The sequence below is a fragment of the Puma concolor genome, chromosome F2 (genome assembly GCF_028749965.1).
Source record: "Puma concolor isolate L17-30 chromosome F2, mPumCon1.1.hap2, whole genome shotgun sequence".
NCBI classification, from domain to species: domain Eukaryota; kingdom Metazoa; phylum Chordata; class Mammalia; order Carnivora; family Felidae; genus Puma; species Puma concolor.
The window spans coordinates 16,732,115-16,870,496 of record NC_141684.1 but is presented as its reverse complement, the minus strand read 5'-3'; the positions used below and the strand labels follow the sequence as shown (position 1 = coordinate 16,870,496).

Genomic DNA, 138,382 nt, shown 5'->3' with positions numbered 1-138,382 from the left:
GGGGCTGGCAGCATCCAACCAGGGATTTTCCTGGTGTGAGGGTGGTGCCTCAGTCTTTCCCAGGCTACAGCCATCAAATATTTAAACTACATATATATTTATTTTTTTCTTCAAAAAACTGCCTTTGTTCTGACTTCTTACTCTCCCAGCAACCTCCTGTTGTAATATGGTCGTCCGTGTCATTTTCCTGCAGGGATAGCAGTGACGACGTCTGGTTTTCTTGGCAGTTACATTTCTCACTGTAAATCAGTGGTTTCAACCAGGGACATTTCTGGCAACATTTGGCAATAACTGGAGACATTTTTGGTTGTCACGATGGGGGGAGGGACGTGATACTGGCATCTGGTGAGTAGAGGCCAGGGAGGCTGCGAAACATCTCACGATACCCCCATCACAGGCCGGCCCAAATGTCAATAGGTTGGTAGTGCAGAGGTTGAGAAACCCTGCTGTAAATGATAAATGGTTATCTCTCCCTCCATCTCTTGCAAGCTTAGCTTGAATTGAATTCAAGTTAGCTTGAATTCGCTGCTGAGACACTAAACAACTCTCGGTGTGATATAAGCATGTCTCTTAGCCTGTCAGGCTGGAGACCAACACATGGACTCTGCCACGACTCACCAGTTAGAGCTCTGGGCCTCTCCCTTGTCTCCCTCGACCCAAAAGTTCTTTCAACTGCCTGTTTTAAAGTACTTTTATTTTTCTGTCACTTCCAAAAAATTTAGTGAGTGAAGTATGAACACACGTTGCAAACTTCCAGACAACAGATAGGCAGCCACTGTCTCTTATACATTTGCATTCCCACAATGCAGAAAAAATTTTAAAACATTCGTAAGATCACACTCTGTTCTATTATGAAACTTGCATCCTTCATTTATCCTTGTGTCTATGACTAGATGAAGAGATTCGCCGCCTTCTTTCTAGCTTTGCACATGGTGGTATTCTGTAGTATGGATACATTCGGCTGATCTCACCATTTCTTGATGGATGGGCATTTTGGTTGTTTACAGTTTTCTGCTACTGTACACATCTGTGTGAGCATTTTGTCCACACGTTTTTGTGCAAGGACGCATTTATGCATATATCCTTGTGGAGTCGCACACTGAGGCTTTGAATTCCTTCCAGCTGCCCCCTACAGGAGTTTAAGCTGGGTCATACTCCAACCAGTGGTGAAGGAGCGCATCTCTGTCCTCACATCCTCAGCCTCACTGGATTTTCTCTGCCTTCAGGAATTTTGCCAATCTGACGAGTGAAAAATGGAAGCATGAGGTTGCTATTTCAATGGTAACCAGGGAGCTTTCCTACGCATAGGACCATTTGCATGCCTCTTGTATTCAGAAGCCCTCAGTTCATGAGAAAGAATAGGACTCACTTGTCCGGTTAGACTGCCAGGGATCTAGGTGTTAGGAAGACTAAAAATGTCCGTTAGTTGTCTGACTCCTAAAATAGCCTGGCTCTAGGGAAGCAGGAGCAGGGAAAGGATTTCTGTCTGTGTCTGGACCTTGGGCTCTGCCTCAGCCTTGATCTGGCTGGAGTAGGATGACACATGGGAAGAATTGAGGGGAGACTTTAGGGTCCCAAACCTCTGGACAAGTGGAAGTAGCTTCAAATTCCCTGCCTTCCAGAACATCCCTCCCCATCGAGGAAGAGCTCACACCTGTGATTGGTTCTACTTTCTGCGGTCTTGGGTGATTGCCCTTTACCTGCTTCTCCACTCACTGCATTTGTGTTGTGTTGTAGCCAGCCATTGACATTTTTGTCCCTGATCTTGATCAGAAGCCCTTGGAGTTATTCATCTCTCTGTCTCAAGGCCTCGCACCGTGTCTTGTGGTACTTGTAGCTGCTCCATAGCTATTAGTGGGATGGGTGTTTTTCTCTCTCCACCTACAACTTCTTTGACTAGAGGTTCTCAGAGTCACTGGTTTTGTTTGGTTTTTTGAAAGCATACAGATCTTGATTAAAAAGACAGCATTAGCTGTCTGAAAATAGACACCTATAGGGGTTTTACAAACACCCTCAGAGAAAAAAATATATCGGAAAGGATGGTTGTGTGTGTGCGTGTGTGTGTGTGCATATTCATGTGTATGCATGTATCCATGTACACATGTGTATGGACATTTGCACACATGGATAGATAGATTTATGTATAAATACATTAATTTTTGGCCTTTTAACATTTCTATTATAGTAATAGTACATATTCTCTGATTTAAGAATTCAAGTAGTATAGTAGGGTGTATGGAAAATTAAAAAGCTTTCTGTTCTCCTCCCAACCCACCACTCCATTTCCTAGAGGGGCATATTACCCCACCTCCTGATACGAATTTTTATAAATTAACGTTATGGCTACAACCATAAACCTATATGTTATTATACTCTTATTTTTTTTAAGTTTTCTTTCTTTATTTTGAGAGAGACAGAGACAATGTGAGTGCGGAAGGAGCAGAGAGGGAGAGAGAGAGAATCCAAAGCAGACTCCTCTCTGCCTGTGTAGAGCCTGATGTGGGGCTCCACCTCACAAAGTGTGAGATCATGACCTGAGCCAAAACCAAGAGTCAGACACTTAACCAACTGAGCCACCCAGGCACCCCTATACCTTTATTCTTTGATCTGTCAATATTATTTTATCAACTGGACAATATCTTGTGGCATCTTAACAATTGTAGCTGAAATTTAGCACAGTTATATGACCTACTTCTTTCTCTCTCTCTCTCTCTCTCTCTTTCTTTCTTTCTTCTTCCTTCCTTCCTTCCTTCCTTCCTTCCTTCCTTCCTTCCTTCCTTCCTTCTTTTCTTTCTTTCGAGACAAAGAGAGCATGAGCAGGGGAGGGGCAGATAGAGAGGGAGACACAGAATCCCAAATAGGCTACATGCCTTCAGTGTGCAGAGCCTCATGTGGGGCTCGAACTCACGAATCGTGAGATCATTACCTGAGCCAAAATCAGGAGTCGGATGCTTAACTGACTGAGCCACCCAGACGCCCCATACTTCCTACTACTTCTATTTTTTTCTCCTTTCCCTGCCACAATTTTTTTTTTTTTTTTTCAGAGACACTTCTTGATGGTTGCCATCCACACCACAGCCAGACTCAGGAAGACAACTCTCTGAAAGCAGGCAAATTCCTGGCAGGCCAGATCATTAGGTAGAAATTTTACTGGGTTCCCATTTCCCTCTTCCCAAGAAGAGTATTTTTTCTTGATATATTGTACTTCTGGTGGAAGATGATCTAACCCAAAATGTCTTCTTCATCGGACTGTTGACAACAAATCAAATTCCACCCTTAGGCATGCAAGCTCTCAGCTTGATTGAAATAATTTTCCTTTATTTATATACTATCATTCATTTGCCCATGTAACCAGCTCCTACTAATGATATACTCTGCTCCCCCTCCATAGGTTTTCTAAAATATAAAAATATTTTAAGAGAGGGAGGTTTGGCACTTTAAAAAGTTTCTAAAAAAAAAAAAAAGCAACCTAAAAGTACTGATCAAGAATCACATTAGAGGACAGCTGGGTGCCTCAGTCAGTTAAGGGTCCGACTTCGGCACAGGACATGATCTCATGGTTCATGAGTTCGAGCCCCACGTCGGGCTCTGCGCTGACAACTCAGAGCCTGGAGCCTGCTTCGGGTTCTGTGTCTCCCTCTCTCTCTGACCCTCCCCCACTCTCTCTCTCTCTCTCTCTCAAAGATGAAATAAACATTAAAATTTTTTTAAAAAGTAGATTCTACAGATACTCAAGTTGAATAGATAAAAGAACCACGGTCAGAGACATGAAGGCATAAAGTTTTAGAGCGGTTAATTTTGGATCACAAGACAGAATTTAAAGATGCTGACAGATGTTCCAAAGTGGTTATTTGTTAGGGGTTATTAAGAATCATTTCTCCTTTGACGACACAGCCGGAGCTATGAGACAGAGCCATAGGTATAGCAAAGGGCGTATGCAGGGTGCTCTGAGCAAGCTCTACCATTATTAGCTGAGTGATTTGGGGCAGGTTATTCAGCCTTTCTGTGCCTTGGTTCCGTGTGCGTCCTTGTAAATATAAAGGAAATAATGAGTTTAACAACAGTGCTTGGCACAAAATAAGCTGCTATGTTTATTAATATTGTTATTGTTCTTATTACCTTTGAGGCAATTAACACCAACAGTCTATTTTATGTAAGATTCAGAACAGGCTGGACTAGACCCGAGAATTAGTTGAACTTGGCTGTATAGTAGTATAGTGATAGGGTATTTAAGTTACTTCTCTGAGCTTTGTTCTAACATTTATTATATTGTTGCAAGAAGAAGCTGAGATTAATAAAAAGGATGCATTATTCCATGAATGGACAGCAACTCTATATTTGGTTAGAAAGTGTATTAATTCAGAGATAGGATGCACATCCCTATTTCTCAGTGTTAGAGGTGTCAAGATGCTGGATGTATTAACAAATGCACCTATAGTGACTACTCAGAACTCAGAGAGTCTAAGTGGAATTAATGAGTCTTGGAAAGTCATGGGTTGTCATCCCAAACTTTTCAAGTGGTGGATGACCCAAACACATCCCATATATCCTATTCATTGAACATGAATTACTTTGTCACATTCTTTCAGATACATACCCACCCGAGAGAGTAGCTCTGTAGAAGCATCACCCATGGGTCAGGTGTGATGGATCCAGCCTAGGACTCTGTGGAGAGGTTGGCAGAGGTGGGTGGGGGGAGTTGGAGTAAGAGAAAGGAACTAGAATTGGGGAGGGGTGGGAGAGAAGAAGGAGATAGCATTCCTGGGACCTTTATTTTTAATCTCATCTGAGGAGGAAGGAGGCGGGTGGAATGTAAAATGATTGGAGCAGAAAGTAAGGTTTCTTTAGACTCAGAAGTAACCAGAAAACCTGTGAACTCAAAACTAAGATATGACAGTTCCTATACAAGTTGGCATCAGATAATTTAAATTTTTGCTCTTACATTTTACTGTTGTTTTTCCTTTTTGTTGATCATCAAATTAAAGTTGACTCATTATTATAGAAAACTATGGAAAAGTTACTAAAAGGAAAAAATTTATAACCTTACCATGTAGACAAGCCTTGCAAACTCTCTGATAGTTTGTTTCCAGCTTCTGTTCTAATATAAATATTTTTTATCTGTTTGTGATCACTTTTTTTGCATAACATTATGTCACTACATTTTCCTATAGCTTTATGATCTCTTTGTGAACATTATTTTTAATGGCTGCCTAATATTCCATCGTATCAATGAGACATGTTTTACTCAGTTATTTCCTTAGTGTTGAACCTCAAGTTGCTTCCATTTTTTTTCCTGGTTATAAATAACATTAACATGGGTATTTTTATACATAAATTGTTGTCCCTATTTCCCATTGCTTGCTTAAAAGATGCTTAGAGTGGAATTACTGGGTCAAAGGGAATCCAGAGTAATTTTCAGAAAACTTATACCAATTTGTGCTCTCAGCTGGTTTTTATAAAGCATGGGAATTTTACAGGCTCTATTTATGTGTCTCCTCAGATTCTCAGCTTCCAACTGCATCTCTCCTTCCAAAATCACTCAAACCCTGCTCCTTTGTTCCCTTGCTTTCCCTGCCCTGCCTGGGAGACATTTCGGAGTCATTGTCCTCCTACAACATAAAGCTTGGCTCCTACTGATTTCTTAAAGCTTGGGATTATGGTATATTTTCTCACATTCCCTAAGGACCTCCAGATGCAGCCAGTGAAGAAGGAGGGAGGGTTCTCATGCTAAAACAACAGTAACAACAAATTCACAAAGCCCTGAAGCTTGTATACATATAGTTGTCCTAATTTTGCAAACTTTCTCTCCTTACTTTCAAGTTCATCTGAGAAGTAGTCAAAGGTCACAAAAGAATGAGAATGCTGTCTTTCCTCCCTTCCATACTTCTTTCCCTCCCTCCTTCCTTCTTTTCCTTCCTTTTTTCATTTATTCATTCACACACTGATTATCTATTAGATGCTGCGTACCCTGCTGGATGCTGAGGTTAAGAGACAGATGAGAACAGATGTCACTCAGAGTTCCTAGTTATAGCCCAGAATCTGACTTGAGCTAAACTTATTTATAAAAGGGATGTGTCAGAAGGATACTGGTCACTTCTCAGAGTTGATGGGGAGCTGGAGAGCAGGGTTGGGCACCAGGCAGGGACCAAGGAAGCCAGGCTGCTAAGAACACAGCCAAGGGCTCACCAGGGACAGTCTGCTGGTTAAGACTCACTGCCAGCACCACTCTGCTGGGCAGCTGACACCAATGTCTGGAGCGTGAATAAACTCTGAGTGAGCCTGCGCCTTTGTTTTCCTCCCTCTGATTGGGTAAGGCCGGGTCATGTGGTTATAACTTCAAGGGAGGGTCTGTCTGGCTCTCTTGGCTTTTGCAGGGGGAGTCAAAGGCCCTGCCTTTCACCAATTCTCACTCAATGGAGGATCTTCCCAAAATAACAAGGGAGTATTCAGATTCTGGAAATTACCTCCTTCTTCTCCCTCCACACACACACACAGATAGGTGTCAATATCTCAGGTCTTTGCCATCATATGACTTGTTGTTTAGTTGGAGAAGTAGAAAAGTAAATCGATGACTGTAATACAACAGGAATGACACATTCCTCAATCCAGGTGGGGAAAGAGAAAACTGAACAGGTAAGAGATAATAAGGAGATAGGACTTGGAGATTCATTGAAAGTGGGAAGCAATGGAGAGCAAAGGAAAATAGATATGACACCCAGATTTTGGGACTAAGTAAGGCAATGGACGGTGGAGTGAATCAGCAAACTGGAGAACACAGGTTTTGAGGGGAAGATTGAGTGTTTGGTTTTATACTTTCTGAGTCCAAGAAAGCCCAAGTGAAAATGTCTAAAGGCCGCTGGAGGCAGGTTTATTTATTGATTCAAGAGATATTTATTAATCACCGTTATGTTCCAGTCACTATTTCAGGTACTGGAAATGCAGCAGAGAACAAGAGGTAACCATTCTTGCTCCACAGAGCTTATGTTTTGGGGGAGCTCAGGTCAGCAGCACAGGAGAACAGAAGAGCTGGATGTCTAGATTTAGGGTTCATCCACACAGGGGTGGTAATGGACACGTTGGGCATGAATGGGACAACCATCCATGTATAATGTAGAATGTAGGATGTAGAACGGAAGAGAAGAGGGCCTTGGACAGAACATGGGACACGTAGGACTTAGGGAGGACGAAGAAACAACAAAGGAGTATGAGAAGGAGCCACCATCTTCCATCTGTGGCCTCTCTAGTTCTGAAAGCTGTGGCTGGGATCTGCTTGAAATATCTTAAAGGAGAGACGTGCAAGGGTCCTGGTGCTTCTGGACAATAGACGGTGTGGGGCAGACTCTTGTGAGTTGCTGTGGTCCTTGAATGGATTTCAATATCAGCCTGTTCCCGCTCTCCCTCCCTCCTCCTTTTCCCCAAACTGTGTTTTGCAGAGACAGTCTCCTCATCTCTTCAGCAGCAGATGATCTGATCTTTAGCAACACCTCATCAATCATGAGCAAAAACCACTTCCTGCCTCAGGGATCACAGTTTTATAATGTGGCAAGTAGCTGGGGAGGTCCCAACAGAAGATGGCAAACCTCGTGGAATGTGAAGCTGTCTTTATAACCTCCCATTTTGGATTTCCTCTTGGCTGCATTCATATCAACTTATCTCTCTCCATACCCCCAGAGTACTTGGTGTACCAGTTCTGGAACTACTGGTATTTATTGCTGTGCTGAGGAGTCCCATTGCATAAGTTCTCCTGAAAGAGGACATTGTCCTGATCACTTTGACATCCCTGCCCTGGGGAGCTGCAGACTGAAAATGGACCTAACCTTCCCCTCTGCTACCATTCAGACTTCTGGCATCTTAAAATTGGAAAGGTGTTTGGGGGTTATATTAGTCAAGGCTCTCCAGAGAAATAGAACCAATAGGATGTGCACACACACACACTTTTTTTTTTTTAAAGCAATTGTCTCCTGCAATTGTGGAGGCCTGGTAAGTCCAAAATGAATCTGCAGGGTAGGTTCGGCTGCAGGCAGGAGACCCAGAGATGAGGTGCAGTTCAAGTCCAAAGGTTGTCTGTTGGCAGAATTCCCTCTTGCCCAGGGTAAGTCAATCTTTGTCTATTCAGGCCTTCAGTGGATTGGATGAAGCCCATCTACATGGTGGAGGGCAATCTGTTTTATTTAAAGCCCACAGATTAAATGTCCAAAATCCCCTTACAGAAACATCCAGAAGAATGTTTCACCACATACCTGGGCAGTGTGACCAGCCAAGTTGACACATGAAATTAACCATCATAGGAGTTATTGAGTCCAGCCCCCTCGCCTAATGGATGGGGAAACAGGGATCAGGGAGGTCCAGTGATGTGCTTGGAGTCATGCAGCGATTCAGTGGAGGGGGCAGCACGGAAATGCAGGCCCCCTGGCTGCAGTCTTGCACGCCCGTACAGCACCATTCACTGGGACATCTCCCCACTGGGGCTGAGGGGAAATAACAAGGAGATTGCTTGTTGCTTCGGCACCAAATAAAGGAAGTCTCACCACAGCGTTATTCAAACGTGTTAGACTGGCTTGTTTATAGAGTTGCAGCGTGTGTTTTACAGGAGAGCTCTTTGGAAAGCTCAGTGTGTGTCTTTCGGGATCCGTCACCTTGGTACCTCAGTCCAAATTCCAGGAAATTAAGTAACTGAAACCTGAGAGTATTTTTCTGAAATGAATGCTTTTAATCAAGCCATAAATCGCCTCTGCAGTGTATATCCCATTGTCTCCCTTATTTTCAAGGGGAATTTTACAGTACAGTTTTGAGCCATATACCTTGATACATACCTGTTGGGTGATGAATAATGTAAAATCAGTCTTGACTTTCAGCCCAAGTTGGGAAGACAGGGTGTGATTCTCTACCACAGTCCTGACTCATCTTCTGAATGGTGAATCGAAGTTCTGCCTCTTTCTCCATGTAACCTACCAGACACCTGCTTCTTTACTAGAACCTGCCATTCCCCTCCCACTCTGGGAGCATACCAAGCCAGAAGGAGTGTAGTCCCTAAGTCATTGAAGGTGAGTGGACTGAGAAGTACAGGGTCTGTCTATGCCCTTGTGGAAGAGCTGAACTTAGAAGCAACAACAACTGTGTCATATAATGATAATAATAGCTACCTTTCATTGAGGAACTAATAGGTATCAGCCAATGTGCTAAGTATTTTCTATTTATATGTTCACAGGTTCCAATCTCTCCTTTGCCTTTATGGGCAATTGTGAAAATGGGTTCTCAGAATCAGGAGAAGTTTTTTCACTGAAGCAGAGCAGAATGCCCAGGACACAACCCAAAGTGGTGTTAATACAACATATTAGAGATATGAATCATGGGTTGGCCAAGGGGGGCTGTAAATATGGTGTTGAACTGGAGGAATCTATGAGAAGCATTTTCTGAGCCATGCTGGGCTAAAGGCCCTTTATTTGTGAATTGTGTTGGCATCCTTTGTAGAAGAGACTTTCTGGAAAATAGTAGAGGGACTCAACTTTACTGTGTATGTCCTAATCCAAAGTAATACACTCATAAAGTACCCAGAGATGTGGCTCCCTGCTCCAAGTCATGGAAAGAACAATCACAGGAGCTTGGAGTAAATGTAACAATAATTAATATTGTTGACTCAATTAGGGATGCTTTGGGTTGTGAGTGGTATTTGAGCAACAGTGGATGAAATACTCAAGCATTTATTATCTCACTTAAGAACTCTGGAGGAAGGCATTCTGAAGTTGGTTTATCGGCTCTAGGGTCTCATCAAGAATCTAGGGTCATTTAACATTTTGCTTCTCTATCTTTAGCTTTTGAACATTGCCTTCATGCTTGCCACTTCATGGTCACAATATGGCTACCACAGCTCCAGGCATGACATCTGAATTCAAGGAAGAAGGATGAGAGATAGAGTATGTGTTTACATGTGTGGGGTGGGAGCACTTATGTGTATTATCTTATTGCTGTCCCCTTATAGGAAAGCAAAAAATTTTCCGGAAGCTCCCAGATGACTTCTTTTAATTTCTCATTGGCTAGAATTTGGCCATTGGTCAGATGAATATTCCCAGGCGCAAGAGGGTCTGGGAAGGTGAATCTGGAAGAGAGGATTAGGATCATCATGACCATATCAGATCAATTTTAATTCATAGCCTGGGGCAAGCACAGTGCTTTCTTGAACAAAACTGGGGTTTTGTTCCCCACAAGGAAGGGGAATGTCTGTGTGGAGATATCTTCCATAATAATAGTTAGAATCATCTCATTAAATCCTCACAATAATCTTTGTATTGGTGATTATTGCTATCCCCATTTCACCACAAGGAAGCTGAGAGTTAGAAGGTGATGATTTGTCTGAGGTCATACAGGATATCAGGATGTCCTTATGGGGTGTCTTCATGTCCTTCAGGGCCAGCCTCTATACTTCCTCTGCACTCCTCTTAGTGACTATGTAGCTCGGCAAGCACTCACTCAAAGCTTGCTGGTTGAATAATGGAATGATGGCACATCCACTTAAATTAGAGGGTCATGTATTAGGATCATATACTGGGAATATGGGATCATCAGACTTTTGTTTCACTGGAGAGAGAAGTTGCTTCCCTTGAGGAAGATCCCCTGGACTTCAGAGAAATAACTAGATAAGGACCTTCCTTGGGAAGGGGTTTCTGACCATACACAGAGGCTCTGAGAGAGGCTCCTAGATCCTGAGGCCATTCTGTATTTGCTGCTGCTGACTTCCCCAATGGTCCCCATGGTGTGAGGGGTACAATTTCTTGGTGTGATCCACAACTCTGGAGAGTCTCTGTTTCATTTGAGGGAAACTGTCCTGCAGTAGAGGAGTTGACTTCCTCTGGGTCCTTCCTGAGAAGAGAATTAGAATAAATCAGAATGAGAACCAACTTTTCAAGAAGAAGAGTATTTTATTGGGCAAAAAGCATAGATGTTGGCAGCAGAAAGATCTGGATCAAATTAAGGTTGTCCAAGTATAGAATAGAATGTCAATGAGATTGAGATCTCCTTATTACCCAAGCACTTAAACATTTAACCCATTATTCAGCAACCACCAACACCAACCAAATCAGCCAACAGTTATTGAGTACTTATTCTAAGCAACTCTGTCTTTTACTGAATATTTATTTTGTGCTGGGCACCGTGCTATGCATGAACTTTCTCACTTGATTCTTTACAGGATTCCAAGAAGTAGATACTATTGTTATAGATATTTTATAGATGAGAAGACGGAGGTTAAAAGAGGCCAAGAAAACTAGCCAAAGTCAGTTGGTGATGGAGATGGGGTTTGACGCTAGATTTCTTGTCATGGCTGTATTGTTAATCAGCAGCACACGTGGTTCTCTGAAATGGACCCTTACATGGATAAGGATCGCATAAGATAGTAGTTCCCAGGCGTTCCTATGTCTTATCAGTTATTCTGTCAAACACCAGGAGCCTATCATGACAGATCCAAAAAGTCCAGTTTCCCCAAGGACTTTCATATCTTTATAGACATTAGAAAATATATTCAAAAGAAGATAAAATGCTATGTCTTACTGAGGCAAACCCTATTGCTATGCTTTAAAACACAAATGAAAAGAATAATTGCTTAACCGACCGAGCCACCCAGGCACCCCAAGAATAATTGCATTGGTAGTTGAAAATGGTGATAACAGTGAATGTGAAGGTTGCTACTCTCTGTGCTCCCCTCCTTGCACAGCTCAGAGCCCATGGTCTGCTGTGGCGGCCACCCCCTTGCACCTTCACCCCCTGCTAAATTCAGCTGATTAAGCTCCAGCTCTCCTCTGGTTCTTTACCTGCATCAAATAGCTGAACAAGCCTGGAGGAAAGCACTCAGTATGTTGACCAACCTCAACTTAAATTGGGGACCCTAATTTTTAAGGGGGCCCTCAGGCATCCATAGCCATTCTACTGTATTTCTCTGGTCACTTTCCATCCCATTCACCCAGAGGGCTATTTTGCCACTTCCCCCTCCAATCTCAAACACCCCCTTTCTCACTCTCTGAGAAAATAGAAACAATTGCAAGAGAACTTCCTCTTCCTTCCATTACCAAACCTATGACCTCCTGGCCATTGTCCCCATGTGCTCTGCCTTTGCTCCCTATGGTCCTTGCTTCTTGGCCCAGGTGCAGCCTTGCAGTCATGCATTGACACCTGCTCCTGTCACCTTCTCCAGAATGTAGCCTTTCCAATCATTTTCTCTTCCTGCTAGATCACCACATTTCCCTCTCCCTTCCAGATGATTTCCTTCACCATATATATATATACACCATAACATATACCATCTTAAAAAAGAAAAAAACTATCTCCCTTGACTCGTCATCTGTCTCCTGCTACGTTTCTATTCTTCCCTGAACAAGAATCATGGGAATAGGTGTTTACCTCCACTGGCTCCATTTCTGCTCTTCCCATTCTCCTTTTTCCTCCATGGGGAAGACAGGCTATTGCCAAGTAAAAGGTGAATGATCATGATGCTTTAATATAGTGAGAAAAACTACAGAGGAATAGAAGTGATGAACTTGGGCTAGTTTAGCCTGAGTGGTTCCAGAGGTCTCATGAGGCAGTGACTTCTGACTGTGTCCCAGCCAGTGATGGCATAGGATGTGTGGCCAGTCATAACCATGCTTAAGAAAGGTTTTTAATTGCTCTTCCTCATTTCTTTTTTAAGTGGTAAGAATAGCATGCATGAGTCCTTAAAATCTATATACGACATACACACACACGCACACACAATTCAAATAATAATAATATAAAGCCACCCTTTATGTAACCAAAGGCCAGGTAAAAAAATAAGACATTGCCAGCATCTCTGAGTCACCCCATACACTTGCAATATACTCCTTCCCTTCTAGGGCTGATAGCTATCTGGGTTTTGTTGTTTTTTTTTTTTATAGAATAACTTCCTTGGTTTTCTTTCTGAGTTATATCACTTAGTCATGAACACTTTAAACAATACAGTTTGGTTTTTCCTGTTTTAAAACTTTCTATGAGTTGAGTTGCATTCTTTTTATCTCATTTATTTTTATTTTATTTTATTTTTTTAATGTTTATTTTTTTTGAAGGAGAGAGAGAGACAGAGCATGAGCAGGTGATGGGCAGAGAGAGAGGGAGACACAGAATCCCAAGCAGGCTCCAGGCTCTGAGCTATCAGCACAGAGCCCAATGTGGGGCTCAAACTCACAAGCCATGAGATCATGACCCGAGCCGAAGTCAGACACTTAACCAACTGAGTCACTCAGGCACCCCTGTATCTTATTTATTTTAAATGTTTAGCATTATGATCATGGTGTTTTTCCATGTTGTCTCTGATAGTCTATTCATTTTCATTGCTGCCCATTATACCATTGTATCAATATACTCCAGTCTGTTATCTATTCTACTATTGATGAACACTGGGTTGTTTTCAGTTTGGGGCCATTATGAACATTCTTATATATGTTTTGTGGTACATGTGTACTACATTTCCTCTGTGGTAGATCTTAGAAATGAAATTGCTGGATTATGTGTTATGAGAATCCACAGCTTAGCTAGTAGTGCCAACTTTCCCCCATTCTTTCTGTCTTGAAACTACTCTTTTAAGAGTATTTTCTATCTTTTTAAAAATGTTTATTTATTTAGTTTGAGAGAGAGAGCGAGCATGAGTGGGGGAGGGTGAGAGAGAGAGAGAGAGAGAGAGAGAGAGAGAGAGAAAGAGAGAGAGAGAGAGAGAAGCCCAAGCATGGAGTACCATGCCGGGCTCCATCTCACAACCACGAGATCGTGACCTGAGCTGAAATCAAGAATTGGCAGCTTAACCAACTGAGCCACCCAAGTGCCCCTAGAGTATTTTCAATCTTAAAACACTCTCTTCAGGGTCACCAGCTGCCTCCACATTGCCAAATCTATTCTGAGTCTTCATCTTGACCTATTAGCAGCTTTTGACACAAACACATCCTTTACCTGGACTCCGGATGATTCTTTTGCCTATTTGCTGGACTAATGTCCTGCTCCCAACCTGTAAAGTCTCACATGGGAATGCCAGGCTAGTATTGTCCAGTCTTCCAATTATTCCAGGAAGCTAGAAGCCTTATATTTGAGTGAAATTTCTCAATTTTTAATGTTGGAAATGAATTTACAAAATTTTAAAAACACTACCCAGGTCAAACAAAATGTATCTGTTGGCCAAGGACCTCTTTGAAATGATTGGAAGAAGGAGACAGAGAAGAAGTGGTCAGACAGGTAGGAGGAGAACCAGGAGATTTTAGTGTCATTAAAATCAAGGGAATGGAGAGTTTCTAGGAGGAGGCTATGAGCACAAGTCAAATATGAGAGGGAAGTTGAGTCAGCTAAGGTCTAAAGATTTACCAGTGGATCTCTTTTTTAGGGGGACACTGGGGATTGAAGAAAGAATGGATTCAGTTGGCATTTGGGGCATGCACAATCCAAACTGCTGTGTGTTTAGGGGTGAATGGGTATCAAGGTAAGGAAGACATCAAAATGTCTGTATCAGGATGTTTTCAGCTATAAACAATAGAGAACCTTACTTAAAGTGCCTTTAAAAATTAGGGATAGTTATTAACTCCTATAACAAAAGTCCTAAAAAAGGGGCCATTTCTGGATTGGTTAATTCTATGGCTCCATATTATTATTGTCGACCCAGATTTTGCCTGCCTTTTGGCTTTGCTACCCTTAGTGCATATCACTCAATCCAACTGACATCCACGTTACAAGATGGACACCACTTTCAGAAAACACATCCATATACACCAATAGTCAGAATCCGAAATCCAGTGTCTCTTCCTCTTCTCTTCCTTCCAGTGTGTCTTTCTAGGAGCTAAGATTTTTTTTCCATAAGTTACTTCTCCCTATATCTCATTGGTCAGAAGTATGGCATGTGCCCATGGCTAAACCAAGACTGGCAAGGGCAGTAAGATCCCCCTGACATGCTTGGACCAATCCTGACTCCTAGCTTGGGCCTGCCCCCCCGCCCCTGGCCATCTGGGGGCAGATACCTGGAAATCAGCTACTGTGTTCAGGGTGTAGATGAGTCCTCTTAAGGTCCTCATAGGACCTTCAGGAGGCAGTGCCATATTCCAAGGGAATGATTTTCATAGCACTTGCTGAACTTGGGGAATAGCTATTTTGAAGTCGGAATACGTTTTGTCTCCTTCAGCTCATACCATTTGTTATGGTAGGATGGCCTCCCCCACCTTTTCATCAGGCTAATTCTGGGAGAACTTAGCATAAGCAATAGCCCATTTTATTTTATTTAAAAATTGGCTTTTAAAGTCCATACTCACATGTGTTTTATCCCCTTGAATTGTCTGTGGATGGTGGTGGTCTGATCGAAATGTTCTTCCTAGTGATTCAGTCTTGATTGGTGGTGGGGGGGCGGTTTGGGGAGAATGATATGTCTACCATGGGGAAGGTCAAATCCAGCCAAGTCAGATGTATTTGTTCCTTTCCAAACTCACAAAGGGAAATGAAAAGCTAGGGACAATTATTTCAGGAGAACCAGTCTCTGAATCCTAGTTCACAAGGAAGAGAAATCCCTTATTTATTTATTTTTAAAGACTGAATTGGTCCCAGGTGTTTTCCACATTTTTGAAACTCACTAAATAATTTCTCTGCTGCTGACAGAGCCACCCTGTCATTTTAGTTTAGAGGCTTCCTTACCTTCCTTAGATTTGGAACTGATCTCCAGTAGCAATGACTTTTTCTTTGCTCTCTGATTGGGGGTGTTTGTTTTAAAATTCACACCTATGAATCCCAGATCACCTGCACCCTGAACCCCAGGTTGCCTGTACTCTTAATCCCAGGTCAGCTGCACCCTGAACCGAACCCCAGATTATCTGTATTTTGCATCTCAGGTCACCTGTATTCTGGGACCACTTCCTGCCTCAACAGGAGGTTTAAAAGATTCTCTAGGCTCAAGCCTTAATGTAGCCCTTGGCCTTTGTCCATGTTGTTCCTCTGCCTAGAGTGTCTTTCCCCTTATTTGGAGGTGCTCCCCTATTCATCCTTTAAGGCCAAATGCATTTGCTTTTTGCACACTCTGCCAAGGCACCTGGCCCAGAGGGTGAGTGGCGCCTGAAATCTGGCCCATGTTCCTCTCACCAAGAGTTGACTCTGTGTCAACCCATAAGTAGGAGCCTCTTTTCTAATTTGTCTCCCTTTCCCAAATTTGTTCAGACCAGCTGAGGCCCTATAGATTGACCTCCGACATTGTCCCCCTTCACTGAGCCTTCCCTGACTGTCAGGCAGAGGATACTTCTCTTCTTGCTCATTCCTGGATTGGAGTCTTTAGGAAGTTGAATGATTTGGCCTGTACTCCTGTGTCTGTCTTATTCATCGTGACATTCCCAGCTCCTAAAATGTGGCCTGGACAGTAAGAGTTTGTTCCATATTTGAAACCTTTGTGTGCGTATCTCTGATTGCTGATGCTGGGACTCAGATGCCTGACTCCCTAAAATCCTGTCTGGTCATATCTTGGCCTGACTGTGACCCCCCATCTCCTCCTCTACTCTGGTATATATGCTTCACTTCTGTGGAGACTGTTCTTGAGCTGCCATTAACCTGAGGACTTGAGTTCATACAGACAAGCCCCCTTTGGCTGCAGACACTCAGGATATAGGATGAACATGACCTGGGACATCATAATGCAGATATATGATACAGGAAGCCTTCCCTGACTTCCTTCTTTGTTTTTCCATGAAGCCAGTCTGGAGCAGGTATTTTTTTTTCTGGGCTCCATAGCACCTGGTGCTTATCTATTATAGTGTTTTATAACCATATATGTAATAGGCACAGACTTTTTTTTAAATCAGATAGTAACTGATATATAACATTGTATTAGTTTAGGTGTACAGCATAATGATTCGATATTTGTATACATTGTGAAATGATCACCACAATAAATGTAGTTAACATCTATCACCTTACATAATAGTTACACAGTTTTTTTTTTTCCCTTGTGATGAGAACTTCTAAGCTCCACTCTGTTAGCAACTTTCAAATATGCGACACAGTATTGTTAACGATAGTCGCCATGCTTTATGTTACATCTCCATGACGGATTCATTTTTTAAATTTGGAATGACTGCCCCCTTTTTTGTTTCATGAAGAATCATGAAAGTTGTCCTCTTATTTATGTGAATGTAAAGCTAGTGGACACCCTGGGTCCAAAGAGCAGAGTGTAGGAGGACGCTTTAGCAAAAGCCGTCTTTTTCCTAAGACACAAAGTTCTGGGGGAAGAGGTGAGACACCTACTTGAGTAATGAGTGGGACCTGCAGGGAGGGAAGGGGCTGATATCTCAACTTCTGAAGTCTTGAGACTGGAAGAATAGACTGGGATTGCTCTGATCAAAGCTTGCAACAGAAAATGGAAGGGGCAATGTGGCTCTTGAAATAAAATTACCTCAAGCAAGGGGACATCTAGGCTGGGCCTCCAGCTGCATGCAGGATCTGAGGGTTGGTGTGGGAGAGATGGACCAGCACTGTCTTCCAGCTGATGCTGGCAGGTTCTCTAGACCAAGCAACGTGGGCTAGCCCTGGGCCTAGGCTTTGGAGAATAGTGGCTTAGCAGAGGTATGGAAACCCTAGAGAGGCACCTGCTCGGAGGGCAGCCCTGTGGGGTGGGCAGGATCCATGAGTGCAGTACTGTGACAGCAGACAAGCACCATCTGTTCATCTGTGTGGGCTCCGTGGTCCACAGCAACACCGGAAGGAGTGGGAAGTGGAGGGATGGCTTCAGTTCTTCTCTGCTTGATATGGAAAAGGATGGATTCTGCCGGCAAGATTCTGCCTCTTCCCCCCAACCTCTTTAGACTAAGTCATGTCCTGAAGGAGATACCACATTTTCTGCCAATATTGGCATGTGGGGGCTGAGTTACTAACTGGGAAAACAAAAGTACATGCGAGCATTTCACAACCCTAAGTTGATGAAGCAAGTTGTACTGAATAGAGATGTACATATTTATAATTACCTGCATCGGTGTCTTCTTCCTCCACTAGGCTAAGACTTTGGGAAGGCAGGAATCATGTCATTTACATCTCTGAATCCCAGCACCCAGTATGGTTCTTGCCCCTCAGTAGGCACTAAATAAATGTTTGTAGGACTGAGAGTAATTAATAAATGTTAGCTTGATTTTTGCAGATTTAAAGCCAATGCATTTTAAGGCTGGGGAGAATAACAGGAGTGTGCCAGGTGCTTGTAGTGCCAGGCACTGCGTGCCGGGTGCTTGTAGGTCCTACGGAGAATAGAGAGGTGAACCAGCTTTAGTTCTTCTTGACACAGACTCTCCCTACTAAAGTATGATAAGATCTATAGTAATAAATCAAATTAAATATTATGGAATACAACAGGGGCAATTTATTTCCACCTGGGACTTATGGAAGCCTCCAGGGTTATTTTGAATAGGGCATTATAGGATGAACCTAATTTCAACATGTGGTGAGGAAAGGCATTTCAGGCAAGAAAATGGCCAAGCAAAGACGTGAAGATATTATTATTCAGAGGTATTTAAAGTGTATCTAGGAAGAATGAAAGGCAGGTGGCAGGATGCTATAACCAGATAACTAATAGACCAGTTGGGAGAAAGACTGGAATATCTGTCAGGAAAAGAGGGTGTATCAGTCAAGATAGGCTAAGTTATGCTGTAGTAACAAACAACCCCAAATCTTAGTGGCTTATAATAACAAAGGTTTATTTCTCACCCTTATTATATGTATATCTACTGTGGATCACTTGGAGGCTTGGCATCCTGTCAACTCAGGATGCCAGAGAAGTCACCGATTTGGGTGTAGGTAATCAATGAGGCAGAAGGAAAGTGAACTTTGGAGAGTGTCATCTGGTAATGTCTCCTGGAATATGTCACTTCAGGTTGCAACTGCTTGTCTGGAACTGGTCAAATGACTCTACTGCCCACAAGGGGGCCAGGAAGTACATTCCTCATGAACCCAGAAGGTGGAGAGCCAAAAATATCCAGTAAGCAGCACTAATGTTTACCCTGGATTACAAGAGGGTAGGATCATGGGCCTGAAATTCCTTCTCTGTTGGTGGGGTGGTAATGGTGGAAGGTTTGTGTGTGTCGAGAAGATACAGTGCGCAAGTGTATGTGAGGGGAAAGGGAGGCTTGTCTCCTTTTTTAATTTTTACTTTTTAAAGATTTTACAGTTTCTTACTATGTTATATTTTTGTACCAATGCTAAGCAATACACCTGACTTCAATTTCCTCATCATGGCCGTTCCTCATCTGAACTTACACAATATTTTCAGCTTTCTCTCCCTCCCTCCTTTCTTAGTTTCTTCTCTCCCTTCTTTTCTTCCTTCCTTCAATTATTTATTTCAAACAGACCTTTTATTTTGGCATAATTTTAGATTTATAAGAAAGTTGCAAAGATAGTACAGAGAATCCCCATGTACCTCTTACCCAGTTTCAGTTTCCCCTAATGTTGTCATCTTACAATTCTGTGGTACTTCTTTAGGTTTTAGGTTTTAAGCCACCAAGGACTATATCTTGCATGATCTATTATTTCCCTGTGTCTCTCAGAAAACTGTGGCTGTTGGTGGTCCTAACTTGAAGGTTAAGCATGTCTTCTGTTGACTGCAGACATGTCTAGGCTTGTCCAGAGGCCAGTAAGGCCCATCTTCCATGGGTCTGTGAATAGGAGAGATTGAGGGGCCCTTTGGGAATGAGAGAGAGGGAGGTGGAGGTGGCCAAACAGTTGACTCAAAGGCCACGGGTTGGTGTTGGAAGGAAGGAGGCTTCTGAGCTCAGCAGGAAGTATGTGGTTCAAGAGCTTTCTCTCTCTCCTGGCTCTTTGACCAGGGGGAGGGAGATTGTTATATGACAGAGTCAGAATCTGAGCCCATGAAAAGCAGTGAGCACAAAGACTGTGAAGCAGAACTCAGTGGGGCACGGAAGTGGTGTGGGTGAGAGGACGCTATGCATCTGAGAATCAGCAGGAGGAGAGTGGCCTGAACAGAGGGCCAGACCAGCCTGCATCTGGATGGAGAAGGAGTTTCAGGGCCATTACTTTGTCAGGAGACAGACCCCATAGGAGAGCCCAGAAGACAATGTTCTCTAGCTCACAGGAGCACGTTCTTGAGGGCAGTCTGGGAAAGAGCTGGGTGGAGGTGGCAGTTTCAAGGAGTCACAAATTACCCCCCCAAATTTTGTGTTACTGTTGTCGTCATTGGAACCCTGTTGCACTCTCAAGGCAGATTGGCTGGGCAAATATGAGTGACATGCATGTTGGAGTCTGGATGTTTGGTAATATTGTTGACTCACTGCCCATTACCCTTTCACGTAAGGGAAAGTCCCCAGAGGCCAGGGCCCAAAGAGGTGAGTGTTTCCTTAGCCTGTGCTCCTCAAAGATATAAGTCACTCACTTGAGACAGTTGGGCACCAACTGGAGGCCAGTAATACACACCAGTGGTCTGACCCCAATGCTCTCTGACTGAGAAGAGGGGCTTTCATGTGGGAAGGGAACACCAGGCCCACCCAAAGGAGGAGCTCAGGAGATGGGGAGGTTTGGTGAACACCACCCTCAGGAATGAAAACAGAGATCCAGAGTTTCCAGGGACTTTCAGGGACTATCCCAGGGAGGAGTCAAAATTGGGTGAAATTTTGTATATTTTAGAAGATTATCTGTATTGTTGTCTGCTGCTTAGTGAAGCTGTGGGTTTGTCTTTGGGAGCAGCAAGGGGTTGGGACACAAACCCATTCTCAGGAGAAGGTAAATGTGTAGGGTTAGCTGTGGCACAGCAGTGTGAAAGAAAGAAGTTACTATCTGAATAAAAAAAAGCTTGTGCCTATTACATATATGGTTATAAAAAACTATAATAGATAAACACTAGGTGCTATGGAGCCCAGAAGAATGTGGCTATTGAAATTAGCTATGACCATTTATTGTTTACTGTCTGTCGGCCACTATGCAGTTGGAAAGTGCTTCACATGTGTTACCTAACAATGCTAGGAGCTGGATATTGATATTTTCTCATTTGGTTGATATAGGAACTGAGGTTTGGAGAAAACATTGAGTCACTTGTTTAAGGTCACACAGCTCATAGATATTGGAGTGAGAATTTAAATCCAACCCATGGTACATAATGTTTAGTAGCTGTTTGACTCTCCTGCAGGATACCAAGTCTTGGGCTCAGCGAGGTCAACTCCCTCCTGATAGTTCTGGCTAATGGATCAACTGAACTTTCAGCCATTTGACACTTACATTTAATTGATCCTGAGGCTCTGCTACGTGCTGTGGGGCCCCCACAGGGTACGAAGAATTACTTTCTCTCAGATACAGGGTAATTAAGGAAATAACTCATTTGCAAGAAACTGTAATAACTCACATGGGATTGCTGGGAGTTTTGTTCTGTGGGCCCATGTGTGTGAGGCTATGTGTGAGTGTGTACATGTGTGTGTAATGGGAGAAAGGGTGCAGGAAGAGAAGGCAACACTATGGGGGAGGGGAAGTGATGTGGCTCTAGCACCTGGTTCAGAGGGCACAGGGAACTCAGTGTCCTGCCTGGATGGTGAGATAAGAGGATTCTATGAGCGATGGTGATGTTCAAAGTCAAGTGGCAGCACCCTAGAATATCTTGGGAACTTTTAAAAATACCAATGCCTGGGCCCTGCCTGAAGAGACTGATTTAATTGGGCCAAGTGGGGGATTGGAGACAGACAAGTAGTTTCTAGACGTCTCCTTTGAGATTCTAATGAATATCTGGACTGAGAAGTGGGCAAATGCATGCTTCTTAGCATCTCCTGGGCTCTCCCTGCTTTGAATCCAAGCCACAGATCTTTCAACAGACTTCTTGGTGCTGGGCCTCCTTGTTCTCCCTTTCGTGTGACTGCGAGGTCAGATGACCACGTGTGTGCCTGCAAGGAGAGGCCACCACCTGTTGCTGTAAATCTGGTGCAATTTCATCATCTCTTTGCCCCATGTATTTTCAGTATCTCATAACTACATCTGGATGGATAATCTGTTGTTTTCTGCCTTGCAGCAGCTTGTGCAGTCACAAGGGGATGTGTGCTGGGGCTTTTGCCCTGTAAATATAGACTGGGTGAGTTTATTTATAGGAAATTACGAAGATTACCTTTGATTGTTATTGGCCAGAGAAGGTTTTCATGTATCTCATCTGCCCTTAATTTGTTGTTGGGACAAGACTTTCAAATAAATCACTTTTGTAAAGGCCAAGTAAATTCTAACTACTTTAGAGAAAATTCCCTATGTGGCAGCTTCAGTGAGGTCTGAGGGAATGGTCAGAAATCCTCCCAGAGCAATGAGAAAGATGGAAAAGCTGGGAGAGAAGAGCTTTGTCAATGTCTTTGACAATGCATGAAGGCAGTTGTCCTCAATCTTGGCCGTATGTCAGAATCTTCCAGGGGGTTTAAAAGCAAAAACAAAGACAACAAAAAGCCCAAACCCCGGACTGTACCCTGGAATAATTGAATAAGGGTTTCTGGGACATAGGAGCTGACATCAATATTTTTTAAAGCCTCAGATGATTTCAGTGTACAGCCAGGGTTAAGAAGCACTGTGTGAAGGGATAAGAGAGGTTTAACGAATAAGAGGGTGCCCCTGTGAGTTGCAAGGAAGAAAGAAGAGTAAGAAGTCAAGGTTAGAGAATAGTCACATACTGCAGCTTTGGAATGTAATAGTTAAGTGCAGCCAGCTCCAAGAACTCAGCTTAGTCTTAAGAAACTGATGGCCCATCTCCAACCATCCTTGCAACCCCCAGGTCACGAGTCATTTGCATCACGAGGCCTGGGGTACATGTGACGGCTGATGATGAGAGCAACACCTCACTTCTTCTGTGCCCCTTGGCCCCGGGGAGAGGGGCGAGGAGACTTCAAGATCATTCTGATTCTTTATGCAGCCAGTCACCCAAATGGATAACTGTCAGAGGGTTGGGAAAGTGCTGTGGGGTGGGGAGGGTATGGCTGAGAGAGCACTGGCAGACGGATCAAGGGACACAGACAAGGCACAAGTCCATCATCCAAGGCCCTAGTGAACAGGTATAGTCCATTTGGTCAGGATGTAAGCAATCACCCAGGGACACTTTTAAAAGATGTTTTATTTTGACATAATTTCAAAGGTACAAAAGAGTTGCAAGATTCTCCTCTAAAGAACCACCCCCCACCCCCGACCTTCAGCTCAGATTCACTGCTTGTTAACTTATAACCACATTTACTTTATCACTCCCCCTCTCTGTCTAGATGCACACATATTTTTCTGAACCTTTGCCCCTAAACACTTCAGCACATGTTTCCTACGAACAAGGACATTTTCTCATTATAACCACAGAACTGTGGAAAGAAAGGAAGACCCACCAAATGAGAAAAGCAAAGGCTCTTTATTCTGGCTATAGCAAGGGAGTTGGCCACCATCACTTGAATTCTGGCAGAGACTCAAAGGTAGGCAGAGGAATGGGAAAGCTTTATCGGAGAGACAGCAGAAGGCTTCAGGTGTGCCCTGACTGGAGGCTGTGGGCACGAGGAAGGTGGAGATGGGCTAATGAGACGTGGAGGATCCGTGTGGTTGGTCAGCGGTGCATGTTTGACTTTCCCTGCTTGGTCCTCCGTTGGAAGCAGGGACAAAAATCAGGGAAGCTGTCAGGTATGAATCAAGTCCTCACCCTTTGGGGGCCAATGGTTACAGAAGTTATTGTTGGGCTTTCTGGATTGTCACTGGAGATGGCAATCTGGCTTCCTGCAAGTCTGGCTTCTAGGGCTGTTTGCTGAAGATAAGGGGCTGGTTTCCCAGGCAGGTGGCTGCAGGTTGTCAATCGGAGTTCTATTTTTATTTTTATTTTTTTATTTTTTAACATTTATTTATTTTTGAGACAGAGAGAGACAGAGCATGAATGGGGGAGGGTCAGAGAGAGAGAGGGAGACACAGAATCTGAAACAGGCTCCAGGCTCTGAGCTGTCAGCACAGAGCCCAACGCGGGGCTTGAACTCACGAACTGTGAGATCATGACCTGAGCTGAAGTCGGACGCTTAACCAACTGAGCCACCCAGGCGCCCCTCGGAGTTCTATTTTTACATACAGTCTAGACACTGTCCATTTGTATATTCAGTCTCACAATATAATGATTAGCTTCAGATTTAACTTTGGGTAAAACACTGTTATCTAGAATACACTCCAATATGCCAATAAGTTCCACAAAGAAAGAGTGGTCCTAATTATGGCCATTTAGTTGTAAATCTGTGTTTAATCCATTAACAAATAATTGATACCTAGCATATTTTAAAATAAAGCAAAATCTACAAGATACTGTAGAATTTCTTCATTCTGATAACTGTAGTGTAATTATATAATAGAAAGTAATTCCATAAGGGAATGTCCTGTTTTTTGGACATTTTGGATGTACACAATGAAGTGTTTACAGGTAGAGGGGCCTGACATCTCAATTAAGTCATGAATGGTTCAGATAGCACAGCATGAGAGAAAGCTGATAATACATCAAAATGTAATCAAAAGTGAATCTGGATAAAGAGTGCACGGGAGTTCTTCCTACTTTTCTTACAACTTTTTGTAAGTTTAAAATTATATCAAAGTAAGAATTACACAGGCACATGTACACGTACAGGCATAACCAGGCAAATTGAATCTAAAATTCAATGTGAACATTGAATGCTAAAATTCAGGGTGATTGTTATCTTGGATGGCAAGAGTGGAATTGGAAGTAAATGGTGACAAGAAGGGAGAATTATGGAGTTTTCATGGGAAATCTCGATGTTCTATTTCTTTTTAAAAAAAAATTTTTTTTTCAACGTTTATTTATTTATTTGGGACAGAGAGAGACAGAGCATGAACGGGGGAGGGGCAGAGAGAGGGAGACACAGAATCGGAAACAGGCTCCAGGCTCTGAGCCATCAGCCCAGAGCCTGACGCGGGGCTCGAACTCACGGACCGCGAGATCGTGACCTGGCTGAAGTCGGACGCTTAACCGACTGCGCCACCCAGGCGCCCCTCGATGTTCTATTTCTTAATCAGCATGCTAATTAACAAAAGTATCATTCACTTGATGAAATTTCATTAAGTTGTACATTGATGATCAGTATGTATGCGTTGCCATGTTTTCTGTATATATGTTATCCTTTAACATAAAGTTCAAGAAAAATACTCCCAAGAGATGAAAAGTAGAATACACTCCGTATTCAAATTTTCTCAGTTGCCCTAGTCATATCCTTACTGGCGATTTCCCCTCCTAGTCCAAAATGCAACAGAAGATGATGCGTTGCATTTAGTGGTCATGCCTCTTTAATCCTCTCTAATCTGGAAGAGCTCCTCAGCTCTTTTTTTATCTTTCACAACACTGACTTTTTAGAAGTATACAGGCAGTTGTTTGTGGTGGGGAGACCCTTGAAGACACACGTGTCCCTGCTGACGGTGAAAATGTGTCCACGGCCAGAGGCCCTCCAGGTCTTGCTCCTTAGTCCTGTCCTGGAGACTCCAGGAATTGCTTGGGTTTCTGCAGCTGAGGTAACCAGCTAATGAGCCCTTTATCGAGGACATGGAAAGTCACGTCTCCAGGCAGGGCAGAGGAGAAGCTTGTAAACAGAGATTGGTACCCACGGTCATGTCCTTTAGCAGCTAATCCTTTGCAAGGCCAACAGCGTTTGTGAAATATGTTTTGGTTCCGTTTGCGGAAATATGTTCTTTCACTAGCTCAGCCTCCCTCTGCACTTTGCATACATAGACACTGGGTTTTCCCCCTCTTCTAACCTCTCCCCTCCGTCTCCTCCTCGCTCCAGTTTCCCATCTCTGCAAAGATGCCAGAAACATTTTCCAGGCCCTGAGGGGAGAAGGTCAGGGTGCTGTTCCTGCAGGATGGGGTACAGTGGCAGCCATTTGTCCCAGGACAGTTGAAATTGGTGCGCATGTGCGTGCGTGCGTGTGTGTGTGTGTGTGTGTGTGTGTGTGTGTGTGTGTGTGTGTTTGAAGAACATCAGGGACACAGAGAAGGTCTTGTTTAGGGCCTGAATAGCTTTGAGGGCAGGCCTGACACTCTGAAAACATTCACCCCTCAGTCACTCCCAGCTGCTGTCAAAGAGTGATTTCTGGATCTGTCAACAGCCTGGATGGTAGTTAAAATTCCCTCTATCTTCATCCCTGCTAATACATTGAGCAATAACAAGCTTTTATTTATAGGGAATTGGACTAAAATAAGTGTGCTCTGTGTAGCCGTAAGATTATGGTCTTTGGTGTTTGATTGTCTGGCTTAACTCTTTTCTTTGACATCTCACCATGTGTCCCTGAACCAATTGCTTAACTTCAGGTTCCTTAGAAGTGAAATTGGGTGATATTAGTTCTTTCACAGTGTCACAGTAAGGATTAAATGTCATGATAAACGATGGCATTTAGCACAGTGGTTGGCAAATAATAGGCCCTCGTCAAACGTTAATTGTTATCATTACTTTGCTTATCACTTAAGTGGAAAGTTAAAACCCATTTGCTAAAACTTATTTTCCATGGCCATTGTGGAAAGAATGTTTTGCTGTCACTGAGGTATGGATTTAAATCCTGGCTGTGCCCATCACTGGCTAGATGACCTTGGGCAAGTGACACTTCTCCGAGTCTCAGTGTCTCCCATATGGAATAGGAATAATGTCTTCCTTGCAAATAGGTCGTATCTAACAAGAGAAGCCAGCGCAGTGCTTAGTGCAGAGTGGATGCTTAATAAAGGTCACTGCTCGTTATTTTCTTCCTTCCTCTCCCCACTGCCCCCACATCAGCTGAGTCTCATTTCTCAAACAGGAAAGAGAACAGCTATTTTGACTTGTGTCAGGGTAGTGATCGGGCTAGAATTCCTTAGGTTCACCATTATTGGAGTCATTTACCACTTAATAAGCGTCTACGGGGGTCTAAAAGGCTCTCACCAGGACCAACGTCTTGCAGTTTTTCTTTAGGCCCAGCCAAGGAAAATAACGGGGAATGGGGAAAATTAGTTTTTTGTGCCTTGTTCCTGACTTTCTTTCCTTGTGGTGCCTCCAGCCTGGGGGTCCGGAGTCTTATGCTTTCCTTTGGTCCAGCAGGGGCCTCCCACCAGATTCCTCTCCTTCCTTAAGAAACCCCCATCTCCTAGATCATTCCCTTCTTTTCACCCTACTTAAATTACTGGTCTTTTGCAGTATCCTCTAGGACCTATGAGAAAATGGGTAAGCTAAGCCACGAGGCTCATTTGAGCTAAACGGTAGTGGGTAATTGTTGATTAATATGTTGATTTTGTTTTCAGGGTATTTACTTGTATTTTAAACAGAGGCCTTTAATCTTGGGTTCCTAGTTATTTTAGGATTAGAGACTTTTCCAGGTTTGTACTCCTCATTTTCCTGTGAAGGTCAAGACCCCACGTTAATAGCAGAATGTGGGTCCGAAGTCAGGTTTTCTGATTTGTAGTCCAGATTTCTTCCTGCGAGAACAGAGTCACTATGGGAATCTTTGGTTCCAAGGTAGGTGAGCTGGGAAAAGAACTTTGGTCAGCTGGGCTGATGTAGTACCTCCTTCTTGATGAGCGAGGGCCAAGGGCTGTGATGTGCCTTGAACTTGAACCACCCACCAAAACTTTGCCAAGAATCAGCCAGTAACAGCTTGGAGGGATGAGTGTCAGACTTCCATTTTTTAATTTAATTTTTGAGGTGGTTTTATTTTCTGGATTAAAAAAGAAAACTTTTATTCATTTGCACAGGGAAAAATAAATGGATTCCAAGTTACCGGAAAGGTCATTTTTATTCCAAAATCTAGACATATTCAATTACACCCTCATTAAAAATGAAATCTCCCCTCCCCAGTAACTAAGTTTTTCTCAGGGGCTCCACTGTGGTACCTGTGACTCCTCTGAGCCTCTATGTGTGCCTGGCACCGAGAGGGGGCCATGCATTGCTTTAAACCCTCTCAACTCACTGCCAGTGAGCCTAACGCTTCAATCACTTGGTGCCCAGAGGGATTGCATCTTTGCTGAAGGCTAATAATAAAATCATCACCTATTAGTGTAGTGGTGAGGCAGTGGGAAGGGTCCCTAGGGCATGGGAGATGGAAAGGGTAGGTTTTGATGGAAGGGACGGGTTGGTTAAAAAAAGAAAGAAGGGAAAGGAGAAAACACTTCTAGAACTTAAGTTATTTCCTGAATAAGCCACTTGTGGGTGGGGAACCTTAGTTTGGGGAACAAGCGAGGAATGGAAGGGCAGTATGAAGAACAAAGGCCAAGGAAGAGAGAGGTCTTACTGAGAACAAAGTTGAGAGAAGAGAGCCAAAGTGAATTTCACCCACTTCCTGAGTTTGCTGGCATTGCCTACATGGTTGAAAGCTCCAGGCTCCTCCCTCTGAGACCCGTCAAGTGCCCCCTTCCATAGTATTTGTTTTGGGGGCTGGCGGTGCGAAGAGATGAATAGTACACCAACTTAACTTGCAGAGATTTTTTTCCCTCTTTTCCTTGTTCCCAAATAAACCTTCAAGCAAGAAAGAACACACAGACCTTGACCCGATTCATGTCTCACCAAAGCAGGACTGTGGGAGTCCAGTGCCTATAAATCAGCTTCCCTCTCTGAACTCCTCAAAGAAAATCTTCCCCAAGGCAGTCGCCTCATGCCAGACTTCACACACACTGACCAGCCCTTTGAAATTCTGTCTGCAGATAATGGCAGTTACAGCCGGCCTGTCTTATTGAGAGAATCGTGTTGGCTGCGATATAATCCAGAAAAATCCCCAAGGTGGCTGATGAGATTTGCCTTTTGGAGGAAAAAATATAACAAGGACTATATTGCATTTAACATTGTAGTTTAAAGACGTCTTTAGTCTTGCAGCCCTAGATATTTCAGGTTTCTAAAATTAGGCAGGTGATTGTCTTCAAGCTCAATTTAGAAGTGAACTGGGGGTTAGTGAGGATTCAAGTACCATCTCCTCTACTGGGTTTTTTATTGATGTGGGCTTTTCTTAACCTTGGGGTCCAACCAGACTTCAGGCTACAAATAGCTAACACTGGATTGTCAGGGGCTCAAGTCAAGGCCAGTTTGGGGACACAGGGTGAGGGAAAGTCTAAGTATATATGTCTGTTAGCTCTCTAAGTTGTGTATTCAAATCATCGTTTTAGTCCATGATATCAGAATCACCTGGATGCTTGCTTAAAATGTTTGCTTAAGGGGCGCCTGGGTGGCGCAGTCGGTTAAGCATCCGACTTCAGCCAGGTCACGATCTCGCGGTCCGTTGAGTTCGAGCCCCGCGTCAGGCTCTGGGCTGATGGCTCAGAGCCTGGAGCCTGTTTCCGATTCTGTGTCTCCCTCTCTCTCTGCCCCTCCCCCGTTCATGCTCTGTCTCTCTCTGTCCCAAAAAAAAAAAAAAAAAAAAAAATGTTTGCTTAAAATATTACCAGGCTGTACCCAATCTGACTGGTTCAGAAATTTGGGGGAAAGGTGACAGCCTGGAACTTTACATTTTATATAATTTCTCCATGTGAATCTAACGCACATCAAGGGTTGCTTTTATAAGATTCAACTCCTAAAAATTTTAATACCTGTTTACAACCTAAATTTCAAATTCTTGGGAGAGAAAAACCATGATTGGTTTCATGTTCCAATGATCTTTTGCTGAACAACAAATTACCCCCAAATTGTTTAAAAAAGAATTCTATCTCATGATGTATGGGTACGGAATTTAGGCAGGGCTCAGCTGGTGGGGCTGATAGCAGGCTGAAGGATCCACTTCCAGACAGTGCATTCCCATGACCGGCAGGTTGTTCCTGGTTGTTAGCTGGGAGTTCAGCCAGATCACCAATGGAGAGACCTCAGTCTCTTTCATATGGGTCTCTCCATGGGGCTGTTTGGCTTCCCCACAATACAGTCGCTGGGTTCTAAGAGCAAATGCTTTGAGGGACTAAGATGGAAGCTGCCAGCTTCTTCTGACATAGTGTTAGATGTCAGACAGCGTCACTCTACCATATACTGTAAGTCAAGAAATTACTCCCAGCCCAGATTCAAGCATAGAATGAAACACACCTCCCCCACGATGATGTGAAGAATAGCATGTGCATAGAGAGAGGAAAGAAATCAAGGGTGCGCATCTTTGAAGACTTTTCTACTATACCTTGCTCGGCTCAGTTGTTGGCTCCTGCACCAATCATGGACACATGGATGGGGACATGATACAGATTTAGTCACTGGGGGCTCAACCTGGCATACTGAGGAGGGCACCCATTAAAACAGGCACTCTAAGGGATGTCTGATGATTATAGAATCTTATAGATTATCTAGCTTGAGCATTTACTCAAATTAGGAACTGCCCTTAGGCATTGGCTATCCTTTCCATAAGGCACCCTGTTCCATTTTCAGACAGTTATAGCTATTTAAACCTGATTCTGGTTCTCTGTAATACCCATCTATTATCCATTAGAATAACACTCAACTATGGATTGTTTTTTTAGACTGCAAGTTTCTCCATCAGGCTTAAACTCTTTAAGGCCTGGGCCTGTGTATTTTATGTATCCAGCCTCAGTCCCTGGCATACAGTAAGTGCTAAGTAAATGCATGTTGAATGTTCTTGAATGAATAAAAACATTTACTTTCCCCATCTACATAGATAGAGTTGAGTTTGAGTTTGATGTGGATATTGAGTTCCTATCTAATAGTTTGTTATTGCTCCCATATTTTTTTTTAAGCAAAAATCATCTGAAGTAATTTATGGTTAAAATGTAAGTGATAAATCAAGTGAACACTGTTCTAAATATTGGCAACTGAAGCTAAATTCTTTAAAATCATAGGGAAAAATTTATCATTTTGGAGCCAGGGTTGAAACAGCCATAAACAAAAGCATTATGTGCTTTGTTGTTGTTTAATTTAAAGGAAAGTCAGCAAACTATACCCCCCACCCACCCTGGGCCAAATCCTGCTTGACACTTGCTTTTGTAAGTAAAGTTTTATTGAAATACAGCCATGCCCATTTGTTTCCTTATTGTCTATGACTACTTTTGTGCTTCAACAGAAGAGTTGAGTAGTTGTGGCAAACTATGTATTCTCTCAAAGCCTAAAATATTTACTATCTGGCCTTTCACAGAAAAAGTTTGCTAACCTCTGATAAAGGACTTGTCTTACTCCATTTGGTGTCATGAGAAAAATGCCATAAACTGGGTGACTAATAAGCAACAAACATTTATTTTTCACTTTCTGGAGGCTGGAAGTCTGAGATTAGGGTGACAGTGTAGTTGGTTTAGGGCTGTCTTCCAGGTCGTAGATTCTTACTGTATCCACATAAGATGAAAACTGGGCTAGGCAGTGATATGGGGTCTCTTTTATAAGACAATCCCATTCATAAGGGCTCCACACTTAGGACCTAATTACCTCCCAAATGCCTCACCTTCTAATATTATCACATTGGGCATTAGGATTTCAACATGTAAATTTTGCAGGTGGGGGTGGGGACAAACATTCAGACCATTCTAGGGCTCTTCATGACCCTTTGATTTTGGCTATTTTACTTGGCAACTTTGAAGGAGTCTTATCTCCACATTTCACATTTCGAGACTTTTTTTTCCCAGCCAAAAAGAACTCTTCTGCAGCTTGTCCATGGTGGGGTCTCTAGTAATGCTGAACTTTTAGGTAAAAACAAAGTAATGGGATTTTAAAAAATTGCTTTACTTGGACAATTAATAAGGGTAGATCATGAACCAGCATAAGGAGCAGAAGACTTTTAACTTAAGAGAATGGGTTTGGGATCCATCCAGTTAAACCCTGTAATAGACATTTATTGTTCTTTGGTTGTCTAGGTTGCATTTCTCCTTTCTTTGGGTAATAGCAACTTATTTTTTTTATTTTTATTTTTTTTAGAGTTTATTTATTTTTGAGAGAGAAAAAGAGAGAGAGGGAGGGGCAGAGAGAGAGAGGGAGACACAGAATTCGAAGCAGGCTTCAGGCTCTGAGCTGTCAGCGCAGAGCCTGACGCAGGGTTTGACCTCAGGAATGGCGAGATCATGACCTAGGCTGAAGTTGGACGCTTAACCAACTGAGCCACCCAGGCACCCCAGTAGCAACTTATTGACTTCTGGGTAATTATCTCTTTCCACTAAGTGCTGTCTTGGTTGAATCAAAGTACCTCACCTTACCGTACCCAAAGTTAGATATATGACTCAAGCTAGGGCTCTTTGACCCAAAGATGAACAGAATGTTGAAACTGATGCATCCTAGTAATGGTGGCTTACAAGACATCCTTCTCTTTCTGTTGCCTAGGGTCCTGGGGATGCTCTGGTCCCTGCCAGATTTACCAAGCTTTCCTTTAATTCTGTGAACCACCTGTATTCTTTCAACACTTCCCTGTCTAATTAAAATTAGTCAAATTCTGTTTCTTACAACCAAAGACCCTAAATGATACAAACAGACAAATAATAAAAATCATATGAGAAAAAGAAATGTTCCAATAAATGCAAATCGAAATAAGTCTTTATAGCCTATAAAATTAACAGAGATTCAAACAATTGTATCAAGGATGTAGTGAGATACATGTTCATGCAAACTTTCTCTGAGATTGTTAATTGGTGTTTCCTTTCTGGCAATTATTTTTTTATAATATGTGTCAAGAGAATTGAAAAAGTTCATGTCTTTTGAGCTGGCAATTCTGCCTCTAGGCACTTGTGCCAATAAAAGAACAAGATATGGAGGTACAGATTTATGTAGAAAGTGTTCAGTGTTGTTTATAGTAATAAGAAATAGGAATTTACTTAAATTCAATATATTAGGAGGATGGTTAAGTAAATGAAGGAGGTGATATTATGTAATAATTTAAAAAGTATGGACTCTGGAGTTGGTCAACCTGGATTTAAGTCCTATTCTGCATCTGACCAGCTGTGCAACCTTGGACCAATTGCTTAGATTTTCATCTGTAAAATGTAAACAAATGATTTTATCTAATTGTGGTTGCCAGCCTTCCAAGATGGTCCCCGTTGATAACTGCTTCCTGGTATTCATGTCCTTCCGTAGTTCCTTCTCACATTGGAGAGGCTGACCTGTGTAACCAGTAAGGTATTGTGAAAATGACAGAATATGGTTTCTGAGTCCAGGCCATAAAAGACATGTGGCTTCCATCTTGCTCTGTTTTGGATTACTTGCTCTGGGGAAATTGAGTTGCCATGTTGGGAGGGCACTTAAGCAGACCTCTGGAAAGGTCCATGTGACAAGGAACTGAGGCCTCCTGCCAAAAGCCATGTGAGTGAGCCATCTTGGAAGTGGATCCTTCAGTCTTGATGAAACCTTCAGATAAAACATGCAGGATAACTGGTTGACATCTTGATGGCAATTTCACAAGAGACCTCTAGCCAGAACCACTCAACTGAGCTACTCTCAAATCCCTGGCTGTGAAGTAACAAACGTTTATTGTTGTTCCAAGCTACTAAGTTTTGGAGCAATTTGTTATACAGCAATAAATAACAGGTCATTTAACTTCCCTGAGCCTCAGTTAATTCATTTGATAAATGGGGACAATACTGCCTTCCCTAGCTTTTTGTGCAGAACAAATATGATTAGTGAAGAATTACAGGTCTACCATTATTATCTGAAATCTTAGGAACAAGATATGTTTGGGTATTAAGAATTTTTCAGCTTTTATTAAAGTGATAAGATGCATTATTTTAAAAATTTTTTTAATGTTTATTTATTTCTGAGACAGAGAGAGAGAGCACACCCACACATGTGTGGGGGAGGGGCAGAGAGAGAGGGAGACACAGAATCTGAAGCAGGCTCCAGGCTCTGAGCTGTCAGCACAGAGCCCCACACGGGGCTCAAACCCACAAACTGCAAGGTCATGACCTGAGCCAAAGTCAGTCACTCAACCAACTGAGCTACCCAGGCACCCCAAGATGCATTATATACTATATTCTGAAACAACCCATTGGGGTCTGATTCAGCACCTCATAATCCAACAGTGATATTCTGGCATGAAAATGTATGAGTATGCACCTGAAATGGAGAAATAAAGACTAAAAATAGTCTCATGTCAGTTTTTCCTGTCAGGATTTGCTGCCAAATGAATTCACTGCCAATATACAAAAAGGAACAAAGAAGCAGAATTGGTTTTCAGAGCTTTTTGGATTTCAGAAATGTGGTAGGAGACTGTGGATTTCTATGTTTTTTATCATCTAGGTTGATTTCTTTCCAAACACTAGCTCCCTATCTTACATAGTTGGTCTCTGGTTATCTTTCACCCATTTATTTAGATTAATGAGGAAGAGACCAAGGTGGCTTCCATCACTCTTTGGAAATCCAAGGGGTGGTAGGTTGAAGGACTGGAAAAACCAGAGTTCCAACAAGAGCATCTCTCCCCTTATGAATTTAGTTCTCATTTCTGGGTGAACACCTGATAGTCATGACCCCAGAGGAGATCAGTGAATCATCCAGTCATGGGGTTTAGAGATGATTCAGCAAGATTGAAGTGGTATCAAGAGTGCTTTTGGCTGAAGATCTGGAAGGTACTGATTACACATCCAATTATGTAACTAGTCCTGAGGCTCACATTGTGGTACAACCTGATTCTCACCCAAACTAAGCATGAGACAGGGCCCTCACCTGGTGGGGCATGATTTCCTGGTAGATCCCAGGCCCTGGGAGTCCAGGGAGATTGTTCCTGCCAAGATAGTTCTCTTTTCTCTCTGTAGAGAATGGAAGATGGACTGAGAGTCAGCCCTGTCCATTTTAACCCTCTCAACATCGTCCTCTTTCTCTGAGGCAAGGCCAGGGGTGATTTTGGGGAACCAGAAACAATTCCCTTGTCATATCTTCTTGAAGTGTTGTCTTCAAAACACGTCTATGAGTGGTATTGGAGGAGGACTTCACTGTGCTGAATCAATTCCTAATGTCCAACATTCAATAATTAGAGACTCATTCAATTAAGACTTATTCCCTAGTTCTCATAGGTAGAATAATGTACTAGAACTAGAAGTCATGAGCTTGGGTTCAAACCCCATTTCTGCTGCTGACCATGAACTTGGCCAAGTCATTTTATCTTCCTGAGCTTCATTTTTTTTTTAATTTTTTTTAACGTTTATTTATTTTTGAGACAGAGAGAGACAGAGCATGAACGGGGGAGGGACAGAGAGAGAGGGAGACACAGAATCGGAAGCAGGCTCCAGGCTCTGAGCCATCAGCCCAGAGCCCGACGCGGGGCTCGAACTCACGGACCGCGAGATCGTGACCTGAGCCGAAATCGGATGCTTAACCGACTGAGCCACCCAGGCGCCCCCCTGAGCTTCATTTTTATCAATCAAGTAGGGGGGAAAAGGAAGGGGCTCTATTAACTTTAATATTCTACAATTATCTTTGGGAATCTATGTGTGAATCCCTTATGTGAACTCTCCATTCATCCCACAAATATTTGTTAAATACTTATGCTATGTTTTATTCTAGGCATTGAAGATATACTGTCTCGGCTGCTAATTTATATCCTAATATGATAAGGCAGAAAACACATAAATCTTAAAAGAAAAAGTAGAGGTTGTGATAAGTGCTACAAGTAAAATAAAGCAAGAGACTAGAGAGTGAATGTGGTATGGTGTGAGGGAGTACCCATGACTACACTAGGCAGTGGTCAGGGAAGGATTCTTAGAGGGAGCTGAGATTTGAGAAGGAACCTGATTATCACTCGATAGTATTTGTTGAATGTATGAATGAACAAGAAGGAGATAGTCATGGGAATATTTGGAGGAAGAACGTTCCAGGCAGAGGAAACAGTCAATGGTAAAGATCCTGAGTTGAGAATGACCTTGGCATATTTGAAGACTAGAAAGAAAGAGGTGGGGCTGAAACATAGTGAGTAGAGTGTCACTATGAAGTCAGCAAGAAAGCCAAGGTAACCAGGGTCTTGAAGGTTTTATTCTGAATGCTAAGGGAACCATTGGCAGAGTGACATAATCTGATTTACACTTTAAAAATATCATTCTGCAATGTGATACCAGTTCCCACCCACCAGAATGGCTAACATGAAAAAGAAAGACAATATCAAGTATTGTTAAAGATGTGTAGCAGCTGGAATTCTCATACACTGCTGGTGGAAGCAGAGACTGGTATGACAAGTTTGGAAACTGGCCATATCTATAAAGCTGAACATATGTACACCCCATGACCCAGCAATTTCATTCCTAGTTACATACTCAACAGATAGGTAAACATATGTTCACCAAAAGGTATGTACGAGAAAGTTTATAATAGCTTCAAATAGGACACTACATAAATGCCCATCAAGAGTAAAACAGAAACGTGAATTGTAATATCGTTGTATGGTCGAGTATTATAAGCAACAAGAATGAACAAACTATAACTACACATAACCACATGGATGAATTTCACAAAGTTAATGTTGAGCAAAAGAAGTTGTACTGAAGAGTTCAAACTATCTATTCCCATTTATATAAACTTCTTAAACAGGCACAATTAATCTGTGTTAGAAGTCCAAATAGTAGTTCTTTTTGGAGAGTCTAATGACTGGTAGAGTTGTGAAGGGGCCTTTTGGGGTGCTGTAATGTCCTGTTTCCTGACCTGGAAGCTGGTTATATGAGTGTGTTTGGTGGCTTTCTCTAGTCATCCCTTTATTCTTGCTTCCCCAGACTAAAAGGATGTTGAGCCTAGAGGGGTGGAGTGAAGAATGTGGGAGGGTATTTTTTGCTGGCCATCATAGAGCAGTGTCTTCTTTTCCCTTTACAGTTGCGATTTTCTTCTTCTTATTTTTTTTTAAATGTTTATTTTTGAGAGACAGAGACAGAGTGCGAGCAGGGGAGGGGCAGAGAGAGAGGGAGACACAGAATCTGAAGCAGGCTCCAGGCTCTGAGCTGTCAGCATAGAGCCCAATGCGGGGCTCGAACTCATCAGCTGTGAGATCATGACCTGAGCTGAAGTTGGACACTCAACCGACTGAGCCACCCAGGTGCCCTGCGATTTTTTTTTTTATTAATTTTTTTAATGTTTATTTATTTTTGAGAGAGAGTGTGCACACAAGAGGGGGGTGGGGAGGGGCAGAGAGAGAGACACACATAGAATCCAAAGCAGGCTCCATACTCTGAGCTGTCAGCACAGAGCCTGACATGGGGCTTGAACCCACAAACTGTGAGATCATGACCTCAGTGGAAGTCGGACACCCAGGTGCCCCGATGTGATTTTCTTCTTTTTAAAAAATGTTTATTTATTTATTTTGAGAGAGAGAGAGTGCTAGTGTGTGATCAATCAAGTAGGGGGAGAGGAAGAGAGAATCCCAAGCACCTTCTGGGCTGTCAGTGTAGAATCCAACACAAGGCTCAATCTTACAGTTAGATCATGACTGAGCTGAAATCAAGAGTCAGATGCTTAATTGACGGAGCCACCCTGATGCCCCAACAGTTGTGATTTTCTCAAGAGTGTTTGGCAGATGAGATTCATTCATTTTACAGGCAAGGACATTGTAGCTTAGTGACCTGCCTGAGGAATCCATCTCTCTACAGGGAGAGCCAAACCTCAAATCCAGGTCCTCAGATGTTTTTTCATGAAGCCCACTGCTGTTTCTGTTTCTCCATGTTGTCTCTCTGGATTGGACCAACTGGTCACCCAGGCCTCCTTCCAACTCTCTGACTCAGAAATGTTACATTTGCATTTGAGAATTTGAATCTTGAAACTAATCTAAGAAAGTACAGTGCTTCGACCATTATGTTTATTTATGGAGTCTTATATCTAATTATTTTTCAAAGCAATGTTTTTAATTAAGGAGATAAAAATATTATAAGTTAAAAAAAAAGAGGTGGAGAGATCTGTTAAACTTTGGGGGAAGAAATGATGGTTTTCATCATTAGATTTTCTCAGCCCCACTGCACGGACATATGGAATTGTGTGTGACACATTTTTGCTTTAACCACAAAATTTCATGAATTTTCAGTCACTGAATAATGAAATGAATCATCATTCTAGATGAAAAGGAGGCAATTTTGAGGGCAAAAAAATATTTCCCTGAAGACATTTTGAGAAACTAAGGCCTTGACCACATTCATCAGGACTGAGCCCTTCTGGGATAAGTGTACTGTGCCTTTGGCATGGAAGAGCAGGTCACGGTGTCCCCATCAGATGAGGAGCTGGTGGCCAGGTATCTGAGATCTATTTAGTCTCTTTTTCTATGTATCTACAGCTATAGCTAATAGGTAAACATTCTTTGTTAATAGGCAAGTAAGAGTTTTCTTTTTGGCCAGTTGAACTGGGACTGTGGGGCAGCAAGGAGAATAGCACTTACTGAGTGCCTATTGGGTGGGTCCTCCACTACCATTTTATTTGTTACCTATTCTGGTGGAGGCTATTTATTCTTCCACATACAAGGACCTCATAGGTATGGAAGTGAAGCTTGAATTTTTTGAGGTGGGAAACCATTGAAGGGGTTTAAGCAAAGAAGAGATCTGGCCAGGTTTATCTTTCAGAAAGATAAATGGATCTATTGATTTTCCCCAAGCCCGCTAGGATTGCCCCTAGCAGGGGACGGGGAGCTAGAAGAGGAGACTTTGGAGCCAGGAAGAGTGGTTAGGGGGCCTGTTGTATAGTCTGGTGAGAGATCATTGCATCCCTATGCAATATACCCATGAAGCTTTGCCACCTCCTCGCCCTCCATCCTTTCTGCTACCATTGTTATTTACAATGTCATTGTAAATTTAAATTTTAAGTGTCACTGACATTCAAAATGTCACTGTACACTTTACTTCTACATCTGTTATTACCCCCAGCGTTCATAGTGGCTACTGTTGCTTTAGACATTTATAAGGTCATCTCAGGTGCTTCCCCCTCATCAAGCCCTGAGAATGAGGAAAATATCATAATGCCTAAAATATAATTTGGCAACTATGTCCTAGTGGGGTAAGTGGTTTGCCTGGGGTCTTCTTTCACATGGGAGGATTTAGAGGGTGACCGCTTAGGATTTTGTGTCTCATCATTATGTCCAGGGAGGAGATGGGTTACGGGCAAATGCCCACTGTCCTCTGTGACGGGCACAGACATGTGAAGACTTGTAAACTGTTACATTAGTGGCCATACCTCATCATCCTTCCTGGGGATGGGAATAGCCTGCCATCTAAACTTTCTGGACTTCTCCATGCTTCCACTGGTTGCCAGCAGAGTGATCTTCTTACAACACTCACCTGGATAAAGACCACTGTGCCCTCCCATGCCAGTGAACCACTTCCCCATATTTCTCCCCTTCTCCTGTGTCATTCCCCAAACTTACCTTCTCTCTCTTTTACGCTCATCCTAAATGCCTGGATTGCCATTCATTCAATTCATTCATTCATTCATTCATTCATTCATTCATTCAACAAATCTTTGTTGATTGCCTTCTCTGTGTCAGGTACCAGGGAAACAGACGTGAACAGGGCAGCCATTCTCCATTCTCAGGGATCTTCCATTTGGGTGGGGATGTCAACTAAATAAACTCAGGAAAGCAAGTAAGACAATACATAATTATGATTAAAAGGTGTGAAGGGAAGAAATAAGGAGTGCAAAGGGACAATGCAGTGGGTGGGATGGGGGCTAGGTTAGGGTGGTCAGGAAGGGTGCTGAGGAGGTGCGAGAAGCTTCTTGAGTTAACTGAGCTGGGTAATGCAGGTTCAGTGCTTAGTAAATGGGCAAATCCATTAACAGCTTTAGTTTACTCTTCAGATAAGTAAGCCAAATCAATCTATACTCCAAGTGGGGATTAATTCTGTTTTTTCTTTTTTTCTCAAATACTCGACAAAAGATAAATGTCTCAGAGACTCTGCTAATGAATTCTGCTATTTTTCTCCTTGGTCTTATCTTGAGCATAGATGTCTCTGCATTGCTTCCCTCCCAACCCCTTTTGGAAGGTTCTGATTTTGCAGTTGTCCTGAGGTGGCCCTCTTGTCTCTGAATGTGTGCAGTGCTGATGGGACTGTTGGGGAAACTACAAAGACAGCCTCTGATTCTGAATAGGACAGAATTTCCTGTCTGTATCTTTCTAACTTAGAAACACCTCACATTATTGAATCCCTGTCTGTGTCCTCAAAGCACCATTTTCCTGGACAGCTGGCTTGTTATGGGAGCATTACTGGGGAATTCTGGATTGCATGCCCTGGAATTCTAATTAAATCAAATAAGTGAAATCAGGAGGAAGAGAGACTCATGGATGTCTTTAGGGAAAGCAAAAAACCAAATTCCCCACATGAAGAGAATAACGTGGCATTTGAACAGGAGCCTAGAATTCCTATAAGATTGCGTGAAAGCTGACATTTCAGAAAACAGACTTCCTTCTCCCCAGCATCCTTAGCATCGGATTCACTCTCATGACATCACCCCAAAGGCTTATGTTGGCAAGATCAAAAATAGGACATTATGGGTGACACTGTGCTAACAGATTAGTTCTCTCAGATAACTTCTTATGCCCGACCCTAATTCCTTCTTTTTTCTTTTACTGTTTATTTATTTATTTTGAGAGGGAGAGCAGAAGAGGAGCAGAAAGGGGTAGAAAGGCTGGAGAATCCCAAACAGGCTCTGTGCTGTCAGTGTGGAACTTGATGTGGGGCTTGATCTCATGAATCGTGAGATCAGGACCTGTGCCGAAATCAAGAATTGGATGCTTAGCTGACTGAGCTCCCCTGCAACCCCCTCCCCCCCCAATCAACCAATTCCTTCTTGATTGGCATTTGGCAGGTATTGTTCACCCTGTACTCTTGGGAAGCTGCTCAGAAGCTGTGTCTTGTGCACATTAGTCTCAGAGTCCATACAATGTTTGCTAGTCCCTGTGAAATGGTTGGATTTAGCTTATGCATGTTCACTGAGTGTCTTTGCAGTGCCAGGCCCTGTGGGGCTGGAGTGGGGGGTACAGAGATGAAAGACACAGTCCCTTCCCAGGAGGTGCTTCTGATGAGATGGGGAGAGGAGGAGTCCGTGCCACATGGCTCCACCTGGGGTGAGGGGGTGGTGGTGGTGAGGGCTCATCAAGGATGCCTTCTTGTGGGAGATGGTATCTGAAACAGGCTGAATTGTGTCTCCCCACAAATGCATGACCACCTGGAACCCAGAATGTGACCTTATTTGGAAATAGGGTCTTTCAAGATGTAATGAAGGAAGGGATCAAGATGAGATCAAACTAGTTTAGAGTGCGCCCTACGCCTGGGTGGCTCAGTCGGTTAAGCGTCCGACTTCAGCCAGGTCATGATCTCGCGGTCCGTGGGTTCGAGCCCCGCGTCGGGCTCTGGGCTGATGGCTCAGAGCCTGGAGCCTGTTTCCGATTCTGTGTCTCCCTCTCTCTCTCTGCCTCTCTCCCGTTCATGCTCTGTCTCTCTCTCTGTCCCAAAAATAAATAAACGTTGAAAAAAAAAATTAAAAAAAAAAAAAAATAGAGTGCGCCCTAAATCCAATAAGAGACAGAGGAGGACTTACACAGAAGGAAGCCACGTGATGCTGGAAGCAGAGACTGGGGTGAAATGCAGCTAAAAACTAGGGAATGGCAGTTTGCCTGATAATTAACTCCTTCTTTCCACCCAGAGCAGCCCATATACTCCAGTGATGTTTAGGGCCCTTTCACTTGTGCACCTGCTCATTCATTCTGCAGGCATGTCATCACTGTTTGTGTGCCAAGTACTGCCTGAACCTAGAGGTTCATAGGGACCAAGACTCTGTCTGCTCCTATGAAGAGCTTTCCTTCCAGTTCCTTTAACAAGTCTCTACGGTGCTATGATGTAGAAGGAGCTGGAATAAAGGGAGGGGGAGTGCAGAGGTGGGTAGAAAGGCTGGAGAAGGCTCCACAGAGGAGGTGAAGGCTGAGTAAGAGTTCACGAGGCAGGGCAGGGGAAGGCGTCATGGCAGAGGGAATGACGTGTGCAGAGGCACAGAAACATGGACAAGCATGGCATGTTGGAGGGGGGCAGCATTGTGTCAGACATCCTGAGAAGGATAAAGGGAGTAAAACCAGTCATAGTCCTTGTCCTCTGGGACATCGCAGATTTTTGTTATAGGTGGCGAAGGTAAATTCAGCCACTTTCTTCCTGCCAACACTGTTTTCTCTGCTGGCTCCTCTCCAGCTCACTGATTTATGTTGGGACAGGGTGTTTGATATTTTTGTTAGCGTTTTCTTGCATAGCCCTTGTTCTGTCCACTTCATTTCCATCCCCCTTCCTTGTTGCCTGTTGCAGTGATTGGTCAGGCTATCTGACATTTTTTACTTACAATGTTTTAGTTTAACTGCTGCTGGCTAAATATATTTTGACTTCAGCTCTGGATTGTGACTCTCTCCTTAGCCAGTGAGATGTACAAGCCTCATGCTAAAACCTCTTTCTTTTTGGACTGTGATTTCCTTAGCAGATTGCAAAGGGTCCCTTATGGCAGAAGGGCATTTCCTAACTCAGCTCAGATATGGGGTTTGGCCAGGCGGACCCCCAGGTATGTAAATGCACCTGCCACAGAGACCTCTTACTGGACGCACAAAGCGGCCTGCCGTGTGTGTCCCAATGTGTTTGGCCCTGGTGCCATCTTTCTTTATACATTCCAGGGGACAACTTACTTAGTGCTTCTGTGCCCCAGTGAGACTCATAAAAGCTCCAAGTAGCCACAGATGCCAGCAGCTTATTAAATTTTGGATTAAGATGAAGGGAGAGAAAGCTGAGGCATTAGCAAGTCTCTGACAGAAGGAATTTTGGAGGCTGCAGGAGTTTACAGATGGCAAGACTCTCACTTCCAACTCCAGACAAACAGGACCCTCTAGGAGAAGCTCTCATCCTCTAGGCCTGACATAGGTAGGCCATGCTACATCTTCCCCAGGGTGGGAGAGAGAAAGAGGATAAAGGAAGCACACAGTGATCCCTTAGCAGAGGATCTGAGATGCTTGAACTAGGGCCTATCCACAATGACCTCTGAGTTTGAGATGGATTTTAGAGACCGTGTAGATTCAGCAGCCTCATTCTTTTATCCATTCATGCTATATTTATTGAGGACCTACAATACATGTAGGCAATGCCAAGCCCAGTCCTGGAAATGCGGAAGAGATTGGACAGATATGAGCCTGGAGGGGAAGATAGTGATCAAGTAATTACAAGTAGGATGAGGGTCTCAAAGAGGCTGTATAGGGACAATGGAGACATTTAATAGGAGAGAGAGCTGACCCAGGCAAGGGTGGGGTACACGGAAGTCCTCTGATGCAGTGAATTTTAATCTGGCTGGTAAGGTATGACTTGAAATTATGTCAGGTGAAGAGGTGAGAGAGGTGTGTATTAGACCAGAGCAAAGACCCAGAGGCAAGAGAGAGGAGGGGGAATAATAAAGGCAGAGGCAGTGGTGGGCACCGTGGGGAGCAGCAAAAGGCAAGGTCAGAGACATGGATGGGTGCTGGGCAGCAGAAAGCCCTAGAGGCTAGATAAAGGATGGGGGGCTCTGTTCAAAGGTCTCTGGGAAGCGGTAAAGTCATTTAAGCAGGAGAGGAACATGAACAGTTTGTGTTTTTAAAAGATTAACCTGGCTGTTGTTTGGAGGGGACCCTGTGGGTGTGGTATCTGGGCCAAGTGTGTTTGGGTGGAGAGCACAGCAAGTGTGAACACAGACAGTGGAAACGATGTGTGAGCCTGGAGGCCAGTGTGGCTGATGCTGAGTTGGGGGACATGGTGCAGAGTGAGAGTAGGGGGGCAGCAGTGTGGGGTCACAGAGCAATCTTGCAGGTGTCTGAAAGTTGTCTGAGAAAGTTGGGACGGCTTTGGAGAGGTTGTTTTTTTTTTTTTTAATTAAAGACATTTTTTAACTTAAGTTTTCTACTTAAAATTTTTTTTTAACTTTTATTTATTGTTGAGAGACAGAGTGCTAGTGGGGGAGGAGCAGAGAGAGAGGGAGACCCAGAACCCAAAGCAGGCTCCAAGCTCTGAGCTGTCAGCACAGAGCCTGATGCGGGACCTGATGCCACCCAATAGCATAGGGGATTGAACTCACGAGCCATGAGATCATGACCTGAGCCAAAGTCGGATGCTTAACCAACTGAGCCACCCAGGTGCCCCAACTTTTCTACTTTAATTCCAGTATAAGCTTTGCAGAATTTTAAACAAGGGAAGGATCTATTCTCACTTATAAATTTGTGAAAGATGCTCCAAGCTGATGGGTTGAGGGAGATTTGGGGGCAAAGGTGGAAGCAGAGACACCAGTGATGAGTTCAGATGAGAGAAGATGGCAGCTTGGACCATAGTAAGAGCTGTGGCTGGTGAGGCGACTGGGCTCTGTCACACCTGAAACAGATGGAGTTGGGTGTGAGAGATGCCATACTCTTGGATGCCAAGAGTAGCATCCAAGGCTTTGGGCCTGAGAAACTGGGACACAGGTGTTTCCCTCTCCCAGGATGGGGAAGCCTATCATGGGAGGAAAAAGTGTTCTTGAACATGTTTACATTGAGGTATTTAACATCCAAGTGGAAACATGGAGCAAGCTGTAGAGTCTGGAACTGGAGAACACTGGGAAGTCAGCAGCACATAGCTGGAATGATAAGCCCTACACTGGGGCGGGGGGGTGTCTCTTACCTTGGGAGTGAGGGTAGATGCACAAAAGGTGTAAGGGCTGAGCACTGGAGTGCACCTCCATTTATTAGTTGGGAAAGAAAGAGAGAAGAATGAACTGCACGCAGTAGGAAGAGACAGTGAATGGTGTCCCAGAGGTGGAGTGAGGAAGACATTTCTAGATGGAGAGAGAGTCATCTGTGTTGAATGGTCAAGTCAGATGAGAAATCAAAATGGACCTCCATTTAGGCACTGGAGGCATCACTGGAAGAGATGGGATTGAGAGCCTGAATAGAGAGGTTCAAAGAGAATAGGTTATAGTAAGAGGCCAGCCAACTGCTAAGGTGACAGTGATCATGATCAAGAGTAGGGGCTGATAATCTGGGCCAGGTGTCTGGACCACAGCCAAGTGGTCTGGGGAGCAGAGCAGAGCTTCAGACCCCAGCAGGAGAAACTGAAGGGCAAAAAATACAAATTATGAAGAAAGGGTAAGTCCAGAACATGAGCCTGAAGAGCAGGGTAGGAGGAAGGCTCCAGCTTGGGGTCACTCTGGTGCCAGGTTCAGGGCAGTGAGACCCATTCCAGATGCTTCCATTGCTAGAGAGAAGACTCTACCTATGCTATTGGGTGGCGACAGGGCTGGCCAGAACATGCTGGGAAGTGGGTCAGCACACGAATGTTTCAGTATCTGCAGCCGAGCAGGAGAGTGGTTCTTGTTTTTTTATTTGTTTAATTTTTAAAAAGCTTGCTTGCTTGCTTATTTATTTATTTATTTATTTATTTATTTATTTATTTATTTATTTATTTATTTATAAGAGAGAGAAAGCGAGAGAGAGCAGGAGAGGGGCAGAGAGAGAGAATCCCAAGCAGGCTCCACACTGTCAGCACAGAGACTGACAAGGGGCTCGATCCCACAAACTGTGAGATCATGACCTGAGCCAAAACCAAGAGTTGGTCACTTCATGGACTAAGCCACCCAAGTGCCCAGGATGGTGGTTCTTAATCCTGACCGCACATTTCAATGATCTAGGCTCCACCTGAGAATCCCTGTCTGTCCCTCCGGAATGCGGCTCAGCCCCATTTTCGAACAGCTTCCCAGGTGATTATAATGTGTCACCATCTTCAGTTTATTCTTGAGCTTGGGATTGAGCCAGCTTGGGAAGAACTTTGAGATAAAAAGGGCTAGGGGATATTCAGCCCTGGCATGGAGAGGGCAATAATTGCTGGAATCTGTGAAGGAATTTGTTGGCTTGCCTCGGAAGAGCAATTCTCATAACATTTACCAAAATGAAAATCCTGATTAATTCTGCAGGTTTATAGCTCCCCAGAGGCTGGAGGAAAACATCCTTTGGCACTAGAAACAAACTTTATTCTGGCAGCATAGATAATTTTGCAAACCCTAGAAACTGAATTGACATATTTCCCTGGAATCCCAATGTACTACATCCATAGAATGCAAAGAAACAGGGTCACGGTCAATGTCTCACACTGCCACCTGGACCACCTGCTTCTAGGGACTCTTCCGGGTCTCTCAGCCCTTTAGTTCTGGATTTCCATGATGATCTGGGCAGATGTGGTTTTGGTCAGCCCAGCAGTTCTTCCTTTGGGGAAACTGCCTCTATCTCATCATGTGCAGTGGATAGACTGTCAGTGATAACAGTTAACACGACCTCAGCCTGTAGGGACATGATCTGGGATTACACAGTAGCACAAGCCCTGGAAACAGTGATTGACTCAAGAGGAAGCCATGGAATTAAAAAACGTCCAATTAGGATTATTTTCAGGATTAATATATGGATGATGGTCAAGTTCTGTCTTGAAGATGCAAAGTTAGAAAATGTGAGTCTGAGTTTATCAGTTGCCATTGTCTTCATAATTTGTGGATCAAGAAACTTGTTTGTAGAATGAAATCTAGTAGAGATGAGGTAGAGAAGGAGGGAAAGTGAGGAGAAAGAGAAAGGGGGAGAGAGAGAGAGAGTTGTGGTGTGGACAGAGAGTTCTGGCAACAATATGTCTGGTTTCAGGCCTCCGGGCTCTGGAACTTTCAGTCCTGCGGGCACTTCCTGCATCCTTTTAGGGTTAAGCTCCTTGGAATTGGGTTTCTGTCCCTTGCAACAGAAAGCATCTTGACTAAGACCAATAGTTTCTCGCCGACTTCATGAGAAGGTGGGAGTGTGAGGTATGCACTGGAGAGTGAGGCAGGCGTGATCAAAGAGTTTGTGAGGAAGCTGTCCCTGGGATGTCCAGGTATCCGTCTCAGGGTCGTAGCAGTCAAAGGAGGCCAAGTCCTCGATGTTGCAATCTGTGGTCAGCCGCCGCCCACCCGTTACATAGATCTTGTTCCCCATCACCGTGGCCCCATGGTGCATCCTGCGGTCTTTCATGTCCGCACACTTGACAAATTTGTTGGATTGAGGGTCATAAGCAAGAATCCTCCTCGTGTAACCTGAAAACCAAATGGCATATCGGCAAGCTCAGTGTTGCTCAGTTGGGAATGGAAGGCTGCAGTCGGGAAACATGGCTGATCTCTGCCATTGCCCAGTATCAAGGCTGCACTCTGAACTAAGGTGTAGTATGCTTTGGTAACCTGCCCAAGGTGTGGGCACAGCTGGGGTTTGGACTCCAATCTGTCTGATTCTGGCCCCTGAATTCTTAGCCTCAAGTTAAGGCAGCATTATATTAGGAGCAGCCTCCTGATTCCAGTGGCTTTCTCAGCCTCAATGTCATTTTCGTTTCTTTTACACACTCCCCACCTTCCCCAAGAGCCTTAACAATCCAGAGAAGGAGCCTTTGGGAATTCAGGAATGATTTCCACGACAGCCCTACCTGGTCCCTACCAGTCCCCACTTTTAAGATCCCCATTTTACAGATGTGCAAATGGAGGTACAGAAAAAAAAAAGATTAATAAATTACCAGAGAGTATACAGCCAGTGGCAGAGTCAGGATTTGAACCCAGGTCTGACCCTAAAACCAGTCCTCTTAACCAAGACACTATACTGCAATTGCAGAGAAATTATCTCTTAATGGCTGATATTATGAACAGTAGCAAACATTATTTTAGTATTTGCCATGTACCCGGGAGAGTGCTAAGTGCTTTAGATATATGAACACATTTTATTATCACAACAATTCTGTGAAATAGGTATTATTTCATTCCCTGTTTATAGATAAAGACAGGGAAAAACTTCTGGATGAGAAAAAAACTTTGCCAAGTCGTCCACACTCCCCTAGTTGGATGGATATGCTTTTAACAGCACTGTTTTGTAGAACAACATCTGTCTACTAGTGACCCGTTTTCCATGGGAGATGCCAAGTTTGTGTCCAGCCTCACGATCCTCTGTTCAAACTCACCTCCCACGATGACAATACGCTCCCCCAGCACCACTGCAGGGGCGCACACATTCTTGATCATTCTTGTCTCCATTTTGAACCATGTGTTTCTGGAAATGTGGTAAACCTGAGGGAGAAATATAATCATGGTGCTGCATTGTAAAGGGACATATATTTTTAAAAAGATAGAAGTAGTAGTTAAGAGAGTGAAATAGGAGTGATTTTTTTCACTTTTTCCTAGTTTTTGAAATGTAGGTAGGTATAATACCTATTATACCAAGCAATATTGATATATTGGTATATACTAAGCAATACTGATATATTGCTATCAATAAGATATAATTAAATAACAGAAAGAATATATTACTAGAAATTGGTCTTTATGTGAGCCCATGAGATCCTTGGCTATGTGTCTATAGAATGGACCAAGAGTTAGGCATTGTAGTATGTGTTTTCTTACCTTGCTTGGAACATTTTTTTTCTTTTAATGGGAAATGAAGCAACTTGGGTATTCATAAAACCAATGATTTTTCAATCATTTCTATTTCCGGCTCATGTTTAGGTTTCTAAATGTTCCAGTGTATCAGAGAGGGCCTTAGAGCCAAGAATACATTTGGGGCTAGGAGAGGAAGGCTTTCGAACAGTTTGTGCCTGAAAGTCATTAGAATCAGAGAGGAAGTATGAGAAAAGAAAAAAAGAGCATAGAGGTGGGGCAGGACTCCTTGGCCATGCTCTGAAATAGAGTCACAAATCATGATTTCCAGAACATGTTCCCCTCAGTTTAAATAAAGTTCAAATATCAAATATAAATTAATTCAATGTTAGCAAAATTTAACACAAGGATTTAGGATGGACTCATATAAGAAAAGAAGCAAAACATTTACCTACAGAAGAAAATGACAATTCTTTCTATATGAAGTATAATTCTTTGCTGGCAATTCTTTCTATATAAAATATAATTGCCACCATATGAAAGACTATGTTTTGTTAGTTTACCAAATTTGGTCTTCACAATCATCCTGTGAAGTAGGTACCATTACTTGCCTCCATTTTTTTCAGATTAGATTGAGGCTTAGAGGGGTTAAGTGACATGTCCAAAGTCACACAGCTAGAGTGAGTGGAACAGCTGGTCTGGTTGACCCCACCCGGAGTCCATGTTCTTAACCACCACACTCATGGCTCTGCCTGGGGCCATGTAAGTGTTGCCTTTCTTGATGGAGCCTTTGAGACTGGAGACCTCTTAAGGTCTCTGTCGGTTCTTGAAGTTGGTGAAGCATAGAGGAGGCCATGTGCTAAAGACAGAGGCAGTCTTGATGGCTGTTAAGCCTCATGGTTTCATCTGAAAATACGTAGGTGACACTTTGGAAAGTAGGATCCTTGGAGCAAAAGCAAACACTGAATGAGTAATTGCCTCCTGACTTTCTGTTCTCTGTCAGCTTGGGGTATGGTTTCAAAGATAGATTAAACAGTTGCTCATAATCCTCATAATACCCCTAGAGAGGCTGGGGCAAGGATAACAAAAGATGGTCTTTGACCTGTGGAGGAAGTGATGTTATGGTGAAGGATTTGCTTAATGCCCTCCAGAAACAGAGGTAGAAAGAAGGTCGGGGAGAAAGGTACACATACACACACAAAGTGCACAGTAACCCCACTGCGGTATAGTTCCTCAAAGAATGCATGCCCGCAGAAGAACCATCCATTAAAGAAAACTCTGAACCTGTGCCAGAAAATCCAACCTATTCCATCAAGCAACCCCCAGCATTGATTTTACACTCTATTTGAATGAATAAAAATTTCGTATCAAAGTTAATGCTAGGTAGACAATAAAGGTTTCCATGAATGCTTTTCCCCTTTCCCCCTTCTCACTACTGCAGTATAAAAGGATCACTCATTTGTTAGTGGATTTTTTTCTGCCTTTGCAAGAGTCTTGCTTGATGGTACTATGCATTTTTTGACGTGCCAGCTTAAAAGCTTTTCTGAGCCTTGTATTTATTCTTAGGAAATCAATAACAATTTTGCAATGTGAAATACTTAGCATAGTTGTTGACTTTATTTTGAAAAATATTTTTTAAAAGAGGGAGGGGCTCTAGCTTTACATAGAAGCACTTTGTTACATCTGAATTGTGTGGCCAGAGCTTGGTGGAGAGCAAAACATGTCTCTCCTGGCTCAAATAAATCATTGGGATTTGGAACAGACTCAGAATCTGCCTAGATGGTCAGGGAGGAGCTGAAAATATGGGCTGGAGAAGTGAAGGCAAGAAAAAACAGAAATTAAATTGGAGCTTTTCACTTTTCTCCATCTCCGCTGGCACCAGCTTAGCCCAAGCCACCAGTCACCCTGGCCTGGACCTCTAGAACAGTCCCCAGCTCTCCTGCTGTTGTCCACTTAGACCAGTCCTGTCTCCCCAAGCCATCTAAAGGGAACTTCTAAAAATGTAAATTTGATTACTTCAGCCACACTGTTACTCTCAGGCTACAACCCCAATTCCTTGACAAGGTCCAGAAAGCTGGCCAGGTCAGCCTCATCTGCACAAACACCCATCCCCTAAGAATGTTCCAGAATTTCTATAGTAGGGGCTCAGGGGCAGCAGTCTGGGTGGAGAGCACATGGGGACTAACCCCCCAGCCCTGCCTGCCATACCACCTTTCTCCTCCTGCTCTGTGTTGCAGCTACATTCTCAGGCTTTCAGTGTCTCCAGGCCATGGGCTGTGCCCCTTTCTGCTTCAGGGCCTTTGAGCAGCTGCTCCCTTGCCCAGCTTCACCACCTTGCCCTCAAAAGAGGACTCTGCCTCTGCTTAGAGAAGCTTCCCATCTCCCTCCATGTCAGATCCTTCTATCCACCCAGTGGTTCTCCCTCTTCATTTACTCCCCTTCTCTCTTGCCTCTCTGTTCAAGTCAGCAGACCAACCTCGAAAGTCACACCATCCCCGATTCCTTCTAGACTGGTTTAAGGCACTCCCCATGCTCTTAAAGCACCCCTCCATTTTGCACCTGAATTGCAATTGTCCAGCAAGCTCCTGGAGTGTAAGTGCACTTTCTTCCTCATGCCCACATCCCCAGGGCTCTTACCATGGCTGGGGCTCAATATAGCTCTTGAATAAAATAAATACTAGGAATTTCCGTATCTTTAAAGATAGGCTCATTATTCAAGTTTTTCATATCATTAGGTAAACTGCAGAGATTAGAACTTGCATGAAACACTTCATATTCTGACATTTTGGCCTCTGTTAATAATACTTCTAAGAGAGCTTGCTAGTGATATTAGCATCTACTTATCATTTAAGGCAAGGTTCCCCAACGTGGCTGCAACTGAGAATCTCCTGGAGATGTCTCTGATGTGTACATGTCAGGACCCCACACAAAGGGATTTTGATTCCGCTGATTTGAGGTTGGGTTCCCAGGGATTGGGTAATGGACTGTGGACCAATGCTTGGGAATCTTACAGGGCCTTGCTGAATTGTTAGAAGCATCTGCAAAATTCCTATAGAATTTCACTATCAGACATTCAGTGTGTTCTAGCTTGGACTTTTCCTCCAATGAAGGTAAACTCTTTGTGTACAGGGATTGTATTTGATGTTCCTTTGTATGTGTTAATCTTATACAACAAGAATTCATAAATGGATGAAATCTTGCTGAATTTAAACTTTCTTCTTTCCTTCCTCCCTTCCATCCTTCCTTTCCTCCCTCCTTTACGCTTCCCCTGCAAATGATAGTGTGTATATATGTACTATATGTATGCATGCATGTACTCATGCATGCATGTATACACACGTGTATATGCATGCATGTATATACATGTGTGTATGTATGCGTATATATGCATATGTGTATAAGTATGTGTGTGCATGCACTTGTGTGTATGTGTGGGTATACACTCATGCACTTACATGATGGGAAGGACCAGTCATTTACCTGGATAAGGCGCACAGGATTCTGCATGATGTCCTCTCCCCCAAAAAGGTAGAGTCTTTGGTCTTTCACAGCGACTGCAGGGTGGAGAACCCCCACTGGCATGCTGGCCATACTCTCCCAGATGTTCAAGATGCTGTTGTATCTCTCCATGGAGCCCATGACCTCCTGCCCTTCTCCAATCCCCCCAATGGAAAAGATGAAGTTCTTATGGGTAGTGCTTTTATGCGAGTAGCGGGCGACCAGCATGGGCTGCCCCAGCCTCCACTGATTGAGCTTCAGGGAGTAGATGTAGACGTTGTGGCTGGGCATGTTCTTCCCTGTGCCGACAGCCATGCCTCCCAGCACATAGATGCTGCGGTGCAAAGTGACAGCTGAGGCCTTGTACAGCCGGGTTGGGAGTTTGGCAAGGTTCTGCCACTGGCCGGTCTGTCTGTTGTACAGCAGAACGTCCCTGGTGGTCTGCTGGCTGTCCTTCCTTCCACCCAAGAGGACGAGGAAATCTTGGTAAGAGGTTCTTGGGGGGACATGCCATGGAGGTTGGAGGTCTGGGGCACTGGTGGCACTGTGCAAAGCAAACATCTGCCTCTTGGCTGTCTCCAGGATGGTCTGGCATGAGGGCGAGGACTGAAGGAGGGCATTGTTGGCGATGAAATGGTGGAAGAAGGCCGGGTGGATGTACTGAAGCCTGACTTGCTTGAACAGCTCCTGCACGTGTCGTTTCCGGGCCTGGAGGTCGTGCTTGACCCAAACCATGAGGGCCTCAAACACCTTTTCCTCCTCCGCACAGAGCCCGTCGTCCCCCAGATAGTCTCTCAATTCCAAGACGCAGAGCTCCTTCAGGTCTGCCGATGCAGCCACCTCTGGAAAACACGTCAGGGCCACCTCCCTGGCTTTCTTCTTGAGGCTCTCACAACTTAAGATTTCAGAGAGTCTGATCATGCCCAGGCAGTTGCCGGGGGTCAGCTGGCTCTGGAGGTAGGAGGAGCAGGCCTCCAGAAGCTTGGGATACTGTAGCATGGAGGCTGCCTCCATCAAGGGCAGGACGTTCTCAGCCGTGATGTGCACCTCCCCAGTGTACACATACAAGATGATCTGGTCCAGAGTTGGGGGGTCGATGCCCCTCAGCTGGACTTTGGGCTCACTTCTCTCCCGGAAGTTGCTGCAGAACATGGCCCTGAAGTAGGGGCTGCTGGAGGCCAGCACACTTCGGTGGCAGGGGACCTCCCAGGTCCCGGTACAGATGCTCACATCAGTCAGCATCCTGTTTTGCCTTAAGCCATTGAGCTGCCTCAGTAAGTCAGAGGAGAAGTCATGGTCTTTGAAGAGCAACTCATCTGGCAACTCCTCATCCATTCTACAAGGTGGGGAAGAGGTCCCAAGGGGAAGCATGTGCTGAAGTGTTTAACTGTGTTGGCTCCAAGACTTACAGCATCTATGTCTATTCACCAAGATGCTTGTGGATAACGCCAAGAATGTTGCTTAGTGAAGATTGGAAAGAGAGGCCACCTACACCCAAGACCTCACAGCCAACACCTCTCTTTTTGGTTGTGATTACTCTCAAAGGTAATAGGCAAATAGCATCTTCAGATAATCTGAGCAAAATGAAAAAGAACCACCAATGTTGTTGGAAGTTACTTGATTGTCAGGGGCTTAATTAAATGTGAGCCTGAAGCAAAGTGACAGTCCATGCATTTGACCAGCTGAATTCTGTGAGCTTCTCAGCATATGTGTTATTTAGTAAACCCATCTAAGCATCTTTCTGGGTGTTAGTCATTCCCCAAGGATGTCATTCTGGGGGCGTGGCCCTCAGGTAACTAGACAGTATTAAAGGATGAAAATGGGCCTTTGCAACTTATTTTTTAAAACATGATTTCACACAGTCTTTGGGGTTTTGTTTTAAACATGTGATAAACAGAAAGCAGAGACCAAACAGTACCCTGGGCAGGGTTTACTGGATGACATCTGGCAGTCTACCCACAGAAGAATTAAACATTAGAGATATTTACCTTCATTTGCTGCAGTGACATCCACTGATGATGCCTGGTCCGGCTGGTCCCTCCGGAGAGCTTCCACCTCTGGATCCAAGTGAGACCATAAACCCAAGCCTTTCCTTCAGTTGGCAGATGATTTGTCCTGGGAGAGTTCTGGATTTGTTTATGCTAACGGTACTTTCACAGTTTTCTAGAACTTCGGGAAAGAAGCACTGGGCAGGGAGACAGTGTATACATTCCAGGGCTAAGAATAGTTGCATATGTACTTTCCACTGTTATGACATGTGACTTTTCAGTTGCCTTTTGCAGCAACCCGAGGGACTGTGGGGCCGGCGCATGCCCACATGCCTTGTTTCCTTGGCAAGTGTTTACGTCGTCATAAATAGATCTGGAGGAACAGCTTCTCTTAGAGAAGACTTTGCTGCCCACTTGGACACATCCTGAGTCCCTTGTCCTAAAAGTGCCTGGGAATTCTAGATGTTTGTAAACAGGTTTCTGTGACCTGGGGAGAGTCACTGGAGATAGTCTGGGGCAAGCTGAAGGTGGTGGATGGCCTTAAGGAAGCTGGAACATGGGCCCAAGAGTACTGGTTGGTGGGTTTCTTATTTCCCATTGTCTGTTAGCAGGATTGTTGGAGAGGGCTATGATTTCCTCCTGCAGGCTCCGAGGTGATGGAATCTGTGACAAAAGTTGTTTTTAATATTTGTGGGACACCCCGGAGTCTCCAGACTCTGGAAAACAAAAAACTTTGTTGGTTTTCTGTTTTCTCCCATCGGGGAGTCTTGAGCTGGACGCAGGAGGCAAGGCACATCTCTCCAGGGTGTGCCAGAGAGGGAGGGAAAGGGATGAGGGAGGAAAAGGAATAAGCAAGAAGAGAAGGAAGGAGGCAGAGAAGGGGGAGAAAGGGAGGGAGGGAGAAGAAAAAAGAAAGAGAGGAGGAGGCAGCCCCCAAATGTAAGAATCAGAGCCACAATGGACAGCTAAGGAACCACAAGGTTGATGCCAGCTCTGTCCTGCCTCTGCCCCCAGGGAGATGCTGATTTGACTGCACCAGCAGTGAGTGGCAGGGGAGCCTGGTTTTCTCAGTCTTGCTCACACTGTGGCAACAGCCTCTCCATATTGACTTTTTCCTTTGCTCCCAGTCTCTCTTGAATCACCTTGAATAACCAGCAGAGTAACCCCGAGGAAGGCAAACTGGAATCTGCCAGTCCCCTGCATCATGCCTTTCAGTGGCTCCCCGTGTTGGCAGGATGAAGCCCAGACTTTAGCAGGAATCAGATTGGTCTGCTGCCTCCCTGGAGAACCATCTCCTGCTGCGTCTCTCTCCCACGTACATTTTTTATTCTAGCTCTAGTAGACGAAGTGCAGATCTTTATATGTGCCCGGTCTCTGTTGGGGAGGCTGGGCGGGCCTGGCCTTTAGGGTACCACAGAGCATCGTGGAAGGAGGGGTATCTCTCCTTGTTAGTTGCAGATCACAGAGTGGATCCTACCCCAAAGAGTCTAGAAGATCAAGGTCAGGCAAGTAAAACCATAACATGTCATTAGGGCCAGACGCCCAGAGGCCAGAACTAGGAGCAGAACACCTGAGCCAAGGGGGTCAGAGACCCATCGGGGTACATGCAGGGAGCTGGAGAGAAGAGCGGTTTAATAGCTATCAGAGCTGGTGATTATTTCTGCACTTCTGAGCCAAGCTGGCAATATGACAGGCGAGTAGCCAAATTCCTTAAAAGGTCCGAGTCCCCTCTGTTTTGTGCTTCTGTGCCTTTGCTTGCTCTTCCCTTTGCCATCTCTTCCACTTTCACCTCTGAACTCCTAGTCATCCTTCAAAATTTGATTTGTAGATCAGCCTCTCTGAAAGTCTTCCTTGACCCTCTCACATCATTAATTCCCCAGCCTTCTGTGTTATTTCCATTCCTGTTGCATACTTCTAACATTACATGCCTCATTCCCTCAGTGCAGTCACGTTTACCTGACTGTGCCCCCCGTCTTAGAGTGGCAGTGTCTGGACAGCAAGAACCTTGTCTCAGTCGTCTCTCTATCCCTAGTGCCTAGCACGGTGGCTGACACATAGTGGGTAACTTATGTATAGTTCTTGAATTGAGTATAGCAGAATGGAGACTAGGGAAAGAGGGGGAGCACTGTTAGGTGGGCTTCATACCCCTCCCCCCTCACCATACAGGTGTAGCAGGGCCTTCCACGTGCAGCTTGGCACATGTCCATTAGACTGCAATGTAAACAGCGCTCTGGAGCCATCTGGATGTCCCTCATTTCAATAAAATCCAATAACTTGATAAAGAGAAAAATAAAATAACTGCTTTATACCACAGAGCAAGAATTATGAAGCTCAAGGTTGGGAGCTGATCTTCCCAACCCCGTGCTAGTGCTTTAGTCCTTGGCCTCAGAGTCAGCACAAGGGAAAAATAACTTTTTATTGCTCTGAAATACCTGCATTATTTCTCTTCCAGCTAGTGATCAAGCCAAGGGTTTGTTGTGAGGGCAATAGGTAGGGATTTCTGGGAGTGAACAAATACGGCGCCATCCATGGCAAGCATCTTGGAGCTTCCTCTATGTTCCCTAATTAATTAGAATTTCTGGAATCCAGCCCTGTCAAGAGTTCAAATGAGCCCTGGTGTGCCATATCAAGGTCTGACCAACTTTAATAAATCCTTTGGATCCTAAGGTTTAGAAAAAAATAGGCCCATTCCATTGGCCTGGCCTACTAAGAGAGTTCTGACTCTGCATTAAACGTCTGGAAAAGTCAGATTGAGTCTTGGTATTAACCTCATAGCAAACACACACAAATAACCCAAGTCCAATCCAAAAAGCATATCTACCACCCGCATGTAACCCCAACCAACCCACTTTCAATTCATGAATCTATTTGTCTCTGAGAGTTCTATACTTTTTGTCTTAACTTTGTGTCTTGACTTTCTCTGGAACACATCTTAGTTTAGGGTCTGAACATATGGAAACCTAAAATAAATGAGGACATTCAGCTCCTTGCCCCTCCTTTTGATGGAAGTCAGTACCATAACGAGTCAAGATGCAGGCTTTGGGGGCAGAAAGACTCAGGAGAATCAACATTTCTTCTCAGCATCCGTATGGTCTTGGGCAAGTGATTTATAGTCTTCCAGCCTTAGTTTATCATCTGTTAAATGGGGATAACCAACCTTGTCACAAAGAAACAATGTATGGGAAGCATCCAGTAAAGTGGCTGGCATAGTGTGTAGGTTCACAGTAAATTATGCTTAGTATTATATTGTTACTCGGAAAATAATCTCATTAGATTCCTATAGGTCTTGGTGCCTAGTTTTCAACATCTAATTTGATCTCCTTTCACTCTACCTCTTTCCTTTGCCTTGAACAGTTTGCTATGCTCCTCATTATCTACTCAGCCTTCAGGAATCCTGGATTTGTTCCAGTCCAGGTTCTGGCATGAACTGACTGTGTGTCTTTGGACAAGTCACTTAACCTCTCTGTACTTACTTTCTCACCTGGCTGTGACGGTATGGGCCAGGTGACATCTGAACCCTGCCTTTTCCAGTTCACCCTGTGGTTTGTGTCCTGATGTGGCCAGAGAAGAAACTGTTAGAGGCTGTGCCTCAGCAAAGGGACCTCCTCTGAGCTTCCGTACATCTCTGGCCTGAAGCCAGAAGCTCTGGCCTCAACGCCAGTCGGGCTGCCAGCTGGTATTCTTTATTATTTTGCCTTTTTAAGTAAATTCATAAAGCCTTCAGTTTCCTCATAGAGTTTTGCATTGACAATACAGGGCGCTTCGCCTCAGGAGGCCTCTCTCCTGTCTGGGTGCCCTGGGCCCGGATTCCTGTGGAGAGGCAGGCTGATTCGAGTCAGCCACAGATCTGACAACTACAGTCTAGGAGGCCACAAAATGTGCTCCATCATGCCCAGGCCTCCTAACACCCTCTGGGGTCAGGCATCACTTTTACCAGCAAGCCCTCGCTGTGGCAGTGCCCGGGAGCTGGGCTGCAAGAATGCACAAACGTGCATTTAAAGGCTTTGTGACAGCTTCTTGGTGACTGGAAGGCTGTCTCTGCTGGCACCAGAATATTTCCTGTTGCCACAGTCTGCAGATGAAGAGCAAAATGAGGTTTCGGTGAACTGGATCATTAAAAGCTGTAGGAAGGAACTTGACTCTTGCTATATGATTAAAAACTTTTCTGTGAATGTGAGTGCCTGTCTATCAGTGTCTGTATCTATCTGGCTGGATGTGTTTTTTTAAACCAGCTTGTGGAAAGCTGAACAGGGACTTTGTACTCCAGACAATGGCCAGAAGAGGATCTGGTCCCTGATCCCAAGGTTGCCATGACGACTGCCCTTTGAGAGCTACAAGTGCAACACTACTTTTACTAGGCCAGCAGTGCAAATGACTGCATCCACAACTCTTCCTCCACCCTGCCCTACCACCAGAAAATATCTTTTTTCCCCCTGGGAGGGCAGAGACGAAGTCAGGGCTGTTGGTGGCTTATTGGTATATAACCCAGCTGTCTACCCTGCCTTTTCCCCACAAACTAAAGTCTGACCTCACACAACATTTATGCCACAGATCAGCTTTCTGGGCTCTAAGTCAAATTGGGAAGAAAGAAATGTGATCAAGGATGCATTCTTACTCTCCCATTTTAGCACTGTGAGTCACAAAGAATAATACACTGCCTTGGCCTCTCTGCTCCCCAGGGCAGGTGCCCCCTGATGGTGAGAGAGGCATTTAGGCAGGAATATTACTCCCTCCAGGCTCCTCAGCCACGGTTTTGATTTGCTGCTGTGGTATAGAAGAAGGTGGGTGACCTGCAGAGGGAGGGTGAACTTTATTCCCTTAGAGGTAGGATTAATTAGGATCCCTAAGGGAAATGTAAATTGAGCAAGGTAAGGGTCTAATTAACTGAAGGTCCATTCATCTATCTGTCTGTCCATTTATCCATCCATCTGTCTGTCCATTTATCCGTCCATCCATCCATCTATCCATCCATCCATCCAACATCCATCCATCCATCCAACATCCATCCATCCAACAATCTATCTAGTAAGACACTAGGGAGACAAACAAGCCCCTGCCTTTGTGGAGCTTGAGTCAGTATAGAAGACAGATGAATAAGTAATTTAAATGTTCTAAGTGTTCTGAAGGAAAGCCTTACCCAGCCTTCCTCCTTCCCACCTCACGCACCACCCACCATGAATTCTAAGACCCCATAAATGGAGAAATTAAACATATATCTTTGAAAAGCTCTCATATCAGGCAAAATGGGTTTCCATCTCTCTCCTGTACCTCCTCGGGGGCAAGGATAAGTCTTAACTCCCTGCCTGCTTTTTAGGAAAGGTAGAGAAGTATAATGGAATTGGTTGACAGAGACTGATGCTGGAGACTTTTTGCTTACTTTTGACTTTTTCAGACTATTTATATTTTTACTAGTGGCTTTCTTTTAATTTTTTCCAAAAACATTTTTTAACGTATGTTTTTCTGGTGATCATAAGTAAAAACAAAATAATGCTTGTTGACTCCCTGCTAGGTAGGAAAAAGAATCTGAAACCCATTTACTTCTTTCTTCCTGGTTTTTGTAAAGATGACCCGGAATTTAAGGCCCTGACTATTATCACCAAATTACTTTATATTCTATATCTTATTTTTTATGAATGGCTTTACTATTTGCTTTTGCATCCTATTTATAACAATTATTTAGACTTAGCTCTGTGTTTGGCTGGTTTACATTTTCACTGCCAGTTTCCCCATTTTTAAATGTTTAATTCTGACTCATATTTTGATCAACTTGAGTTCATTAACTTGCAATAGTTTTTTAGAGAGAATATGAGAGAGGTGCATTTTTCCAAATCCTTCCTTATCAAAGATTCTCTTTTCATTTCCTATCATCTACAAGCAACAACTTGGCTAGGTATATCATAGTTTAGGATCAAATATTTTTTTCTTCAAAAATTTCTGAAAACCACCCATTTTATTCTGGGAAGGCTACAGAGCTAGGGAGTAGAAACTTGATAATTGACTAATTTATATCTTTTTTTGTTTTTTAAACTCTTTTCTTCATCCTTTTAGTTAAAAAATGTTGCCGGGATGTGCCCAGGTATATGTCCTTTTTAAAGCATATAAAATATAGCTGTTGATTTGCCTATAAATCATAGGCATTGATTTGTATACTTTGGCCTTCACTCAGCATAGGAAAATTTTCTTTAATTATATCATTGATTATTACTTCAATTGCATTTTGGTTTCTTCATGTACCTATATATTTTTAAACGTGGCTTCCTCATGTAAATTTGTATCTCTTTAAATATTTACTTGCTTGTTCTTTTCCCTTACATTCTAGAACACATCCCAGATTTACCCTTTGTACTGTTGGTGTGCTTTTCACAGGGTTACTTTTTCTCTTTACTCGTCCTAATGCAGATTTGAAATATGTTATTGCATTTTTATTGCTCCAAAATAATCTCATGGCTCTTCTAGCTTTCTTTGTGGTTAACTTTGATCTTTATGGATTTCTGCCTATTTTACAGAAGAATGTCATTTTTCTTTCTATTGATGCTGAAGTTTTTGAAAACATTTCTTCTGGATATATACTTGGGTCTTCAGAATGGTGTTGTTTTCCTTTGTTCTGCAGTGTTTTTCCGTAGTTTGCCTCTTTTCTTTATTTATTCATTTTTTTTAGTTAAAAAGACATAATTCTTTTATTTTATATTGCAATAAAAGAAATTAACATTACATAAATGGAAGACTAGAAAGGGGAATTGAAGAATGCCGCTTGAAGAACAATTGAAGAAAAATTTCCTGGGCTGAGTAATGGCCAAAGTATACAAACCAATGGCCATATTTTATAGGCAAATCAACATCTTGTCTAGTCAGCCATTTTATCAAGGCACATGATCAATGTGGTAATACAATGGAAATGATGGCTATTGTGCCTTGTTTTACTTAATCATACATTAAACAGACCTGGAAATTAATGGAACTATTACTCTTTTTTTTTTTTAATTTTTTTTTCAACGTTTATTTATTTTTGGGACAGAGAGAGACAGAGCATGAACGGGGGAGGGGCAGAGAGAGAGGGAGACACAGAATCGGAAACAGGCTCCAGGCTCTGAGCCATCAGCCCAGAGCCTGACGCGGGGCTCGAACTCACGGACCGCGAGATCGTGACCTGGCTGAAGTCGGACGCTTTACCGACTGCGCCACCCAGGCGCCCCATATTACTCTTAAATCCTATTTACATTGTATATTCCCAAAGATTAAGTTTTACTTCAAAAAGTAAGTGTTAATATTATTTTCATGTACTATGGGAAAATACAAATAGGTTTCAATTACTGGGTGTTTAGAAGTAAGGAGTTTTACCTACTAATTCATCTTTGAACGAGAAGATTTATCCAGACTCAGGGATGGCCAACCAACAGGCTATATGTAGCTTGTTCCTGGAACCACTACCCATCCCTTTGGGTGCTACCAGAATATCCTTCTTATACTACCAGTTGGAGGGATGGCTGATTGTTCTTCCCACTCCCTCACTCCATTCTGAAGAATCTAGTGGCATCCATGTAGTTTGGCACTGCTGGGTTGGGGTGTGGTTTTGTATCTCTACTGTATGAGAAACTGTAACCCTCAACTGTCTAACAAATATCTGCAGTAGGCTCTTCCAGTCATCCCCACAGCTTTTAAAACTTTATTTATACTGACTCCATTCCACCTTCAGGATCCAAAGGGACTCCTGGCAAGGACACTCCCCACCATTTTCCGCCTCTTACCCTGTTGCTTGTTTGAGAGTTGCCATCTGTGTACAGATATGGAAAGATTTTGTGGTGTGTGTGTGTGTGTGTGTGTACAAACAAATGCACATGTGTGTATAAAACTGTACTCTGGCTGTTGTAAAAAACATATCACCCCAACAGTAGAGGATAACCAGCTAGTTTTAAAACTAGAAGAGAGTTTTAGATCAATGTGTGTCTCAGTGTCTATGAGTCAAGGAGCAGGAATGTGGAAGAAATCTCTTCTTGCTGACTTTCAGAGAATTAGGTTTCTTCTCTTCCACAGGATAAAGCATGAATAGATCAATCACTATTTCTCTCAAGTCAACTGCATCTGCTTCTGATATCAGGTTGGTTCTAATACTGGGTTGTAAGCAATCCTAGTCTTCCAAGATGTGGTAAATGTTCACCATTCCTTGTAAATCATTTTTGATGGGAAATAGAGGCTATAGGAGAGATACCGTTTTCTATTAACTTTATACATTGTTCTTGAGGTTTCAGTCCTCAGAGCCTACCAGAGGTTCGGGAGCCCCTGAGGTAGAGGCTTCCCTGTCACCTCTTTACTTTCTTCTACACCTGAATAATCAAATGGTAGGAAAAAAGTGTAGGCAAAGACAAACATGGTTGATTTGGCAACCCCCATTCCTAGGAAAGCTTGCCCATGTCCCCAAGGCTTTGAGTAAGGAAGTAGAGAGTATCTTGTGTTTTCCATTCCAATGGGCAGGCCAGCACAGGCCATGGAGTCTCAGACATGAGTTGGAGGTTGGGGAGTCGGCTATTTAAACTCCTTATAACACCTAGTGCATTGTCAGTTGTCCAAAAACATTGCACAATATTGGTAGTAATAATAGCAATCAGAAACCTGCCATTCCACTTGGGAGACGTGCACATTATTCCTATTGTCCTCTCCAGAATTCTCTTCAACACAAATGCCGGAAGGGGAACTTTCTCTCCTTGTGGCTCCCAAAGTAGATCATACAATGGATGTGGGGGACGGTAACTGGTGACGTGACTGAGATTCCCAATTGTTGTGGATGTTCCTCCAGAAATGCTTGTGTAAGAACAGCACTAAGGATGACCTTTTCTGATATCAGGAGAGCTACCAGGGCATGCTAATTGATTCTTTCATTCCAACACAAAACTATTGAACACCTACTACACACCTACTGTATTCCCTGCTCATGGAATGCATTTGGAGAGACACACAAAGATCTCATTTTTACCAGACCATACACTAGCCCTCTCTTCTGCTTGAAAAACATTCCCTCTCATGAGACAACAATTAGAAGGAAAATGAAGGGGAGAAGAAAAAAAGGTTGTTCTGGAAGGTGTTATCGAGATTTGAATTATCCCTAGAAAGAATGTTCCAGTCCTGTGATTAGTTTGTCAGATAAGCGGGTTGGGGTCTGAGAAGGGGCACCTTGGACAGGTAAATAGAACAGTGACAGACATGGGATATGGTGATGTATTAAGGTGGTGCTTTCCTTGGAATGATGTTTCTGAGATGTTGGGGGATTTCTTGACAGAGGGCTACTCAGACTTGGGATTAACCACTGAAAGGACAGAGGGAACTTGTTTGCTTCCCGGCTGTGCCTGAGGTTATTGGAGAAACTTTGAAAAGGTCCTCCTGCCCGTGCATCATGCAAGGTGCTCAGATGTTCTGATTTAGGAGGAACAGACCTTTCCCACTTGGCGTTTTCCCACAAGCTTTCTTCATGTGGTTTCCAAAGGCCCTATTTCCCTCAACTTTCCCCCTCACTATCTCAACATCTCATTTTCTCCTATTGTTCAGCGGAGTCATTTTTGTTTGCAAAACCATTATCTTGTTATCTCTTCTGTTGTCATAGCTCATGAGAAACGTATCTGGACTTCACTGGTTTAGCCACCAGATTCCAGCCTGTCTCCTTTCTTTCTTTGGGGACAAGGAGAGAGCAGAGAGCCCCATATGCTGCGCGGGGGGTATGGTTTTTCTGGGCCCATTTTCTTATGGAACTGAGTCAGTAATCCACCATGGCCATTTTTCTAACCTGTGTAAGGGGGCAGAATTATTTCTTTTTGGCTGTTAGATAAAGGGAGAAAAGCAGTCTTTGAACAGACCTAGCACTACCCCTTTAACCAAGTGCTGCCGACTCGCGAGTTAGGGACCTATGAGCACTTCTCATTTGGTGTGTTATTAACCCTCAGGATAATCCTGTGAGGCGGGTTTCATCAAGCCAAGTTTTCAGCACAGGTATGGCCCAAATATTCACAAGACATACTTGTGCTAAAATATTTTCTTGTTCTATGAAATTCAAATTTAAGTATGTATCCTATATTTCTATTTATCTTTTTGTTGCTTCTTATTTTTGTTTCTGTTTTTAATGCATCCTGTATTTTTTGTTACAATTTTTAAATGTTTATTTATTTTTGAGAGAGGGAGGGAGAGAGAATAAGTTGGGGAAGGGCAGAGAGAGAGGGAGACACAGAATCTGAAGCAGGCTCCAGGTTCTGAGCTGTCAGCACAGAGCCCAATGCAGGGCTCGAACCCTTGAACCGTGAGATTGTGACCTGAGTTGAAGTCGGACTCTTAACCGACTGAGCCACCCAGGCACCCCTGGATCCTGTATTTTTTATTTGCTAAAGCTGGCAACCCTCCATTACACACTACAGGTAAGGTTATGTGACCTGCTCAGGGTGCTTTGATAAGTGTTAACTTCTTTTTTTTTTTTTTTTCAACGTTTATTTATTTTTGGGACAGAGAGAGACAGAGCATGAACGGGGGAGGGGCAGAGAGAGAGGGAGACACAAAATCGGAAACAGGCTCCAGGCTCTGAGCCATCAGCCCAGAGCCCGACGCGGGGCTTGAACTCCCGGACCGCGAGATCGTGACCTGGCTGAAGTTGGACGCTTAACCGACTGCGCCACCCAGGCGCCCCAATAAGTGTTAACTTCTTGCTCCTGTCCTTTCCTATCTCCACTATTCAAGCAGTTGAAAGAGGAAGAGGAAAGAAAGAAAATATTATTTAAAGTGAATGAATATACTCTGGCTTTCTGCCCATTTGCCATTCCATTAGACATTTTCAGCTCTTGTCAGAAGCTCCCCGGCAGCACTAAATTCAGTAGAGGGCACAGTGATGATCTGATACTTTGGCTGAATCCTGACCAGAAATTTGACCTTTGTGAAAGGGGCAGGGCAGAACAGAGAGCCCAGACGCCTTGGCATCCAAGGCTGTGAATACCTGCCCTGGCTTTGGCACAGACTCAGCTTATGAACCAGACCACCTCTGTCAATTCTTTTGTGAGTTTTAGTTTCCTTATTGAAAATTGAGATTGGGACTGCCGACCGTCATTCTTCAGGACATGTCATACAGCATCTAATACCAGATAGGCCTGGGTTTAAATCCCAGCTCTGCCACTTACTAGCTGTGTGACCTGGGGTAAGCAGCTAGATCTCTGTGTGCCTTGGTTTCCTCATCTATAAATTGGAGATAATGCTAGTGCAAAACAGAATTAAGGCAGTGTGGTTTTGAGGCAAGGCTTACTGATTAATTCTTTCATTCACACAAACACTTAATTGACCACCTAGTCAACTCCTCGTATCAACAATTCTGATTAAGGGCTATGAATGAATGCCTAGCTCTGTTCTAGGAGCAATGAAGGATAGTTGCAGAAGAGCCAGTGATCCCATAGGAGGAGACCAGTTGTACCCAGGTGAAACAACAAGACAATAAAATCAAGGGTGTGATGATTCAGTGCAGATTCAGGCTGGATGCTAAGGAGGCATGAATAGCACCAGTAATATCTTGTGCTTTTATACTGACTTCAGTTTACCAAGGGCATTTACAGACATTTGAGGTGAGCTGAAGACTGGCCACAATGAGGAGGGGATGGGTGCAGGAACCTTCTAGGAGGAGGAGCTTCTTGAAGAAGTAATAGGTTTGGGTGGAAAGATGGCATCTCTGATGGCACAAATCCAAAAGGCAGAGGCAGGGGAGATGCTGACACCCAGCAGGACAGCAGTGGAGCTGAATTGGAGCTACCAGGAGACTGGGGCTGGGGCCTTTGTACTTGCTGTTCCCTCTGCTGGAATATTTTTCCCTCAAGTATTGTGCTGGCTGCTCAACGTCCAGGATCCGGCTTGGATATTATTCCAGACCCTTCTCTGACCACCTGAAGTAGCCTGCATTTCCTTACCTGTCTCTCTAGGTCACATCACCCTGTTTTATTTGTTTTATTACACTTTTTGCTTTATGGAGTTATTCTATTTGTAATGTTTCATTGTTTATTCTCTGTCTCCCTTAACAGAATGAAAGCGTCATGACAACAAAAACATTGGGCCTGTAGAAGGTGCCCAATAAGTATTTGTTGGAGGAATATATGAGCAGGTAGATGGAGACCTCAGAGTGCTAACCTTAGGAATTAGAATTTCATAGAAAATGATGAGGTTCAATAAAACCTATAGCAGTATTCTGTATGTCCCGGAAGGACCCTTTTGTGACAAGAATCAGTGAATGGTCCTTCTCTTTCCTCTTTGCTTAAAAGGAGTCCAGAGGGTGATGGGCATGTCTGGGAGTGTCCGTGGATGAAAATGGAGGCTGGGTTTCAGAGCTTCCTCAACCTGTGTTAGGCAGTGGTGCTCACTTGGCTTCACATTAGAGTCCCTGGGAAAATTTTTAAGTGCCCAATTCCCAGGCTGCACCCCAGCCTAAGTCCAATAAAATCCAAATCTTCAGGGGTGGAGTCCAGGCATCGGGATTCTGTAAGCTTGCCAGATTCCACTGCACAGCCAAGGGTGAGAACCACTATGCCAGACAATGCTCACATCTCTTATGGACTTCAGACATGATTAACTGGCGTATCTTATTCATAGTGAAAATAAAGTAGGAATCAATAACTTTTCTTCCTCAGAGGCACCCTGCCTCATGGTAAAGTGCAGCCAGCTGAGTTCTTGGGTGCATTTCTATATTTGATGACCTGTTTGGAATTAGCCAGACATTTCCCTGCACTGGGGTGGACCAGTTCTGGGCAGATCTCCATGCCATCCTGATGAAACCTTATTTCGGGGTTGGTTGTTGGCAGGCCTGAGCTGGCCTCTGTTCTGCTGGCCCCATCAGCAGGCTCATTCCCAGCATCCACTTTCGCTGCCCTTATGGTTGTCACATCACCCATGTCCTCAGCAATCCTGTGGACCTACAGTGACTTAACGTGGTTGGTATTATTTACATGTCACACGGAGATGCCAAGCTGACGTCACCAGCAAGTCTCATGCTCCTGCTCCCCAGCTGGCCCAGGTCAAGGGCCTGTAGAAGGTCTTCCTCTTGGAAAGGGACTTGTGAAACTCGTTTACTCTTGGAACTTGCATTTGAGACCTGTTTTGCTGGGTGTCATCTCTTCCCCCATCTCTGTATGCCAGTATCTACGATAATCTTCTTGGGCTCCATATGCAATGCAACCTCTGATGAAATTAAACATCTGGGCAATTATCTCTGGACGTGTTTCTAATTGGACTAATTGGAATAGAATTACTAGAGCTGCAGAGAGACCTGCTGCTCCTGTCTGGACCTCTAAATGCCAAACAAAAGAAGCAACCAAGTAGTAATTCAGATGGTGGATGCCTCGGGCCGTTCAAGACCCATTTTCCTCATTAGCCAAATCTCTGTTGCCCTCTTTCCCCTCTCCTCTTCAACATTTGCCTCCTAGTGTGATATAATTTTCATGAATCACATCCATGTGTCTTGTTTTGGAAACTATGAGTAACTGCTGTAAACATAGCATTGCATCTCCCTACATTTGAGTACCCTGAGATTTATAGTGCTTGTGGTGGCTAATACATTAATTAGGCCTTCATTTAATAAACATGTCAAATGAGTCATTTGTAAACAAATCTTTATTAAGCACCTACTATGTGTCAACCACTGTTCTAGTCACTAAGGCTATAGGTAGAAGGCAGACAATAGATAATGCAGAACAAATAAATCAATAGAGATGAGATGATTTGAGATAATGATAAGTGCTATAAAGGTGGCAACATGACTGAGAAGGGAAAGACTATTTCACATTTAGTGGTCAGGGCAGGCAAGGTGGTTAGAGGTATAGAGAATTACTATGTGTGTTGGGCTGGAAAACTAGGTAAGATGGGGCCCTTGGTCTCAGCTGGAGATATGGGTAAAGAGAACGATAAAGAATAATGCAGTATGTGCTCTGATGGAACTGTGTGAAAGGGAGAGCTTGGAGAGAGTAGCTAACTGCATGGGGAGAGGGGCAAGCAGGGCAAGGGGTGATGCTTGAGCCACAGCTGAAAGAGAAAATAGACTGGAGAAAGGGAGGAAGGAAATTGTGTTGGTAGTTCACCAATTCAACCACTTTTATTGAGCATGTACTATGTGTCAGGCATTGTTCTAGGTGCTGGGATTACATGGTAAACAACAGATAGACAGTTCCTGACGCCCTAGAATTTATCTTCTGATGGTGGGGGCAGTGGGGGTAGACAATGAATAAGTAAAGAGATAAGATACTTTCAGATGGTGACAATTGCTATGAAGATAATACAGGATAAAGTTAAAGGGAGATTTGGGGCATGTTCTGAGGGGTGTGGTGGAGATGGGGCTTGATAGGTTGACCAGTGTAAGCCTCTTGAGGGAGTGACATGTGTGATGATGTTGGATCATGGAGTGGTCTGGGAGAAGGGGAGTTCTAGGCAGAGGGAACTATGGTGCAGAAGTCTTGAGTCTGGAATAAGGGTGACAAGTTTGAGGAACAGAAAAAGCCCAGCACAGTCAGTGACTGGTAAGTGGGGAGGGAGGTGTATGCCTGAAGGACTCAGAGGTGAAGCAACTGGGGAAGTAGGAGACCAGTTATGAAGCTATATTGTAGGGGTCTAGGCTGGAGAGGATGGAGGCTTGACCTGGATTGACATCTATAGAGGTGGTGAGTCATGGAAACTTTAAGACGTTTGGAGACAGAGAGCTAGCAGAACTTCTGATAAATGGTCCTTGAGGATTGAGGAATAGAAGGAATCAAAGATGACTGTGGTTTGACCAGCTGACTGGCTGGGGGTGGTTACTGAGGGAAATGCAAGAAAGGAACTGGTTTTGTGGGGGAAATGAAGATTTTTCTTTGGATGCATTTAGTCTTAGATGCTAATTGGACATCCCAGTAGAGGAGAAGCAGCCCTGATAAAGGCTTGTGGTCTGAGTGGCCAAACCTTCACTGGGGACAGTGTGGGAGAGAGCTATCGTTAGGGAAAGCAGTGCCAGCTGTGGGGTGGGAAATAGCCGGAGGAGGATGTGATGGGAGGTAGTGGGGGGTGTCTGTCATGTTAGTCCAGGTGGGAAAGGGTGGGAGGCATGAATCTATTTGGCATCCACACCTTGGATTTGCCTCATCGTGCAAGAGACTGCTTCGTGATTCCATTTCAGGGTTGGCTACCCCAGCACAGATGGGGTGACTTGGTTAGACAACCAAACAGCAGGAGTGTAGGGAGCTCTTGGCATGGGTCCATGTCTGTGCTAAGGGCTTCTGATACTTTATTTCATTTAATGTGCACCAAGATCCTATAAGGTAGGTATGGCTCCTCCACTTATTTGTAAATGTAGTTATCATGCTGTTGTTTTTCATAAGCTCAAAATGACTGAATAAGTGACCTCTAAAAACATCTCTTTTTAGCAGGGAGAGCTTCTCTGTTTGTCCTGGAGGTGGTATTGTTCTCATGTATGAAGGCTTTTTTGCTTTTGGTCCTTAAGTGTGGGAGGTTCTGAACTATCACCATGCCCATTTAAAGATGAAGAAGCTGGGTCTCAGGAGAGCAAAGTGGTTTTCCAAAGTGACATGGCCTATGAGTGGAGCTGCCTGAAGCCTCTCCCTGGTCTTTCCTTCTCCTATTAATCACTGTGTGGAGGGTTAGGTATTGGGATATGTGGGAGGTGATGACAGTGACTTAGAGGTCTTTGACCTAAAAAAAAGCCTGTGTGATCATCATAGACAAATCAGTGTTTCAGAAGGAGGAAAAGATGTGTGCACCTTTTGCAAGATGGACCTTCAGAGTTGTCATTGATTCTTTTTATTTTAATCGCAACACACCATTATTTAGTCTTTCCAAAGCTTTCAATTTAATGTTTATAGAAACAAGAAGTCCTTTTTTTTTTTTTACTATCTAATTAAATTATGTAATTACCATAGTGAGAACAATAGATATGAACAAATTTGGGAACAAATACAGGGCACTCTTGCCAAATGCATGATCTACCATAAGACAAAGGACTTCCTACTCAATCCTGTGCCAGCCACCAGCCTTCAGAGTCTCCAGGACATCCACAAAATAAATTCCATAGAGAGCATGGGGCACGTTGGTTAATCTGGCAAATAGGTTAAATGAGATGCAGTTAAAAGAGCTGCAACTGGTAGAAATATATATACAGTGCATATTTTTTTGTGCAGACATGTGAATGAAATACTTTTATGGAAGTGATTATGCTTTTCTTTTATCTTCTGGCTCAACCTTTTGCAAAGACTGGTTCCAGTTTCAACTGGTCCGGTAGGATTTCAAAAACAATAGCTTTGATTTTGTTTTCAGTTCAATAATAAAAAAAAAAAAATCAATACTTGGGTTGGGTTCAGAGTTCAGTCAATTCGTGTGTCCATTTTGGTTTGTGAGTCATATTATCCTGGCCCACATTACAGTGAGGAATGATTCAGAATCAGTGCTTTTTGTCTTCTAGCTAAGAGTCTAAAAATGCCTCAGGCCTTTTTTGTCGTAAGACATCCTTGTTCTAAGCAATCCTGAAGTGACACTTATTGGGGACCAAAAATCATTAACAGGAAGAGAATGGCATAAGAACCCGCTATTTCTTGATTTTGACACTGAAGGTGGTTGTCTTGCTCTCCATTTCCCCTTCATGGTATCAGTATTGGTTGAACACATTTTGGATTCATTGAAAGTTTGTTACCTTAGGAACAGAACACATCGGTATTTCTGACTTAGTCACAAAAGAGTCACGGAGCATTCTCTTCAAAACCTAAGGACAATTCCATGGGTGCCTGGTAGTGGAGGAGGTCAGAGGACCACTCAGCCATGGTCTACCCTTTCTTCCCAGACCTGGGCCAAACTTGGCCATTCAGAATGGAAATACAACCAGCGGCACATGCAGGGGCACTGTATGGTTTGCTTTGATTCTCCCCATGGATCCTTTCTCTAGGAGCTTCCCTCACACTATCTTGCCTCCTTGTGCTGTTCTTAAGGTGTCAAAATCCCCTTTTTTAGTGTGAACTATATGGTCATGGATGAAAATTGACATAGTATGAACTTGTATGTAATTTAGTATAGATACAGCTGGATCTATGTCTGTGTCTAAATCTATATCTATGTCATATGTCTATATATATGGTACAAATATAGATATGTGTGTATACACATTTATATTTCCTAGCTCTGTCCACTGAGCGGGCTTAGAAGTAATGACACCCCAGTAGCAATGAGCACACCTAGTGCTCAGATCTTGGTTTCTAAAACCATTCTCCCATAAACAGAACCAGAGCTCCTTGGAGAAATAGCAGATTCTAGGGCTGGGAAAGGGAATATGCAAGATGAATGTGGAGCACCTAGCAGTGCCAAAAGTTCAAGAAGTACTAAAAAAGCAAAGTGAGGGGGTATGTCAAAGGGACACAGGAACCAACTGAAAGAACTCCCAATAGAAAAAGCTGGAACATTTTGAGTAACAAAATAAATAATATAGTATTGGATTTGTACCCAAAGTACAAAATAAATATTCCTAAGCCTATACTGATATAAATAAATTATTGAATAAATAAATAAAGGGAGAGAACAGACAAACCTCCTGAACAGAAGAATCCCAAATAATTTATGTAGATACTTCTCACTCAAAGAGGTGGAGCATAATTTCCTACCCCTTAAGTGTGGGCCATCACAGTGACTTTCTTTTAATGAGCACAGTGGAGATACCTGACAAACTGCCTGAGCCAGATGGTCAACGTCAATGTCAACAGTGATAAGTCACGTTGATAGCATGTACCTTTGATATGATGTGGTAGGAATGGCACTTTCCCTCTGTGATCTTCCTCCCCAAATTCCCAGTCTATTCATGAGAAAAAAAACCCAGACAAACCGAAACTGAGGAACATTCTGCCTGCCCAGTACTCCCCCTAAACTGTCAAGCTCAACAAAAACAAGGGAAGTCTGGGGAACTGTCGCAGTCTAGAGGAGCTTAAGGGGCATGAAGACTAAATGCAATGTGATAGTCTCATGGCAATCTAGTACAGAAAAATGACATTAGGTAAAAACTACAGAAATGTGAATAAAGCTTCATTCAATTATAATGTATCCATGTTAGTTCATCAGTCATGACAAATGTTCCATATTAATGTTAGCACTATGAGACACTGGGAGTGGGGTATATGGGAACTCTGTAATATACTCACACCTTTTTCTGTAAGTCTAAAATGTACAGAAATAAAAATAAAATAAAAAGTTTATTTTGAGAAATCGCCCCAACCCCTGTTGCCACTTCTTTTCTTTCTCCTGACCCTATGTTTCCCAACATATTAGTCTGCATCCTGTGCCTTGGTCATGCAATAAATTGCAGTGACACTAACAGGCAGCCTTCACATATCTCTGAATTCAATGTGGTAGCTCTTGCTTGTTGGCATGAAGAGTTCTGGTTTTCCAGCACCCTTGTTTCTTGGCTTATCTAGTTTCTCGGGGCTTATCTGAGGCATTTTTATTGGCTATAATATGTCTGAGAAATAGTTTGTTTGCAGCTTAGTGGAGACTTGTGCATTGTCTCTTGCTGCTGGAGGAGACAGACTGCATTCCTAGGTCAGGGACACATTGCCCTCCACGTGAGGATGGCAGAATCTTCCGGGGCTGTCACATCTAATTCTGATGACGCTGACATCTTCCTGAAGGCAGCCTGGGTAGCCCTCTTCTGCTTCCTTGTGCTTCTTCACCATCTATCTCCTTGAATGTGATAAAACCTCTGTTTCATCTTCTGGAGCATTATTCCCATCTCCTTTTTCCTCTTAATCTTTGCTTTCAAGTATTCTCCTAAGAATAGATTTGCGACGGGGCGCCTGGGTGACTCGGTTGGGTGTCCGACTCAGGTCGTGATCTCACAGTTTGTGGGTTCGAGCCCCGCGTCGGGCTCTGTGCTGACAGCTCAGAGCCTGGAGCCTGCTTCGATTCTGTGTCTCCCTCTCTCTCTGCCCCTCGCCTGCTCACACTCTGTCTCCCTCTCTCTCAAAAATAAACATTAAAAAAATGTTTAAAAATATTTTAAAAAAAGAATAGATTTGCGAGGAATTGATTATATGGCTGTATAAGGTACCAAGAGGGCCAGAACTTAAAGTGTTTAGAATTAGAAGCTGATAACAAGGCATTCTGTCTAGGGAAGACCTCTTGAATGTCCCCTCTTAGGTAAAAGGGGTTACTTACCGTTCCAGGACCACTCCATATGGTAGCTCTGTGCAAATTAGCAGGAAGTACCCTCTCTAGGCAGAAGCTAGCTACCTCTCTAGTTTCAGCCCTGCAGGCAAAATCTGACGGGGAAATTAGGACTGGATTTCAGGTCCCAAACGTCTCCTCAGCCAGTCAGCCTTGTGCAGTAGACAACATAAACAACTATTCATTATGACCCTGAACGTATGGTAGGTAATAATCCATTGCAGGGAAGAGTGTTCAGGATAACCACTTCTTATGTGAGTACCTGGAATCAGGGTTCAAATTGTCTTGGGAGTCCTCTGGAAGAAAGGGGTTAAGACCCATGCCAAGTGGAGTGCTGGACTTGGCTCTTATTGGTTCATGAGGTTTAATTATTAACTTTTCAGGAGTTTTATGAGTTAGTTATTAAGCCTAGTGATTATTAAAAATTAAAGTATACAAACTTACAATTAAATTATATTGATACAAATGTAGTGAAAACCCAAAATTTATTACTTCCTAATTATTTGCTATATTTTACTATCATCTATGCTCTTGAAGTTATTTACATCTATCGTATCTGTATGGCGGAGATAGTACATACTGGTGTGCTACCGCTCATCTCCTGACTCTGTTCAGTGACATCATGTCAATAGCTTGAAATTGACCGTGGTGGCCACAGAAATAAGCAAATGCTATAAATCAGCTCCCACTCCCCCAGAAAAGGGAAAAGCAGAGAGATGGGCTGGGACCCACAAATGTTAGGGGTGGGCCTACAGGACGAGAACCACTTGGGACTCCCAGAGATCCTGAGAGGAACTGGGAGGCTGGATCTCCCATGTTGGTTGGTCGGGGACTTCCTTTGCTCCTCAAAGGAACATTAGCTTCTGCAGTGGTTCACTCAAGCAAGCGCCCCCAAGGTCTATGTTACCATGTCCGGGTGACTCAGGCTGGGTGAGCAGTGTTATGGAGCCCAATGGGGACTATAACAGAATTTCATGGGGAAAAGTATGGCAGGTTACCACATGAACCCATGGGACCTGCTCCCTTCTGATGCAGCTCCACAGGTGGTGTTCAGACTCCTCCCCATCTATCCAAATATCTGGGGAGGAGCTGTGGCTCAGGAGAAGGGTGAGGCGTGGGGGACAGTGTCACTCAGTGGGAGGGTGACAAGGTAATGTTGCTCTCACCCTCTCTCTCTTCTAACTTTGTCCTTTCTTTCTCCCCTGAACCCCCTCCACAGGCAAGCCCTGCCTTTTGACAGCTCTGGGAACAGGGGTCTTGGGTAACGGTGAGGTGGGACTTGCGCAGGGCAAGGGTGTGTGGAGAGGAGAAGCAGGAAATTCCTGGTCTGCCGTGGGGTGGGGCATTCCTGGGACAGACCAGCTCAGACTTCTCCTGAGGCAGCCCCCAGCCAAGCACATAGAAATGGTCTTCTGCTGTGAACAGTGAGCAGCTTTCAGCAGCTACAGAAAGAGGTACCCAGTGCCTTGCTCAGCAAAATTTTGGAGAGAGCACTTGTGGATCTGAGCTAGTGTGGCAAAAGGCTCAGGCATTAGAGTCAGAAGAACGCAGGTTTGAATTCCGGCATTTCCTGTGCGAGAACTTAAGCAAGTAAATGACATTTCCCCTCAGCCTTGCTCAGCCTGTTTCTTCGCCTGTGAAATACCTTCCTCTCCTCTGTGTGTGAGTGATGGCCTTCAACAATCTCCAACAGTGGCTGTTTTTAATAGATCTCCTTTCACTCTGTTGGTTTGTTTTTCTATCCTTACTGTGAGTTCAGTACCCAAGAACTGGTTGTCTTGTTTCTGTTTTTAAAAGCAGCTTTGGCAACAAATAAGTAAACATGAGTATGTTCTATCACTGAGCTTGGCTCTAGAAAACCTTTTTATGTGTTAAAGCTCATAATGACAACAATGACTGCTAGACTGATAAAGCAGCATGTGGAGGACACAGATGTTATCATAACTTCTTAATGTGTCAGTCCCCATTTTATAGCCACTAGAAAGGCACACCATGATATATACTTTTATACTGAGAGTTTGGGCTATTTGCTATATGTTGATTGCACCAGTCAATGGCTAAGGCCCCAAACTGATCATGTTTCTCACTCCTTAAACATCTCCAGTGACCCCCCATTGCCCAAAGGACCGGGCCCACGCTTGGCAGGCAAAACCATTGCTAATGTGATCCAAACAAACTTTTCAGCAGCTTCGTGGCCTGCCTCCCCAACCTTCTCCCTCCTTTCACCGCATCTATGCCCAGGAGAATGGATTTCACCACTTCCTGAACATATCCTGCTCCCTCATGCTTCTGAGCCTCTGCTTTTACCCTTCTTATTTTGTTTCTCTGGAGAACATTCTTCCACATTCTTCAACATCCAGCATTAATACATCTCTGTGAATTATTCCCCAATTCCTTCAGGCAGACCTGTGTGTACCGTCTTTTTGCTAATGGGAAGAGAGCTTTACCTGCCTATATTAACTTACTTACAGCATTCTGTTGAATACAGAGGCATCGGTCTACATTACTGGCCTGGGAATGAACTCTCCAGTTTCTTCAACTGATACATGGGAGTAATAGTAACCTTATAGGGCTGTTGAGAGGATTAGACATGAAAGTGTGCTACTGAGCAGTGCCAGACACAAATAATTGCCCAATGAATGATAACTGTAATTATTGGATCAAAGTGTCCATGTTCTCTTGACAGACCCCTCTACGTCTAGTAACTCATGGCTGTGAGACAAACATCTTGAACAGAGATTCTATTGGTGTGGAACCAATCCATTTGAGAGTCAGACCATTGACCTTGATCCTGTTGGCACCATGCCCAGCCTAATTGTATTTGAAGATCAGAGGTAAGGCTCAAGTGGGTCAAATGTCTAGAGAAATAAGAAGAACCATTTATACAAGGTAGCCATGAATCTTACCCCTAGTTACATTCCACACGGGCACCTCAATTGTTTCCTTACTGCTAGCCTTGATTGTTATCTTTGGTGGTTATTAATTAAAGTTGTTATATGCCTTTCCCACATATGTTTGAATTTCACAAGTCATATACTTCCAGGACAAGAGCCAAAACGAATCAACCCAGTCTTTGGAAAAGCAGCTGATGGGGGCATAATCCACTTTAATTAACATTGAGCATTTGAGATTGAACGCACAGAAGGAACACTGATGAATTGGTTAATTTTGTCTTCCCTGTACCTTAACCATTCAGTCTTTACCCGCCTCTATTTGATACATACTCTTCTGAATGTTTTATTACAAGTATAGTGTTTTCATCAACTGCGAATTTCATTTGTGCTCAGAAAGCATTCAGGTTGCCACGCTAAAGGAAAGCTGAAAGGCAGCTCAGATACTTGCTAAGCCAGCATTCAGGGTGACCTGCACAAGTGTCTTGAGGCTGCTGCCCTTCACCTAAACAGCTTGGCCTGGCTACAGTATTCAAGCTGGCAAGACAATAAGCCAGAACTCTTCAGTACTTTTTGTGCTGGAGTCACATTTGCAAATCTGGTTTGAAATGGGCTCTTGACAAAGGTGGCTCCTCCCTGTCCTTCCACTGCTCTGGCTTGCTTCAGTGCAAGAGGGCCACCAGCAGTTTCTGGAAGTCCCCAGACGTGTCTGAGCAAACCATGTCAGACAGAGACTTCTGATACTTCTCTTGGAACTTTGCCTTTATCCCCTGAAGGTCCACCTGTAGGAGAAATGACGACAGCAGTGAGGACAAGGACATCTATAGGGTGTTCACTATGAATGCAGGTGGGCACTGTTCTGAATACATTACACTCATTTGCTCATGTATGCCTCAACACAACCCTTGGAGGTAGGGGCTATCACTATTATTACTATTATTTTATGGATGGGAAAAGGAAAGCCGAGTCCAGCTCCGGTTACAGAGGTGAATATATATATATATATATATATATATATATATATATATATATCCCAGTATAAATTTATTTATGGACACAAAAACTTGAGTTTCAGATGATTTTTATGTATTACAAAATATTTTTCCCTTGAGTTTTTTACAGTCATTTAAAAACGAATCATTCTTAGGTAGCAAGCCTATATAAAAACAGGCCCACCTGCAGGTCACAATTTGCTGACTCTTGGTATAGGGTTAAGAAAATTATCAACACAGAGATTTGAAATGAAGCTTTTTTTTTCCTTCTTGTACCCTGATCAGCAGGACCATTAATGCCAATCAATACAATTCAAATCGATACCAATTTGTAGGACTTATTTTCGACCTAATTCATTGAAAGCTTGAAAAACCTGGGTGCTGGAAATGGGCAGAGGACTCAGAAGAAAAACAAATAAGAAGATTGTTCCGCTCCAGATATTCTTAGAACCTAGTGAGGGAGACAATACTGGCAACAGAAAAGATGTAAGTACAGAGAGAACACAGTGTGTCTCGTAAAAGAAGCAGAGAGCTCTCTTTAACCAGGAGTTGTGTTCTTTTTATAATTTTTAAAACTTTAGACTCTATCGTGCATTCCAGACAGATCCACAACCCGTCATTCAGCCTTCTGGTTCTTTTTCCTCCTGCCCCAGTTGGAGGGATGAACTAAGAAAGAAGATGAGAGCAGAAGGCAGGGGAATGAAGGATTGTGCCAAGCGGATGCTGAGCAGGAGGGAGACTCCGGCAGGATGTTGCCTGTGCCCCCTCCCCGTCCCCCGACTTGTCCGCTACTTGGCTGGGGGAGGGGGCAGGACGTGTCAGTCAGTGTGGGGGTGGGATGGGGCACACCGGGGTTCTGTTCTAGTATTATGGGGCTTTGGAGAGATTAGGGTATGGCCAATATATCTGGCTGGACCTGAAGCATTCCAAGGAGATGCTTAGTCTCCTAAACTATCCCAGGACATGTGGCCAATACTAAGATGGGACAGAGCTCTGGTGGGCCCTCCAGAATGTTCCAACCCTCTGGGGTCTTTCAGAACCCCCACCCTGCTCCATGTTGCACATGCTTCTATGAGCCTCAGAATCTCTTGAGACTTTGGCAGGAGCATGGGGGGATGGAGATGGTTTGCTAAGAGACAGAGAGACAGAGACCGTGGAGATCTGGAGAGACAGTGGAGGAGAGAACTCAGGAGAGTGGCAGAGAGATGGGGAAGGGAAGGAAGGGAGAGCAAGAGAAACAGACAGTAAGCCAGAAGAAAACTATGAACAGTGGAGGGGGAGGAGAAATTCCTGGAATAGAAATAAAAACGAAAGAACGGTCTTGTTGCTAAGTTATATTTAAAAATGGTGTCAGATGTTAAGTATTATTTGTCAAAGCCATGGGCCAGGATTTGGGTTGGGATCTGTCCCCCTTCATTTAACAATTTTTTTTTTTTTTTTTGAGGGAAGATGTCTGTGGTTTTTCAAGTGCTCAGTTACACTTCATTCTCCAAGGCTTCTCCCACTGCGGTCGAGATGCCATTTCCCCTTCACTTGTCCCTCCTTCCCTCTGTGACCCGTGTGCCAGAGCATCCGTGCTGAATCTCGACAGCTGCTCACAGGCCGTGGGTGCTCATCTCCCTCTTTCTTACAGTCATGCATTCCCAAAGGTGGGCGATATCGCTCCCAACAGGGCAAAAATGCATTCTTAGAGGGTGAAAAGAACCTTAATCTTTTTATGTCAAAACGCGCGCGTGCACACACACACACAGGCGCGCACACGCGCGCACATGCATACAGAACACAATCTATAGATGTGTTTACTGAACACAATATATACATACAGAATATGACAGAATATGTGTAAACGGAACATAAACAGATACAAAGTCCCTCTGTGGTGTTCATGTTTTGGGGGAGTGGCAATTAGGAAAAAACTGGGCCCCAAAAGGCTCCTTAGTGGGACGATTACTACTAATAATTTTAAAAAAGGTTGAGGGACGCCTGGGTGGCTCAGTCGGTTAAGCGTCAGACTTCCGCTCAGGTCGTGATGTTGCGATTCATGAGTTTGAGCCCCGCATCGGGCTCTGTGCTGACAGCTCGGAACCTGAGGCCTGTTTCAGGATCTGTCTCTCTCTCTCTCTCTCTCTCTCTCTCTCTCTCTCTCTCTCTGCCCCTCCCCTGCTCGTGCTTTGTCTCTCTCTCTCAAAAGTAAATAAACATTAAAAAATTTTTTTAAAAAGGTTGAGAAATACTGTCTTGTACTGATGTGTCTTTTTTAACGTTTATTTATTTTTTGGGACAGAGAGAGACAGAGCATGAACGGGGGAGGGGCAGAGAGAGAGGGAGACACAGAATCAGAAACAGGCTCCAGGCTCTGAGCCATCAGCCCAGAGCCCGACGCGGGGCTCGAACTCCCGGACCGCGAGATCGTGACCTGGCTGAAGTCGGAAGCTTAACCGACTGCGCCACCCAGGCGCCCCCTGATGTGTCTTTTGTGCAAAGCTGTGCTTCTGTGGTGTGTTTAATTAAAGGCCTGGCTGGGGAGCGAGGCAGTCATTTGCTCATTGTCTCTGCTGCTGGGTGACCTCGTCCGTCCCCATCCTTGCAGTGTCTCTGGTCCGTCTTCCTTACAGTGGAGCCGAGCGTGGGCTGCACTCCCCCAGGTCCCCGTGCACAGGCCCCGAGCTCTCTGGAGCCACACATGGCAAAAATAGAAGCAACTATCATTATTGTATTTTTATAAAAAGAAACAGATTGAAGCATGGCACAAGGTCTTCCACAAAGTCTGGGAAGGCGAGGGCTGTCTGTGTTTCACTTTTTCTGTAAATAAACCCTTAAGAAAAACTTTGTTGATGACATCAGCGGTGGCCAAAAGAGAAGTGGTGGCCCACGTGCTGGGAGTGGAGTGTGTCTTACCTCAGCCCTGGTCACGATGATGTGAATTAGTGTCTCCTCATCGGTGCCTGCACCCTTCATGGACTTGTACAGACGGTCAGCAAAATAGCCCTCCTGGTCCCGGGCACACCTCACTGGGCAGGATGAGGGACAAGAGAAGGTGAGGCTTTTACATGTTGTTGAAGAACATGGAGACCCTCCGAAGGAACAGAGCTGCCCCCCCGTATCACCTGGCTGTCCTTGGAGCTGACTCAGTTGTGAGACAGGTGTTTGAAAGGAGCAGACTTCACACTCTAGTGGGATCTGGAAGATTCCCCCGGGTCAGGGCACCTGGGCTCTTCAACCAAGAACTGAGTCAAAACCCCTCTGCTGGTCCCTGAAGACCCTTCAGGGGAGGAGGAACGCTGCGCCACCCTCAGGCTTTCCCTGCCAAATTCATGGTTCTTACCAGCAGGAGTAACTTTTCTTATCTGAATGAAATCTCTGATGCTGGCGTTGGGTTCAGAGGGGAAATACAGATTGGCTGGGGACTCTGCTGTAATAAAACTTCAGAATCTCGAAGACTCACTCAGCTGGACTGCCGCCAGGATGTGCTAAACATCTTTCCCACCCTTTGTTTTTCCTCACTGGGTTTGCTCGGTGAGTTTCATCTTGGAATCTTTTCCAAGTGCCCCACAGTCTGAGCTCTCCATCTGGGATGCGGCCTCATGAAATGTTTGATGCTGTCTACAGGCCACCTTCCTGTGTTCTTGCTAGCTGCTCTTTTCTGGTCCTCCCCTTGCCTGCCAGCTTTGATCTCATCCACAGATTAGTGAAGCACAGTGCCTCTCTACTCCTGGGGAGAAATCATTGTTCCTCTCCCCTCCTCCCATGCTTAGGGGGGCCCATCAGGACAAACACTTTGGGGAAACGAACCATTTACTCTTTAGGTGTTGGCATTTACCTAGAACACTCAACATTTTTGATGTTAGTGATTGATAGCAAGTAATACATTGAGTGTAAGTGTGGGATGTGCATCCTTGATATGTCCTGGGATGGGAACTCTTGCTTTTATGTAATTGCCTATATGATTGATGCTTCCGAGAATTGGAAGGGAACAGGATTAGGGAAGTAGCATCTAGGTGGGGGGTCTGTCTCTTTTATAGGCCATGTGGAAGCCACCAGAGTTTCAGGAGAACAGAAAAGCCCAGCCCCAGGTGTCTGACCTCTGTATCCTGAGAACAATCCAAAAAGCTGCTGGATTAGTGGTGGTTGGTGGGGGGAGCCTGTCAGTTTGGGGAGTGGCATACTTGAGACTCACTTAAGACCCCCCCCCAGGCAGGACACGTTGATGCTGAAATGCCTAATGTCCGTGTGTTCCAACCCTTCATAGGTGTCTTCTCCCCTGGCATTCCTTCTTCCTGATGTTCTGGGAAGAGATTTCTCAGCTTTTCTATTGTATGCAATCTATGCCTGGTGAATAAGGTCTGTTGTTAGCTGCCGAAGGAATCCCTCAAGAGTCTGGATGGGGCTAGCCAGGGAAAATGTGGGCATATACCCTGTGGTATCTGGAAGGCAGGATAGCCAGCCATGATGAGGAGAAGACAATCCCTTGGGGAGCTTGTAAAAGTGCGGCTTCTGGGCTCCATTCTTGGAGATTCTAATAGGGAGCCTGAGATAGGGCCCAGGAATCTGTATTTTCACATACCTCTCTATAGGTGATTCTGGTGCAGGTGGGCCCTGGAGCCCACTGGAAAAGTGCTGCCCCAGAGCATGCAAGTGGTAGGAGTCATTTGGTCTCAAATTTAACCGTAAACCGGCATCTTTATGAGTCAGGTATGAGTGGGGGTGGGAAGTGTCTCGAAAATACAACCGTAAAGTCATGCTCTACAGCTTGTGTGGTTTATACTTAAGGTCGTTTCTAATCACTTTGAAGTTTCCTACCACCGGAGCATACCTAAGTCCTGCATTTTATGTTCCCCGTCTCCAGGGATGTGGCTGTTCCTTCCTCTGTACCCTCCTCACTCTGGTTGTTTTTGTTTTTATCTTTACTGTAACCTAATCTGCTGATTTGTTTGTTTCCACCATGGACTTGAAACTTCCTAAGAGCAAGAACTGGACCTATTTACCTCTGATCCCCTCACCAAGCGCAACCCCCAGCCCGGGTAGGTGCTAACTAAATGTTAAACAATTGAATGGTTTTGCTACTGTTAATAATATTGATAGTGGTTTATCATCATTGGTATAATCTTCTGACTGAACTCTGGTATTTTCCTGATTCTTTGCACTGCCAGCACAGAAAGGAAGAATTTGGAGCCTTTGAGTCAGGCTGTTAGTGGATCTCTCCATTTACTTAAGAGACTCATCTTTTAAGCCCCAAGGACAGTTGTCCATGTATGTCCAGTTGGGGTCAGGAGTGACACTAGGGATGTTTAGGCCTCTCTACATCATGGTAGAGGTCAAATTAGTAGAGGCCCTGCTAATTTGAATGCAAAATGAGGACGGACTAAAAAAAATCAATTGCTGACATTGTTTAAAAAAATTTTTTAAAGCCCCCACAAAAAGCAAAACAAAAAGTTTGGCAGATAGAGCACATTTTTTAACTTCCAGGACTACTTTTTCAATTCTTCCTCTTCCGGGGACCCGTCTTTCCGTTTCTTGTGCTATTTGAGGTGGTGCCCTCGACTCCTCGCCACAGGAGAGTATGGACAATGGACAATGGCTTCATTCCGGGGCTTGCAGAAAGGAAGAAAGGAGCCTGCCAGACACAGCCCCATGCCCGTCTCTCCGCTCTTTCCTGCCTATGGGCAACACCTGGAGAGAAGGTGCTGGTGTGCTCGCTTGGCACAATAAAGATCTGGTCTCCCTCCCCACTCTTTCTCAAGAGACCTCATTCATTCTAAATGTTGAAGGGAATCAAGTGGAAAAGAACACCCTCGAGCCATCAGGCATATGCAAAAACTTGTTCATAGGTTGGAAACCTGGCTGAACCACATATGGCTCCCTGAGACTAGACAATGCTGCAGCCTGTTGACAGATGCTCTTCTCGTCGACCCACGATCTTAATGAGACTGTAGTGGATGCCATGATGCATCGCCCAGAGGCCCTCTTTGGGACCGATGCACTCATTCCATCTGCGGCCTACTGGCTGCTCACAGCTGAGTCCCTCCCCAGAAGTGGCCCTCCAAGGCCCTGCCTTACCCACCATTGCAAATGCTCCGGGGTTGCGGCCAGCATCCACCGGTTGCTTGGTGTGTGGTTTAAACACCTTGCCCCCTTGCCTCCTGGCTCCAGGGCTCCATGGGGGACCAGCAAAGCCCCCGCCCCCCGTTAACAGCTGCGTCATGCTTACTCTCTCCCTTACCCAATGCTGCTGAGGTGTGTTGTTCCCGAACTATTCCCTAAAGTCTTCCCACATGCAAACCTCCGACTCTGAGCCTGATTCCAGGGAGCCCACCCTAAGTCAGGGACTCTGCTAGGTTTACTTTACCAAGAGTTAAGTAGGCCTTCTGCACGTCTCCCGACGTTTCTGCTTCAATGGCCTCTTCGATGTCTTTGTTGATGAGCTGGAAGGACAATCAAAGGCCAGCCATTATCACAGGTCTTGCTCTTGGCTTTGGCACTCCTGGGGTCACTTGTCTACAAAAAGCACTAAACTCTTCCAGATTTGGTCACGTGACTTTAAGGAACCTATCCTGCTCCGTGCCTTACATTTGAGTGGGGGCTCTTATGGCTGATGGCTTTTGACCCCTAATGGATTTGGTCCCTTCCTTGGATCAGGACAATTCCCTTGGCCTCAGTTTCCTCACCTGTACAATTGGGAGTGGAAGAACAATGAATATATATTGTAAAATAATTCTTTACATCTCTATAATAGTTTAGTTTCCAATATGTTCTTAAAATTCTTTTCATTTCCAATTCTCTAGGAGGTTGTGGTTATTAATCATCTTACCCACACTTTTCTCATCTCCCATGTCCTGGGACTGGGGACTCAGCCAGCCACAGTTTGGGTGACATAAGTAGTACAGGCTGTGAAGTTCACAGTAAGGACTTGGTCCAACGTTTTTGATAGAATGGGGCTGCGTGGGCTGGAAGCCAGGGGGCTGACCATGTCAAAACGTCACTTTCCTTCACCCTGGGGGTGATTCTAAATGATCCTATATTCACCACCGGCTCACATACCACTCTGCACAGCATTACACGCTGGGTTTCTTTCCAAATATTTACAGAAGCTGAAGTTCAGAGTGTATTGTGACAATGCTTAATGCAAGTACCACCTGGGCCAAACTCAGGGCAGGCAAATAAAAGAAAGGAGAACTCTTTGTTGGGTTTGGGGAAGTGCAGTTAAGCATTAAGAATACAGAAACTTCTTTCTTAGAAGTTATTTTTTGAGGCTATGACACAACGGTGGTTCCATAAATAGTTGGGGCCTTTGAGGACACACCAGCCAGAGTGTATGTAGTTTATTCTGAAAACACTAGTAAACAAAATAGCCTTTGTGATGCACGCACAATTGATTTGGGGGGGGGGGGGGGGAGAGGTCGAGATGTAATGAGGTTTCTCGGTCTCCTTGTCGTGGTTTGACACCTAGAGGTCTGGTGTGGGTAAGGGACGTAGACGGTGGGGATTGCCTGGGGGCTTTCTGTTCTGTCCCTTCCTTAGTTGCTCCTGGCCTCTCTTGGGTTTGATGTGGGAGCTGGCGTTTCGAAAGGGACTGGTACCACTTTCCCATGAACAGCGTTCTTGTTCTGTAGGCCGAGATTGCATTTCAAGAGGACATCTTGTTCACACGGGTCTGCATTTACTAAAAAAATAATCCTCACTTTAAACCGCTTTCTGTTTCTATTGTTAGTGCTGGGACAGCATTGCCAGGTTTCTGCTTTCTCAGTCTTTTTGCCACACAACTCCAGGGGGCACTGTTCACATTGCCCCCTCTTCTCTATCAACCTCCTGCCCACATTCCCCTCCTGGTAGCTACCAAGGCACCTCCCGGGGCTCCAGAGAACACAAATGGAAAACAATCGACTGGCCCAAGTGAATCTCCTTTGCAAATGGCAGGCTTTTCACTTCAGTTCCCGGAACACTTAATTCTTAGGGGGCTCTTTAGACAGACCAGGTTTTCTGATCTTAGTACAAAAAAACATCACTGGGGTAGATTCCACACAAGCCTCAAAGGCCTCTCGTTACCAGGTAGCGTTGACCGTAGGGAGATTACTAGAAGAATAGGGGAGACATTTCTTTCTTTCAAAACCTATTCACCCATAGTGACAGCATTCTCATAGCAGAATCCTATGCCCTCTGGGTTTGGCCACAGAAGGTACAGGACTAGAGGCTCTGGAACGAGCTCAGGAACACATAGAGGACAGGAGAGAAGTGGTGACTGACGTGGTGGGGACGCAGTGTGCCTGCGCTGTGGGTATGTGTACCTACAATTCATACTAAGCCCTGCGTAGGGAACTTCCTTCAGCTTTATAGCTGCACAAGCCTTTCATGTTTGGTCACCTTCGGGACGGTGATATTCCTGCCTGGTGTAGCAGGGCCGCAAACACAGTTTCTTGGTGAGGATTTCTGGGAGCGTTAGTAGTTAAGACTCAAGCTTAGAGGGCAAAACCCTAACGTTTTCATGCCAAAAATAAAAATTCATCTCTATGCCAGGGCAAGCTACGCAACGTAATAGACTCCCATGATCTCATGCTAGCGGTTTATTGCTTTTAGCCAGAGACCCTTGTGAAAACTTATGAACTAGGGTCATGAGATCAGGGTGAACTCACAAAAATCAGTGATAAGAATCAAAACAGATGGTGTTCTGGGGAAGTTTTGGGAATAGAGGAACAGGTAGTATTTAGAGCTAGTTTCATGTAAAGAATCACTAAATCAGTAAATTATTTTATTGTCCATTTGGGCTTTGTTGGTTCACATAAGGAGACAACTAACAGTTGCTGGTGTTTACTGAACGCCTATGGCATGCCAGCACTTTATTTTTAGCACTTTATTTCTATTAATTCATTAATCTTTACTAACCCTATGAAGTCAGTACCATCGTTATCCCTGTTTGACAGTTGGGGAAACCGAGGTCCGGAATCCTTAATGACTTGCTCTGGCTCATAGAGCTAGCGGTCTAGAGCAGACCTTTGTGATTTTAACAGGCACCAGAATCACCGGAAAGACTTGTTGAAACATACACTCTAGGACTCTCTCTGATTCAGTAGGTCCAGGGTGGGGGGCTGAGCATTCCCTCTCTCTTTTTTTTTAAGTTTATTTATTTTGAGGGAGAGACAGCAGGGGAGGGGCAGAGTGAGAGGCTGAAAGAGAGAATCCCAAACAGACTCTGCACTGTTAGCATGGAGCCTAATGCGGGGGTCGAACCTACCAACCGTGACATCATGACCTGAGCCGAAATCAAGAGTTGGACTCTTAACCAACTGAACCACCCAGGTGCCTCTCTCTCTCTCTCTCTCTCTCTCTCTCTCTCTCTCTTTAAATAAGAGAATTCTCATTTTTAACATGTTCACAAGTGATACTGATGCTGCTATTTGGGGATTAATTTTGAGAACAATTGGCCTGGAGAATATCCTTGTAGGTCGTTAGCAGTTCATGTATACACACACACACACGCACACACGCACACATGCATGCTAACATGTATGTGTGTTTCCACAGTGATCACCAATGGCAGCCATCCCCAGAAACTCCATCCATGGCCCCAGCCACATGGGAAGAGGGTGTAGGTCATGAAGAAGTCTTCCAGCTCAGAGTCTACCCCGTTCCAGGAGCAGAGGCCAGAGGAACGCAGGGTCAGCTGGCTTTGATCATGACTCTGGGCATGATTTGAAAGCAAAAGGCCCTCCAGGCTTATATACAGTAATGATAAAATTCCCAAGCTTTATTGTCTTTTCATCTGCTGGCAACACATAGGAAATGCTATTTCGAGTGAGGAGTGGCCAGCTCCCGCCGAGGTAGAAGCTCGGGCTGGGGAATCTTGCTGTTCTCATCCACTTTCTGCTACCGGCTTGCTGTGTGGTCCTGATAAGTTACAGATGGCGCCTTACTCATAACAGACTTTCCTTGTCCAGCAGTTGTAGGTAACAATGGCTGCTTAGTCGACATTACCGTTACAGGATTGTTGTGAAATTGGAATGAGATACAGGGCACAGAAGGGCTTTGAATAGTTAAAAGCACTCTACAATTATAAAATAGGAGACCAAAAAAATCTGATACTCCACAAAAGGCTTCTTGCAATGAAAGACTGATTTTCAAGGAAGGACTCACCACTAAATGCTTTGAAGTAACTAATTCATCTTGTTGGCTTAAGATTATCATCAGATAAAAAATAATTGTAAACAGCAATTTATACACATCTTTTCAGGAGTATCTCTGAGGTATATCTCATCTGTCTTGGGAGTGGTAGGCACTCTGTTAACCCAACTATAAACTGGAATAATAGTAAGAGAGAACATTTGTGTGCTTACCACACGCCAGGTACTATTCTGAGCCTTTTACATTTATTATTTAACTTTTTTTTAATGTTTATTTTTGAGAGAAAGACAGAGAGAGACAGAGCATGAGTAGGGGAGGGGTGGAGAGAGAGGGAGACACAGAATCCTAAGCAGGCTCCAGTCTCCGAGCTGTCAGCACAGAGCCCGACGCGGGGCCCCGAACTCATCATGAACAGTGAAATCATGACCTGAGCGCAAGTCAGACGCTTAACCGACTGAGCCATTGGGGCTCCTCTATATTATTTAACTCTTGAAAGAAGCCCAAGAGGGTGTGACGATGAAGATTATTGTCCCATTTTACAAATGAGGACAGAGAGTCTGCCAGTGATAGGACATGGATTTGAACCTGGATGTTGACTCTAGGGCTTTGCTCTTCACCTTGACACTCCTCTGCTTTCCTAGCCTCTGCTGTTAAGCAGGGGTTCCCAACCTTGGCACTACATTTGGAGCTGGACAAGCCTTTGTTGTGGGGCTGTCCTGTGCATTGTAGGATGTATAATAGCCTTGACCTACTAGGTGCTCTTAGCGTTGCCTCCCCAACACCCAAGGTGACAACCCAAATGTTTCCAGACATTACCAATTATTCCTTGAGGTGGGGAAGAAGCAAAATCATCTCTGATTAAGAGCTGCTGTTGTAAAACACCCCCACAGTTCCTTATCCCTGATCTGGACTTCTTTTGGAAATAGTCGTTTTGGTGTGAACTCCATTGCCCTGGTGCTTGTTTACTTACAATCTGGTAGGCTTGAAAGGTGGCCCGTAATTGCTTGTGGCTCCTCTTGGCCAAGACTTCATTGAAGGCAAGCTCATCAGTGCCCCAGCGGTCCTCCCCTGCCTGCAGGACAAATGCAAACATTTTGGAAAAGCCTTTTGCGTAAAAGACTGAATATACTGTTCTATGACCAGGCCTTGCTTACGGGCAGTTCGAAAATATGCACTGAATAGAAGTCAAATTGATCAACTAAGCACTATACCTGAGAGTTTACTTCACACATCTATTTATAATATTTATACCTTCCTTGTTCCAAAATGGACCTGAAGCAGTAAACTCTGAAATGCAAGAATAGGAACAATTCTTTTTTTTTTTCTTTAATTTTTATTTATTTTTGAGAGAGAGAGAGGGAGAGAGAGAGACAGACTGTGAGCCAGAGAGGGGCAGAGAGAGAGAGGGAGACAGAACCCGGAGCAGGCTCCAGGCTCTGAGCTGTCAGCACAGAGCCCGACGCGGGGCTCGAACCCACAAACCGTGAGATCATGACCTGAGCCGAAGTCGGACACTTAACCGACTGAGCCACCCAGGCGCCCCAAGAATAGGAACAATTCTTACAGGTTCACAAAGACTGTATATATTGAAAATATTTTAAAGATCATACTTATTTCTCAAGAAACTCCCATTTGCATGAAACAGAGAAATATTTGTTGAAAATAGTGCTAAGAAACTTTAAAAAGGACAAAGAATTGGCGGGGACTGGTGCATCTGCACACTTACATCATACAGATCCTTGGCATCCCGACCAGCTAGATCTCTGTCCACCTCATCTCCTTCATCACGATTAGCCTAGAAAAATTGACACGTTGTTATTAACTTGAGTTCCCACTTGACCACAGAAAACAAAAAGAGAAAGTCCTGGAAAGCTGGGGGTGATTGCAGAAGGGTGGTCTGGAGGAGATGGAACCTGGCAAAGTGGCAGTGTTGCTCTTTGCTGCCATCTTTAGGCACAACTGATAAGCAGGGTAGCTTCTGAAACAACACTTGAGTTTTTCTCTAGAAATCAGGGTGGCTCACAAACCCCACTGACCTCTAAGCAGGCTGAAAGCAACCTCGTGATGTTCCCTGGAGTGACTCCATTGGAAAGCTAATAGTGATCCTTTCAAAATATCTTACTTCACCTCTCGGGGGTTCCCAGTGCTGAAGAACCCTGAAACTTGGTCATGGAAGGTTCTGAATTCTAACCTGAGCCCTGTGTGGCCAGCGGGATCCTGAGTGGTCCAACCCTTATATGACCCCTTCCCTTGAGTGCGGCTAAGACCTGTGAATATAAGCTGTCACTCCCACGATGTTATGTTAATATAAAAAGGAGATTTTACAGGTGCAATTAAGGTCTGTAATTAGTTGCGTTGATCAAAGGAGATATTCCCCTTGCTGGGCCTGATCTTACCTGTAGCAGGGACACCAGCATTTTCTTTAGGGTTCCACTTGTATCAGCTTTGACATCTGATTCAAGGCTCCTGTCAAACACTTTCGAAGAAGAAAAAGGGAGGAGAGAAAGCAGATGATTTCATTTCCCAGAAGTATTTTGAAAGGAACATTCTTTATCCAAAGTCAGAACAAAAGGTCACTTACACCTTTGGTAGGCTTCTTTAATGGCCATGATCTCCTAGGAAGGGTAATAAAACAAAAATCAATACTCCGAGGTGGGGTTGATCAGTAGGAGACACACAGATACACAAGGAAATGGCCAGAACCTGTCTCCAGGCACGGGATGCCTCCGTGACTTCCTCCAAAGAGAGCCATCCTATGGCTCAGGGCCTAGGCCTGGGGCAGGTCCCTGGAGGTGTGAAGAAGCCCCTGGGTGCAAACATCTCAAACCACACACCAAACACATGCATACATTCTCCTTAGTTAAAAGCAAAACTACCCCAGCTCAGCTAATGTCTTTGCTGCCTCCTCACTCCGTCTCACGCTCCCATCTCTACTCAGGTGGCTAGTGTCACACAGTGGGTATCTTCCCAAGCATTTGTCCTTGCATTTGTATACAGATAGGTGTGCTACTGAAAACATACAGAATTGTTTTGTGTATGTGTTTCCAAAGTGGAATACTGTATGTGTTGTTCTTGGACTTATTTTTTCACTCAGTAATGTGTCTTGGGGATCCAGCTACGCTTATCCGTAGTCACCTAGTGTTTTTTAGGTGGATACAAAACGTCCCAGCCTACAGCAAGCCACGGTTTATTTAGTGAGCCTCGGATGGATGTACATTCAGGTTGCTTCCAATTTTTTCCCTACTGGACACAAGGCTTCATGCAGTAATCCATGTGCTGCGTGCAGGGCTGCAAGTTTCTCTCTGGGGTGTGTACTGGGAAGATGTGCTTTGTGTTTCAATGACTCAGGCTAAGTGGCCCCGTCAGGAGCTGCCTCAGTTTACATTTAGGCCAGCAGTGTCCAGGAGCAGGTGTTCCCCAGATGTTCACTGGCAAACTGTTTAAGAGTTAGCAGCAGGCCAGGGAAAAGGCAGTGGGGACAGTGGGACGGGGGGAGCCTGGGGGGCCGGAGGATGTAGGAGTTGGTGGGAGCTGATCATTTGTGTCCATGAAGCTCTTTCTTTTCTTCTCCTTCTAACCCACTTCCAGGATGTGCCTGAACCCAAGACCTGCTCTCTCCCTACTTTTCTTTTTATTGTCAGATCGATTTGATTGTGGGGGAGAAAAAGAGCTTGTTTGTTGTTTGAGAGCAGGGCTTGAAAGAAACTAGGCTGAGGGGGAACCACATGTGGTCAAGTGAGATTAGAAAAATAATGATCAGAACCTTCTTGCCAAGGCAGCCTGCCGATTACCCTAATATTGGACGCCTCCTGGCTGGGACTGTGGAGCTTCTGGAAGGTGGGGGACCTCGACCGGGAACACCGTATAACTGCAGGACCGGACTGATACCATCCTCCTTCGCTGACCCTTCCTGAACAAAAACTCCTTGAAATGGAGGGTTTTTATTATCTTGTGGAAAGAAAAGAAGTCCGGGGATGCTGAGGAAAGGGGTTCAGGGGTTTGGAGAAATGTGCTGGACCCCACAGACTGAGCAGAAGGAACCAACCCAAGGTCATCTACATGCAAGGCTTTTAAAGTATTGTTTTAGCATCAGAGATCTGTTGAAGTTTTTCCTTGCTGTTGGCTCCAAACACTGCTTCTGTTTCCTACCTGGAGGCCTCAAGGATGTTGGGGACTTTCTGGCTTTTTCCTTGCTGGACTTCCCCCATTCTACATGATGAGTGGTTGCAGCAGAGAGTTGGGTCTCCAAATAATGATTTGTGGACCCTCTCTACCCGTGATGAATTCCTTGGCCCTCATGGCTTCTGGAACCAAAGATGAATGAGCTTCGACTAAAGCCTTAACAAAGGCTCTTTTCAGCTCCTGAAATGGCAGCATGTGCCCAGGGACAGGGGGAGAGGTCTGCTGATAGAAGTAGATGGAAACCTCCAGGAAGGTGCTGGCAGCCACGAGAGGTGTTCACGGGGATCCCCTCTGCACCAACTGCTTCCCTGCCTCTTTATGGTCCTTTTTGTACTCTATGCTAGATGACAGCCATGGACAAGGCAGCTGCACAAACACGCTTAGCCCATTTATTGCATTATTTGTGCCGAAGACCTGCAAAGTCAGGCTGGGTGGAGGAAAGCAGAATCTTGCCTCCTGCATATAAAACTATGCATTCCTTTCAGAAATACAAAATCTGCGTTGACACAGCTGTTCTGGAAGGATCTATTCTGTCAAGCCAGAGGCGGAAACACGAAGACTGACAGCTGGAAGATTGGAAGAGGGATCTCTCCTGCACGTGCCAAACAGACATGTTTCTGTCCAGACGCTTGGACAATGGAATGTGAGGTGTAGTTTTCCTTCTGGCTGCTGCAACCCTCTCTGATGGGCATCTGGATGCTCCTTCAGGGGCTGGGGCTGAGGGCTTGGCTGGCACTCACCTTATTGGTTCTTGTGCACAGGACCTCGATGATCACTGCCTCATCTGTGCCCAGACCCTTCATGGCCTTTTGCAGCTGGCGGGCATCATACTCGCTGGGGCGGTCCAGGAGGGCCAAGGCTGTCTTCTCAAAGCTTCCACTCAGTTCGCTCTTGAACACCTCCTCCAGGTCCTGGAGGAACATAGCGGGAGCCCTGACTAGGGAATGGCCCAAAGCAGAGGACAAGCTTCCCGCTGCATGGCCTCAGGGTCAACAGGAAGATTGCCAAGGACACATGGGGAAGGGGAGTGAGCTGGGCAGAGCTCTAGTGACATGAGTGACCTGCTGTGGAGGACAGTCGTCACTGTGACTTCCTCTGGGACTGGCAGAGAGGCAGAGAAGATCCCTTGCTCAGGGTTGGAAACCCCAAAGATGAATCACAATAACAAACAGCATTTGCTGGATAGTTTAGGGTTCAGAGAGCCTTCTCGCTGAACTCCAGAATAGCCCTGGCAGGAGAGGGGAGAGGTATTGGCATCATTTCTATTTACTGACCTCAAAAAAATGAAGGACTCCCCCCCAAACACTTGCGCGACTAGAAAGGCCTGAAACATGAGTTTGTTGTCTCTGGAGGATCAGATCATTTGTCATCCAAATTTAAATGGTTCTTGTTTTGTTTTAGAGAGAGAGTGAGTGGAGGAGAGGGGCAGAAGGAGAATCTCAAGCAGGCTCCATGCTCAGCATGGAGCCCAACGTAGGGCTTGATCCCACACCCTGGGATCATGACCTGAGCCAAAATCAAGAGTGAGACGCTCAACTGACTGAGCCACCCAGGCCCCCCTGAGGTGGTTTTGAGAGTGAATGGGGAAAATAATAAACTAGCAGTAATTACAGCGGCATAACACGAATAAACGAGGGCCACCCTGGGCAAACCAGATGTGTAGTCACTTTGGTTAACTTGTTAAATCTGGACAGGGACACACGTGGGAAAGCACTCAGGTAGGGAGAAGAAATGAAATACATTAAGGAAGAAATGAAGTATATGAAATGCCCACTGGCGTCTGTTTTTAGCAAGTGTCCATCTTCAAGGATGTTTTTTGGGAGGTGCGGTCTTATAGGTGAACTGCCTGCTCCTACCTGTGTATCTCTGACATGATGGGTTAGTGACAAAAGGGACAAAAATTGGTGTTCAGTCTAACTAGTGTCGCCAATGTCCCAACTTCAGTGAAGGACCTTGAAGAGGGAACCTCGTGTCCAGATGTGGGTCAGACTGGGGACTCATGGAGCAGTTAGCAGCTTAGGAACTCAAATTACATCACGGAGTAGGTGTGGCCACTCAGCAATGTGGCATGATGGCTAATGACATGATCACAGCAGCTGTGTGACCTTGGAAATGTACTTTAACCAATTGTCAGTTTCCTTCTCTGAACAATGGGGGTCTGATGAGACTCACCTCTTTTTTTTTTTAATGTTTATTTTTTGAGAGAGAGAGAGGGAAAGACAGAGCACGAGCAGGGGAGGGGCAGAGAGGGACAGAGACACAGAATCCAAAGCAGGCTCCAGGCTCTGAGCTGTCAGCACAGAGCCCAACTCTGGGCTTCAACTGACAAACCGTGAGATCATGACCTGAGGGGAAGTCCAACGCTCAACCGACTGAGCCACCCAGGCACCCCAATAGACTCAACTCAGGGTTGTTGGGAGAATTAACTGAGACAATCCATGTAAAGCCCAAGCCTGGAACACTTTAAATGTTCAGTAAGTGGGTATTACTATTATTCCACCCTGAAAGGAACTTTCTAAGAGAAGGCTAATCAACTGTTTCTTTTATGAACCTCTGAGCTCTGAGCCTGGGAAAAAAACCCGGAAGATTTTGCCTAATGAGTGGGGTTTGCAGTCTTATGTGGGGGCCTTGGTATCACTGCCTCTGTCTTCAGGCAGCTGCTCCATCTAACGCTGCATCCTCTAAAGGCAGGCCTTTGGTCAGTACTCTACAGTGTGGACCCATCCAAAGACTGGAAATGTTTTTTTTTTCAGGTCAGATGGGCATTGCGTAGAACTTCAGAGAAGAGAAACACCAGCTGCCTACTCTTACAAGCCACAAGCATGAAAACAGATCCTTGTGTGTTTACATTCTGTTTGGACACAGAAGCCGGCTCAGGATATCTCAGCTCTAATCCCGGTTTTCCGGCTCACCAGCGGTGTCACCTTGGGATGCGAGTTCTCTTTGGAGCTCGGTTGCCATGGGGACTTTGATTTGTCTGTTTCTAACATCTTTGAGCTTCAGATGTGATTCTAGACCACCTCCTTGGCAGTCTCAACTGTCTGAAACAGCCACGAACTGGAAAGTAAGCAAAGATTGGCACGTGTTGGTATTGCAAAGTTTGGTGCTAGAGCATGCCTACTTTATCCTTAGCAGAGCGCCTAAGTCCTCACCTCGAACTCATTTACTCTGCTTTACACTCAAGTTTAAGAAGCCTGTATCTGACTTTCCATGTCAGTAGGGTGGGGGTACACATAGCACTTGAGAGGCTGCTACAGTTAGCCGTGCCGGCAAGCATAAAAGTTCAACGTCATTCAATTCAATTCCATGCAGCTGAGCTGAAGATTCACGGACTTTCATCAATGTCATCAAGGAATGACACTGACAAGCCTGATTCTGAAGAGAGAAGCAGAAAAACTGTAAAAGTGCAGCCATGTGGGCCATTTAGTGTAGAAATAAATAGCTCCTCTCGTGGCAATGAGTTCTTCAGGAGTGGACATTGGCCCTGGAGTCAGAAGACTGGGATGGGAGTGTCAGTTCTTTTTCTTACTAAGTGTGTGATTTTGCTTGAGTCATGGAAACAGAGGAGCTCCAGGTTTCTTCTCTATAAAATGGAAACAATCGTACCTAGGATAGCTTCCCTTTACTGATACGTGCTGCCGTTAGCCTGTTCGATTCTCTCAGCAACCTGAGAATTACATTTCATTCTGTATGTGAGGACACCAAGGCCTAAAGAGATTATTGTCTGCCCAACGTCAAATAAGTAAGAAAAGCCATCTCTATATCTATTTATACATGGAGGGATTGAAACTGTAAAGGTTTTATAAACATGTATTAGAATACAGCATGATAATTAATATTCATTTTGCACGCTGATAATTCTAATGACAGTAAAAAGTGGTTAAATTGTAGGGGCACCTGGGTGGCTCAGTCGGTTAAGCATCCGACTCTTGATTTCAGCTCAGGTCATGATCTCACGGTTCATGAGTTCAAGCCTCCCATCAGGCTCTGTGCTGACAGTGCGGAGCCTGCTTGGGATCTCTCTCTCCCTCTCTTTCTGCCCCTCCCCTGCTCTCTCTCCCTCTCTCTGTGTCTCAAAAAAAAAACAAAAACAAAAAACAAACCTAAAAAAAAAGAAAAGGTTAAATTGTGTTCATCTTATATTAATAAAGAAAATAGAAAGCCTACTGCATACTTAAAAAAATCGATACATAACAACATCAACAACAAAACAAATGAAAGAAAAGACACATAAAGAAAGAAAAAAGTGGTCATGCTTAACGAAATGGAGGTTTTTTTCAGTGTTCTATAACAATCACTTATGAAGAACATATCATTCTTGAAGACAGATGGATAAATGAAGAATTCTTACATAAAGACCCACCTGTGAAAACTGATTTTCAAGTTATTGGCCTATCTGTAAGTTAGTATGTAGAATTATCAATGGGAAAATGACAGAGGGATTACTAGGAAAAGGAAGTCAGTTTTCAAAAGGAGTTAAAGAATATTGATTATATAGGCTATGAAGTTAACAAGGCAATTTCAGTTTTTCTGAAATCAATTAAAATTGTAAAGAGTAGTTTACTTTTGTTTGCTCTTGAGCTAACTGATTAAAGCTTTAAAGATATTCTCTGCTGCCTTGGGAAGGTAGAGAAAGCAGAGACCTCCAAGGCCAAGGCTGTGTGCCCGTTTTCAGGGACGCTTGGAATCACCTTGCCATACGTTGCCTTGTACTTTTGCTTTATTTGTTGCCTCTCATCCGATGTCCTGCTTGATAAGATTTCAATGATGGCTGCTTCATTGGTTCCTAAAGTGCAGGAGAAAGAGACAAGGCCAAGAGTGAACAAGAAAGAAGATGGAGGTTGATTTTACTCAATTCCAAGGAAGCTGGGGCATTGGTTAGAGGCTTCAGTGGAGCCTAGATGCATCCCTTAGCTTTAATATCTCGTGGAGAAGTGTGTTCTTTTCACTCACTTGACAAATATCCATGGAGGCCTCACATGGCATGAAGCACAGTGCTAGACATTGCAGTGGAAAGAGAAATGAGTATGGCCTTAATTTCACTCCCAGTATTCGAGAGAAATGAAAACAAATGGCCACACAAAACTTGCACACAAATGTTTGTTGCTTCATCATTCATAATAGCTGAAAGGTTTCTAACAACCTGAATGTCCATCAGTGAACAAACAGATGAACAAATGTGGTATATCCATACAACGGAATATTACTTGGCCAGAAAAATGAATGAAGTCCTGATACATGCTACAGTTTGGTGAACCTTGAAACATTACGCTAAGTGAAAGAATCCAGTCACAGAAGAACACATATATATATTATTCCATTCATATGAAAGTCAAGAATAGGGAAATCTATAAAGATAGAAAGGAGATTAGTGTCTGGGGATGGGCTGGGTAGGGAGGTGACAGCTAAAGAGTAGGAGGTCTCTTTTTTGAGGTGATGAAAATGTTCAAAGTTGACTGCAATGATGATTTCACATATCTGTGAGTATATTAAAAACCATTGAATTGTACATTTTAAATGGGTGAATGGTATGGGATGTGAATTTACACCTCAATAAAACTGAAAAATCTGAAAAAAAAAAAGTATGGTCTGTTCCTTGGCCTCCAGGTACTTAAAGCTGAGTAGAAGAGAATAAAATATAGGCCCACATTGCTACAATATGAAGCCCACCCTTAAACTTGTCAATGTCAAGAGAGAAGTCCAAATTGGGACCATGATGGGTAATTGTCTCTTTAAGCTCCTGACTGTTACATTAAAAATTTTTTTTATATTTATTTATTTTTGAGAGAGCATGAACAGGGGTGGGGAGAGAGGGAGAGAGAGAGAGAGAGAGAGAGAGAGAGAGAGAGAGAGAATCTGAAGCAGACTCCACGCCATCAGTACAGAGCCCCATGTAAGACTCGAACCCATGAACCACAAGATCATGACCTGAGCCGAAGTCAGACACTCAACCAGCTGAGCCACCCAGGTGCTCCCTGACTCTTACATTTTTAGATTACACTCTTTCTAAAAAGTTTTTTCCTCTGATGTTCCAAAAGTACCACATGCTCATTGTAGGCAATTTGATCAGTATCAAAAAACTATAATGAATAAGAAATAAGGGGAGAATATCCTTTTTAAGAACATGGAGACAGGATTGGAAAGCTGATCCAGGGATTGCAGGTGTGGGAATGAGAAAGTCTATTTAGCCAGCAAACCCTGAATTAGATTCTTCAGGCTGGATTCAAGTAATTCTTCTACCTTTATGGACTATATGGCATTGACTGTATATACCATTGACCCTTGAATAATACAAGGATTGGGGTGCCAAGTCTCATTGAAGTACAATATTCATGTATAACTTTTGAGTCCCCCAGAACTTTAGTACTCAAGTAATAGTCTACTATTAACCAGAAGCCTTAGTGATAACATAAAGTCAATTAACACATCTTTGTATGTTTTGTGTATCCTATATTATTATAGTAAACTAGAGAAAAGCAAATGTTACTGAGAAAATCATAAGGAAAATACATTTACAGTACTGTACTGTAAAATTCTGCATATAAGTGGACCTGTGTTGTTCAAGGGTCAAACCTGTTTTGTTCAAAGGTCAACTATATATAGATATCACTGAGTCATTAAACCCATGATTTTGCTGATATTTTGTAAAGGACAGGGGTTGAATGAGTAGATTAACTCAGTAGTGCTCAGGTGGACAAAAATCATGGAAGGTGGTAGCTGAATGATTGGGGTTTGAAAGCCTGCTACAGAATGTAGACCTTTGGCAACAAAGGCACAGGGAGAGTGCCATGTGAGGACGGAGGACTGGAGAGATGCATCCATAAACCAAGGAACTCCTGAGGCCACCAGAAGCAGGGTAGAAGCCTGGAACAGGTCCTTCCTAGTGCCTTCAGGGGGGAGTATAGCCTACTGACTTCTTGACTTGAGACTCTGGCTTTCAGAACTGGGAGACAATAAATTTCTGCTGTTTTTAGCCACCTGGTATGTGGTACTTCATTATGGCAGCCCTAGGAAACTAATGTATCCATTATCCTCACCAGTGTCTCAAGACTTCAAGAAGGTCTTCACAGCCCGAGTCTGGAGAATCCTGCATTGGCCTTTTCCCAGCCCTACTCCTAAAGGCCGCTCCCTGTGACTAACTAGCATGTGCTTGGTCATTTTTGATTGGAACTGGCTTAGTTGAACTTGCGTGATCACTCCTACCCAGCTGAGAGCTCAGAATCCCCAAGAAACAGGAGATGGTAGATGCATTTCATAGAAGAGTTGGGAGGAAGAAAAATCTGGGTCATGGGTGTGGGGAAACTGTGGAAGGGGGACATAACTACAGACAGAGGGACGGGAACAAAGAGACTCCCCTTATTTCTTTGCTGGTGAAGGCTTGAGGTGTTCTACCCCTGCCTCGACCCTGGTATCAGTCCTAACGGCAGTATTTGGGGAGACAGGGATAAGAGAGCTGCGTGCTTGTCCTGGCACAGCCATGAACTTTGTGTCCTCAGACTATTCACTTAGTCTCAGGGATTAGTTCCACCTTTATAATTCTGGGAAGACCTAGCTGTTTGATTCCAAATGGAGAAATAGAAAATTCTAGGATGAGCTCACCTATAAGAACAGCAGTGATTAATTGCCTGCCTCGTTCTGGTTCATTTCCAGCACTGTTATTTATGTTGTTCCTCTTAATTTTTTCCTGCTGTTTCAGCTTTACAAGGGGTATCCAATTACTTCCTCTGTGACATTTTTTTTTTTTTTTTTAACTTTTGAGTGCCAGAAATCTCACCTCAGAAGAGGTTTCTTTTTCTGGTAAAAATCTCTTGAATCAGCCCCTTTCTTTCTGTGAGGGCTGCTCCTGCCCAGATCCAGGGCCTCTGCATCTCAGGTCTGGGTTCTTACAGGTGTCATCCCTAAAAGGAGCCTTCCTGCTTCCCAGGTGGCCCATTCGCTATATTGTGCCAGCCAGAATCTGGGGCTCATCCCTGGCTCGCTCTTTCCCCTCACCCCACTCCAATTAGTTACCACTAAGACCTCACTATTCTGCTTCCTTGATATCTGTCAGATCCACCCTTTTCTCTCCACCCTCACCTCTGTCACACTGCTCAGCAGAACTACTGATATCCAAATGGGGTTCCTGCATTATACACACCTTTCCAGCCGGCATGCACTGTCCCTAGAATGTGCTTGCTTATGGGCAGCTCACCTGTATCAAAGCTTGTAATAAAGGGCCCTACAAATCCAGAATAGAGTCTCAACTCTTCAGTGGGGCGTATGAGGCCTTTTAGAGTAGCTCCTATTTGCCTCTCAAAGTCATGTCCCTCCCACTCATGCTCTTTTGGGTTCTCCATAAAGCACGTGCAGCTCCTAGAACAGGCAACACTTTTCTTTCCCACCTCTGGCTCTTCCTTCTACCTGGAACACCTTTATCTTTGATCCTCACCTTCACTCCATTCCTCGTTCAGGACTCAACTCACTGGACTTTTCTGGAACGGAGGAGTCACTCCACCTTCTATGTCCCTCACATGGTCTGTTCTCCGTCCCATTTCTGCCATGCCACACTGCAAGTCCCATGGGACAGAGGAGGGATTTGCTCACTGCTGTATCCACATGGAAGCCTCTCAAAATTCATCAGATGACTTGTTGAATGAATGGATATTTAAATTCATGCATATAAATGTGAATGATTGAATGAGTGGAGACGTTTGCATAGCATCATGACGGAACCTTGTCTCTGCATTCGTGTAAGCTGTGCTTGCTGCTCAGACCAATAGGAAATCTACTCTGATGCCAGAGTCAACCCATAGCAGGATAATTCAGGAAAATTGAATTAAAATTTTAAAAGTAATGTTTTTTAGATTTTCCTTCCTGGAATGCATTAGAAAGTGAGACCGGAGACCAACGCCGTCCTGGGATGGCTTAGCATCACCCTGGAGGTTGGAGGGAGAGCCTGGAAATGACTAGATTTCCCTCAAACTCTTTGAATCTGGTCTTAGGTTTAAGCTGGGAGCCTTTCCCACTACCCGACCAAGAAGCGATTTACTGAACAATGACCTCATTTTACATTTCACAATATGTGTGTCATATAAGCAGTCTGTGCTGCTGAATGGTTTCCTGTAAACATTTACAATGGTTTGAGACACTGGGGCCAGTCCCCAGTAGTTCTGGGAAAGACTTTTTGGAAAACAAGAAGGAACCTCTGCCCCAACTGTACATTGGACACTGCAGAGTAATTATACAGTAGAGGTCAGGCCCGGGGTGATAATTAGCCTTGGGGGTGCCAGAGGGCCTCCTCGCTTTTGCTCTCCCAGCAATTTTCTGGGAGGAGACAGAGCCGAGTTTCAGCAGGATGGAGGCCGCTGGGTGTGAAACGCCCTCCGCTTCACACCGGGGGCCCATGTGCCACGTGAGTGATCTGAGTGGTGTGCGGGCGGCGGTGGGGGTCTCTGCTTTCCCCACAGGCCCCTCATGCCAGCCCCAGGGGCCTGGCTGAGCTGCGGAGGGGGGCAGGCTGTGGGCTTCCCAGTCCCTCAGTGTCTCCTTTGAAAATGGGAGACTTTTTCCCCTGCAGGGAAGGCAGGGGAAGCGACGAGTGGGGGAGGATCTTGCGTGACAGGGAGGGTACTTGTCTACTGTGTTAGTTTCCTGAGGCTCCTATAATAATTACCACAAACCCTGTGACAAAACAGCAGTATATTCCCTCACAATTCGGAGGCCAAACGTGTGAAATCATGTCGGCCACACTCCCACCAGAGGCTCCGGGGTCAAATCTGTGCCTTGCCTGTTCTAACATCCGGAGGCTGCAGACAGTCCTTTGCTCAGCGTCTGGAACATTGCTCGGCTCTCTGCTTCTGCTTCACGCGGCCTCTTCCTGAGTGTTTGCTTCTGCCTCTCTTGCTCTCTCTCCTTTTAAAATTTTTGTTTATTTATTTAAGTAATCTCTGTACCCTGTGTGGGGCTTGAACTCAGAACCCCGAGATCAAGAGTCTCGGGCTCCACTGACTGAGCCAGCCAGGTGACCCTCTCCTGTCTCCTTTAAGGACATTAGTCAATGGATTTAGGGCCCACCCAGGTAATCCAGCCTCATCCTTTCTCAAGTCCTTAACTTCATTACATCTGCCAAGATCCTTTTCTCAGTTAAGGTCACATTCACAGGTTCTGGGTGGATATATCTTTGGGGGGAGCACCATTCACCCTGGTACACGCTCAGTAATAAAGAGCAAAGGCTTTAAGGACATTAGTCAATGGATTTAGGGCCCACCCAGGTAATCCAGCCTCATCCTTTCTCAAGTCCTTAACTTCATTACATCTGCCAAGATCCTTTTCTCAGTTAAGGTCACATTCACAGGTTCTGGGTGGATATATCTTTGGGGGGAGCACCATTCACCCTGGTACACGCTCAGTAATAAAGAGCAAAGGCCACTCCGGGGGTGGGGGTGCTCTTCGCTGCCCATACTGATCTAATTGGCTTTGTGGGGATTTTGGATCTGAGCTTATCCTTTAAAAGGGGCAGATTAGCGTGTAATGAGGGCCAGAATCGTGCTGAGACTGTGCTGCCTTCTGCCTCAGCACCTGTCTGCAAGGAGGCATTATTAGCCCATTCTGCAGTTGAAATGGGGCACCAGTAGGTAGCAGAGCAGGGGCTCAAACCCAGGTCCGAAGTTCATTCCCATGCCTGGTGAGGGGAAAGGGAACTGGGCTCAGGGTTACCAGATCCCAGTTCTAGGTCTGGTTCCACTCCGGTGTGGCTTGAGAAGCATTAACCTCTGTGGCTCTCAGATGGACTAGACCTTGCTCCCAAAGCGTGGTCTCAGGATCTACAGCATCAGCATCACCTGGGAGCTTACTGGAACTGTAGGATCTCAGAAACCACTCGGAGCTACCAGTCAGAATCTGCGTGTTAACATCCTGGCGACTCAAAAGCACGTTACATTTTAGGAAGTCATGAACTAGAACTAAGGTAATCTTCATGGCAACTTTTCCTTCAGAGAGACTGTGTCTGTGCTTCTTTGAGGGAGAATGACAAGCATCCTTTCACATTTCAGAAACGATAATGGGTGTAGGGTCCATACGCTGTCAGGTTTAAGGCATTCTCTTCAGAGAATAACCTCTGAGCTTCAGCATTCTCTCTGTTAAGCTGTTACAATGCAACTTTATAGGGTTGTTGAAAGGGTTACACGAGGTGATGTGTATGCAGTGCCCAGCTTAGCACTTGGCACGTAGAAGGTGCTCTACAGCAGTAATCAGCACAACAGTGGTCCCACCTTCAAGCCACATCCAAAAGGGAGAAGAAAACACTGGGTGGCTTTGGCACTCAGTAGGTGCTCTATGTTGAATGCACTGAGTGGCCGAAAGCACAGGGATGTATCATTAACTGCAGCTGAGTTATTCCCACACCCACTTTGCTCCTGTCTCCAACCCACATCCAGGTGTCAGGACCTCACTTGAGAGGCAGCAGGGAAGCACCTGTGAGGCTGGCTCAGCCACTCAGCAAAACTCAGAACTATAAACATCCTGCCACTTCCAGGCAAACATGGCTCCCGGCAGCTGTTGTCCAAATACAACATGAGCCAGGTCAGGATATGAGCAAGAAGCAGCTTCTCTCTGCTGAGCTTTTCTCTGATGCCCCCTCCCCCCCCCCCCCCCAAACCAAGCAAGCTAGTTGTCATCCTTCATTTCCAGCTCCCTCTCCCTCTGATTTATTCCAAAACACTTACTATATAGAAATCCCTTTTACCACTCTCCTACAGGGTCTTCTCCAGCCCCAGCTCCCTTGGGACTTCTCCAACATTTCTTGGGCAAGACAGACTATTCTATATTCAGATAGTTCCTTATGTTGAAGCGAAATATGTCTTCTTAGAACTTAGTTCTTTCTGTGGAGTCCCAAAGAATTTATGGTCATATTTGCTCTACCACAAGTACCCATTCCTAGGAAAGTAAATCTTCACTGATTTACTTCTAAGTAAAAATCTAGCACTTGTTTTTGCAAAACAATATGCCAAGTGAAAGAAGCCAGACACAAAAGGTCACATACTGCATGATTCCCTTTAGATGAAATGTCCAGAATAGGCAAATCCATAGAGACAGAAAGTAGATTATGATTGCCTGGGCCTGAAGGGAGGGGGGAGTGGGGAGCGGATGCTAATAGAAATAGGGTTTCGTTTGGGGGCAGTGAAAATGTTCTGGAATTAATAATGATTGTTATCGATCCTGTGAATATACTAAAAGCCCAGACTAGGAAATTTTTCATCAGTGATCTCCTTGGGTCTCAGAGCCTTTCTTCATGGTCTTATTCCTAGATGCTCTTCCCTTCATCTTACCTTGTTACTGGGGTTACCTTATTCCTGATCTCTTTCTCAGTCTCCTATTCTTGGCTATGCACTTACCTGACGCATTGATGTAAATAGTTTCCCTGGCCTTGACCCTTGATTCTTGACCTCAGCCACTGTTTTCTGTTTACTCGATCTACTTCTAGATGCCATTCCAGATCCCTAATCCAGCTTTCATCAGACCTAATTCCCTACCACCTCTCATGAGAGGGACCAGAGAGACTTGGATGACATTAGGATTGCATAACTACCCTTCTCATGAAGTTTCTTCCACCTTAAGGTCAGATGCAATGTCATAGTATCCAGTTTTTAACTATCCTATTGGACCTTGAAAAGCATTAGGATCTGATTATAGTTTGGGTATCTTTTACAAAGAGAACCCTAGAGGTAATTAACTTGGGTTAGTTCGGAATGTACAAGATCAGTGGGAGGTCATCTTCCTAAGATCATGGGAAAGTTGGACAAGAGATCAAATATAATCAACTTCAAAAGTAAATTTAAAAACAAAATAGATTCCATACCCATTCCTTTGCAGGCTTCGTTCAGCATTTTGGCATCCTGATCCACATCAAAACCTTGATGACTTCTCGCTTTGGCCTGGAGAAAATAATTGAAAAGGTGAGTGGACAATATGGGCATTCTTGAATTATCTCTGGCTGATGTTGGCAGCTATTTAGAAGATGAAGAAGTCATCCAAATGAGGGAACAGCTGCCACTTTATACATAGGTACATGCGGAAATCAGCTTGGGAAACTCTGGCCCCAGAGAGACGACTGGTACTCCTTGGAGCCGGCTGGCCTTGGATGACCACTGAGAATGGGCCTCTCTGTTCATAAGGACAATCAGCCTGGCCATCTCTGGGTTGAGACATTTTGACATCAAGCCTACCTTTGTGTGACTGCCTCTGAACCAGAGAATAATACAGTGGGCCAATGTCCTGGAATGCTGGTTCTACCCTCTTGTCATGAGACACAAGTATGTCTAGGGAGTAAGTGTTGCCAGGCAGAAGCTGAGGGTTCTAAGATTTTATGACAGATCCATCCATTTGGTGACCTGGGCTAAAGCTTTGCCATCCACACAACGAGAGACATAACATTTAGTTTGCCAGAGACCTACCAACCAGAAGTAGCAGAGTTACTGGTTTTTACTGTTCCTTGGGGAGAGAAAGTTCTGTTCGTATACTAAGTTAGGGTTTCTCCTTTTACTTCAGTCATTGGTATAATAGATGCACTAATTTGTCCACAGCTACCTAAGTCTATGTTATTATTATCTGCTTACAATTTTTCTTTCAGCTGACTTAGCTGGGTTTTACTTAAAGTTATTTTTAAAAGGAAATTTTCTATTAGGACTAAAATGGAAAAACAATATTGGTTGCCTAAACAAAAGCAACATAAAAATAAATGCATCACTATTAAAAATTTAAAGATGTGAGGTTAATTGCAGTGACACAACTATTAGCTTTGAACCTACCCTGTGTTTTTGCAATTCTTTGCCTTTCCTCACAGAGATTATCTTTGATGACACGTGTCACTTATTTCCCACCCTTCAATGAAGGAGTGATCATGCTGCTGTCTACACCACCTACCCAATTCCCCTCTCCCGCCTTTCGTTTTCCTTGGCCCCCATTGGGAAGGCATAATAAACCACATAAAGCACAGTAGACATATTGCACTTATTTGTCTGGCATTGCTATTCCTTTGGTGGGGGGCTTCCCTTTCCCCCATTTTATGTGTTTTCATGGGGGCTGTCAGTCATGAGGCTTGAGCCCCCTTGTCCCACCCTTGGGTGGGCACAAACCCTGCCACTCTGGCAACTGTGACTGGTTCAGGAGTAGGAGTATAATCCAAGCAGTATCAGAGTCTTGTCTTTGGTTGATATTGAGATAGAGAAAGAGATGTCTTCTGACTGGGATTGTTCAGCTGAAAGAGTGAGTCTAGGCCTGCTGGTTGCCATTTTATCCTCTGCATGAAGGGACATGAGTTCAGAGTGAAGCAAGGCAGAGACAAAAAGAGTGGAAATATGGAGAGAGAAAGAGAGGCTGAATACCACTGTATAAATCCTCAGACGCAGCAATGCCTGTTTCCTAGCTCTTCCCATTTTCATTAATAAACTACGACTTTCTCGAAGTTAGTAAGTTGGGTTTCTGCCCTTGCAACCAAAAGTGTTCTGAGTAATATCCACAGAATAGAGGAGGGCTGACTTCTAGGCCTTTCTTAATAGAGATTCATGTAATCCTAGAGCCAAAGGGATCTTCTAGGGCCGCCAGTCATCTCTCTGCCTTATGGGATCCCTCCATTACACAGCCCATCTTGAAGTTTCTCTTTCTGAAGCATGCTGGGAAGGGGACTTACATCTCTTGAGCACCTGCCACATGCCAGACAATTTCTTCGTTTACAGACCTTTCTTCATTATTAACCCAGAAGAGTAGCCATTAGGAGTCTAAACTTACAGAGAAGGACATCAGGCAGGTTAAGTAAGGAAGGTGTCTGAACACTTGTGGATATAGGCAAGCCCAGCATGGTTTGCCTCCTAAAGCCCATGCTCTCAGTCCTATGCACCATCCTGCCTCGTGCTCTAAGTAGGATGGGGGCCTTTATGTTCAGCATTTTTTTCTTTCCAAATCTCTTGTGTGGTGTGAGAAAGCTATCTGGTGCCGCTGAAGGCTTGCTGGCAGGACCATCGACAGAATTTTCAGGGCTCGATGCAAAATAAAAATGTAGGGGCCTTGTTCCAAATGGATTTAGAAGTTCAAGATGGTGACATCAGAGCGTTAAAGCAAGCTCGAGGCCTTTCTGAGTGCTGGGTCTGTGCACCTGCACAGGCTGACACTATGGAGCCCGTCCTGCCTGTTGATCAAGTTCTCTGGGTGTGGGAGAGTGGCAAATGGCAATCTCAGAAGAGTGAATGGTGTCTTTGCTTTTCATTAGAAGGATTTTGTGGAAGGTTCGGGGAGTGAGGTGCCATTGGACCAGAGCAGCACACATCTCCTCTTAATAAGCTGTTCATAAACCGTTCTGATGTCATTTGAGCCTCATCAGGGCAAAGAATCTGGTGGGACACTTATATTTGCCCCACCTCACATAAATTGAAACAGAGGCACAGGGCTCTGTAAATAGCTAGGGAGGTTGTGCCCTGGCTGAGGGGCAGAGGGGCTGGAGTCCAGCTGGGATTACATTTGCTAAGCCAGCAGGGCTGCTTCTCCCCCAGAGAGACACATTTTTTCCTCAGTTGCACAGAGATGCAGCCAGGACTTGCAGAAGCCCTGTGGAGACTTGCTTAAGATCCCCTGGCCAGGTGATGGCTGCGGGGCAGCCAGGGGTAGACTCGTTCTGTCAAGTATGAAGAGACACTTCCGTCCTTCGTCCCCTTACTATTTTAGTGAGGTGGGTCCTTGATACAAAAATAGAGTTAAAGGAGCCAAAAATAAAGGGGGGGGGGACCCTCTGAACATATCTAGTTTATCCAAGGCCAAAAGATGAAGTGTCATTTAGTCCCCAAATAACAGTGATATCGGGGGGGTGGGGGGTGGGGTGGGGGTGGGGAGGGCAGTAGGAGCAAAGATGACGTGGAGACAACTTTTTCTTTTTTGCTTAACTGAACATGCAGTATTGAGCTAGTGAGACCCTGTTGGACTTCCAACCTATAGAACTATAAGGCAATACGTTTATGTCATCTTTAAAAAATTCAGTGTACAAGTCTGCATCCGACACACTTCAATCTGCCATCAAGGCAGGTGGAAGTTAGGAGTTCCCAGGTTCCTTCTAAGGACCACTCTTAGCCATGTTGGTTATCTTTCCTAATCCAAAGAGTCTTGTTCCTCATAACAGCAGGCTATTTGATGTCAGAATAAAGAGATCACATGATGGGACTTATTTAAAGGCAGGGAGGGAGGCAAGAAAACAGGCTGTTAGGAATTTCCCCCCCTGCGTGGCTGGGACTGCCTCCACAAAGGACATATTATTCATCAGTGCCACCCAGTGTTGATGCAAGGGGTGTCCTTGGCTTGTTCTAATGAGCTGGGTAACCATCTTCTCTGGAATGTATACGGAGCGGACATTCCACCGTTCATTGTTCATTGTTAGAGATCCAGGCAGCTGACTTTGGGACCTCAGGCCCATTTGCCCATCAGATTTCATTTTTGAAACCTGAAGCCATGGAGCAGAACTTCCACATAAAGCAGGTCTGCAGGAATACGAGTCAGGCACAAAGTGGGGGCACAGGGGACTCCAGTATGAGGACAGATAGGACTGTGATGATTTGAGCAAATACACAATGTTCCACTTGCTTTCAACTTTAAGTAAAATAGAGGCAGAACAACATTCCTTTTTTGTTTTCTTTTGATTTGTTGTTTAACAGCATTTACACTGACACTCAAGGGACACATTAAAAAGACAAGATGTCAGATGTTAATAAAAATGATTATAGAAGTCTGGGCTTTGAGCCCACATGAATCCAAGTTTGAATGTGGTTCTATCCCTTAGCAGCCATGTGAACTTGAGCCAATAACTTCTAAGTGATCATTTCCTCACCTGTGAAATGGGGGCAATGTCTGCCTTGTAAGATTTGAGGCTTATGTGAGATAACATTTCAAAGGCCAGATAGATAAGGAGCCACAGAACTGCTAATTTTTCCCTCTGCTTCTTTGGGCCATCTCTTGTTTTTTTTTGCCTTACAGTGAGGTTAGGTTTTCAATTCTGCATATTTCCACTTGACAAGTTTGAAAGATTTACATCTATCTATCTATCTATCTATCTATCTATCTATCTATATCTGAGAGATGTCTTCCAAACTTGAAATTGTAAGATGTAGATCTATCTCCAGTGCTCCAAACTGTATTTGAATCCCAGAATAATTGCTATTACTCATGTGACCTTCGGCAAGTTTGGGAGCCCCTCTGTGCTGTGGTTTTGTCATGGCAAAATGTGGCCAACAATAGTGTCCACTCATAGGTCTCTTACGAGAATTTAAATGAAGTCATTCATACCAAACATCTAAATGAAGGCTAGCAGAGAGCATGTGCTTAAAAAAATGTAAAGGATTAATAATGGAAGGCAGATCAGCAAAGAACCTTCTAGAATATTTGAAACCGTCTCCTGCTCACAGGGTTTCTACCTTGTAAATGGCACTCTAAGGATCGGTTTTTCATTGATCACCTGCAGTTTGGATCTAAAGCTCCAGACACATATTTCACACCAGGCAGTGAAGTGGTTCACAATTCAGGCTGCACGGAGTCAAGTGACCTGGGATGACACCCAACACCACATTTTGTTAACTGCCTCATTTGATTAGTGTGATAATTGGCACCTCATGGAGTGTGAGGATCTCACTGAGATACAGCCCGGGTGGGTCACTTGCCAATGTACCAGTCAGGCTCACAATAGGAGCGAATACCACGAACTCTACAAGAGGCACTGCCAGGTGCAAAAATGAGCTGGGGACTTTCAGTCTTGTTTTTGCTTCCTTCCTTCCTTCCAGCATGTCTACATGTCACTTCTCTGTGTCTCCATATTCCTGCATCTTCTTTTTTTTTTTTTTTTTTTTAATTTTTTTTTCAACGTTTATTTATTTTTGGGACAGAGAGAGACAGAGCATGAACGGGGGAGGGGCAGAGAGAGAGGGAGACACAGAATCGGAAACAGGCTCCAGGCTCTGAGCCATCAGCCCAGAGCCCGACGCGGGGCTCGAACTCCCGGACCGCGAGATCGTGACCTGGCTGAAGTCGGACGCTTAACCGACTGCACCACCCAGGCGCCCCTCCATATTCCTGCATCTTAAACAAGGAAATGAATGATCCGTTTTTCTGGAAGGAGGAGTTATACAAAATGAACTGAGATGCTATGAGCCTGGAAGCAGAATGAATGCCGAAAACACCCACTCTGTGAAATGACTCAGAGACAGGCCATCTTCAGCACATCGAGTGCCTAGGAGGGAGGTTGGCTGTTGTACCAATTCAGATACCACATCCCCTACCCTGCCCCACCAGCCACAAGGGCCCGAGTGGTGACACAGACAGCTGACCAAAGGCTTCTCTCCTGGTCCAGGTCAAGGAAAGCTTAACTCTTGGGATCAAAGGGAACATTTTAAGGAAATCTTCCTCCAGCTTGCAGCAAACTCTGGGGATGGAGTTTGTGAAAATTTAGCTGGGGGATATGATTGGCAGACTGTTGCTATGTATTATGTGGTAACCAGGATGTTCCAGGACCCAGCCTTAAGCGCACTCCTATTTAAGGCCACTCCCACTCATCAGTCCTGGTGACCTGATGTATTTGGAGAGCATCAAGACTGGGAAATAAGAATATACTTCTCACGAGAGACATGGGAATTAATTAAAAAGCAATACGCCACAGGCAAATTAGAATCTCCTCTGAATGGTTCCTCTTCTCTGCCCGCTTCCTTCTTCTTTCCTCCTCTTTTTTTCCTCCCTCCCCTTCCTTCAACAGACAAGTAGTCAGGGTCTGCTGTGGGGCCAGCACTGCCCTGGTGAGGGGGACTTGATCAATGAAGCGCAGGTCTTGTCCCCAGGGAAGTAAACATGCAAGCAGATCAATGACAATTCCGTTTATAAAAATTTTTTTTTTCAACGTTTATTTATTTTTGGGACAGAGAGAGACAGAGCATGAACGGGGGAGGGGCAGAGAGAGAGGGAGACACAGAATCGGAAACAGGCTCCAGGCTCTGAGCCATCAGCCCAGAGCCCGACGCGGGGCTCGAACTCACGGACCGTGAGATCGTGACCTGGCTGAAGTCAGACGCTTAACCGACTGCGCCACCCAGGCGCCCCGACAATTCCGTTTATAATGGGGCATGGATGTTGGGTGCAAATCGCTGAGAGGAAGAAGGGGAATTTTTCGGGAGAGGTTGACATCTGTGCTCGTTCATGAAATATGAGTTAGGCAAGCCTAATACATACGTATGTACATACACACACATATACGTACATCCATACATACGTACACAAATAAGGAGGGGTGACCTGCCACTGAACTACTGCAGAACGGACATGATTGATCTAAACAATGCACAACGATGTAATGTGGACTTGGGAGTGGGACCTACAGCGTTCAGTTATGCTTTGCTCCTTACTGGTTGTACGACCCCCGCCCCAGGCAAGCTGACCCATCTCTCTGAGCCTTTGTTGTCTCAGGTTTAAAGTCGAGGTGCACCTGTGCATGGGCAGCGTGAGGTTTGGGTGCAGTCGTGTTGGGGATGTAGTGCCAGGTTACAGTGAGCACTTGGTTGGTGGCACGTAGGAGGTGCTCAGTGACGTAAGGATGTAGGGGTCATTTGTAAGCCCTGAAGTATTATCAAAATGTAACGGGAGTGGCATTTTGTTTGCTCTTTCCAGTGCAGTTCCCCAGAAGCCCTGGCTTGCTGCAATTTGCTCGGTAAATATTTGAAAGTGGTTGCTTGGTATCCAGGCTCTGAGACAGGAGGACTCTCAGGAAGCGCTGGAGAGCAGAGGGCTCATTGTTACACTGATCTCAATGGTGTTGCTTTTGGAGCCAACATGAAATCAGGAGGAGGCTGAGGAGATTAAAAATGAGAGCCAGGATTAGAACCAGGTGGTGGCCTGGGCATTTTAAACAGGAGCAAGGTGGAGGCAGGCAAGGGTTGTGCCGGGGAGAGCCTCAGACATGCCTGAATTCTCCCCAACATAAGCAGTGACCGTTGCCCCTGCTAGTTAATGGTACCTTGAGCCAGTGCTGGTGATTTGGGCTAAACCTGCATAGATTTTAGTCGGTAGAGAGTTAGGGAAACTGAGGTCCAGTTCGGGAAAGAGACTTTTTCGTGGTCACGTTGGTATCCATCCCCCCAAAGATGTCTACCCTTGAACCTGGCATGATGCTATTTTTCTCTCCTTACCCTTTCTAAGCGTCTCTTTTCCATCTGAAAGATTACAAGGTCTTGGGGGTTGTTACAAGGATATGCATCAAACATACTTGGCAGGAAGCTGGGCACATGGTGAGTGTTCAGTGTTATTTTTATTACTTCCTTCCATCTTGACCTGATTCCTATGGAGTGTTGAATGAGCCCCTGACATGTTGCTTTGTGTGGCACCTTTAAAATAACTGATTACATAATTTTGTCCTAAATCAGAAACCATTTTGTACTTAACAGATAAGTAGTAACCTGGGCCAAGCGTTGAAGAGAAATTTAAGGGATTAACACTTAAAATTGAGAATGACAGCAAAATACAAAGCACTTACTATGTGCCAGGCACTGGCCCAAACAACTTAATCCTCACAAAAACCCTATGAGGTAAGTATTATTACCTCCTATTTTGCAGTTGAGAAAAACAAGAAACAGAAAGGTTAATAAGTTATCTGAATCACACAGTTACTAACTGATGGAATTCAAACCTACACAATATGGATCCAGAAATTCCACCATTGGCTTCTCATTAACTAATTTTTTTGTCTCTTTCAAAATTATTATTTTTAAATTTAATGGTAGAAAATCTCAGTCCAACCCTCAGAATGCTAGTATTTTATAGATACACCAGCTAAGACCTGTGATTTGTCCACTGATCAGGGAAGCCAAGGACCCCTTGCATAGCTGTGATCAGGAAATGTTCTTGATGAGACAATAGGAAGTGAAGTGGAAAATGAAGGCCAGCTACCACTATTTGCAAGGCAAAATGGATAGCCTCTCCCTGTGAGCAGAGCATATGTGCAGGAAAGGCACTGTTGTCAAATTCTGCTCTCAGTATCTTTTTGAGTCAAATGGAATCATGTGTTCTGCTTTTCATCTGTGAACTAAGACTAATACCTATGTAGCAAAATCTTGGGAAGATGAAATAAGACAATGTGATTCATTATAGCATTATTCACAATAGCCAATACAGGGAAATAACCTAAGTGTCTATCAACAGATGAATGGATAAAGAAGACGTGGTGCACACACACACACACACACACACACACACACACACTTACACTTACACACAAAATGAATATCAAGCCAACTTACAGAAACAGAGACTAGAATGGGGGTGGGGGAGAGGGGAGATGTTGATCAAAGTGTACAAATTTCCAGTTATAAAATGAATACATTCTGGGAGCCTAATGTACAGCCTAGTGATTATAGTAATAATACTGTACTATATACTTGAAAATTACTAAGAGAGTAGATCTTAAATGTTCTTACCACAAAAAGATGGTAGTTATGTATAATGGTATGCACAAAAATGGTAGTTATGCATAATGCAGGCGTTAGCTAAGGTTATAGTGGTAATCATTTTGCAATATATAAGTGTCTCACATCAACACACTGTTTACCTTATATTTATGTGATGTTGTATGTCAATTATATCTCAACAAAGCCATATGAAAAGATATTGTGAGGGTTCTGGGCAGGGAGATTTCATTATGATGATCCAGAGCTGGCAGGGGAGAAATTGGCTTTTCTGCCCTTCTCTAGCAGGCTGTCAGGACACCTCCTCCTTTTCCTCCTCCTTCCCCATCTTACCTCAAACCTTCCTGTTCCCTGTTTACTAAAACATCTTGCCCTTTGAGTAGTGGAGAGATCATAGCTAAGGGACTGTGGTGTGCCAAGGGGTTGAAATTTAGCAGAGGCAGTCTGAAGACAGAAAAGCATGAGGCCAGAAGGATGATCAAGGTTTCCAGCATGTTTATTCTTAGGGGTGACTGCTTTCCAGCCTGATAAACTGTCACATGTTTTCATAGGTAAAATTTCATTTTTCCCTACCTGCCGGAATCTGGGCAAACTGACTGCAGATTTACCTTATTAGGAAGGGTCCATGAATGTTCAGTGGGGGAGGAAGAGGAGGGGTACTGCAAGCAGGCTCCTCACTGTAACTTCCCGAGTCCTCAGAGGGCCAAGGGGTTTGGGGGTTGACAGCACGGGCCTCATGCTCCTCCATTTCTTTTTTTTATTTTTTATTTATTTATTTAAAAAAAATTTTTTTTTCAACGTTTATTTATTTTGGGGACAGAGAGAGACAGAGCATGAACGGGGGAGGGGCAGAGAGAGAGGGAGACACAGAATCGGAAACAGGCTCCAGGCTCTGAGCCATCAGCCCAGAGCCTGACGCGGGGCTCGAACTCACAGACCGCGAGATCGTGACCTGGCTGAAGTCGGACGCTTAACCGACTGCGCCACCCAGGCGCCCCGCTCCTCCATTTCTTAAACACCTGGTTGCCCACTGTTGAGTCCACTGGCAACAGTGGAGAATGTATCTACTTAAGGGAATTTGCTGAACCTATATCTCCTCTCTGAAACCACTTCTGACCCTCTTGGGAAGGATTGAGGACTTTCTGCCAGTTGGGCCTAAGGTGGCCAACTGATTGCCCAAGACTCAGGGTTTCCTAGGATGTGAGATTTTCAGTGCTAAGACTGTGATGTTTCCAGGGTAATCAGGATGGTTGGTCACCCAAGCTGGAGCTGACTTTGCAAGCTTTCAAGAGACAATTGTGTGCATCTCTTCCCAACTCTGTGTTCAGTGAGGTCATGTTGGTAACTTGAAATCAGCTGTGATTTCATATTTATACTATGGAAATTGGCTCATGGCACAAATTGGGTTTTTGTCCTCCCCCGCCCCAAGAGCTGGTTGTGAAACATTTTCTGGCACACCAGTTTCTTTTTTGTGCTTATACTCCATTCTAGAGACTTCTATCAGATCTTCTTAAGATACATTATTATATTTATTCACTAATTTATCTCCCTCCCTAGATTGTAAACCTCTTGGAACCAAGAACCATGTCATATTCCTTGTCATATCCAGCACCTATCATGATGCCTGGCACATTATAGGCACTTGGTAAATGTTTACATATTGATGGAAGCTCATTTGAATTCTCTGCAGCTATAGGGTATTTCTCTTCCCTTCTAGAGGCGGAAGAATCTTCTTCCTTTGTATGTTACAGAATATGCCACATCTCTTTTCCTTTGCATCCTGGCCTTACTCTAGTTTGTATCAATGTCAGGGGTCAGTGGCAAGAGTGGAGACAGAAGAGGGGGAGAGTGGAGTTATCCAGTTAGACATCTTGAACTGATAATGATGTCAAGCCTCCTAGGGTAATGAAGCAGAGAGAATGATAAAAGGAACAGTAAACTTAATCAGGACACCTGGGAGAGCTCAACTGGACCTCACTTGGAGGCTTAACAAGAAACACAAATGAAAGTGAATGCCTAACGCTTTTAGGTCTGGAATAGTTTGAGCTAAATAGAATTTGATGCTCTTAGACTTAAGACCTATGGAGGAAATAGTGGACTCTGAGGAAGATGCCCTGAACACAGATGGATAGCTTTTCAACCCTGGATACACATCAGAATCATTTGAGATAGTTTTTTTTTTTTTTTTAATTATTTGAGAGAGAGAGAGAAAGCAGGGGAGGGGGCAGAGAGAGAGAGAGAAAGAGAGAGAGAGAGAGAATCTTAAGCAGGTTCCATGTTCAGTGTGGAACCTGATGTGGGGTTCAATTCCATGACCCTAGGATCATAACCTGAGCTGAAATCAAGAGTCAGACACTCAACAGACTGAGCTACCCAGGCGCCCTGAGATGTTTTAAAATAGACAAATGACTGAGTCCCAACCTGATCCTATTAAATCAGGATCTCTGATATAAGTATTTGCAAAACTTACCAGATAATTCCAACGTGAAGCCAGGGTTAGGACCCACTGGTCTGACAGAAATTAGAAACTTTCCCATTGACATCCCAATGAATCAGAAAGACAACTTAAAAATGTGCTGAGGCTTTACACAAATAAGAAATCCTAGCCTTTATTAAAGGAGCCAAAGATAAAGGGAAGAGGTTTATCATAGATTCTGAGGGTAGAAATTCAACCCAGGGTTTTCAAAATGGGTGACATGGAACACTGAATGTATTAAAGCCTGTCGGACTTTCAACTGAAAAAGGAATTCTTTTTAAAATTCTCTCTCAGTTCATCATATTGAGTCATTCTTTGCCTCGTGATAGTATGTCTTTCACACTCTTTCAACCCAGAGATTGGCAAACTATGGGCTACGGTCAAATTCTGGCCCATCATCTGTTTTTATAAATAAAGTTTTACTGGAACATAGCCAACCTACTCATATACATTTAGTCAAAGGCTGCTTTCACACTTCAGTGGCAGAGTTGAATAGTTGTAACAGAGGTTGTGTGGCACACAAAGGCTGAGATAATTATTTTCCCAACCCCTTCTCTTCTTTATGCAAATAGATTTTTTAAATCAGAAAACAGATGACAGAATCTGAGCCTTCAGCTGGCAGTAGTATTTAGTTAGAATTTAATATAGTCTTTTTGCCTTCATTTAGTTATCCACATTTATATCAACTGATAATTGATTTTCCATTTCTGATACTAACATAAAGTTTCTTTTTAATATTAATTTTTATGTCAAAAAATGAGTGAATTTAAAGAAAAGAGATAATAAAGCTATTAGCAGCATAGACAGCATATGTGTTTGGCAACATTCATGAAAGTCATATTTAAATCTGAAGTTTGGGAAACATTGAATGTATCCAGTCCCCTCATTTTACAGGTAAACTGAGGCCTAATTGTTGAGTCATCTGCACAGGGTCACTTACTTGCTTATGGAAAAATCTGGAGCCCTCCCTCTCAGGACAATGTTCTTTTACCTCTCACTGGTTACTCATTTGTACTTTGAAACTAATTAGCATGAATGCAAAGTATTGTACTATTCATGAATTCAGAAACAGAAAGATTCTGGCAACATTTCCACGGGCATGTTTAGTAGACATTGATGGGCAATTTGAAACACAACAGAGGGGCCATTCACATCTTTAAACATGAATCTTGGGTGATAGTGGCATATTGTTTCATTAAGTTGATTGTTTCTTAGGCATGGTTTCCTTGGAACAATACATTTGACTTTTTTTTTTAAGTCTTGCTTTTTTTTTGTTGTTTTAAATCAAAATCTACTTAAATGCTTATAGAGCAAAAAGGAGACTACTAATTAGAAAAAATATATATATTGCATTGTACTCTGTGGGGTCTATTTAAACACAGTTTCAATCGTGTAAGAGTATTTGGTATTTCACCATGTGTTTATTGTTCTATTAGCATTCTCCTGGTCATAGCAAAGCTGATTCCTCCATTCTTACATCGTCTGCCCACTTGGACCCTTTCAGAGATCTGTTAATCAAGGAGGTCGACAGGATAGCCAGTCAGTGTGTAGGAAGCCTGAGAGTTCTAGCTAACCTTAAAAGGTGATAACACATAGAACTGTTACACTATTGATCTATCCTTTCAGAGATGCAATTTTAAAGTGACACATACGAGGGGCACCTTGGTGGCTCAGTCGGTTAAGCATCTGACTTCGACTCAGGTCATAATCTCATAGTTTGTGGGTTCAAGCCCCACATCAGGGCTGTGTTGACAGCTCAGCGCCTGGAGCCTGCTTTGGATTTTGTGTGTCTCTCTATCCCTCCTCTGTTCACACTTTCTGTCTTTCTCTCAAAATAAATAAACATTTAAAAAATTAAAAAAAAAGTGACATGTATGAAATATGTGTTTGGCCATCATTCTAAATGGATAGGAATATTTGCATCATTTGGCAAATAAGTCTGAAAATAGAAAAAACATCCACTTGAATCAGATCTTGATATGATTTACATATGTATGCTGACTGTGTATTCTTGAAAAATGAGTGAAACTTTTCAGGTTAAAATAAATGACCTGTCTTCTAAACGTGGGATTATCTATATGTTGGCATTTTGAGAACACTTTTAATGAAGATTGATATTGTTAGATCATTTTCCAGAAAGACAAACTTTCTCAGGCTATGCTTTCTGCGTTATACATTGAGTTGGTGTGAGTTGAATTGGCATTATGCATTGAGTTGGTGTGATACATTGAGTTGGTCACCTATCAAAAGGTGACTAGAAGGTGGGGACCTGACCTTAAGGAGATCTGACCTTAAGACTCTCCAACATCTAGCGCCCTAAGGTGGTGGGCACCATCATTTCTGAAGGTACTGACAATATATTCAGAAGTACAAACAATGTGACTGGCCCACCATGCACTGAGCTCTGATATAGGGAGACTATATGGAGCAGTCCTTTCAGGGGCTACACTCAGAGGAGAGGTGAACAAATGGACTCATGATTGTTTCAATCAGTGACTTTCCATTGAGCACTGCTCATCTGGGCAGGAAAACTTAGCTCAGCTCAACGGCCTCAGTGCTGGATATTTCTGTAGAGAAGCCTTTCTCACTCTGGCCATCAGAGTTACTTATGGATTAACAGTCTTTTGGGGGGAAACCGCTGCCTCTCGCCTGCTGTTGTCACTATCAGGAGGACAAGGGTCAATCTTGAAGATAGATTGGCTCTACCCTGTGATAAGAAAGGCAATCAGTGTGAGGGAATATCTAGGCCAGAGGGGCAGGAATACATGGTTGCTGGTAGAAGTTCAGTCAGATAAAGACATTATGGGGTCATCTCCTGCCCTATTGCCTTGCTTTCCCTAAGGTCTGTGTCTCAGAAGCAATTCTGTCTCTCTGGGGACATTTGGCAGTATCTAGAGACATTTTTTGTAGTCATAAGTAAGGGAGTGCTACTTATCTCTAATCCTAGAGATCAGCGATTCCTCTAAACCATCATATAAGGCACAGAACATCCCCTCACAGAAGAATTTTCTGGTTCCAATATCAATAGTGCCAAGATCTAACATGATGAGTGTCTACCACCCTGGCCTAATGACTGCAACAATGCTATAAACATGTTTCTTTAAAAGGTGTTGAGAAGGCTGGGCTTCTGGTGCAAATGGCACATAGGTACTGACAAAGGCAAGGTCCCCAGTGACAAAGAGCAAATTGCTGTGGTTACATAAAAGGGAGGATTAGAAGTGGACCATGATGTCTTTCTTCCTTTAATTTTATTTCAAAGAAACTAGATGACAAATCTGAAAGGTAACTAGGTAACTAGGAGGAAGAATCTGACTTAAAGTTGGTCATCATCCTGTCATCATCCTCTGTTCTTTGTCTGCATCACAGTTGTAGGCTTCACAGCCTCAGCTGGCAGGGGCCTCATCAGGCAGCCTCAGCTGACTCATTCTTAGGGGCCCTTTAGTATTGTGGTGGGCTGGACAGCTCAGAGTTTCTACTAGAGGTGGAATTACATGCCCTGTATGGAAACAAGATCGCATCCTGGGGGAAAGTGACTGCTTTGAGGTTGTCCACAGATTGTTTTGGGAGTCAGAGACCTCTAAAGAGTGTTAAAACTCCAGATATCCAATTACTGCTGTATTGCATCAATGAAAATGAACTTGGAGGATAAGGTGATTGTGGGGAGATGATGGTCATTCCTCAACCATGAAAGGAACCATGCCTTCAAGAGTTATGAAAAATGAAGCACTTTTCTCATTAGAAAAGAACTATCCATTTCCTTCTTCTATTGCCAAAGGCCGTTTTTCTGCCAATTCAATGAGAGTATAAACTTGGGATTCATTGCTTGCAGGAAAAAAAGAAGCAAGTGTACTCTGGGGTCCTCAAGAGTCAATGATAAGTGGGTAGATGGAATTGGAAAGAGAAAATACTGGGGGCTGAGCTGGGTCATTACAGCATTGAATGGTGCTGTGTAAAAGGCATAGCCAACAGTATGTGGACAAGTTTTGATTTGCTAAAAAGGAAACAAGGTAAAATAGCTAAATTTGCTTTGAGCAAATTTCTGTCTCCATCAGAATCAAAACAATGAATGTTATTCTTTCCCCTGGTAAGAGTTTAAATATGCATTGGATCCAATCCTATTAATTACTTCTTTAAAATTCTTTTAAACATTTTAATCTTCCTTTTCATTTCCACCACAATCATCCAAACCCCCATTACAGGAAGGGTGAATTATTTGACTGCCTTTCTATCTTATCTTTGAGTCATCATTCCCTATTTCAGTCCATCCAATACGGCAGCAGACACAGCAGTAGTCATATTAATAAAAATCATAGTTATAAGAAAGCAATATGATAAAGCAATATCCCCAAGCCCCAAGGATTGGTAAAGCCAACCTCTGCCACAGTGACAGTTCAAGGATTAGGTACATGACCCAAGTCAATCAGAATTTTTCCCTGACATGTGATAGAAACTTAGGGGAGAAAAAACCTCTTTTCCTTGATGTTGTTAACGTGGAGCTACGTGAGGCCATGGCCCTCTCTGTGGTGCCCAAACTATCTGTGGCCATGCCTCCCTCTCACCAACAACTTTTGCCTCCCACACCACTGGGGAAAAAGAAAAGGTTCATTTTCAGTGGGAGAGAATGAGCCCAACATGTAGAAAGAAGGAGAGAGAGCGAGAGAGTGAGATTGAGGAAGAATGTGCTAGTTGACAAGATGATATCTCCAGCCCCAGGGATGAATCACGATTCATGGCTGTCCTCTTCCCCTCGGCCAGTGATTGGTCTAGGGACAGGCTTTTGACCAACTCTGACTAATGAGATGGGATGTGATGCCTGCTTGGGGGCTTTCCAAAAAGATTATTCTCAGTGATAGGGGAGTGGTAAGAAGAAACGTACTTTTTTCTCTGTCCCCTTCCCTCTTACTTGTGATCCTATCACGTGTGATCATGAACTTAAACACAGACCACTATCTTGTACCCAATGGGGGGAGCTGCTGCGAACACATCAAGGGTGGCAGAATGGAAAGGTAGACGTGGCATGGGTCCTTAATGATGTGACTGAACCACTCGACCAACACTGGAATCCCCTCCTTTCAGACTTCGGGTGAAGGCTAATAATTAAATGTCTTTGTTACTTACGGCACTCTTAGTCTTGTAGTCTACTACTTGTACTCACATACTGACTTGAAAACAAAACAACTAGGAAATTGTACTCCTCAAATTACCTCAAGTGCAGCCTTCCCTCTTGAGTTTCAGATCCAGCTACCTGCTAGGTGTTAAACCCAGGTGTCCCACGGATATCTCAAACTCAGCAGATCCCAAAGCCAAATTCATCCTCGCATTGAGCAAACTTCCAGTTTGTTCTATCCCCAGGATGCATCCCATTCACCTGGGTACATAAGCCAGGTACTCGAATCACTCAGTAGTCCTCCTTGTCCCTCACCTACCTGTCCACTTAGCCAGTTACATCTATTTGACCTTCCCATCAGTCCTCTTCTCTCTGATCCCACTGCCACTGTTTAAGTTGGGAACACAGGCTCATCATCTTTCTCCAGGGCCACTGCCTCCTAAGTGTTTTATTTGCCTTTGGTCAGGAATCTCTCCAAAACTTTCTCTACTAGCTTCTAGCATGGTCCATCCAAAGTGCATCTCTGACCTTGTCATTCCCTTGTCTGAGATTAGTTATGGCTCCTCTATTGCCTAAGATACTAGTTCTCAAAGTGTAGCCCCTGGACCAGCAGCATTAGCATCATCAGGTAACTTGTGAGAAATGTAAAATTTGGGGCCCTGCTCTACTGAATCACTCTGCAGATAGGGCCCAGCTCTCTGTTTAAACAAACCTTCCAAAGGAATCTGATGTACGTCGTTTAGAAAACACTAACTGGCCTAAAGCAAAAGAAACCCAATTTCCTTGGTGTAGTAGGTTGAATAGTATGCTCCCTGAATGCATGTCTACTTGGAACCTCAGAACGTGACCTTACTTGGAAATAGAGTTTTTGCTGAGGTAATTAGTTAAGAATCATGGGTGAGATCATCCTGGATTTAGAATGGGTCCTAAATCCAGTGATTGGGGTCCTTAGAAGAAGAGAAATAGAGGGGAGGGCCATGGGAACATGGGAACATGAGATTGGGACTCTCCTGCCCTGAGCCAAGGACTGCAATGCCTGGGGCCACCAGAGGCTGAAAGAGGCAAGAAAGAATTCTTCCCTACAGTCTTCAGAGGAAACGGTGGCCCTGCTAACACCTTGATTTTAAATCCCTAGACACCAGAACATTGAAAGAATACATTTCCATTGCTTTCAGCCACCCAGTTTGTGGTCCTTTGCATATTAGCCCTAGGATACCAATACACTTTGCATAGCAAACAAGGGCCTTTAGGACACCCCTGTGCATCCGGAGTCGCTGCTCCCTGATCAGTGATCTATCAAAAATATGCGTGGTGCGCCTGTTATGTGTCAAGCCCCAGTGATGGAGCCGTGATGAGCGGTGGCAGTGCGGGCCCTGCAGAAGCTCCCGGCCAGGGGGAGGGGCTAGCAGCTGCACAGGCAGGTGATGTTTGACGGATTCAGTGCTCTGCAGGGCAAGAGCCTTCTTGTACCTCTCTGCACGTACTCTGGCACCGTAAAGATTGCCCTTCTGCACCTTAGGAAGCCTCTCCCACTCCTTCCTCCCACACAGAATCACTCTCTCCCCTAAGTTTTGGACGTGTTTCTATTAGTGCATTCGTTGCACATCGTTGTAATTGTTTACTTGTTTGCCTCCCTTGCTAGACTGTGAGCCATTCAGAGGGCATGGACTGTGCTCTTTTATTCCTCTTTTTATCAGTGGTGCCTCAAACAGCACCTGGCTCATGGGAGTTTCTTTTAAAAAAATGTGTTGAACTGATAACGAGGATGAAGAGTGATTTCCTTCCTCGGTTGGCAGAGGGACTCGAGCTTACTTTTCTCCATGCAGCGCTAGGATGAGTTGTGGGAGAGACTGCAGCCTGGGGTCAGTGGAAGGGGCAGAATGGGGCAGTTCCCTGGACTGCTTTTGGTGTCAAAGGCCCTGGAGGAGGGTGTGGGACTAAGTAGGCTTTAAAAGCCATCATCCGGGCATCTCTGCAGGCTGAGTGATGGGAATGGTTCAGTCAAAGCTGGGGCACAGCTCCAGCCTATGCCTGTGAGAGGCTTTTGCTTCAAAGTTGATTTTCTTTCTTTCTTTTTTTCCCCAAAGTTTATGTATTTATTTTGAGAAGGAGCGAGGAGCGGGGGAGGGGCAGAGAGAGAGAGAGAGAGAGAGAGAGAGAGAGAGAGAGAGAGTCCCTAGCAGGCCCCACACTATCAGCACAGAGCCCAATGTGGGGCTCGATCTCATGAGCTGTGAGATATGACCTGAGCCAAAATCAAGAGTCAGATGCGTAACTGATTGAGCCACCCAGGTGCCCCTCAACACTGATTTTCAAACTTGAGTGTACATCAGAATCACCTGGAAGGCTTGTTCAGGTGCAGTTGCTGGGCCTTCGCCCCAGAGGTTCTGATTCCATAGATTTGGAGTGGGGCCCAATAATTTGCATTCCTAATGGATCCTAGGTTATTCCAGTGATGGCCTGGGGGCCACATTTGGGCACATCCCTGCACTAGAGGAACACATGACATAAGACCCATGGTTCTCAACTTTGGGTACATTAGAAATCAGTTGTGGAGTTTTTAAAAAGTACAGATACAGGAGAACCTTACTCACACATTGGTCGGGGCGGGGGGTGTAACTGGTCATAGGGATTTGGGCTCCAAATGAGTAAAACATTGGTTTGAGTAAGCCTTTCCCATAAAACATAATGAACTGATGAGTTGATCAAACGTTTATTGAGCATTTGCTACGTGCCAGGGTTTGTGTCAGTAATGGGGATACAGAGATGAACAAGACACCATCCTAGCCCCAGTGAGCCATCAGTCCAGTCTGGGGAAGATGTGTGAACAGCTAGTTCTAAAATCCTGTGGGAGGGGAGTGATGACATTGTACACAGAGTAGCATGGAAACACTAAAGAGGAGCATCAGATCTAGGGGAAGAGGAGGAAGCTCAGGATCGGGGGTAAAGAGGAGATAATGTTCCACTTCAACAGATTTAGAAATCCCAGTAGGTTAGCATCTAGTTGGTATAATGTGAAGAATTTCTACCTAAATCCAAATGCATGCTTCACCTCTCCTTGGTCAAATTACCTCATCTCTCCGTGCTTCACTTTCCCCAGATTGCAAAGGGGATAATAATCCTGTCTCCCTCACAGAGTTGTGTGGACCAAAGGACCAAAAGGACACGTGTACGTGGGGGACTTGGTAGAGTGAAGGGCTCAGAGTTCATGCACACAGCCCGGGCCCCCAGAGCAGCTCACAGTCTAGCAAGCACTTGAGAAATGTCAGTTATCCTCATCATCCTTCCAGAAGGCCCTCTTGAAGCCTCCAGTTATGCCCACCATCACTGGGAATTTGAGTTCTGGCTGCTGTACAGCAGGGCAAGCATCTGCCAGATTCCATCCCCTACACCAAGTGGCCAACCGCCCCGCCCAGGCTCCTACAGTGTTAAAGCTCTTGTGTCAGTTTTTCAGTTTGCACGTTCTTCCTTCCATTGGTATATTTGTCCTTGGCAAACTTTCCCCCCACGTTTAAATGACTTTAAAATGGGGGCGCCTGGGTGGCTCAGTCGGTTAAGCGTCCGACTTCGGCTCAGGTCATGATCTTAGAGTTCGTGAGTTCGAGCCCCGCGTCGGGCTCTGTGCTGACAGCTCAGAGCCTGGAGCCCGTTTCAGATTCTGTGTCTCCCTCTCTCTCTGCCCCTCCCCCATTCATGCTCTGTCTCTCTCTGTCTCAAAAATAAATAAACGTTAAAAAAAATTTAAATGACTTTCAAATGACTGCTTTTTATCTTCCAGAGACAAGAAACCCCTAAAGCCAACATTGTGCGTGATTGTGTCTCAAATGCAGCCAACTTTGAGTGGGAGGCTTGTTTTTAAAGGAAGAAGGTATGCTTTAGTGCATGTCCTGTTTTGACATCAGAGGCCCTTTTTGTTTCCTTCTATACCCACGGTGGTGTTCAGGACTAATTTGGGGGGATAAATGATTTCCTGATAGGAGAGGTAGGACTATGTGGTCTCAGTTTCTTTCGTGGTTTCTTTAGGGTTTGAGAATCACACTTCAATGCACACTCTCGGTTAAAGCCATACTTACTTTATCCCAAACTCCCAGTCACATTTTTACTTCCCTCCAAGGCCTACCTTCTTTTCCCAGGCATCTGGACCTATTCCCACCTTGTGTGTGGCTCCTGGGTGTTCCTAATCCACCTGCCTCGGAGCTTGCCTGTTCATCTGCTCCAAGTCCCAAACTGTTTTCCATTTTAGACAATATTTACATTGGCTAAATATTGGCACAAGCAAGTCATAAAATGTGGCATGCTCACAAACACCGTGGCAGATCGCTGAGCAGATGTTCTAACATTTACAAGTTGGTTTTCACTTATGGACATTTATAATGACACCTGCTTTCATTGGCGGTATGCTGATCTGTTCTTGTAAGAATAGTGTTATGCTCCAGTTCCGCGTTTCTCAAACACAGCTGCACATTTCGAACCACCTGGGGAGCATTTGCAAATCCCAGTGCCCAGACCAACCACCAGACCAAGTAATTCAGACTCTCTGGGGGTAGAACTCAGGATTCAGTGTTTTTTAAAACTCCCCTGGTGATTCCAATGTGCGGCCAACTGTGAGCACTCATTCCCCAGTTTAGTGCTTCTCAGACTGTACTGTGCATAAGAATCACTTGATGATCTTGCTAAAACACAGATCTGATTCGGTAGGTCTTCAGGAGCTTTGGGTTCTGCATTTCTAACAAGCACCCAGGCCATGTAGATGCTACTACTAGTCCAGAGACCACACTTGGAGTAGCAAGGCAAGTCGTGCCTAGTGCCTTGAAAATAATTTTCCAGAAATTATTTGTCCTCTTGAGTTTGTCCATAGCTCCCTCCCTATTGCTCTGCCCATACGCCACAGCCACACTCCAATGGCGAAGGGATTTCACTATTGATTTCAATTTTCTATTTTCCTCCAGATAACGATTCTTCTGAAAACAACCCACACAAGAGAAGAGTCATCTGGCTAAATCTGAGCAGATTTTCCTGTCGATCTTATTTTTCTGTCTATGCACAAAGCTCACTGAGCACAAGGTTATGTCCTCTAGGCTAAGCAAACTCTTTGAATATTGCTTGATTAGCAAATGATAGTAATCGCGATTATTACTGCTCCAAATAGGTTAGTCACAAACACGATGTCTTCAGTTGAAAAGAATCATTAATGATGGCAAAGGGATTGGGGGGAAGCGCAAAACAAAAAAGTAAATTTTCAATTCTCAGAATTGGCTAGGAAGCCCTCTGTATCACAGCACCTTGGAAAATGTAATTTCCTGGCCAATATCCTACTGGCTTTGGAGTATTGTTTGTCAAGCATCTGTCTGTGCATCCTGGTCTGTGGACATATCCTTGGGACTTTGTAACTTTCCTAGTAGGCTTTTAAAATATGTATTTACTGCTGGTAATAACTTAAAAACTAAATATAAAGCATACTGAGTCATTAGGATGACCAAGGCTAGCACATGATTTCAACGCCTGCATTTGTGTTTCTATTTATGAATGTGTATATGCCGAATAGCCATATTTTAATTGTTGCAAGCGAATGATAAAAGAACAGAGAACAGAGGGAGGTTTAATACAAAAATCACACATTTTAGCCAAGAGAAGGCCCGATTGTTTTATAGGGAGTCTTACAAACAAAAGTTGCTCAGTTTTGGATAGAGAAACATAATAGTAGAACTAAGAAATCGTGCACCACATCATATTTTAGACATGCTGCAACACAGAAGAAACCACATTATAGCCATCAGGACCATTTTAACATTGAGTGTAGTCATTTAATCCCGGCAAAATAACATGGTCTATTATGCTAAATCAATAACATGCATTTATTTGCACATTAGCAACTTGTATTTTACTAGTATTTAATTTTATATATTTGTTTTGGTTATGTAACTGCTTCAAAACTACCAGCATTGTAGTTTGAAGCTTGTACATGTTCAAGTAACTTTCTAATACGAGTAATTCAAGTCATTACCAGGACAGTTTTCTGTCCAAAAAGGTTTTGCATTTACTTATTTTGAAACACAGTCTTAGAACATATTCATTCCTTGTGCAATGTTAAATTCCATTAGTATTTTCTAAAATGTCCTACTGGCCATGCTCTCCATTGTAAGGCACTGTTAAGGGGACACCGATGGGAATGGAAACTGAGCTCCTAGATTACATTTTTACATTAGCTACAAACATTGAAACAGACATTTGTTTGTGTGGGGAAAGATTTCTTTGCTTGGAAGTAATGCCTGATGATGACATTTTCAGGCCAGAGGATTGTGGAGGACCCACTGTGACAAGTCATTGGTGAATAATACTGGGCCCACGAGAGAGCCCAGTCATACCTATGATTTGGAGGGAAAATCAGTGCTTACAGGCTGTTGGGCCTCTGGCTCTCCATTCCCTGGTGCGTGGCTGAGAGGCTTCACGGCTGCCGAGGGTTGGATGTCCCCTTTGGGCAAATGTTGACTACCTTCTGAGAGGGAGTAAGACTGGCTCTGAAGATTCAAAAAAGAGATACATAAAAATGCTAGACCACTCACACAAGCCAGAGGCCCCATGGGGTTGACATTCAAAAGATGAAAATGTCCTCCTGAACTGCTATGGCAGGGACCACTTATTCCTGAGGCCCTCAGCAATATCTTAAAAGTAGGCTTCAGGGGCAGCTGGGTAGCTCAGTTGGTTAAGCGCCCGACTCTCAGTTTCAGCTTAGGCCACCATCTCACGGTTTCACGAGTTCGAGCCCTGCATTGGGCTCCTGCTGACAGTGCAGAGCCTGCTTGGGATTCTGTCTCCCTCTCTCTGCCTCTCTCCCACTCACGCTGTCTTAGCCTCTCTCAAAATAAATAAATAAACTTAAAAAAAAAGTAGGCTTCAGTTTCTCTGAAAGATATACTGAATGTAAGGCTCATAATCTTGACCGGCAAGAAAATGTTATCTACAGAAGATTTTAAATATAACACCTCCCCAAAGAAGATATTTGTAGGCTTGCAACCATTGAGTGCAAATTTAGTTTATAGCAAAGGGAAAAAAACCTTCATAAACAAAGCGATAGTTTACAGAACATTTTTGAATTTTTTTGTCTTTGCTTCTAGTTTACATACAATAAGTCATTTCTTGCCAGGGGAAGCTACAGTTGGTGCAGTAAAACCTTATTAAAATTTTTATTGCAACAGTTTTAGATATACATTTTTCAATGTAAAAAAAAATCACAATTTAACTCAGACCTGCCTTGTGTGTCGTTGGTTTCAAATTTTTAGTCATTAATAGTTTATAGACACAGTATTCACATGAGCGTAGACATTTCAGAATAAAAACCTAAATGTTAAGTCCATTCCTTGGATATCTGCAAATATCTGATTATTTGATGCTGCTTAGAACTAATACTGCTTAGAAATAATATTTTCACTTTTCAGTCCAAGTTATATGGCCTTGGCCTCATAGGAGTACTTTTGCCTTGGTTTACGGATATTTGTAACATGAACCTGTCTTCCCCACAAAACTCTTATGGGCAGAGCCTACCAGATTTTATGCAACTTTGCTATAACTAACAGCTTTAATCATACATTCCACAAACACGTATTAACCATTTGCTCTCTGTGGGGCACTGTTTACTATCTTGTTTTAAATACTTCTCTTTAGCCTCTCCTAAGAGATTTTTGACCAATGGAGAAAAAAATACATTCCAAATGCATTTTAAAAGCATGGTATGCTGTTGTGAAAACCAACAGTAAGGAGTAATCACAATGGTATAGTGCAAAATTATTAATCATGATTTCATAGTTTAAATTTCTCCACATGCTAACTAAAATGAAAACTTTGTTTGATTCCCAAAGGCAATAAATACTTACATGACGATTGCCCATTTTCGTTTTTCTAAGATAGTTGTTCTGTATTTCATTAAGAGATCAGGTCTCCTTCAGGCCAAGTTTATAATAGTTTTCCCAGGGCGTAATATCTCTTGTGTTTAATAAGTAACTTTTGGCATTGAATTTGAATACATTATTGGGGATGGGTAGGGAGTGGTGAGAGCTACAAATGAGCTTAAGCTTCCCAAGCTACTTTGTAGACCATCTTTTTAAAATAAAATATTTATTAATACATCAAGTATGGGCTTTTTAAGTTGAATAGAGAGCTGCTTTTCGACTAAAGGGCTAAACCTGTCTCACTTCTGGATTATTGAAAGGGTCATAATTTGTTTATTTTGGGTGTTTATTTAAAATTTTATAGCTTGTAATAATAAAAGCATTAACCGAACAAGACTGAAAAATCTTACCGTTTTACTAATATCACCATTATTATTACACAGAATCTCTTTTACACAGAATCTTTTTGAGGGCAACATTGAGTTATGTTAACATCATCTTTATAATCTAGCTGGGTTTTGAATTAAAAAGTAATATGTGCAGATGGTAGTATTTTTTCTAATAGTGTCAAAAGGTACTGTGAAAAGTAAATCTACTGACTTCCCAGGCCCTCCTCCCAGTGGTGGCTTCTTGTGAGTCCTTCCAGAAATTGTTTGCATACACAGCCATGTCTGCCTGTCTATTTACCTTTCTTTCTTTTTCTTTCTTTCTTTCTTTCTTTCTTTCTTTCTTTCTTTCTTTCTTTCGGCTGTGTTTTTTTGTTTGGTTTTGTTTTGCTTTGTTGTCAACACATGGGTTTATACAATGCATTCTTTTCCATGCCTTGTATGCTTCATATACTAAAGACATAATATGACACGGACACATTTCTTTTTCAGTGACCACATAGTAGTTTACTATGAATATGAACCAAACCTTACATCATCAGTCCACTCTTCAAGGTCATTTTGGGTTTTTTGTGTATTTTCATTTATACATCTTTGCCTGTGTGTGTGTGTTTATCTATAGAATAAAATCTAAAGATGTAATTGCTGGACAAAGAGTAAATGCATTTACAATTCTGACGGATCTTGCCCAGCTGTCCTCTGCACAGGTATTGAAACATTGAACTACTCTCAAAGTCCAGCTAACCCATGAGCCTGACTTCATTTTTTAAAATTAATTAATTTAATTATTTTGTGAGACTGACTTTTTTATTTTTATTTTTTTTTAATGGTTATTTATTTTTGAGAGAGACAGACATAGAATGCGAATGGGTTAGGGGCAGAGAGAGAGGGAGACACAGAACCCGAAGCAGGCTCCAGGCTCCGAGCTGTCAGCACAGAGCCCAACGCGGGGCTCGAACTCACCAGCTGTGAGATCATGACCTGAACTGAAGTCAGACGCTCAACAGACTGAGCCACCCAGGCACCCCAGAGACTGACTTTCTAAAGACAAAATGTATATCCCCCTAAAATAATATGCCAGTGTCCATATTTTTCTACATACTGGCCACACTAAATATGAGAGTTTTTCATTTCTTCTAATTTCAAAGGTGAAAAATGGTTATCTCAGTGTTTAATGTACATTCCTTTCTTTTGATATTCTTTTTGTTTCTATATAGCATCATTTTAATTTTTTTTTCTGTAAATTTTTACTTAAATTCTAGTTAGCTAGCATATAGTGTAATACTGTTTTCAGGAGCAGAATTTAGTCATTGATCATTTACATTCTTTTGATATTCTTGATATTATATATCACTTCCCTTAAAAGTCATTTGCATGAATTTTTCTGTGGTCTCCTTATGTCCTTTATTTTTATTTTGAGTTATAAGTCTTTTCGTTATTTATTTATAACAACATTTTATAATAAGATCTAGGCCTTTGTCAAATGTAACAATTATTTCCCCCCAATTTTTTGTTCGTCTTTTGTTTCTGTTTGAGTGTGTTTTGTGCATATATGTGTGAGTGCAAAAAGCGTTAGTTTTTATGGATGTATTGACTTGCTTAGAAAAACATCTCTACATTGAGATGATCAAAATTTCTTGTACATTTTCTTCAAGTTTTTTAATGGCTTCTTTTTTTAAGGCTTACATCTTTGATCCATTGTAATTGACTTGATGTAGAATAAGGAAAGAATGGATTCAGATTTAGTTTTGGTTATTCAATAAAGCCTAGATAGTTATTAAATAATTCATTGTTCTTCATCTAGCCCAAGATTCCATCTTTATTTATTTTTTTCAAGATTCCATTTTTTTAGGGGCACCTGGGTGGCGCAGTCGGTTAAGCGTCCGACTTCAGCCAGGTCACGATCTCGCAGTCTGTGAGTTCAAGCCCCGCGTCGGGCTCTGGGCTGATGGCTCAGAGCCTGGAGCCTGTTTCCGATTCTGTGTCTCCCTCTCTCTTTGCCCCTCCCCCGTTCATGCTCTGTCTCTCTCTGTCCCAAAAATAAATAAACGTTGAAAAAAAAAAGATTCCATTTTTTTATGCTAAATTCCCATATAATATAGTGTTAAAAATTCTGGTAGGTATATTAAATTCTGATTGTATATATTTATACTTTTGTTCTTTCACCTTTATCTATTGAGTGCCTTGGATGTGCTAATTGGTAGAACTATAACGGGGAGCAAGATAGATTTGAATTTTCTCTTCCTAGAATATAGTCCAATGGAGGAGCTATTCAAAAAACAAACCATTACAACATATTGTACAGCCTGTGAAGAAAATCAACAGGATGCTATGATAGAGGATAGTGTGTGTGTGTGTGTGTGTGTGTGTGTGTAATTTACTTTAAAAAGAGGTAAGGCTCTTCAAGGAGATAACATTTAAGCTGTGAACAAAAGGATGAGAAGGAACCCATCATTTGAAAAGAGAGTGTTCTAAATCAGATGCTCGTAGTTTACGCTGAGGATCAGAAATAAGAAAGAGCTCTGCTAATTGCAGGAAAAGAAAGATGGTGAGTGAGGCTGGATTCTACAATGCGCCAGGTGGGGGGACAGGTGCAGGAGGCAAACAAGACAAAACCCTCCTCCAGGAATTTGTGGTGAATGTGGGGGGAGGGGAATGACAAGAAGACATGAATTAGCAACTTAGACTTTGACCATTCTCTATGATTTTGGCCTTGAAGTGTCTAATTTGGGCTCTGTAGCCCAAATTGGGACTCCCAGCCCCAGACTTTTCAGGGACAAGTTGTCTAGCTCCATGTCTCTCTGCTGGTTTGGAACCACCCTCTGCGTCACTAACCCTTCCTAGAGTGCTTGATCAGTGAAGTCTCCCTCCCTCCCTTCCTCCCTTACCCCAGGCTGTCAAAGCTCAAAGTTCAGGAGGAACAGGGCAATTTCATGTGCAATGATCGAAGTGGAGATAAGTTCTGTTTAGGGCTCACAGGAACTGGTACAGTAGAGATATAGTTTATGGCCCCAGGGAGGTGAGATAGAAAGCTTAGAAGCCAAGTGAGAAGTTGACAGACCCTTTTATTTTTCTAGAATGCCACCACTATAGCCACCTCTTGATAATTTCACTTTGCCCATGCTCAAGTTTGGATCTGACTGGAACAGAGCTGTTCTAGTGTCATCTTCTTTCTGCTTCCCCAGCTGGATGGGCCCACAGGAAGGTGGCTGGAATAATTCCCAGCAAGAGCAGCAGGAAGAAGGAAAGGGAATTCCCTGTGACCCCAGGTCATTTCTGGGAGGTCCTCATGGTTGGGGGCCCAGCGGGAAAGGAGAGGATCTGCCTGGGAAAGAAGAGTAAGCAGACATTTTAGGAGAGAGGGCACAGAACAGTGAGGGAAGGGTTTTTGTTTGTTTGTTTGTTTTACTATCATCTTACAGATTTAGTGATTCCAAATTATTACAGGTGCCTCATATTTTTCTCTACTAGACCTCTACTAGGTCTGTTCATTTACATCTCTTGAACTTTGGTGGTTTTCTTTTTTTTTTTTTTTAATGTTTATTTATTTTTGAGACAGAGAGAGACACAGCAGGAGCAGGGAAGGGGCAGAGAGAGAGGGAGACACAGAACGTGAAGCAGGCTCCAGGCTCTGAGCTGTCAGCACAGAGCCCGACACGGGGCTTGAACTCATGAACTGTGAGATCATGACCTGAGCCGAAGTCGGACGCTTAACCCACTGAGCCACCCAGGCGCCCCGAACTTTGGTGGTTTTCAAAGTGGTGATGTCAGCCAAAGTTCTAATCTCCTTCTAACCTTATGGGTCTCCATAGCAAGTCATAGATCAGTCTTGTCAAAGAAAGTCTCTCCTTCTGTATCACCCACCAAGGTTAAGCTTCTAACACTTCTTAACAATGTCATTTATGGGACACCTGGCTGGTTCAGTTGGTTGAGTGTCTGACTCGTGATTTCAGCTCAGGTCATGATCTCACAGTTCATAAGATCGAGCCCCGTGTGAGGCTCCATGCTGACAGCATGGATGGAGCCTGCTTGGGATTCTCTGTCTCTCCCTCTCTCTCTGCCCTCCCCCCTCAAAGTAAATAAATGAACATTTTTTTAAAAAAGGTCATTTATAGGGGCACCTGGGTGGCTCTGTCGTTTAAGCATCTGACTTCGGCTCACATCATGATCTCGCGGTTTGTGGGTTCGAGCCCTGTGTGGGGCTCTGTGCTGACAGCTCAGAGCCTGGGGCCTACTTCAGATTCTGTGTCCTCTCTCTACCCTCCCTTCTCTCTACCCCTCCCCTGCTCATGCTCTGTGTCTCTCTGTCTCTCAATTAATAAATGTTAAAAAAAAAAAAAAAAAAAAGAGGAACGTACCACGTGAAGACACAGACACACGGGGAGAAGGCCATGTGATGATGGAGGCAGAGGTTGGCGGGATTCAGGGTGTAAGGTGAGGGACGCCAAGGACGGCCAGCCACCATCAGGAGCCAGGAAGAGGCAGGGAAGTATTCTTCTCTACAGGTTACAGAGGGAGCACGGCCCTACCAGCCCCTTGATTTTGGACTTCTAACCTCCAGAACTGTGAGACAGTAAGTTTCTGTTATCTTAAGCCACCCGATTTGTGGTACTTCGTTATAGTAGACTTGGGAAACTAATAAAACCTCTAAAAGAACAAAAACAAAACCCAAACTCACCAGCTGCTGCGATTACCGCAACACGTTGTGCTGTAGAATTTGTATTTTATAAAATTTCCGTTTCGAAAGACTTTGGGAGAATTTCATATTATGTAATCAAAAGACCATAAGTATTTCAGATTATTTTGTAGGCTTACCGTGCTCATTAAAATAACAAAAGCACATAGATGCTACTTTTCTAAAGATAGCAGTCAAGTCGCACATTTCTACAGGGATAATTAGCAGTATTTTATGGACGTCTGGTCACTTAGAGAGAACCCAAACATTACTGTTGATTTTTGGACTGATATTTTCCTCTACGTAAAAAAGCCAAAAAATGTTTGTCTTTTTGGCATGTTTGTCTGTAGTTGTTTTTCCCTCCACATTAGTTCATACATTTTCAAGTGCAGAGACAGGCCTGTTGCTTGACGAGTCTTTGCATTGTCTGTGTAGAATGGCTACTTGACTGAGACAAAAACACTGGCATCTGCAGGCAGTGATTACAGCTGCTGACAACAGCTGTATTTCCACACTCTTCTACTTTTCTAGTATTAAAGACGCTGCAGGGCGCCTGGGTGGCTCCATCGGTTAAGCATCTGACTTGGGCTCAGGTCATGATCTCACAGTTGGTGAGTTTGAGCCCCACATGGGGCTCTGTGCTGACAGCTCAGAGCCTGGAGCCTGCTTGGGATTCTGTGCCTCCCTCTCTCTCTCTCTGTCCCTCCCCTACTCATGCTCTCTCTCTGTCTCTCAAAAAATAAATAAATGTTAAAAAAAAAAAAACTTAAAAAAAAGACCCTGAAAGTAACACATTGTCCGGCAAGCATAAAAACAAACATCTCAAGGTATAAAAAGTCTTCTTAACTCAGTGACTGGCTAACCTGTACTTGTGTATTTGCCACGGGCAGGATACCGTGCTAAGCTAAGGACATGTGGACAATGTAGGACATAGGTCTTATGTTCTAGTAGGGGAAATAAAACATCCATGGAAGAAAAAATGCCTCGATTTGATAGAGCATTTTGTGGCAGAAGCACCATGGCACTGGGAGAGCAAAGACCTGGGTCTAGGGTGGTCTCTGTTACAACTTAGGAGTGTGCTCATATTAGAGTCATGCTCTCTCCGGTTCTTCGGTTACTGTTATATAAATGTAAGGATTGAACTCATCTCTACATTTACTGCCAGACCTAAAATACTACGAACAATTAGGAAGACCTATTGGGACTCTTTGGGTTACAAGTGACTCAAAACTTGGCTCATAATAACTTAACAAACAAGGAATTTATTGGCTCGCACAACTGGAAAAGTTAGTTAGCTTCAGGTGTAGCAGGATCCAGCTACTCAATACATATCCCCAGGATCTATGGTCTCTCTTCACTTCTCAGTTCTGCTTGCTTCCCTCTCAGAGGGATCCCCCTTCTCAAGGGCAAGAGGGCCATCCGTGGGTCCACATTTTCTTCCTCACAATTCCAAATCCAGTGAAAAGAAAATGAGAACTTTCCTTTCCTCCAAATTCAAATACACATCCTGATCTGAATCCCTGGTGCCAATTAGTACTCATACTCTCTCTGAGCTGGCCACCGTAGCTGGGGGGGACGTAGTGAGGACTGGATTTCACGTCACCTCTAGAGCTGAGAGAGGAGTCAACCCCACCTAAACCATGTGGTCTGAGAGTGGAAGAAGGGGTGGGCACCCAGAGAAAACTTGTGTGCTCTTAATGAAAGAAGGGTGAATGGATGGTAGACTGCTCAAAGCAAGAGATGTCCATTGCAGAGGGCCAACAGAGCAGCATCAGGGAAGTAAGAGGAGACAATGAAAGGGAAACAGGAGAGATCCTGAGGATGGGAAGAGAGGTGGAAACAGTAGCCCGGGGTATTTTGAACCCAGTGAGAGGCTGAGATGCGACACCGGAGCCTCCAAAAGAGGAACAAAGTGCACTTCCCTTGGAGCTGTCACTTCTGGTACAATTTTTATGCATCCTCTTGGGCAGCCTGCCTGTGGTTGGCCACTGCGAGGGACATGCTCAACAGCTGCCCGTGCACCCGTGCAATGCCCCCTCTCTAATGGCTCCATCCTTCCTGTGGATTTTGTCCTGTGAGCTTTGCTTCAGTGCTGGCTGATAGACAGGGCTCCACTGTCCGTCATTCCGTGAAGATGAGCCACCACGTTTGGCCTACACTGCAGAATTTCAGAACTCCACTTTCATTCATTAGCACATGTATCATTTGCTACATTGGGAGAATTATAACGCTGTGCTAAGCTCCATGGGGCAGAAGAAAGGAAGGTAGAAAACAAGGTGCTTTCCCTCCAAAAACTTAACATTACCTTTCAGTAGGGAATAAGATATAAAAAAATAGTAGGAAACCAGGATGTAATTGATGTACGAAATGACTACTACAGACTATATTATAGACTCTTATAGATGAATACAGACTAATACAGGCCAGTCTGTAACTAGTAGGTTACAGGGGTTGGGGAAGAAGAAATGGCAACCCAAAGGAATGAGGGAGGCTTTCATGGGGTCATGGGCCTCACTCTAGGAATGTGGAGTGGCCAGGGCTGGAAGGGCCTTGAGGGGAAGGGCATGGAGGGGATGGCATTGGAAGTGGTGAATGAGTAGGGAATGAGCCGGAGGTGGCCACAGTAGGCTGTGTTGAGGGGCAAGGGCAAACTGAGGAGCTTGGGAAGTTAATCTAGATGGGAATGCCTGCCCTTGAATTCCCTGCAAAGGGGAAGCTATGATAGAAAATCCAAGATTTCAAGTGCGAGTTGCCGGTGTTCAGTGCTGCCATCTTTAGTTATGGAACTGTGTAGGATGGAGCTGCTCTAGGAGGCAATGTGGGCACCCAGGTACCAGACAGCCTGCAGAGAGAAGAGTTTCGAGGGCAGGAGGAGGAAGAGCGCTGGATTTGGCTGAGAAGTCAGGGATGGAGCCGTTTGATCCATCCACACAGAGGGATGGTAGTGTCTTGAGATGTGTGTGGGCAAAGGAAGCAGAAAGAGAATAGAAAGCTGAGGTCAGGTCTTGGGAAGCACATTTGGAGGGTGGTGAGAAGATGTCAGAAGGTTCATCAGAGGAACAGAGACAGAAGGAGCAGAGACTAAGAGCAGAGCAAAGTTGGAAGACTGTGATGTCTCAAAAGGCAAGAATGTTTCAAGAGGGAAAGTAGTTAACGATGCTAAACGCACCTGAGAGAAATATGAAGCAAACAAAATGTCTAAAATACGTTTTAATTGTACAAATTCACCTTACAGGTTTTCAGGAATATGCCTGTCACCTGACTGGAAGCCATCTTTCCTCAGTGTTAGTTTTTAATGGCTAATTAATAATAAATAGATTCTTATTGAATTAATTTAATTTTTAAAGATTAGTAAATTTATTTTAATTTGTGTAAAGAGATTTGATTACAGTCAGAGTCGGTCTAACTGGGTTCAAGTAGAGCAGATAATGTCTCACAAGATCATGGAAGGACATATAGTTGTCCCCGGCCACCTCACCCTCAAGGCACTCTGCACCATGTCGCTTCTCTGGAATAAGCTTTTGTCTTTATGGCCTTTTGTGTTTATAACTGTAAAGCAAGGGGGTTAGACCAGTACCTTGTAAGGTTCCTTCTATCTTATAATCAAAGACTACTTTGATTATAAGATTTCAGGTAGGACAATTTATTTAGTCCTTTCTTACTGAGATGTACTAGCATCAATGAAAAAACTTTTGTTGGTGTTGTTCCAAAGATTTGCTAATCTGTTAGCATTGCCTGCGTTAATGTGCAAAAGAATATTTTTATTTCTGACTTTTCATTTCGTGATTCTGGGCCAAGCAGTGGCCTATTAGGAGCAGACTCCTATTACTTTCATGCCATCTTTTAAAGCCTGTTCCATGTTAGAAATCAAATTTTGCTTTATAAGGTACACAGTGACTAAGATACCTGAGATAAGATGTCTTTGCTCCCCCCACCCACCCACATTTTGGCTCTGTTTTCCTGGCTGACTTCAAGACCTGAACTTTTTATAAAGAAGGTACATATTGAAAGTTATTTGTTCCGAGGCCCTTTGCTCTTTCAAGGACCACAACATGTGTGGGCTCCCCTCAGGAGCTTTATAAACTTTATTTGATGATGTACACATGGCAAAAGGTAGACTACTGCAGTGCCATAAAAATTGTTTTCAGCCTGCATTTCAGATCTCTCGAATATTCCAGATCTATCTTTAAATAAAGCCTATAGAACAGTGTGATATTAGTTATGCATAGTAATAGCAGATAAATAATTAATAGAACAGGAAGCTAATAAATCACCTGCTGACCAATATGCCATAGAAAACATAGTTGCCAAGGGTGAAGTGATAAAGGTTACACATCACTTTTTAATGGATAACTAAGTCTTTCTAACCTTTCCTGAGAGTCAAGACTACTTACAGAGATGGAATTCTCAGAGTAACAATGGAATCAAGTGTTACGGGGAATTTAATTAGTAATTAGGTACAACGATGTATTTTATTTTCCACAATTTCATTTTTAAAACTCCCCCTTTTCATTCCACTCACATTTATCAGCCACCCCACCCCCCACTCCGCCCCGCCCCGAGAAGAGCAAGTTGAAATTTTGTGTTTCATTTCTGGGGTGCATGGTAAGTGGCTAGAAAACATGAAACCTTTTAAATTAGCAGTGAGGGAAGATACCTAGCCAGATGCTAATCACCCAGGGATGTTTAAGAGCTAGCTGAGAAAACCGACACATGGACAAAGTGATTATGTGCTAAGTAGATGCACAAAATGAATGGTGGTAAGAATTGAAAAAGACACTCCCCGCACCCGCCCCCCCCGCCCCCCGCCGTGCTAGCAAATATAAAAATCCCATACGGATTTTTTCTAATCCTTTTCTATGTAATAATATTCATTTGTTGTTGATTCAGTGTCATCAGGAGAATTCTGGTGGTTGGAGGGAGCCCTACTGAGGCAAGTGCTTAAAACTAATTACCACAATAAAGACTATTAAAAGGAACATTTTTATTTGGCTGAAAAGATAACACAAAAACCTTGTAGAAAAATCAACTGCATTGTATAGACATGTGGACATCACTCAAGGTCAACAATAGTGAAACCCCAGGTGGCTAATTATAGATATTGTATATGTTGCAGATTTTTTTTTTTAATTTGGTAGAATTTTGTCCACAGCAACCACCCCAGGTAAGATTATACTGTGGTAGCTGAAGAGAATCTAGGTGCCTGCGAGGCCAGAGAGGACTGGAATGGAGAGGAAAGCCAGAAGTCAGTGTTCTTTGGGTTGGAAAGTATGCTGGTTAAATTTATGTTTTAACTTGACTGGGCTAAGGGAAGCCTAGATGGCTAGCAAAACATTATTTCTGGG

The 138,382-nt window shown here is 43.9% G+C and overlaps 2 protein-coding genes and 2 long non-coding RNA genes across 9 annotated transcripts; 2 read left to right on the top strand and 2 right to left on the bottom strand.

Annotated features, from left to right (window-relative positions):
• Positions 1-22,933: 22,933 nt before the first annotated feature.
• Positions 22,934-136,371, top strand: LOC147571853 (uncharacterized). Of its 5 annotated transcripts, XR_015246528.1 has the most exons (9): positions 22,934-23,613; positions 75,567-75,714; positions 93,812-100,449; positions 101,823-102,003; positions 102,473-102,617; positions 103,519-103,652; positions 103,908-103,990; positions 123,869-123,958; positions 125,040-128,218. It is a non-coding gene; the product is annotated as an uncharacterized LOC147571853 (long non-coding RNA). The 5 variants fall into 5 exon arrangements; XR_015246532.1 differs by lacking the exons at positions 123,869-123,958; positions 125,040-128,218 and adding an exon at positions 136,273-136,371; XR_015246529.1 differs by lacking the exon at positions 102,473-102,617.
• KLHL38 (kelch like family member 38) lies at positions 45,800-53,980 on the bottom strand. The gene is made up of 4 exons (XM_025923003.2): positions 53,702-53,980; positions 51,696-53,287; positions 47,804-47,909; positions 45,800-46,898 (listed from the first exon to the last, which is right to left on the bottom strand). Exons 2-4 carry the CDS (start codon positions 53,082-53,084, stop codon positions 46,609-46,611), a joined length of 1,785 nt encoding a protein of 594 aa, XP_025778788.2. The 5' UTR covers positions 53,085-53,287; positions 53,702-53,980; the 3' UTR covers positions 45,800-46,608.
• On the top strand, positions 60,902-67,294 carry LOC147571854 (uncharacterized). Its single transcript, XR_015246533.1, has 2 exons — positions 60,902-64,119; positions 64,355-67,294. It is a non-coding gene; the product is annotated as an uncharacterized LOC147571854 (long non-coding RNA).
• On the bottom strand, positions 75,967-128,051 carry ANXA13 (annexin A13). 2 transcript variants are annotated; one of them, XM_025922860.2, is made up of 12 exons: positions 127,962-128,051; positions 126,486-126,608; positions 103,894-103,969; positions 95,750-95,844; positions 91,799-91,969; positions 89,458-89,491; positions 89,273-89,352; positions 88,603-88,671; positions 87,847-87,948; positions 83,110-83,185; positions 79,662-79,774; positions 75,967-76,553 (listed from the first exon to the last, which is right to left on the bottom strand). In XM_025922860.2, the coding sequence occupies exons 1-12, from the start codon at positions 127,974-127,976 to the stop codon at positions 76,434-76,436; spliced, it is 1,074 nt and encodes a 357-aa protein (XP_025778645.2). In that variant the 5' UTR covers positions 127,977-128,051; the 3' UTR covers positions 75,967-76,433. The 2 variants fall into 2 exon arrangements, with proteins under 2 accessions (XP_025778645.2, XP_086551143.1); XM_086695017.1 differs by lacking the exon at positions 127,962-128,051 and having other exon boundaries at positions 126,456-126,535.
• Positions 136,372-138,382: the final 2,011 nt, after the last annotated feature.

Excerpts from the sequence above, each read along its gene's own strand:
- KLHL38 (XM_025923003.2), bottom strand. The coding sequence starts at position 53,084 with ATGCTTCCCCTTGGGACCTCTTCCCCACCTTGTAGAATGGATGAGGAG. Across the intron at positions 47,910-51,695 it reads ATCCTGTGCGCCTTATCCAG|GTTTACCACATTTCCAGAAA; the intron begins GTAAATGACTGG and ends TTTCTCCCTCAG. Across the intron at positions 46,899-47,803 it reads GCGTATTGTCATCGTGGGAG|GTTACACGAGGAGGATTCTT; the intron begins GTGAGTTTGAAC and ends TTTGGTTTTCAG.
- ANXA13 (XM_025922860.2), bottom strand. Across the intron at positions 95,845-103,893 it reads CGAAGCCTGCAAAGGAATGG|GAACCAATGAAGCAGCCATC; the intron begins GTATGGAATCTA and ends CCTGCACTTTAG. Across the intron at positions 83,186-87,846 it reads CCTTTCAAGCCTACCAGATT|CTCATCAACAAAGACATCGA; the intron begins GTAAGTAAACAA and ends TTGTCCTTCCAG.